At 43.5% G+C, this 144,179-nt stretch overlaps 3 protein-coding genes across 3 annotated transcripts in view; 1 reads left to right on the forward strand and 2 right to left on the reverse strand.

The window, feature by feature from the left end:
- Nucleotides 1-8,644, reverse strand: part of LOC133975330 (coxsackievirus and adenovirus receptor homolog) — an 11,934-nt gene extending 3,290 nt beyond the window's left edge. Inside the window, exons 1-6 of the mRNA XM_062413262.1 lie at nt 8,518-8,644; nt 6,841-7,016; nt 5,634-5,838; nt 2,691-2,843; nt 2,017-2,139; nt 527-668 (exon numbers count right to left, since the gene is read on the reverse strand). Of these exons, the coding sequence (XP_062269246.1) occupies nt 527-668; nt 2,017-2,139; nt 2,691-2,843; nt 5,634-5,838; nt 6,841-7,016; nt 8,518-8,620 (902 nt within the window). The 5' untranslated portion in view covers nt 8,621-8,644. The remainder of the gene's footprint in view (nt 1-526; nt 669-2,016; nt 2,140-2,690; nt 2,844-5,633; nt 5,839-6,840; nt 7,017-8,517) is intronic.
- Nucleotides 8,645-12,496: 3,852 nt separating this feature from the next.
- Nucleotides 12,497-42,873, forward strand: si:ch211-127i16.2 (amine oxidase [flavin-containing] A). The gene is made up of 12 exons (XM_062412617.1): nt 12,497-12,750; nt 12,822-12,909; nt 13,935-14,115; nt 14,284-14,398; nt 14,648-14,805; nt 15,801-15,890; nt 17,821-17,905; nt 24,866-24,966; nt 31,167-31,325; nt 33,421-33,507; nt 34,631-34,731; nt 42,209-42,873. Exons 1-12 carry the CDS (start codon nt 12,633-12,635, stop codon nt 42,339-42,341), a joined length of 1,416 nt encoding a protein of 471 aa, XP_062268601.1. The 5' UTR covers nt 12,497-12,632; the 3' UTR covers nt 42,342-42,873.
- A 10,915-nt stretch (nt 42,874-53,788) lies between these two features.
- On the reverse strand, nt 53,789-93,245 carry lrrtm4l1 (leucine rich repeat transmembrane neuronal 4 like 1). Its single transcript, XM_062412259.1, has 3 exons — nt 92,529-93,245; nt 77,661-79,291; nt 53,789-55,264 (listed from the first exon to the last, which is right to left on the reverse strand). Exons 1-3 carry the CDS (start codon nt 92,530-92,532, stop codon nt 55,199-55,201), a joined length of 1,701 nt encoding a protein of 566 aa, XP_062268243.1. The 5' UTR covers nt 92,533-93,245; the 3' UTR covers nt 53,789-55,198.
- Between the last annotated feature and the right edge of the window lie 50,934 nt (nt 93,246-144,179).

Consider the following 144,179-nt stretch of genomic DNA (forward strand, 5'->3'; position numbering starts at 1 on the left):
CTCGAATTCAGACGCCGCTCTCTGCATAATTAAGCGTGTCGATAAACGTGGAGGAATGAAATGAAATCACAACATTAGTAAGAGTAGTATGTTTGGGGAGTTTAGCCCTGAATAAAATATATATTTTTCTATTTACACTTTTTCTCGTACTCGCATTTCTGTTTCCTGGGTTTAATTTAATTGAAGTGATTTGGTTCTATTCTTAATTGAAAGGATTTTTTGAGTGTTTTGTGTTGTATCTTCTTTTTACTGAGGCCAAACACATCTCATTACTTCTGCTTCTCTTATGCACATATAAAAAATGTACAACTGCACCAAACACAGTTTCATCCTAATGTTCATATCCTTTAATCTGACAGAGGCAGGAGCTTCTTCCTCCCGGGACTTGTTGCCGATGAAGACGAGTAGAAACCTGCCAACACACAGATTGTGTAGATCTTTTTTTTTTTACCTCCCTTCATTAGCTTCAGATATCAAACCACAGAATGTGCCGCGCTCTCTCTGCTGCAGCTGCCGGTGTCTGTACCTGATCTCATTGGAGAATTCCTTCTCGTAGCGGAATCTGCCGCTCGACTTCCAGTAGAGGAGCCCGATGAAGAGCAGCAGGATGAGGACGAGGAGCAGGGAGCCCACAGCCGTGCCGACGATCACCGCCGCTCTGTTTGGAGCTGAGAGGGTCAGGGTGAAGAACAATTAATCACTGAGAAGAAGCAGCTGTACTCTTATGTTTTTATAGTCTGGTGTAGTAGAGCCTTTAGAGTTATGTCCTAAATGAATGATCACATTTGAAACGGGAGCATTTAAGAAAGCTCCTTCATCAGACAGATCCTTCTTGGGTACCGATCTATCCCAGAATTCATTGCACTTTGATAACACTTTGCTGAACTTTGACCTGCGACACTTGCATTTGTGTATGTGTGATTGTGTTATAAGTTACTATTGTGTGTAAGTGCAGCTCTGTTGCTAGGTGACAGCAGCTATGAATTGAGATACAGAGATCTTCTCAAAACTCAACGACAACTAAAGATTAGATTTCACCAAATCGGCTTATTTGCCTCCTATAAATCCTTATTAACCATCTTGCAGTCTCGCTTGTGCAGGTTTGTTTCCGAGCTGCAGCGATGGAACGAATGACCCCCCCCCCCCCCCCCCCCCCCCCCCGCTAGATGCCAAATGTTCTGAACCCGGAGACCAGGAGTTGTGGACTGGACGAGATGTAAGATCTGCTCCACGGATCACCACGCACACAAAGACAAACTCAATTTATGGATTTGAAGAATCCTTGCGCGCTTGTATGAGTCCGGAGATGATTTATTCTGTGGTGGTGCAGTGATTCAGCGGCTGTTCTCCCCGGTGCTGGTTCCCCCACAGCCCCCCCATGAGAGGCAAATCCCTGGTTCTTCTCCACATGAAGAAACCAGGACTGTCCTCTTTTAAAGGGATTTTCTCTGAGGTACAGTCGTGCTTCTATTTATATTCTGACAGGAAGTGGCTCCAATCAATGCACCCGTTTATGTCGCTGCACTTCACGAAGCCGCTAAGCAGGAGAATGATTCGAACATCATTGTAATCCTGAGTGACTCCACGTCAGGAAGTTAAGTGACGACCAGCTCCTCCTCTGTGAATGAAGCTACAGCTTCTCCATTGACCTTTGACCTTATGCCCAATCGACACAATGAGGATGATTCACCGATGTTCTGAGCGCTGCCGTTAAAACCCGATTTTGTGTGTGTGTGTGTGTGTGTGTGTGTGTGTGTGTGTGTGTGTGTGTGTGTGTGTGTGTGTGTGTGTGTGTGTGTGTGTGTGTGTGTGTGTGTGTGTGTGTGTGTGTGTGTGTGTGTGTGTGTGTGTGTGTGTCTGAAGTGGAGCAGTGAGGAGGCTTTGGCACTTCTACAAAGAGAGGAGGATGAAATCTAGTTTCTCCGTGACCACGTGTGTGTCGTGCACAGGCGCCGTCCTCGTGCAGGGGCGTGCGTCCTCCCCATCCACCCCCCCCCACCCCCCACCCCCTCTTACGTTTGTGTGCCTGCAGGTTGATCCGGCAGCGCTCGGCTCCCACAGCATTGTTCACCTCACAAAGGTAGAATCCTGCCAAGCTCTGCGAGTGGTTGCTGATTCTCAGCTCGCCGGTCACACGGTCTGAGAGAACATGCAAAACGCCCACGGACACGGATTAACACATGGAGAACATGCTGTGCTGTACATGCAAGAGCCTTAATCTCCTCCGATTGGTTTATACATGTGGAATAATTCAAGTGAGACATTCTCCAGGTTTTGTTGTGTTTCTGGTTTTAATTAACTTTATATCCGTTCGTGCAGAAGGATGTTGATCAAAGGATTTTGTGTCAAAAACAACTCAGGAAATGAGTCATGAAAAGGAAACCGGGAGAATATGCCTCTAAACTGGTGATTGTTAACATTCCCAGTTTCATTTTCATCGTTATTTCACCTGGATCTTGAATATTTTCCTTTTTCAATAATCAGAACAAACACTTACCCCGTCTCTCTTCAAAATAAATTCTAAAATAAACATTCTGTAATCTGCAAAAGATCATTTCGTACACACAGAATGCACAAACACACACACACACACACATGTCTGTGCATGTGTTTGGGACTAATAAATGCATCTTAATCTTAATCTTAATCTCGTGCAGTAGCATGGTGACGTCAGCAGAGGTCACACTTACCCTGTGTGGCTGCATCAGGGATGGGGCCCTCGCTCTCTCTCCTCCACGAGTACGTGAAGGGGGCGGAGCCTCGTGCAGACTGACAGTGCAGAGCCACAGCTTCCCCCTGCAGCTGCCCCCCCTCCACCCAGCACTTAGGCACAGACGGCTTCACTGTAATCACATGGGCAAAAGGGACAAGCTCTTTTTTTATTTGAGCTGCCATGTCAGTTCTGTCTCTCAAGCGTCGGGTACAGCTGGACAGCTCCAGGATGAAGTGGGAGGAAGCATTTAAACACTGGCTCCCACAGCAGGAGGAAGCATGCTATAGGTGGAATGTGATGGGAAGAAACATTTTAGGTATCTGGAATTCAAAAAATGCTTTAATATATACATATTAACTAAATAACAAGCCTTTATTCTACATAAATAATGTGGAAATCAATATGGAATGAAAGCTTGAAGAGAAGAAGAGACAGAAATTTGCACTTGGAACATAAACTGTTGCCTTAAGATTGCTTGTTAACCAGAAAAATGTATATTATTATCAATACATCCATTGATAACAACCAATAAATGTATGTATTGGAATGTAATATTACAATTCACAATGTTAAACTGGCTGAAAAATAAACAATTATTAACACAATCATCAAAAACAGCAAACAACTGAGGTGGATGAAAAAGCCTCTTAGCTAATTGGTTGTTATGCTGACTTCCTGTGGCACAGTGTGTGTGTCGTCTGTTCAAAACCCAAAACACAACTTTCTTTTTGTCCCTGCAACACATTGTAGATCAAGGCGGTTGGCATGGGAATGAACGAGGCCTTGAACCCAACACGGTGTCGTCTTGAAAAGGTGAAAGAGAAAAGAAGCCGGTCTGTCCACGCCGATAACGTTTTGCACGATACTCAAAGACTCCGGGGTTTGTTTGAGCTTCAAACATTTCACGCTGCTCTCGATTGACAATGCAGCAGAAGTGAAAACAAAGAAATCTTCCTCCCATTCATTAGCACATTTCCATTTTCTACCTCTCTGTGTGTTTTAATACGACAACGAGCAGGACTGTGTTTTGCTTTCAGCCTGAAAACAGCTGTTGCCCATCTAGCTGCTGCATGAGGCTCTGGTTATTTAACAGTCGGCTTCAGGGACGTGATTTCATCTCATTCAAGGTTCTTAGGAAATAATCTTAGCCCCAACAAGTCTGTTGTATGTGTGAAGAGCTTCTCTCGGTGTAAAAACCACTCAGAGCTCTGTACATCGAGGTTCACATGCAGCCGATTGCTCACTAAAGGGCCACAGGAGTCAGGAATCAAACTACCAACCCTACGATCAGTGGACGACCTCCTGAACCACAGCCAGCCTCTTATCCCACTGATAACTCAGAACTATTGTGTCTTTAAATCTATTTCATCGAGAAAATGATTTGCTAAAGAAGCTAAACAATCAACATTTATGAGATGCTTTTGTGTGAAGATGTTATTTTTACATTTGGTCATATTCGGCTGTTTGGTTCATTTTGAAGTGGAAAATCTATTGAATAAGAATAAACACATGTCGTGACACTCATTAAAGTGAGTAATCAGATGTGTCTCCTACTGAAAACATCATGAATGTGAAATGTGAAATCACAATGGTTGACATTTTGCTTTCAGTGTAATTTCCTCTGAGAAAAATAACAAAAAGGTTTTTAGTCATTAGATTTAATTCCTGTCAGCGTTTACGATGCAAAGAGGCTCGTGTGACATTACGCTGAGTAAAAATGAAATGGTCGAGCGTTAGCGGGGAACTGACACAGAACTCTAATGTAGTAATGTAATCTACTTGTTGGTTTTAGCAGTCAAATGAAATAAGTGCTCCGTGAACCTTGGGATCATTCACCTAAAAAAAACAAAGTTGAGCCAAGAACATTCTTCTTTTGGGAACTTGAGATTCTTTTGTTTGAAATTGTTGTGTGTCTGTTGTGGACCTTTTTCAAAAGTCTTTCTGTTGTGCGGACTCTTTAAGTTTTTGGAAATGTAAGTTCAGTCAGGAAGAACTTCCACCACAGCTGAGTCTCCATTCAGGGAGCGCATCCTTCAGAGGCTGCATCACAGATGGTGCGACTGCTAGACCGTCACATTTCCAAGTCTCCTTCAAACACAATCCCTTCCATCCCAGAGAAGCGAAGGCTCCAGCTGGCGGATCCTTCCTGGTCCCAACTTCTCCCAGGATTCATTGTGTTTCACCGATGAGCCACGAGACGCCCAATGCTCGAGTGTCACGCTTCAACTCAACCAAACAACAACCAGATCGACTGTGCAGCCTCTTGAGGTTCGTTTGTTCTTCATGTGAAGTATCTCCTGATCGAAAGAGTCTCAGGATTAGATCTGATACATTTGACAATGTGCCTCATCCTCGTGTTCACCGAACCCGCCTCATTGCTGTTCTTCCTCGTGTGACCTCTGTATTTGGGTCCTCGCCCGTTCATTTTCTTTGTTTGTCTAGAACTGGGACATTTTCTTTGATCAATCATGAAACATGTTTGCGAGGAGTGAAATAATAAAAAGTCTTAAAATCCTAATAAATAAATGTGTAAATGAGGCGACCCCTCCTGCAACCGAGCGGCTGCTCAAACTCTTCAAACAAAGTAGGTTGGACGAGAATCAGATGAATAACTTCACTTTCATGATTATTCTTGAGACGGAAATGCAGGGAGAACAGTTTTTTCTGATGTACTTTCCCACTGAATACAATTCATGCACTTCATATATAAGACATTTCTTTACAGAAGTTTCTTTTACTGAACAAAATCTGACTGTTAAACATGTTTTTTACCACAGCAGACACGTATCGGGCCAATAGCTCAGCTGTCATGGTCCAAGAAGATAAAAAAACCTGAGTGTAGCTACTTCGAAATGTACAAATTGAGAAGCTGCATTTTCCAGAGACCAGTATAGGTGTGACACCCAGCACCCGGACTTACCCATCACCACCAGTGACACCTTGCGCGTGTCCACTCCAGGTGATTTCTTCACCTTGCACTGGTAGGTCGCACCGTGGGCAGGTGACAGAGCAGCGACTGAGAGTGAAGCGTCGCCTCTCGAGGGGTCGGGGGTGGCGAAGCGGAGCCCGAGTGAGAGAGCGGCGTCACCGTGGACGTACTCGATGCCGCCGCTGTAGGACAGCAGCTGGAGGAAAACAGAAACACCAAAACATGATTATCAGCTGATTCTGAATTGTGCTTTTTGAATTGATGATGGTCAATTAAAGCCTTGATATTGAATCTAAGTAGTACATGTGATGCTGAGGGTCCCTCCCGGGGACAAACCCACCAACGCTGCAGCTCCACTCGACTCTGTGGCCCCTTGTGGCAAACAAGCTCCGACAAATCCACTGTACACGACCGGCTCAGCCGACAGATCACAGCCGCAGAATGTGTAAGATCTGACCTGTGTCCTCCTCTAATCATTGACACCAAACCAGAGACAGGGAGGACATGAGGACTGACATTGAGCAGGAGGACAGAGGCTCTGCCCAGGTGAATGCTAATGCTGCTCTGTCTAACTCGGGGGCGATTGTTTGTAAATAAGAAAACTGTCTGCAAATGTGAGATAAGACAAGTGCTCTACACCTCGTTTTTCAATTTCCTCTGCCCCCTAGTGGCTGGAAGTCAAGTGCAGCTCTAATTTATGCAGTGGTTTGATTAATTTGCAGACACACAAAAAAAAAAGGAGCTTGGAAGAACAATACATTTTAAGTGGTTTGCTTTTGGTGCCAAGCATTCAATTTGCACAGGAATCAGTAACCTACACTGACCACTTGTCTTTCCTGGTATTGACTGATAATGCGGCCGCTCCCTGAGGGCAACTTCCTCCTTTCAATCCCCCGACGCTAATCACCTGCTTAGTTTAAAAAGGGAAATGGGATCAACCACTAATTTGAGGGGGAAATTGAAAAGGTCCCGGACTGAATTCTGAAGTCTTAAGCAAGCGACCCTGGATTCACCGGAACAAGTTTGTATTGGGTTGAAAGTGAAAAACATGAGCTCACTGGTCTGGATCCCAGTCAGCTCATGGGATGGATGTCATCTTCCATCATCTTCTCAGGAGACTAAGGTTGTTTCATGGTTTCAAGCCTTCATATTATTTCTATTAGCTTTTATTTCTCTTATCCTCTTCGAGCTTTCTTACCATCCGATCTTTCTTCGTGGCGTCCGGACTGACCACCGACCACTCGATGTCGAGGTCCCCGCTGTCAAAGGGGCTCAGCGTGTAGCCGCAGCCCAGAATCACACCCTCGCCCTCTGCCTTCAGGACGATCTGAGGGCCGGTGGATGTCACCTGCAGCCCTTGTGTGTATCCCAGTCCTACAGGGAATCAGACACACAAGAAAGGTGAGTGGGGAAGACATTTTTATGACAGAAAGGGATTTCCCAAGGATGTAGGCGGACATGTTTCCGTGAGTGTCGGAAACCGAGCGGCCGGACTTGCAGGTCACAAAAGCACAGAAGAAAACCGGGAGAGCCGAAATTATAGAGAGAGGAAAACAACTTGTGAGCCAAAACCATATCTGTCAAACCCAGTGGTGGGGCTGTAATGGCTTTGGCAAATACACTGTGCAGCCGCCGATAGAACTGGTACACAGGCGTTTATTGATGATTCCACGGCTGACGGAGGCAACCGGGTGAATGCAGAGGTGAACTGGAGCATTCTGTTCTCACGCTCAAACCCTCTGTGCAACTACATCGTTCAGCTTGAAGTGGAATCTGCTGTTTTCACCTGAAGCTAAATCTGACTGAGCTGCTGCCTCCTCCCAGTAGGTGGAGACCAGACTGAAGAAGGAGAGACGCCATAACACACAACCTGGGGAGATCCTCACCAGGGAAGTCTCTTGAGCTGCTGTCACACAGGTTCTGAACTCCACATGATCTCCTGACTTTCTGCAGAGCGGCTGAACGTGAGAACACAAACTTCCAGAGTGAGAGTTTATATGGACGGGTGGCGAGTGATGAAGACGTGGCTGAAACGTGATGGAGAAGAAGATTCTTTATACTTTATAGCCACAGAGGATTTTTCTGCTGAACATGAAATGATCATGAGTCTCTTTCGCCTCAAGCTGTCGAGCGTTAGCGACTGTATCTCAACATATAACTCTTTAATGTAAACATGGCCCCGGGCTGACAGCTGAGACTTTTTACACTTTAATGAAGAATCTGATCTTTTATCTAACATGAAATCTACAGAAGCTCGGAGCCAAGTGTGGATCACTGGATCTACTGGTGTTTTAATGGTTCTGACACGAGGTGTTATAGATCATTTTCCTCATTAAAACACTATTTGTGTAAATAACTGTGCTTTGCATTTATAGCAGTTTGTAAGGAACTGTTGCCTGTATTTTTTAAATAAAACTAGTCGCCTGCACTACATGAAATGCACTTACTACTCAAACTAGAAGTGCATTTGAATGAGAGCCATGCACGGACACAAGTAAACAACATATGAGCTGAAATCCCTGGCTCATTAGGGAGTCAACAGTCATCCGGGAGCATCATCTCAACGCCTGATTGGACGAACCCGTGAGCCCCATGGTAACGCTTGGGGAAATCTCACACAGCCTCAGAGGCCTCGAGCTCGGCGGTGTTCACCGGAGACGAGACACCAAGCTTCCAGGGATCGTTTGTAAATACACTCAAGAAGAAGCTGCGATCTGTGTCCTGTTATGAAATACAGTGTAGTAGATAACAGAGGGAGGAGGAGGAGGAGGAGGAGGAGGAGGAGGAGGAGGAGGAGGAGGAGGAGGAGGAGGAGGAGGTTGTCAGTGGGTTAGTGTGGTCTGGAATTGATCTGCCCGCGTGTTTGTATTCTTACCCGTGCTCAGGAGAGTCGCAGTTTGTAACAAGAAGCCAGAGATCCAGGGCAGGCAGCCGAGGCAGAGAGCTGGCACCCGCCGCCTGCAGCTTAGTCTCCACATAGTGCTGCTGCTGCTCCTGCTCCTGCTGCTGCTCCTGCTGCTGCTCCTGCTCCTGCTCCTGCTCCTGCTCCTGCTCCTGCTCCTGCTCCTGCTGCTGCTCCTGCTCCTGCTCCTGCTCCTCCTCCTGCTCCTGCTGCTGCTCCTGCTCCTGCTCCTGCTCTTGCTCCTGCTCCGGCTCCTGCTCCTGCTCCTGCTCCTGAAATTAGTCAGAGTAGGTGGTCGAAAAAGCACAGAAACATCCACAAACTGGGACTTTTCTTTAGTGCACATGTCCAATTCTAGCAGAATTCCCCCAAAAAAGCAAGGATACAAACTGAGAAGTTAAACATGCAGGCTGACGAGGAAGGATTTACAGATATTACCTGAGAGCAGATGTTACATCCAAATGCCTGGTAACAGGAAACAGAGGATCAAGCAGGAGAGAGCTGCTCCTCGCGCTGAGCTCCTCCTCCAGCAGCTCCTCGTTATCACGACGCCTCCTGGTTGGACGGCCGCTCCACTTGTTCTACCTGTTTCCCAGGACACTCCCCTGGTAGAGCTTCATACAACTTCATCTTGTGCTTTCTTTGTACCTTTAACCACCTACTTGCAACACTAAAGCGTCAGCCAAGGCCCAAATGCCCCCTCATGATAATATAGATTATCAATGCACTAAAATTGCACAATACATGTTTCCTAAAATCTCCCTTTTTTATTTATTTTTTAAAATCAAGATCCATTAATCATTCTGATGGGAAAACGTAAAGAAAATTCCTTGCTCTGCACCTTGATTCGGATTCCCAACAAAATCACAAACAGACAGAATCTTGCAGATAAATAAGATTAAGATCAAATTTCATACAAACAATAAAGACACACTCAAGGAAATTAGCGCCCTGCTTCCTGCTTCACAATGCCAAGCGGTCTATTGTAAAGCAGGTGAAACTGGAGGAGCCGCACTGCAATGACTGAGTGTGAGAAACTCAGGGTGTTAACTTAACAGAAACCAAATTGTGCTGAAAGAAGAAAACACACAACTTCAACATCTACTCACTCTTTTGTGCTTTTGTCAATAAGATGTCTTCATTTTCACCAACGATTGATATATTTGATGACTTTTTATTGGTTTTGTCTTTAGGGCCGAGCCGACACAAAGTAATTAACTTGTCCAGTAGAGAAAATAACGACAACGCTGCACAATGCAGCACCTCAGCTGCACTCATTCCTCAGGAAGGAGAGGGGAAGACAAAGAGAGATAGAGAGAGAGCATGAGGTCTCAAGTGACAACAAACTGGTTGTTCAGCCCAAAAAAAACACAAGCCGCAACGGTTTGTGTACCAGGATGTAGAGAGAATAAAAAAAGACAGGACAAATGTTATCTGTGTGCCAGATCTGCAGGGAAGCAGCGTTTATAACCGAGGGACGCTGGAAGTATCCCTCAGCCGGAACCCGACGGAAACGGATTAGCGACACCAGATAACGATCTTTATCTCCACCGCTTGTATTTGATTCTAAAGCTGGATTTTCCTCTAGTAGTCGCAACATATATTTCAAGCTTTAGGCGATGCTGTTTTAAAAATGTTTATGTTGTCACGGACCGAGTCAGATCGGTCTGAAACAGCAGCTGAACTCACATCTCACCTCACACACTCACTGGATACTCTCCTTTTTAAAAGAAACCCTGTTTGCTTTGTATTCTCCTGCAAGAAAATTATATTTAATTACTTCAAAAGCATGAAATGGCTGCCGACCACTTTTCGGAGAAAAACAACTCTTTTCAGGGAACTTTTTTGCCATCACAGTAAATATCAGGACCACGAAACACATCAAATCAGCTTTGCTTCATGCGTTGGTATTTATAGAAGATATACAGTAGCCTGCTCATGCACTGGACGTCTGTGATGACTGGGATCCGGTTTCACCATCTGCTGCAGTGTTTTAACTTCACAGTCAGAGCAGCTCCTGTAAAACACTGTCATGCAGACGGTGAGTTGATGGAACACGAGAGGAAACAGAGCTTTTCTCTTTCGTCTTTGCAGGAACTAGCTTCATTGGTTGTTTTTTTGACCACAGCGAAGTCGGCGTGCAGCCAGGAGCTCTGCTGGAGCCGGAGACACACACAGGCGCAGATGATGGAGTATTTATATTGTGCTTTTCTAGTCTTGACAATCACACAAGACATATTCAACCATTCACACGTATAAGAATCACTTTTCAGTCCGATTCAAACGTTGTGTGTCTGAGGAGACTCGGTTTCTTGATTTATCTTCTGTACTTGACTGTAAGTGTTCCTCATTATGATCTTTAGAAGGTCTCAGAGTGACCCTGGGCTCAGGCTTATCACAGTTGTGCCGTATCACTGCATAAAGGTGGAGAGGTGATCAGCACGCGGCCCAGTCACATCCAGAGTTCAAGCCTCAAAGCTGGGCTCAGCTGGTTAATGCATGATCCAGTCACAAGGTCATCTCGTTCGGAGGAGGGGCCCAGGCTGAATCTACAAGTCGTTGTATGTCCACTCTATGTTTTTGTGTTGTTGCTATGTACAGTCGACCGACAACACACACACACACATCGCAGCTCACGTCTCACATTGAGTCGTCACTATTCTAAAGTTGTATCAACATCTGACAGCATCAACTTGAATGCAGGTGAATGACGGACTGCTGTGCTGCGTCTCCACAGGATCACAGGAAACATCAAGCTTCCCCCCCCCCCCCCGGTGATGACGCCACAGGCACAGCCGGTCACTGTACTCACCCCCCCTCCTGCTCACGCTGTTTTCATTAACACACACATTGTCAGTATAGTTGTTCTCATGTGTGCGATCTTCTGTCGGTCCCCCCCCCCATGCAGCGCCTCACAAATCAGAAACAACACAAGGTTCTAGATCCACGCCCATAGACACCTCCACTGAACAAGGTTCTAACACCTTAACAGAACATCCCTTTACAAAGTAGCTTGGAGAAGATGAACCGACCACATGATAACCAGGGTGGAAATTCCCTGTTTGTATCACAGGCATTTTACACAGTACACAGTTGCACCCTTGACTTAAACCACATAACGTCCTTTTCTCTTTTTTCTTCATTTGACACATTGAGTACCGCTTAGATTAGAGATACTTTATGGAAGTTGAACCTCTGACCACTGTGGATGATTTGCACTGGTAAGATACATTTTACATCCACAGGGCCCCGACAGTTTACTTCTCTTTTTCAAGTTATAACCATGTCGTTTGCAGAAGTCACCTTAAAAATGTAAAAGCAGGAATAAGACAAAAAACTAAAAGGCTCAGCAAAAATAAATGAAGAGAGATAAATAAAGTAAATTCAAGTAAAAGTAAGACTATGTGGGGTCATAACAGTGGATACAGCATTAACATTCACTTTATTCGACTTCAACTTTATATGTCCACAATAAAAACAATATATTTTAATCTGCTTGAGCATTTCCTTGTGAAAGCTGCCCCCCCTCACTGAGCATCTGTCCACTCTAACATTTCCCTTTCGTGACAAAAAACTAATTAACACACAAATAAAGGAGTTAATATAAAGATATATTCTAAAAGATGACATAAGATACGATGGGTTTTATTGTCCAAGTGGGGAATTTGCCTAAAACACAAGGAAACAAATCATCCGTCACACGTCCCTCTGCATGAGTCACATTTACATACTGCACGTTTGAAGAATAACCCAATTACTGCATTACTATTTAATAGCCAAATTAAAATTAATACTTTTGGTACAAAGGCGCAGAGCTTCTCTTGTTCTGACTGAAGCCTCTGCTGTTGGGATTATCAAACGCCTCTCCTGGCGTTTGTATCTGGAATTTGCACAACTGATTCTCCGCCAAGTAGGTCGGGAGCTCAGCTCCTCCCAGTTCCAAAGTGCACGATTATGAAAGAAGCTCAGCCTCGGCGAGAGATAACCTAATTGATACAGAGAAGAAAAGGGAATGAGAGTCTCTGTCTCTGACTCCGCAGTTTACCAGGCGCACACCAAGTTGGCAGGAGAAAACCTAGGACTTGACTATGGATGAGAAAATTTGGGACGTTATTGTTGTTGGCGCCGGGTTATCTGGACTGAGTGCAGCTCATCTGCTCAGAAAGAAGGAGGCCGACTTAGAGATACTGATACTGGAGGGAAAAGGTTTGTGGAATAGCTTCTGGATTGAAAGGAGCTGAGTCATGTTCTGCTTTCACGTGTGTTTTGTCCTGCAGATCGAGTGGGAGGTCGCACGCTGACCAGTGACATACCTGCAGCCAATGGCGTGGATCGCTGGGACCTGGGAGGCCAGTGGGTCGGAAGGTAATATTGACCAGAGGCTACAGGACTAACACAGACATGTGTGTAACTGACATTACAAAGATATATTCAAAAATAGACTTTTCTCATTTAGTTGCAACTGAATATGTGATGCAAATATTAAACCAGTGATTCTGTACCGAGTGAAACGCCTTCAAAGAAAAAAGGGGGGGATATCAGAATAAATAGATTATCATATATGAGCAAACTAACTCATTAACAGGGGGTCTAATGAGGAGGTTTGCACTTTCACCTGATGGCAAAACAGTGCTGGGGTCAAACCTCCAGGATAAATATGATTTATGACCGGGGCAGAGAATAGATAAGCAATAGAGCAATATCGATAACTTAGGATTTAGCGTTTAAAGACTATATTTAGATGCTTATAAGTGTCCATATAGCAACAGCTGCATAGATCAGATGAACTTAAAGAGAAACAGAAATAAGGATGGAAACAGAGTTTATTTAATTGGTTGTGGTTTGTTTAATGTTGTGTTTGTCAGATCCAGAGCTGCTCGTTGTGCTACAAACAAACACTGCAACTTTTATTTCAAATTTCTCTTCAATTTGACTTTTACTTTTATATTATTCTTGTATGAAAGCTTCGTAACGAACATTTTTCTTGTTTAAACTCAATATTTGAGTTTCTTTTCTTGAATTGGCAGCTCTTTGTTAGTCAGACCCTGGTTGCACATATCAGCCTCAAAACTTTTCAAAACCTCCCCATGTTTCTCAGGTTTTTGGAGGAATTATTGTGCAGTGACTCAGTTCAAGTCAATTTTGAACAAAAATGAAAAAATTCTCACATATCTATATTCTACAGCCTCTATTCAACGCTCACAAAGCAGAACAGCTCCCCGCAGAACTTGCATTCTTCAAAGAATATTTGACTCAATGGAGCTTTATCGTATTTTCAAGGCAACGTGGATATCTGATTAGTAAATTCCTTTTTTCATTGTATCAGCTGCAAGATTTAATAACCGAACAATAAACGCTGGAGCTCTTTCTTCTTCCTCTTCCTCTTTCAGCACCCAAACCCACGTCCTGGAGCTCATGAAGGAGCTGGGCCTAGAGACCTACCCACAGTTCAACACTGGCAGGAAGGTGCACCACATGGGAGGACCAGGCGGCAAAATCCGCACCTACAAGACCAGTATCCCGGCTCTGTCCCCAGTCGTGCTGCTGGATTTCACCCAGTTGTTTAGGAAGGTGAGGAAACAACACCAACCCAGCAGTTTTCTTCTGTAAATACATATTAAAGCTGGGGTTGGTAATCCTGGAAAAGCAGAGCAGGCCTCACTTTGAAAATAAACAACCGATACATTAACATGTGGTTTTGTGTGTGTTTGTGTGTGTGTGTGTGTGCGATGCCCTCAGATTGACAAATTATGTGCGACAGTGTGCGTCCAGGATCCGTCGCAGACCCCCAACGCCGCGGAGCTGGACAGCATGACCGTGCACTCCTACTTTGAGAAACACGGTTGGACTGCAGGTCAGGGTCACTCAGCTCTCTTCTATGTTTGTTTTTCTCTTTGTTGCCTCCTCCCTCATTTCTCTAACACATTTCTTTGCCAAACAAATGAAGATCTACACACGACGTATCAACTTGCAGTAGTTTTTTGACAGTGCACGATAAAGTACACAGTATATCTGCAGATAACTGTCTTGGGAAGGGGAGCATGTATTAATACTGTTTGTATGCTGAACTACAGCTTCAATTCCTCCCTCCCTTGTCCTCCAGAGCTAAAGGAGGAGATGGCAGTGAGCTGCCGCTCTGTGTTCGGGATGGAGCCGTCCCAGATGTCCTTCTTGTTCTTCCTCATGTACGCGGCGGCGGCTGGAGGGCTGCTAACGCTCCTCGAGAGCTCTGCAGGAGCTGCTCAGGAGTTCAAAATAAAGGTAGAGAGCTCACATCCCTCTGCAGACAGGGTTGAATCGAGTGCTTTTCACAACTGGAGACCACATCGGATTCCTGGTCTTAAAAAAACACAGCCTCTCAATACAGTCTGTGCAGCTCATTCAAGCTGTGTCCCGAAAAACACTTTGACCTTCATTGACTTTTTAAACAGATCCGGTCTCTTATTGGATTTGTCCTTTTGTCTCTGCGCTCGCTCAGCATGAAGGTTTTGGCTCCATTCTGTTCTATTTCTGTGTTTTTGCTATTGACCCGTCGCTCATTCTCTTACTCAGTCGGGAGTAGAAGGAGCAAAGCCAAGAAGAGCCCGGATGCCTTCAAAAGAAAATATCAACAAAGGTTTTGTGGTTGCAAACCTAGAATATAGCCGATTTCCTCCGTGTTATTTATCTGCAGCACTTTATTTATAATGGTGTTCCTGCTATTTGCTGAAGAAATCTAACGAGCAGCCCTGTGGGCATGACAACTCCACAGCTGCAGCGAGAGCACCAGCAAATGTGAAGTGGAATGAGCCTCATCAGTCAAACATCATGCAGGAGTAAAGGCTCAGAGAGGAAGTCAAAGGAAAAGGAGCTTAAAATGCACGATGGAGACGAGACTCCCTATGGTGCATTAAAAAAGCCAAACTGACCAATTACAAGTGTTTCCTACCTCCTTTGAAAAGCGTTTACTTCCGGTTCTGTGGCTCGTGCCGGACAACAGAGACGCTGCTGAGCTTCTTTTTTTTAAGCTTCTTTTATAATTGCTTATTCACCACAGTCAATGCTTTGATGTATTGAAGTGTCAGCAGAGGTCTCGGAGGCAGATACATAAAATTCTTGGCAAATACAAACTATTATCTGCATGGCTGGCTGGCTGGCTGCCGGGGGGGGGGGTTGCATCTTTGTAATTTGGGCGAAGTGACCCTTTAACTTTCTTTCCAGAGGGGAAAGCTGCGGGTTTGAAGCCCACCTTCATTGCAGTATCTGTCTCTCCACAGGGGGGCACCCAGCAGCTTTCAGAGCGCCTGGCGGAGCGCGTGGGGCTGGAGGCCGTCCGGCTGGGCTCGGCAGTGACGGCCATATGGCAGGTACGGCACGGTGACGTCTCTCTCAGGGACTGATGAGGCACGACACAGAGAGATAACAGCCTCCACACTGGGGACACAGGCCGTCTCCTGTGAAGCCCGTGTCTGTTCCTCCAGACTGTCTCCATCATTAACAGCTGGGACGACCAGGGGAACTGTGAGCACACTCAGGTGTTCACCAAATCAATATGTTCAGTTCCACCGCTGATGGATTTATTTGAGCTCATTGATTTGAAGCAGTGGACCAGACTCCAGAGTATTGAAGTGAATACCATCAGTTAGGAGTCTGCCTTCCCTCTGAAGTAATGATTATACAATAAACCAATTAACAGAGTATTATTGATAAAAAATAGATTAATAAGAAATGCTAGAAATTGACTGGTTGCAGCTTCATGAACATGAGGCCTTGATTTTATATCCTGGTAACTTTGGGACTAAATTATCATAGTTTTCAAGGTTTCTTTTAATTTGTGAAGAATATTGCTCAGTTCCAAACGAGAAGGCTTCTGGGAAATTGCGGCAGGAAACAAACCCACAACAATAACCAGTAATTAGCCAATTCATTATAGATTTGATCATTAATAATAAAGTGTTATTGACATCTCTCCCGCTCCCGAGTACACTCCGGTTGCTGTCTGAGAGGCAGGGCGCACCCTTGACATTTTGCCAGTCTGTCACAGTGATAACACACATTGGCAGACAAACACCATTCACACTCACATTCACGGCTGTGGGTGATTTTCCACTTTTACCAAAGCCGAACCAGTGCACCCAGAGGAAAACCCACACACAGGAGAACGTGCTAACTTCACACGGAGAGGCTCTTCTCCTCTGGGTTGTCCTCTTGCACATGTGAAACCATGATTGATTCGGAATCAATCATGTAATAATAAGAATCCTAACGTTAACAGGGCGCCAGCTGAGAGAGCAGGAAAGGTGTTAACTTTAAATGTCTGTTTTACAGTGTCGTTGTGTGGTGATTGAGTTTGAACGATCGGCGGCAGAGCCTTTGAGATTATTGGAAATACTGTACATGAGTGAGGAAAGTGAGAGAACACGAGAGAGCTGGGAAATGATTCATTCATGATTTAAGCCTACAGTTGATCATTGAGCCTTAAAAGTAACTTAAGCGACTTTTAAAGTTTATTTTTACCACATCACATGAATAAATTATGAGAACTTCTCCTTCTCTTACCAGATAACTTGCCAACGGCTATTAAATACTAAATATGGGAAATTTCCTCATCATATATAAAAAAAACATATATATATAAATTACACACATCCATAGAGTATGTCTGATTGATGTGATTCATGAATCATGGTGGAGAGGTGCCTCTGACACTCTGTCAATCAGGACCATTCACCACTGACATCAAAAACTCATTAAAAACATAACTTAGTGAAGAACAATCAATTAAACAAACATCAGCGTGAGAGGAACTTCCTGAAATGACAGAATTCATCTTTGAGAAAGATTCCTTTGCATTTAGAGTTTTAAGTTTGGTTCGTGTCCCATCCACTGACATGGAGGTAGCTGGGCTTTTACCCAATCTTGCATCCAGTCACCAGGGGGCGATCGAGACGCTTCGGCTTCACTTTCTCAGGGAGCTGTCACGTAGTCCATCCTTATATATCTAGATGTATAGAGTGTGGTTTATATTGACATGAACTGGTATTAAACTGCCGATACTGGGAACATATATAAAAATCTCTGCAAGCCTTAATAATACAGAATGTGGCTCCAATATCCTATCATTTATTCCACATCATTTCCAACGTGCACAGCTGGACACTGAAGATGTGGTCCGCTGTGAGAAGGGGGGGGGGGGAGAGTTGTCTTTCTATACCAGACAAGATATCATTTACCAATAAATCTGTTCAACGTGCTCATTATAAAAAAGCTTGTTTTCTGTTTCTGTGTTTCCCACAGGAAGCTGAGTCGGCCCGAGTGACGACCGCCACCGCCTCCTTCTCGTGCAGAGCTGTGATCGTCACCTGCCCCCCCCACTTGGCAGGTCAGTGTGCGTCTCCCACTTCGTCGACTCGCTAAATGAAATTCCCACTGAGGCAGAAGGCGAGTTTCCTCTTCTCCCAGCGTGTCCGTCAAACGTGGCAAACTGTGCATCCATGTAGATAAATTTGTGATTTTCCTAAAACTCTCCGGCTCCGAGGTGTGGCAGTCACTCTGGCTGAAGTAAATGCCGTGTGAGGCCGGGGCCCCGGGGCCGAGGGAGAGCTGGGTTAGGATTTTGGGAACCAGAGCGGGAGTCGAAGCTGAACCAAGGGGGGCTAATGTGACATTCACCGCGGTCGGCGGCGAGAAGTTGAAAGTGACAAACAAGTCATTACTGACCTCTCGGCAAATCAAGCTTCTGAGCAAGAGGGGGGGGTATGGACCCCCGCAGGAAAGTGTGGGCCGGTAACAAGGAGCAGAAAGTTTTAATTGAGCCAACCAGCTCAACGTAGAAAACCAGGGTCCTCTTTTTCATTTCATCTGAAACCTTGTGTACAACATTGAGCTATCTATCTATCTATCTATCTATCTATCTATCTATCTATCTATCTATCTATCTATCTATCTAACCATCCATCCATCCATCTATCCATCCATCCATCTATCCATCCATCCATCCATCTATCCATCTATCCATCTATCCATCTATCCATCTATCCATCTATCTACCGATCTATCTATCTATCTATCTATCAGGCAGGAGAGAACTCCGCAGAATGTCCGCAGCAACTGACTCTGACATTTGCTTTCACACACAGCCCATCCAGATAATTTCGGGGAGATTATCCGGAGTTGTGTTTTTTTGCGACCCGTGCTCGTCACGTGTCGGTTAAAATATTGATACTGGGAGTCGTTGCTGGTTCTGGAGGCTGCGTCTCTGCCACGCTGGGAAGGAGCTGGAGCTGAATCAGAAGCTGGAGCTCACTCCGGGTCTGTACCTGTTTGCACTAAGCTGGCAACAGGATCTGTCACTCAAAGCCTCATACCCAGAGCCATGGACCACGGCCAGGGTCCTTAATGAGACAGGTTCGAGAGCGGTGTTGAATTATGCAGCATAGATTGCCGCGGCTCAGATGCCACGGTGCCACGCGTTGGCTTTAAATCAGCACCGGGAGGTTGACAGCGACTCTCAGAAGCCGAAGTCAGGCCAGCGACTGAGACGTCACCTCTCCCAAAAGGAGTCGGGGATAAATTAAAGAGGAGGACTTGCTGCTTGAAGTCGTCCGGGTGACGTGTTTCATTTGGATTTTTATGGAAGTGGGTAAACCTGAGCAGCTTTCCAGTTACCATAATGACTCCGGATGATGCCGAGCCTCTTCTGGACGGCCTGAGCCTTAAAGTGCCATCACAGCCTCCTCGTGTTTGGATCCTCTGCTTCAGACGTTTGTTCTCTAACATCCTACTTCATTCTCGAGTCATCAGTGAATGAGCCGAGCGATGAATGATCGAGAAGAGAAAAGAAAGAATAGTCCCGTCACAGCTTTTTATTCACACGCCGATGCAGATGCTGGATATGAGCTGTGTGGTCCTTCATATATCACGTCTGTCCTGTTCTTGGCCCCTGGATTTACCCCCCCCCCCTCCCTTCCCCACATTCATGCATCCATCTTTTATAAGAGTTCTGTCAGGTTTTTATATTTTTTAATTTTTTTATTGTTATCGTTTCTCTCAGTCATCTCAATGATTTATGAACTATTTGGTTTCACTGCAAATTTGAGGGTTGCCATGTACAAGGGCGAAATGGCCGTTTTTCCCTGGTGTTGACATTTTGAAACCGGCTTGAAGTGTGCATGTTTTATTTGGTACTTAAGTATGTTCCTGTGTAAATTCAGACTGCGTGAGAAAGAAACAAAAAAAATCCAATTAGGCTTTCACAGCTTGCAGTTGCAGTATAATGCAATTAGCCGTGACATCTAATATCTAGTGATGGCTGCAGAGACTCAGTTACTAAATTAACATTTTCTTTCCATTTTGTTTTTCTCTGTCCCACTTTTTTAAGTGCACGTGAACTCCGGGGGCTTTGTGTCCACGTAGAGTCTGTGAACATTCAGTCGTACCTGACTAGAGGCAGATTTCTTCTGCCAGGCGGCCATGCAGCACCATGTGGCTTCTCACTGTATTGGAAATGAGCGCATGTGCCACTGGGAGTTTAGCCCAGAGTCTTGTTTACCCCAGCAGGAAACATGTACACAAGTGCGTTGGCATTTATTTGCCGACTAGCATCGTGTGAGTGTGGATTCCAAGGCCAATATCCAATGTGATTCAAACTAATGGCGCCTAATTTGGGGATTAAACATGAAGTGGGAGTTAACGTGATTGTGAAAATAAATAATGCAAAGTGATTTCTCTCTCGCTGAGTTTAGACTCGGTGGAACTGGATTTAGCTTTCTGTGCACGGGTCTCACATCTCTGCTGATGAGCAATACGGCGAGTGTTGATGAGCAGGCGAATGAAGTAAATGTGTTTTTTGCAGAGCCGTGTTCACCAGTGGAAAATGTTCAAATCGCAGAGGTAGCAGAATGCGCTCGATAAAACTCTCCTCGTTAAAGTTTGGAGCCTGATGCTGATGAGGGAGTTTTGAGGCCAAATATTTAGATTTATCTGCCCCATCAGGACGAAGGGGGGTGTGGTTTGATGGACAGTTGCTCAAACAGGACACTTTGCATGTTTGACTATATCTCCCGTAACATGTAGGTAAATGTTTAGATGTGTGTTCACTCTGATGGACGTGCACTGAAACTCACACCTTCAACTCGACCTGCACCGATCAAAGGCTTCTACTCCAACTTCACTGAGACGCTGATTAAAAGCACTTTCTCAGGGAGTTTAAATGAGATGTAAAAAATGAAACGGGTCTCCTGTTTGTAGTCCACTACTTTAATATTTTATTCATTAGACATTAGGAGTCATCAAATATTGAAGGAGAGTTAATTTAGGAAATTATGAACTAATGAGGGCAATTCTAGGCAACTGGGTCATCACGTTTTAGGCTATGGTTTGCAGGACCAGCGGAGGAAATATTAAGGAATGCTGGAAACTGCAACGAGTGTGTGTGTGTGTGTGTTTCTTTTTGTGTGTGTGTGCCTTCATCTAAGTGTCCAGAGGCTTCGTCTATGATTCATTAAAAAAGATCCCTGATGAAAGATGCACACAGATGAAGGACTTTATCTTTTAACATTTGGATTAAGTGGCTGCTGAATAAAACCCCATGTTGCTATTTCTTCCCTTTTTGAAACCAGCTGTGTTGACTTATTTATTTAAATTGGCTGTTTGTACTCACACCTTCACGGTTTTATACTAGAAGAGGTGTTTCCATCTTTGGTTCGATCAAAACTTTACTTGGACTTCAAGGAACTTTTTTTTTTATTATATTTCCAGCCGCACACCTTCTCAAGACCTCGTGCATATGATTACTTCTTATTTTCCACACTGGTCTTTCCACTTTATATCCTCCGCACTGCTCTATTGGCTTTTCAGGATGAAAGAGATAATGCAATTTCACAGGCACTGCCATGGACCCACCCTCAGTGAGAGCTTGTGTGTGTTTTTTGGCTATTTTCGTGCTTTTTTCCAGTTTCCCCTGCTCTTTCACAAATTGTCATCTGGATGTAGAATTTCATGAATCATCGCTGCTCTGATTTGAGTGGCTTTTCATGTTTCACTTTCTCCTGATCGCTCTGACAGGTGGTGACACTGACAGCGCCTGTGAGTGGAGGTAAAAGTTCAGAGTGAGGAAGTAATGGGGAAGTTGAAGCCCCCCCCTTTTCGCTGAGCACTACCTTAAGTAGGACTCACAGGTCAGTGGGGGGGAGTAACAACCCTAAGTAAGGGTCGGTGCTCTCCGGCGGTGCATTCACACTAAAATGTTGCGTGGGAGGATCAAATGCCAAATTCCTTTAAAAGGAGAAAGTGAGATTGAGTCGGACAGAGAGCAGTGAGAAGGAGCCCACTCAGCGGGGGGGGCAGTGTCCTCACAAGTTACAGGAACCAGCTGTTAGGAGGACGGTCTTGAACTCGCGGCGTTTTTTTCCAAAGATGACAGAATGATGCAAAAGCAAATGGTTGCGTGGTGGAGCTGTCAGTCGAGGGGGGGGGGGGGGGGATTTCAGAGGACCAGGCATGTGAGGATTGCGTCAGTATCGCCCGGGAGCAGACGGGCCGGACTCGCTCCACGTCTGGTCACGTCTCTTTTTCATCACCTTTCATCACATAGAGCAGGAAGATACAGAAATCCTTTTTACTGCTGTCGAGATGAGGCTTTCCTGTGGTGTGTTATAGAAGTGTGTTAGACTCATTTCTCCATGCCACAATACATGATTTCTCAAGCTCTAAATGGGAACATGCAACTCACAAGTGTGTACAATATATATATATATATATATATATAGGACTGAAAGATAACAGTAATAAGTGGTTGGAGGTTAGGTTCATGTCAAGAGTGTACTTTATTTATTAATATAAGATTTAAAGATAACAGTAATAAGTGGTTGGGGGTTAGGTACGTTTCAAGTGTGTTTTTGCAGTAGATGTATCAACATTTTGATTTATTCTTTGTATAACCTTATTTTTGTTTAAGCAAAGTTTGAAAATCCATTAGTTCAACGGCACGTGATTTTCCTTTGAGTCAAATTCTACAGCCGGCGCCGTTTTATTGTTAATGTTCTGAAAGATCAAATCTGAACGTTCTGAAACTTTTCATGCACTTCAGAGTCTGAGCGAAGGCCAGACTCTCTGTTTTTGTGATACAAAAGAAAATCTACTCTGAGTAAAGTATCACTGGTCTAAGAAATATATTAAAACTCTATCACCTGTAAAATGGATGTTTTTTTGTGTAATTATGCCAAAGTGCACATTAGTTTAAAAACGACTGGGCTTTTACAGCTGACAGACCGAAGTCATCGTCACGCTTCAGATTAAACTTCACACAGATCATCATCAAAATCATTTCCCCCAAGAGTGAAAATCTATTTCTCAGCTCACAGAAAAACAAGAGTATTCAGTTTATGTAACATTATATTGTCACAGTTCAGAGTACTCTGATACAAACTACTCATAACTGCATTTTGGTTTTAAACTGCATCATCTCACAACCTTCTCTGATTCGTCAGGCGTCCGGCACATGACCCCTGAAAGAACTGATATCATCCTCAGCACCGGAGTCAAAGCCCCGTTGTCTTTCCTCTAAATTCTGCATTTTAAAATCATACAACTATTTCTATACCTAAGCTCCTTTGCAACTAACAACTAAATGCTTCCTGTTCACACTGTCAAAGACACGCCTCGTGCACGTGCGCGGTCATGTGATGTGCTTATTATGGCATTTTCAAACTAAAACTTAGTCGTATGCATGTAATCTTGAAACAAAATATTACATCTAACAAGTTGAAGTGGAATCATGAAGGTTTCACAACAATTGTTATGAATATTTGAGACATTTAAAAGATAAAAACATACCACATATTACAACTGAATGGCAGACAAACGTAGCCAATAACGAAAATATGCTTCACTTCATCAACTTTTAAGTAAATAAAGAAATTCTAACCTTGAGTTTTGGAGATGTTTTAGGTATTTTCTTCATCTACCAGCATCAGACAGTGTAATTCATCTCTTACCTGTGTGAACCGGGTGGAGTTATTCCATCACACTGACGGGAATCCGCTGAATGTTGTGAAGTTGAAGATATTTTCTCATTTTTTCCGATCGGCTCTTTTCAGCCGTGTTGACAGAGAGCAAATCCTCGGCATTTATCCCGCGCTGGAGGAGAAGTGTACTTTAGACCAGAAAGTGACACAAGTGAAACGCCTTCAAAAGAACAAGACTGGAAATTGCCGGATGCCAGAGAAGATGGGAATGACAATAGTATTATTTCTGTGATCGCTGAGGGATGATATCTGTACACAGGCGGTTTCTCCCCCCCCCCCCCATCCGTCAGCAAGGCATCGGAGCAAACCTTCCAAAGCTTCAGCTTAATCCTGTGTCATTAAGTCACATAAACTGCCGTCACGCCGAACCTGTTTGCACGCGTCGTCTCGATTTAAGTGCAAACGATGACTTGTGACAAAGATTCCTGCAAAAAAAAAAAAAAAAAAAAAAGTCACTTCACATTTGTTTCCCTTTGAGAGACGCTGAGAGTTTTCTCCACGCCGAGCACTTTGCTGTTCAAAAAGAATAAGTTGCCGGAGTACGTCTCATTTAGCCACTGAGCGACTTAGCATCTGCCGGATGAATAATGAGGCTGGAGGCTTTTTCCACTGCTGCTAAGTTTCTGTGTTTGGTGTCAAAACAAGTAGCATTATGGATATGACAGGACTCGACAGCTCTTATGTCATGTGCACGGCGCTGTCATTTGTACGTCTAAGTGACCATGTCAAATTGGTTCGCAGCCACTTATCATGTCGCTGTTTTTCAATTTTACTGCATCAGGCTCATCAATTTTGTTTAGCGGGCAGGGCATTATTTTTGAGCTCGCTGACGGCCTCTTGACATTTTCTAAATGATGTTTCACATCTTCCTCTGGTTCATTTGTTAAAAGCCTGGCTGACGGCCAGATGTCACTTCCCTTTGGAGCGAGCGCGGGGACCGAGCGGCTCCTCTGAGCGCGTGACGGCCGCTGATGAAGTTATTTGACTGCTCTCACTCACATCAGCAGGATGGAGCTTTTTTTGTTTTTTTATACATATGTACGAGCCGTGGTTGAAGCTCTGCCGCACAGCCACCGCCGGAGAAGTATGAGGTCATGTGGTTTTCTGTCTGTGAGGGGCCATTATTTCTATTCATTGATTCAAGATAAAACCGTCCTGATCGATAGGAGGGATCAGCTCGAGTGACGTGTCCCTCAAACTGGTTTTTGTTCCCTCTTTGTCCCACACTGCATGTAAAGTACTCAAGGTGAGAGCGGGGGAGGGAGTAAAGAGGCCACTTATTAGGATTCATGATGCACTCTTGTTTTTTCCACCAGCAAAGATCCAGTACCATCCAGGCCTGCCCAGCCAGAGAGAGTTCCTCACCCAGAACATGCCTATCGGCCACCTGATCAAATTCATCATCACCTACCAGACGGTGAGTAAAATGAGATGAAGCTCAAACCTGCAAAAACATTAATTTGCCACAATCACATCACTTTTTGGGGCCTCTACACAGTCGGTGCCTTTTTTACATTTTCTTCTCTCCAGTGAGTCATGTTTGTTCTGAACCACGTCAGAGAGTCCACATCGATATCGTGTAGGTTGGCAACAGCAGATGATTGAACTACACAAACATGCAATGTTGTGTAGTGAAGCTATTTCAAGCGACACAAAACACACAGTTTGTGTGACGAGTTGTATCTCAGAACTTTATATAATCATAAAAACATACATTTCCGTGGGAGATCGGAGCCGATCCCGGCTGATCATCGACTTTAGGCTTGAATTCTGGCAAATGGCTGCACAGTGGGGTCCAGATATGAGTTAGCAGCAGGAGATCAAACAGGGGGGGGGGGACATGCAACATGAAGGACACAGCATATTAATAGTGATCACATGTTTTGAAACCCAAAGCTCCCAAATCTCAACCTCTTTCCGAGTTGTTAATAACTCCTCTTCACGTCCTGAGATCTTTTTATATTTCTTTTCTTATTTTCAGTTTTGAGTCAATCGCTTGTTAGAAACGTCATAAAGGAACGCGGCCACTTGCTGCTGCTGGATCCTCAGGATAATCTCCGGCTGTGTTCCCACTCAGACGTTATCCAGAGGTCTTTACGAGGTGTCTGGCAGGAAAAAACCTCTGACTATGATATTTACGTTCCCACATACAGGATAACTTCGGGAGATTACCCAGAGGTCAGTGCATGTGTGAAAGCAGCTATATATCGAGGCATAAATAAACATTCTCACATATACAGGCATGTTTCATATACCATGAGAAAACCCAGACACTTTTTGCTGCCCTGCTAAACTCTAAAGTTCAATTAAAGCTCTTCCTTTCCTTGCTACATTTTTTATTTACAAAGCTGTTCATGCAGAAGCTTATTTCCATCACATCAGAAATGTTGGCGGCTGCAGTTGTTGTGGCTTTTTGCAAGTCGTGTGTGATCCCGCATGCTTTTTGTTTGGAGACATTTGTCAAGATTAGTGGAAGACGACAATATTCATTGTGGAATAATCCTCTCAAACGTCTGCGTCGAGATTCCAAGACAACTTGTAGTTTTCCAGCGTTCACAACCCAAAATACATCTGAGATCCGATTTTTTGTTTTCCTGTTACGAGACAGAACTCCTGCAGCAGCACATTCCTTTGGCACAAGTTCTTTATGGAACTCAACACTTTGCGTAGAAGACCTTTCAGCACATGAAATTTGATTTGTTCTCCATTTTGCACTTAATTAATTCTGACAATTAATTAACCAAATGCTTGTGCACGTTGTTAACGGACTGAATTTGCCTATTGTAATGAACCAGGAATCATTTATATGATCTGTGCGCTGGTGTGTTGCCAAGTTGCCTATTTGAGTTCTGATGAAAAGCTCGGAGATGTTTGTGACGTGAAACTCTGTCTGTCTTTCCCGGTGACTGATTGCAGAGCTGCACTTTGCTCGCTGCAGTTATGAATAGGACATGTTTCCCTCTGCCAGCTGTGATACAGCAGGCGGAGCTCCGGGGACAGAAACATGCACTGTACGCTCACACTAGAATGGAACTGGAAACTAATCTCAGGAAGCAGGAGCCGGTTCCCACCGACTCACAGCGGCCGTGATGGAAAATAATGCAGAAGAAACATGGAAGAGATGAGGGTGAGGGGGGGGCGGCTGAGGGTCAGAAACACAACGACATGACAGAGGAGGCAAACTCAATTAGAACCGACAACAAAGAGCTTTGGGTGGGTTCTGCATCAAGGTGCACGGTTTGATTCACAGCCTGGTTGCATGTAATACCGCCCCTCCACATTACCTGTCTGATAAATTCAAGTAAAATATCTTAGACAAGTTCAGATTTCAGATGTTATTATTCTCAGAGAAAGACTGAAATCATCCCCTGATAGCTTTGTAATCTTTACACATTTGAAACTTAACATTGTTGGATCTGGACGTCCCCCATTCCAGGCACAGCCTCCTTTAGAAAACCTGCTATGAGCTGTTATGATCTGTTTCTATTGCCAATCTCATCATCTTAAATAATCTGGACCCCCCTCTTATTATGGAAACAACATCCAAATACTGATTTAATTTGTAATATTAAATTGAAACAGATCAAATGAGGCTAATTGTTCCTAACAGTCCATATACACACAAGGTGGTGAAGGTTGTCTGAATATAAGGAGCTGGATTTCTTTAAAACCTGCAGACTCACAGTTACACACAATGTAGATCGGTAGCACAAATCAAGCAAACATGTATTCATAATTCATTTGTTTAATTATCCTTTGTAGGAATTGCTCTTGAACACGAGGCGCACACAATTTGCACATCGTGATTCTAAAAGAACCAGATTAATTAAATTTCATTAAGGATCATCGTGTTTTATGAATTGCTCTGGTATAAAAGTATCTCTGGGTGAAGAGAGATGTTTGCAATGATCAACAACAAAACGTGACCGCGCAGAACAAAGTTCACTGAGCAGACTTCCCTGGCTGAAGGTCCCTCATGAACATTTGCTCCTTTGGGACATGAGAGTTGCTGTTCACATTTCTACTCCCACACATTTTGTCGAATGACGTGCAGAGAGAGAGAGAGAGTGAACAGCTTCTGCTAATTGAGTCGCTTTGGAACCTGAAGTTGCTTTTATTCGTTAAATACATAGAAGTTTTTATAAGGTGCTTATTTCAATGCTAAATTGAATTAATTTAAAATAGACCTGTTATCCAGGGTTTATTTGCCTCAAGCGATCCCCAGCTTAAAATATCAAAACCTTCAAGTCCGTGTTTACTTAAGTTGGGATCTGAGATTTCTGTTCTTCACCTCATTTCTTGCAAAAGCATGGAGGTTTAAAGCTTTACCCACAATGCACTGGTTAGTGATTTTAATCTCACACGTGGGTTATGTTTTCTTGTGACACTGTCATCTTACCTCCTGCAGGAGACACTGCAGAGGAGAGTGATTAAAAACCAAACCCCATGAGCAGAGGACATCACTCAGACACTTTGATAGCAGGTGGCAAGAGGCCCCTAGTAGCACATTCAAAGAGAGCGAGAGAGAGAGAGAGAGAGAGAGAGAACAAGGAGCTGACTGAGCACTTCGCTGAAATGCTCTTGTCATATCACCCGTGTAGGGTTCGTGGATTTTGATTTTTCAGCATAAATGGTTGAATCTGCATTTCTGCTTCGAATTACCTGTGCCTCAGTGGGGTTGGGGGGGGGGGACCAACCCCAGAAGCTCCAGCTTGTCCTTGCAGGCCGCCCGAGGCTGGGGCGTCACATCTGTGCCTTCACTTACCTGTGACACTGTCCCCCGATGTCGGCTAATTTGCAGTGCAATGCTCGGAGCAGCCGAAGCCTCTCCACGTTGTGAGGAGCTTATGCGAAGTAGAAGAGAGGACATCAGCAAATTCTCCTCCGTTAGAGACGGCTCTCTCCCAGGAGCGGATTATCGTAGGAAACCACGTCAGGCTGAAGGTGCCACCTCTCGAAGCACGAGGGTCTGAGTACACCATCGTGAACAAGGTCCAACAAGGAGGCAATCACGAGGCAGTAGAGCCAGTGAGTCAGATCCTCGCTGCTGCTGGATGAATGGAACCAAAGCACGGTTCATTTCCTCCAAAGTCAAGAGCCCTGAAAACCTTTATCACTTCAAATTGTTCTTTCAGTGTGAAGTCAAATTATAATCCAAGAGTATGATGCCTTCATTGTTCTTTTTGTATTGTGTCAAGCAACAAGCAGGTGCAAGCCCCGGTTAGTTGACTCTAATGTGACTTGCACAATGTGAACGACTTGAGAATGATAACACACCTGGTGTTTAGATTGGTTCATAATGGGGTTTTACTTTTCTTTCTTTTCACCGAAAGCGTCAAAGGAACAAAAGGAAGTGAATCAGCTGCTACGTTACCAGAAACAAAGGATCGAGCTGTCGCTACTGCTTTCCAGGTTGTTGGAAATAACAGGAGGCGGAACAACACAAGTCTTTTCAATTTGATTCTATTTGTGTAGCGCCACATCAAGACGTAGATCTCCAATCACTTTTCATAGTCAAGTACCTTAAAGAGAGGAGCAGGCACCGAAGTCATTTTGATTTTTTAGCTGTGTTTTGTTAGCAGCTATTCTTTTGCTAAATTGCGCAAGACATCCGGGGAAACTGAGTATCTTTCCTAAGTGATCATTTAGCAAATCAAGAAAGCGTTTGTCAGGACGACAGGAAGACAAACGACAATCAGATAGAGACTCAACCAGATGCAGGCCAACATGTGTAGATGTTTTTATCCTGAGACAACAACACAAAGTCGTCCACTGCTGCAGCCTCTCTCCTGTTTGTCATGAAAACTAAGCTTTAATAAAACATGTGAACGTGAAGTGTCATTCGATGCCCACTCACAACAGTTGTCGTGGCCAGAAGCCTTTGGTTGCAGGTACATTAGATTCACTTATTATTACATGAGGCTTCAGGGTTGCCAGCAGTCGGCACATAGTAAGAGAGCCAACTGCGTATTATTATTTCACGAGGCATTTGTCTTACGTTTGTGAAGCATTCTGAGGAAGCACCACCGAACCGCCCTTACATTAGATATGGAAATTCATAATATTCCTCCCCTATGAATCAATTTAAATATATTCTACGTTTTGTACACGGTTGTTTATACTACTCTGCATGTTTTATGAATCGATGAATGAACGTGCCTTTGATTCTTGCATGCGATTGCTTCAACTCTCAGAGGAGGCTGCACAGCATTCAGAAAAACATGCACCGCATGGCCTCTGTTCTGTTTACCATGACGTGAGGCATCCTGTTTTTTGCCAAATTCAGCCAAGCAGAAGAAATAATAACTAAAGAGACTCATACGCTTGATGTCATTAAAGATTTGAAGCTTCTTCCCCCTGGAGTGTGGTGGAAAGTTTCAAAGAGCTGCTCCACCTGGTGAAAATCTGGAAATAAACACGACTTCTTTTCCTGGAACATTGACACACATGAGACACAGGGAAGTGCTGTGTGCTGCTGCTGTGGCGCTGCACAGGAAATAATGGATCACTTTAAAATGTCACTTCACCTCCAGCTCTGAGCCAAACTCCGCCCTCTCCATCACTGTGAATGACTTGATCAGGGATATTAGAAGAAGCTGTTCCAGGAAGTAAATAACCATCATTATACCTTGTACCAGAGAGAAGAGTGGCCACACAGAGGGAACAACACAGTCAGGTTTTTATTTAGCCATCCATCTATCCATCTATCCATCTATCTATCTATCTATCTATCTATCTATCTATCTATCTATCTATCTATCTATCTATCTATCTATCTATCTATCTATCTATCTATCTATCTATCTATCTATCTATCTATCTATCTATCTATCTTTCTATCTATCTATCTATCTATCTATCTATCTATCTATCTATCTATCTATCTATCTATCTATCTATCTATCTATCTATCTATCTATCTATCTATCTATCCATCCATCCATCCATCCATCCATCCATCCATCCATCCATACATCTATTTATCATCTTACATAGCCTTCACTTTAAACTGCATTTTTACATCTAAGCTGTATCTAGGCTGTTTTCATTTACAATGGAGTATCCAGACTATTTATCTATTCCTTTTTTATTTAATTAAAACACGTCCTTGTGTGTAGGAGGTCGTGCTGCCATAACTTCTGTGACACTCTGTGAAATCTGTTTTAGATTTGGAGTGCACACTGAATATTCCTTTTCTTATTTTTTACCATTTCCAATCTCTATATGCAGATAGCTGTTATTAAATATGCCCTAAAACACCTACAGAGACACACTTTGTGTTTTTGTGGAGAAACGTTGGACCAGTGAACCGTGAAAGGAAGATGGCGTCTGGAGCAACAGCCTCAAAATATCGGCTGTTGCCCCCTGATGCTAATTATTCGTGAGACGATCACTGATTTTCTAAGATTCTTCTTTCTTCCATAAAATTGGTGTTACTTCTCCAAATTAAATCAGATCCTCAACACATTCACAGATATTTTGGACAAATTCAAATCATTCATTTCGAATTCGATGTACAGTCCAGTGTCATGATTTAAATATGTCCCTACACAAGTGAGTACCTGGGTTTTGAGGTGGACACCTGTCCTTAGGTATGATGCCTCTGTTTGTCTGCAGGCGTTCTGGAGAGAGAAGGGCTTCTCTGGAGAAATCGTGGCAGGCTCCTCCACTGACTCTCCGTTCTGCGTCACCTTCGACGCCACCAGCCCCGGAGGGAGCGCTGCTCTGGTGGGCTTCATCGCCGGCCAGCAGGCGTCTCAGTGGAGCTCCAAGGAGGTTAGGAACTGTTTCTCTTGGTATATTTATCTATAATTTTAATATATTTTGTTTCCTGGTTTTAATTGTCATTCAATATGGTTTAATGTAAACTCAAATAAAAAGGTAAAGTGTGTCCCCAATTTGCTATTGGACACAATTTCACGGGTCTATGAGATAAACGTTAATTGTGTGCAGGGATAAAATATTGTTGCAGAACTTCTCTCTACAATGAGTAGCCTGTAGTGAGACTAAACGAGTCCTGGAGCCGAGTTGTTTAAATTCAGATGTGGGCGAGCGTTACGATGCCTCGAGAAAACACAAGACAACGGTTGAATTTCCAGTGTCCCGGGTGTGTGCGTGCGTGTTGTGTTAATGCCCTGTGTGGAGACAGATGCAACATAACGTGCAGCATCCAGACGATGTTGTTGTGTATGAGAAAAAGTGCTCAGGGGCAGCATTATGAAAACGCCATGAGAGATTGTGAACCAGCTGACCTCTGGAACACTGGAGCATATAGAGTGAGAACAGTGGGGCCCTCCTGCCAGCTGCCAGCAACAGTAACTCCAAGAACATGTAGAACATATATACGGTGTAAGTTCTCTTCAATTTCAATTTTGATTATTACTTTTTAGATCTTTATTTTTTATTATTTGCATAATCGTTTGTTTATCTCCGGTCTTTAAGTGTCAGTCAGTTGCAGTGAAGCGAAAACAAGCGTCATAATTGCACATGGAGGAAGGTGGAGGTGGACAGCCCACTCACCATAAAATGGAAATAAACAAGTTTCCATTTTAAAGTTTAAGGAGCCTCTTGATTGCTCATTGCTTATCCACATGGAGAAAGAGCAGTCTCATAAGGAATGGCTTTAAAAAGTACCCGACTGGATTATTCTGGATTATCCAGTATATTTGACGTTTAAAAGTGACGGGTCTCTTCTGGTTGTGGGTTAGTTTCCCTTCATGCGTGCTTTTCTGAATTTGTATGTATTTCCAATTATTGCTCATAAATCAACCCAAGTAGCCCCTGTTCAAAATTCTTCATATTTTAAGTTTCCCGGCTGATTAGTGGAGATAAACGCTTGTTTTTAAATGACTTCTAAGTTTTTAATTGATCCACAGTAAAAAGTTGCATAGCATTGCTACAATCCTCTCCTCTTCTTCTCCCTTTTGTACTTTTGCACCACCCTCCCTTCTTTCTCCTCCTTTCTTTCCCTCTGTGTTGAAATTACCATTTAATCCCAGTGCTTTTCCTTCCACCTGCAGGAATAAAAGAATCCAGCCTTGTCTCTCGAGTTGTTTTGGCATCTCAGCTATTATCCCGGCTTGCCACAAAGCTTTACACTGGCTCCCCCCCCACTGTGCTGTTCTGTGCTGCACAGGGTGCTAAATAATTAACCTCCGCTCGCTACTCCGCTGCTAAACAGAGCAAAACAGTGTTGGTGTATGTGAGGCGAGTGGACATCAAGGTTACGCTGAACTGTCCAAGTATGATTCAGCCGTTAATGTTTCTTTTTAATGTTTTTCTCGTGAAATATTTGAATGTGTTCTCGGTGCGGAGATGTTTTTTTCAGTTTCGGCTGAAAGTGGCTCAGAGCCGTCGAAGGGCACGCTGCCATTCCCTCTTTGTTCCCCTGTCAGGAGTATCAGCTCCAAATGGTCCACAGTGGTTTCGCTGGGAGCAAAGGTAAAGTGACGTGCAGATGAGGATCCGTCAGGACGCTCTGTGCTGATCCGGTCTCTCAGTCCTCGGGCCTCAGCTGCTCTGTGGGTAACTCACCGTGTGTGCTAATACAACCGGGAGCATGTGCTGACCACGCTTGACTTATTCAAATTGACTACAGCTTCCAGAGTCCAGCATGTACTGGTTTCTATAGAGTATGGATTCATATCTCAGCAGCAGCTGGTATGTACAGTATATACCTCCACCAAGGAGGGTGCGTTTCACTGTTCGGGGGGGGGGGGGGATCTATATAACAGGGTGGGTCCAATTAAGTTTATATAACACGGGGAGTTACAGCTTTGGTGAAAGTTATCACTTTCTCTCAGAGTTCCCCTCTGGTTGCAAATGAAGTGAGTTTAATGAGCACAGGCATCTCCCTTTGTTTTGGTTTCAGGCTGGAGAGAGACGGGAAGCTGTGGTTTCCAGTCTGGTCAGATACCTGGGACCCGAGGCCTCGTCTTTCATCCACTATGAAGAAAAAGTAAGTGGCAGCTGTTGGATGTAATAAAACAAATAATCCTGTATCTAAACGTTATGGTTTCATATTGACTGATATAACAGAGATAAAAAAAAAGAAAGTCCCATAAAATTCACATTTCTATGAGCCTTTATTTTCTATTCCAGCATTTTAATGCAAATCGAAATTGATGCCAGATTGGACCACAGATGTTTATGACACAATCCATATTTGAGACAGATCACTAGATATACAGTTTATCTATATGTCAGAAATATGATGAGCTAAGACGACTGAATCATCGGATTAACACTGAATATCACCGGTTGCCTGAGAGGGATCAACACGTGTTCCGGCTTGGAAACAGCCCCTGGGACGTTTTAAAAGAAGAATTGCAGAGAGAGAGAGAGAACATCCACAGACACCCTCATACATAATGCAGACAAGCAAATAAAAATCATTATTGTAAATCTACTGGGTTACAGGGAGTAGGCGTGTCGAGCCTGCCCAAGGTGAGCAGAGCCAAGAGCCTCTGAGGGGAACACAGTAGCCGTTATGAGCAGACGTGAGCCACGACCACATTACTGAGGCCGCTTTGCATGCAGCTGATATCCCACTTTCTTAAATCGTGCCGTGACACACATACAGAATGAGTGTGTGCTCAGGTCCATTACATGATGTACAGCACACATTGGCAGCATGAGAAGCAGCAGGTTTATCATGCAGACGCAGGATCTCGGTCCACGGACGGCTCTCTCTCTCCGCCGCTGAAAGGCGAGACGGAAAGAAAATTACCCCCGAGGAAAGTTGGGGCGGGGGGGATGTTTAGGGGAACATTGTGATTTCACTTTGTTGACTAAGAGACTCGAGGGGAACATCATTTTATATAGAATACAATAACAGGAGGTCTGAGTTTGGTGAAGAGACGTAAAGCAGACGTATTGATGGTATAATGTTTGGCCTCCTTTTAAAGCGGCCCATGGGCGTCACAGTTTATTTTTATTATACACTAATTATATTTGTATATTTTATTTATTTAAGTATAGATTATACAGAAGAGCCAACCCACGTGTAGTTTTTAATATATCTTCCCCGTGACACGACTGAATCCTCACAATGTCCTCATTGAACTGTTCTGCTCTTTCAGGACTGGGCCGAAGAGGCCTACAGCGGCGGCTGCCCCGTTAACGTCATGGCACCGGGTCTGCTGACGTATTACCACCCGAGCCTGAGGAAGCCCTGTGGCAGGTAATCACACAACTGATGACAAATACGCCGCACACAACACACCTCTACGTCTATCCGCACTCTGAAGAGCCTCCTTGTTCCCACCGAAACAAATGGTTATGCACGGGGATAGAGTTGAGTGCACCAGCGTGACAGATTCTCCTCTGATATAAATCTTTTTAACGGCTAAAAATTGGAGTTTGTAGATTGTATCACTCTGTTTGAGATATGGTCTGTGGGTCCGTGGATGTTTTTACTACTTTTACGGCACAAAAACAACAGAACGAGCGCCCGGTGCCTACAGATCATTCACATGAGTGGTGGGAGTGATTGTGCCTCCGCTCAAACGTATTAGTCCTGTTCCAACAAAATGGCAAGAGGTCGACAGGAGTGGGTGTTCTCATAGGAAAACGTCCCATAATCCATTTCTAATGGCCTGCTCAGAGATGCACCGAACCAAGCGAACGCGGGCGAAAGGTGGGCAGGGGGATCCAGGTAATTCATCTCCATAATGGCATTAAGTCCGCGGGGAGGAGAAGAAGCTCGTAACGTGACTCAAACAGCAGCACGGAGCAGGAGCCCCTATATTCCCATATAGCAAATGGATCCTCAAGGACACGATGTGACCTTGACACTAATCCGGCACATGTAATGAAGCCAGGTTCCGAGCTCGGATGTGAAAAAAAGATGCAGCCGCCCGCCGCTTCGAACATTCTGTATTTAACAGTGCAACCCGTTCCAGTTGGTGTGCGGTCGATTAAGGGATTTCACTGGGAATAGCAGGAATCTCAATAATGACCAGTGTGATTTGTATAATTAGGGTGATTATCCTAGGTCGGTATATGCCTGCATGAGTGGTCAGTATGCAAGAGGCCCTCGCTTCTCTATGCTAGACGGGTGAGGGAGAGAGTGGGGAGAGGGAGGGAGGAGGGGAGTGAGGGAGAGGGAAGATTCGCTGCCAAGAACAATGAATAAAATTTACCCCTGCGGGTCTGTGCTTTGCTAAGTAAAGGCTCTGAGTGCATTAAACACAGCAGACGTGCTTTGAAGGAAGCTGAATTTTCAAAAATCGGATGAAATGCTTGTTGTTTCTGCTCCTCTACGTTCTTTGGATAATTTCCACCAACGGCGGAGTATTAGTTCGTTCAACTTATGACCCAGGGATGTGATAAATAAAAAAAACCACACAGGTTTATTTTTCACCACTTAAGAAATGAGAGCAATAATTACATCTCATAACTCTGGTCACAGCAGCTAACTCTAATAGTTACATGTGGAGCTCTCAGGTTCAGCTATGTGGGTGTCAAAGGTCAGATGCCCAACTTTTCAGCCTTTTCAGGATCAGTTCCTCTTCGGCGTCTCTTCATAGGAGCGATAGCAACACTGCTCCTCGTCCTGAGAACACTGAGATGCCTCCTCCAGGGTTTCTTCATGTGATCAGGCAAAAAGAGCTAAAATACCTGTATTCTCCTTTTCAAAAACATGATTCTCAGAAATACAGGCTGTCACAATAAATGTCTGATTTAAGGATGGTTGTCAGGAGAACATGAAGTGGAGGTGGCTCATTCACTTAACAAATGTGACCATGGTTTGTGTGTATTAACAAAGGGAAGATGGAGCGAATGACTAATATATGGGATGAAGGGACGCTCAGAAAAGATGTCTGAGTCTCCAAGGTCAAAGTAATTATCACAACTCTCAATACTGAGTCGAAGATAAACAGGCTCAAGAAGAATGTAGCTCCGCGAAGGCCAAACGATGCATCACACGATTGTCTAAGTGAAATCTAAGAAATTAAAAGATCTGTGTATCATCTGCTTCCAGAGTCCAGCATGTATCATCTGCATCTGCACCAAAATATAACGTTGTGCCATCCCTCCATCAAGTTTGGTGGAATTGGTTCTGTAGATTTAGCTTAATCCTGCTTCAATATTACCTCGAGAATCGTTTTGATGGAACTCTGACCTCTCTCGTTTCTCACCCTGGACGCCTGCTCTGGCTCCAGGTGACTTTTGCGAGTGGAGCAGATCTCCCATGAGAACAGTGAACTTAAAATCAGTCATGAAAAACCAGCTTTCATCTTCCATATCCAAACATAGAGCCTTTTAAAATATTGACAATTCCAAATGGAGTTAAGTGACTTAAAGGTAAAGCAACAGCTCCCCCGGTCCGGGCTAGCCTGGATGCCAGACGAACTTAGCCCCGCCCACAACATTTTTGGTCGGGCAGTTCACTGGCTGTTCACAACGGACACTGAAGCGACGCTGAACCGCCGGGCAGCGCTAATAATATCACCCGTTGATCCAGTAGATCGCTGCACGGCTCTGTGCCGGTCACACCGGAGGCTGAAGCACCGCGCGGCGCCAAGGCTGCCTCGCGGTGCTTCAGCCTCCGCTGTGACCGGCACAAAGTTTTAACATGGGAGTGGATGGGAGCCAGCTGTTATTTAAGGCTTGGTGCTGCACTGAAGCGTCCGGTGTGAACCCGGCGTTAGTAAATAACTCACAATGCGTTGCTTAGCATACGTCACATACTACGTTGCTCTGATTGGTTGTAGGTCTATCCAATTGAGCGAAGAGGAATTTTACTTCCTGGTCAGTTGAAACACGCCCCATAATGAAAGCCCAATGGAGCGGTCTCAGACTCACATTCTGACTAGAATTGTGAGTCTGACAACGTCAGGCTAGGTCCGGGCTAAAAACCACAGCTAAATAAAACCAACAGGTCAAATCTGATGAGCCGACAAGAACAAGTCCGCTGACTCAGCAACTATCACTGCAGATTAGCATGAACAAGCCTTGGGAGGATCCCGTCCTGTCAACACATAGAGCTGGACTGTGATATACCCCCCAACAGAACCACCAGCAAAGGATCTGTTTATACAAGGACGATCAAATCAAAATATATTAATCCTCACTTTCTTTAATCAAAATAGACAAAGTGATGGAAACCTGTGGAGGATGGAAATTGTCAGATACCTGTTGTGCCATGGGGCAAGTAGATAAAGGAATAACGTCCCTCCTCATCTTCTATTAACATTCACTTGCTGAATCGCAGGGTAAAAGATCCCTGACTTCCCACAGTGAGCACAAACAACCACACAGATCTGGTGGAGATGCAGAGTTTCCAACTATCACAAGCGCCAACTCGGAAAACAGAGAGTAGATCCCTCGTGTCCGTGGAGAGATAGTGGTTTACTGGTCTCGTGAAATCATGACAAAAATATGATTTGCAGTCAACGTTTACACCAGGGAATTGTTCGAACTTCTGAAACAGGCGAATAGCTTTGGATGCGAGGAAGCGTCGGAGGAATTCATCCAGTCAAACTGAACATGCAACTCAATCCGTCAGTTTCTTATTTTCATATAGAGACTCAAGGGATTTCATTATATCTTATTACAGGTAACATCCATAGACTGTTGATGATCTGCACCTTCTCCCTTAGTACCAAATGTCTTCTAAAACATTTCGAACACGGATGTACAATCGTGAATAAAAAGACAGAAACCATCATCTACGTTTTAAATTCACCTCTGTCCCATTCACTAGCATGGAGGAGGCAGGGACTTTGACCTCTGGATGATTTGGCTTCACCTTTAGGGAGCAGTCATTTCAGTTATATGTCGGTTTATAGAAGGAATAATAATAGAAACAGAAAGAAAAAGCCTCATCCCTCCGTTGGTCTGTCGTGCTTTATGTGACAATGAGGAGCAATTTCTTTCCAAACCACTTTGTTCCTCTCCTATTATATTATTCCGTTGAGCCCACTGGGAAATGTGATTAAATTGAGCCCAATAGAAGAGAGGGTTTGTATACAGAGGTCAAAACGATGTCCCAGTGGCTCAGAGGGATTCTTTTATCTTTATTCCCAGTTCGGGAGCTTGGATTCATCTCAGACCACCGTATTCACCAGTGTTGTATTAAAGTCATGGCTGCTGTCAGACGAGCGGCGTCGGTTTACACTTATCTTACAGACACGGGTTTCAACGAGGCGCCAATCAAGTTCCATCGAGGCCACGAGGCGTTTTCTTCAATCTGTCGTCTCAGAACGCTGCTGCTCATGTGACTGCTCGCCACCACCTGCTGTGCATGCTGCTGTAATAAATGTGTTAACTGATTTCTCTCTCCAACACTTTTTTCTAAAGTCATTTGTCATTACCACACAGGGCGTTTGCATTGCGTTCCTTCCACATTATCCTTCGTACATCCTTTGTCTGGGTCTTCTCTGGGTTTATCACGCTGAGGCACGACTGTATGGAACATCCCCCAAACACATCTTTACAACTGTTTGCTGCTGTATATGATCATGTATCCTATAAAGGGTTTCTCTGTCAGGCAGCTGCAGAAAGCATTCAGGCAATTTCATTTTTCCAAGACTTTAATACCCAGTCTTTATCAGGTGGAGTCCAATCCTACCTGAAGACCTCTGAATGAAAAGGCAGCTGGTGAGCGTTACCAACTCCGAGCTTGTTGACATGTTGTCAAGAGTCCTCTCAGTCCGAGGTCCCGACCCCGCCGCTGCTCTGCAGATGAAATCTCAAGTTGCATCTCGTAGAATAAGCTCCAAGAAAACACTTCTGAGTGGATATCCGTCCGATCCAATAACTATTATTAAGTTAATTAAGAGTTAATTGAATGTGACTGTGATCCCACACAGCTGCTTCTCACTGGATGTTCCCTGAGCTTCTGGGTCCATGTCATGCTTCCAAAGTATAAAGTTAATAAACTTCAATTATTGATGTGACAGGAATGAATGTTGAATTGGGAGAACGCTGCACCCACCCCCCCCCCCCCCCCCCCCCCGACAGTGACACGGAACGATCTGCTGGAAAGAAGTTGTGTCACTCGATCCAATACGTTTGAACTAAAGAAAAACTTTCACTCGTGCTTGTGTGGCGGTGCAGAACTCATCCTCTCACAGACTCTCTCTGACAGGCACTGACGGCAGCATGCAGAGAGCACACACACCGACAACAGCCTGGTTTAAAGGAGCGTAGCTGCAACACTTGCTGCTGTAACAGCATTAATTAATCATCACAGGGTTCCGGACAGATTAAAGGTGGAGAGAGGGAACCCTTCTCCACTCCTGATTGGCTGACCAGGCGAGGGGCTGGTATGGTTCCACTTGAACCTTAAAATATTTAAGCAGGGTGGAATGGTGAGTGCAATCGCTCTGTCAACCGTCAGCGAGGTAATTTGAAGCCGGGATTATACGAGAATAGGACTTCATGTTAAAAATAATGCATAATTGTTCATTTACATAATTCTATGTATAGTCGTAGGTTGCTGGGGCTTTCTGCTCTGCCAGCGTTCATGTGTCTGTAGAAGAAGGTTCATTCCTTCTCCTGATATTTTCTTTTTACATCCTGATCAACCTTTAGCGTTAAAACCTGTTTCAAACTCTTCATCAACTTTCCCAGGCCTTTCAAACAAAGCTTTCTTACTCACATGTGAATTTAATTTTGAGATTGAAATCGTGAATTAGCCCGTCGAGGACTTTCCAAGCCGTCTCCATTAGCCCAGCCCACAACCTGTTGTTTTTAGACTTGATGTAATGATACCAGACCATCAGACAGACCTTCACTGCCTTGTTGTGACGTGTGTGTCTCCACTGCGCCATGAATAAAACTCAGACGTCTACCTGGAGGTATTTATATTCTTCCACACATCCCAAAGCCCCAAGAACATGTTGTGCAGAAGAAGGTGTCAAGTCAATACAGCCTCTTTTCACTGGGTTGGCTCGTTACTAAAAACACCCAGATGTTATCTTGAATCACTGGCTAGAGACTAGAAGGAACATGTGAAGTTATCTTAACGATCTCTATGCTTCTCACATCAGCATGTTCCTTCCCTGAGGCAGAATCACAAACGCTCAAACAGCACAGAGCCTACTACCCCCCCTCTTTCTGTTTGCTGGCTTATCAGAGAATAATTGGACTAAATAAGAGACTTGATGTAATGATTCCTTCCTGAAGATCACAAAATACAATCAGACTTGATGATATCAATCAGTGCTCGCAAGGCGACCGACTTTGGAGCAGACACAAGGAATTCACTTACGCCAATTGCACTTCTGTTCTCACCTTTGCTGCTCCGCTCACACCGGGTGGATTGGACAAATTGAACGACTCCCGTAGAAAGGTTGAACCCTTCATGTTGGGCTTCGGCTCGGCCGCTTGTTTCCAATCAACGCAGCCACAGAAGCCAGAGGAGAAGCACCTCCATCTGTGATCCAGAGCAGTAATCTGTGCTTAGAGCTGCACTGGAACTACCCAAGGAACATTGAGTTTAATTCTTCAACTTTATGCTGTGGGGTGTTTCCAAGACAATCTACAGATAATGTTAACTTGTACCGTTGGACTCACATCAAGGTTCCTACCTCTTATCTGACTGCAGGTTATATTAGGAGCTACAACATTTTCTTCAGTTCCACAGAGCGATCGTGTTCGATTTCGCGTTCTCGTTTGGTGTGAACACGACATTAGCCTCCTGCCACCTCCTTGTAAAGTTTTCAGGTTTCATTTAAAACTTCTTCCAGCCCGCATGATGTGCTTTTAAATGAGTTATTGTTCTTGTGTTAAACTTGTGAGGCAGTGGAAGGTTGGACGAGGGGACGTGATGCTTCCATTGTTGTGCGATGCTAATACCACGACGCGACCGGCTTAAATTAGCTTTCAAAGTAAAGTTACGTCACTCGTATGGTTACCTCAGGTTCTGTGTGGTTCACCTCAAGGTGTCTCTCCAGGTTTGTGATTTTCTTCCCGTAGATTTCGTAGCCGCAGGGCTTCTCCCCCCCCTCCCCCCCACAAAACTCCTGACTCTCACCTTTTCTCTCTTCCTTATTTAAAATGAGGCCAAATGTCAGACGCTTTTGTTGCCGACGTGTTCTTTTCCTCTCGCTCTGTAATATTCAATCTCCTGCAGACACACAGCATGTAAGTGGTGGAGCTAAGATCCAGTCGGGCACCAGAGAGACTGATCAGGTGCAGGAGGAAACTGTCCAGTTACAATTATACTGTTGTTAAAAAGTAATTTATCTCCTCCATTCTTTGAAAATAGAGTAAAATTCCTTTCTTTTTCTTCACTGCACCTTAGTCATGGACAAATTCTGCTATTCAGTTTAATCCGTGCCCTTTGAACAGAGAAGAAGTGAATGGAGAGCTGTACTGTTACTGTGTTCGTCTGAGTAACCCCTCCATGCTTGAGCAGCCTGATTTCCTGAGCACGTACTTCTTTCACAGAGACACGGAACATCTAAACCAACAGGGACTTGTTAAAGGGCAAAACTACTGTATGAGTTCATCAGAGTGATCTCCTGTTCCCCTTAAAACGTACAAAGCAAATGAATGTTAACGGCTTAGGACGCTGTGTTAATGTCCCGAAAGCGATTTAATTACTCCAGTAGAGAATTCAAATAAACGCCTTTTTCTAAGAGAGACATTAAAAGCCCGGTGCTCGGAACCTGGCTCAGAGATGATCCCTCTTTTTTTTTTTGCAGGATCCACTGGGCCGGCACGGAAACAGCCACCCAGTGGTGTGGCTACATGAGCGGCGCGGTGCAGTCCGGTCAGCGAGCCGCTCTGGAAGTGCTGTCTGACCTCTGCCCCTCGAGCCTGACCCCGGACAAGTAGCAGGCAGAGCTGCCCAATCAAAACTGTCCTGCAGAGGAAACACCATCAGCCAGTCTCACGTCCTGCACCTGACTGGGAGCCAGTCGGCTGTTTCTCTCTCTCTCCTGTTCTCTCAATGCCTCAGTGTCAAAATGCACTTGATGTATTTTCAACAACATATTGTAACATGTCCCTTTTGTAAAAGAATCCATGTCATGTGATAGGTTTGGATTTAGATGGATTTAGCTGCGTTGCTCGTGCTTTGTAAAGATGGCTTTGCAGATTACAGATTTAAATGCTTATTAAATAATTGCATTTGGTATCACCGAACAAATTGAATTATAAATCAATGCTGAATGTGCAGATTAGATACAATGTGATCTTTATTCATTAATCTGTTCAATCGTACAATTTGTGTTTACAAAAATAGATCAAAACCAGAGGAAGTCAGTGAATAAAAAAAAACCTTAAGGAGCTTAACTATCATTTCTCCATTTCATCTTTTAATATATTGTAATGTACTCACACCAAATAATAAAGAAAATGGAAACACCGTGTTATAAATCAATTAGAGTTTGCATTATAAGCAGCACTTACCTCATTCGCCATTCTGCATATTTATTATTGACTAACTTGAATTAAGGTTGTGCTTGTGAGCCTTAGAGCTTCACAGCGATCATGTCGTGTGAAAACCAGTTTACCAACTGGGAATGGGAGCTTTCACAGTGTCGGCCTCACGTTGTTTCCCAGAGAGCCGTAAAAAACCTTCCTGAGAGGCTTAGACCCGAGCCACACGTGCGTTTGTGATCCGACAAAACCACCAACGTTCAATCCAGTGGGCGTACGATGGATGAAGCCCCCCCCCCCCCCCCCGGAGAAATTGATTTAATCGCTATCACTTGATTGCACAGTGGGTTGAATAGAGTTTGTCTCGGCCCCGGTGTCTCCTGCAGAGAGAGCAGCCTGCTGACCATCGGAGGGTGAAGTCTCCGTCTCCATCGGTGCCTCAGCTTGATATTTGTCTTTGTTATCACCAGCTTGCACTGAATCAACTGTCCCTGTTCTCCCTTGTTCTATTTAAACCTCTCCAGGCCGAACTCAAGGCCGACAGCCTGTCTCTAAACACAGCCAGTTTTCCCGCTCCATTCAGTCCCTGATTTGGTCGTTTGGTTGACGCTCTAAAGGTTAGTGTGTTCTCGTGTGGATACCAGATTCTGATCTCATTTTGTGTAAAGAATTAAAACAATGCACTGGAAGATATAGTTGTGTTTCCCTCCGACCTGACCCAACTTTGAATGAAACAGATGGCTGAGCTCTCTCAGGGACATCGCCTTGCTAAGATCTCTTCTTATGGTATATGTCATCACCAGCTTCAGGCTCGATGCGGTAACGTACCATCTGGGGGTTTGGGCATCTTGCCTTGTCTCTTCCTTTTCCCCAGTCAATGCAGATCAGCGCTGGGAGTTCAAGGGTTAATGCACGATCATCGTGAGAGATGAGCATTTAATTCAGTCTGCTGAATCCGAGGTTAAACAAACACACCACTACAACGCGTGAAGCTTTTCATGACGAGGAGCTGCACCGTGCAAGGGAGCGAGAGAAGAAAACAGCCGACCCTTTTGAGGTCTAATCATTTTTAAAAAGCAGGACAATGTCAGATTTCACCAGCGTCAATTTAATAAATCATGAAGATTCACTCTGAAATATTCTTTACAAGCTTCACATGTTCTCCTGATTTGATTTTAAAATCCAGAAACTTTGATTCAATGAAATTCTCCATGATTCAGTTTAATCAGACCAACGTGTGCAAAACAGTTTAATATTTAAAAACCTGCACTTACAAGAGCATCATTATTATGCATATTAAAGGTGAAGCTGGAGTCTTTAATGATCAGGCTGAGCACAGGCAGGCTCCTCACTTATTCATGTGCAGTGTGTGTGTTGACAAGATGTCAGCGGGATGTTTGTCTGTGGTCCTATAGTTCCCAGTCAGTGGTCCACTTGATAAAGTAAAACCACAGCCGCTGACCTACTGACCCCGCCTCTCGTAGCCGGAGATCAGATCAGATCTTCAAACTGACTCAATCTGAGCCCAGAGGTGTGAGCAGAGTCATATTTCAGTCAACCCCTCCCTCAGATCCCAATCTCTAGATCCGTAATGAGATAGAAGTAAATCACCTAATCTTCCTGTAAAGTGAGACTCATCTAGACTCTCAAGTGTTTACACAGATTACAGAACTGACTTGATCATCGTCATCATGTCACAGTTCATCGTGGCTTATAGGAATAAAACAGTGTTAAAGATATAAAAAATGTTCTTTGAGTTAGAATGAGCACTTCTTTATAGGTAAGAGGATCTTCGTGGCCATGGTAGCGCTGATAAACTCTTTGTTCAGGAAGGTTCATGGATCTTTTTTTGTGCACTTTATATATATACTTGTATTTTCCTTCCTTACCTTATACTTTCATTTCCCTGCAAAATAGTGAATCATTTTTTTTATTTTTTCTTATCTTCATGTCAAGGAGAGTCGCAGAAAAGCTTTTCACTGCACTTTGTTCTGTTGTGTATGTGAGAAATAAGATTTGAATTTGGGTGAGAGATCTAGTTTTGATTGATCAATGTCCGGTGTTGTGTTGTTCCACACGTCCAAACCAACTCTTCAAAGCTTCATTCCACCTGACTTCATAATTACTTCGGCCACTAGAGATCACGCGGCAATAAAATGTAACTGCAAGCTGTGAGAAGGTGCTTAAATGTACATCTTTTAATCTACAAGCGTATCCTAAAGCAGGGGAAATAATATTCCACCTCAAACCCAAACAAAAATATGCAACAGAGAAAAGCAGGCCATCAAACTCTCCCCTGCACTGTGTGTGTGTGTGTGTGTGTGTGTGTGTGTTTGTGTGAATCTTGTGCCAATTGTTTCTCTTCAAATATCCAATAAAAGATTTCCGGTAATGGCTCAAGGTAATGTTGCTGCACTTACTGCAGCCCGTGTAAACACCCTGTCGTAGGACCTGCCTCAGTGTTTCCCCCTCGGGCAACAACATCAACTTTAAAAATTCATACAATGCAGTACAGTGGAAACCAGTGTATGTGACTGTAAACAGCCATTTGCTCAGGTTTTTAAACCAGCTTCTCTCTTTAAGCAGTCGCACTTGATATCACACGTTATGTGCACACTGTGTTATCCCGACACACAGGACCTCCTAAGAGCACAATTACAATCCAATCCAATCCAGCAGCTTCTGATTAAATTCTTCCCTCTGCAAAGTTTCCTTATTTTAAATCATGTCAGCGAGTGGTTGATTCAACAATGGTAATTACCTTTCTACAGCGTTTTACTCTGTTGTTATGCAAATAACAAATCAACTGCCTCTCAGTGAATGTTGCTGAAGGTTGTCTCACGGCCTCTGCTCCTCTTTCAGTCGTCTGCAACATAGTTTTTTTGATTTCTGAGTCTGTTTTGAAAACTTAATGAGTTGTGGTGTGATGTACTTCTTCTTAAAGTTCAAGGTCTGGTGTCGACTCTGCAGCAGCGGTTTGCGTCACGTGTTCAAGAAGGTGCTTTGTGCGATGAGGCGACAAGCAGGTGTGATGTGGCATATTGAATCTCGCCATTTAATTGGCTCTTTTGTGGCTAATTTCCCACCTAACAAGTTTCAGCAATTTTTTTGCAGTCCTGCAGACAGACACACAAACAAATATTAAATATTAAAACATTATTTGGGATATCACATTAAAAGTATTTATATTCGGATTTGCCTTTGCCCTAATCAATATTAAGTTCGGAGATGTTCACATTCCATCTTGAATGTTCATCTACCCACTCTACTATACGTTTTTTTTTTTTGCTCTTGCTTTTATTAATGTATTTGAAGAAAATATTGGACAGTTCCCAGAGGCAACACACTGGTCTGTGCTCTTTCTTGTAGATAGAACTGCAAGAACCAAAAAGACAAAGTGGAATGAACTTGATTGCCCTGTTGATTGAAAGGATTCTTCTCAGTCCCCAGTTCGGTCCAGGGGAGGATCCCCACACTCACCGATCATTGAACGGCCCTCCGGTGCCAAGGCTCACTATTTGTCTTTGTTATCACCAGCCTGCACTCAGCACTGGATCAGCCGCCTGTTCTTTTCTTTAAGCTCGTCCAGGCTGAATCAAGGCCAGCAATGAATCAACTCTACACACACAGCGCCGAGTCGGTGCCAGAACGAATCTGACAGACGGGTTTCCACTCAGGTGTACAGATATCCTGAGAGGAGGATGCACAGGCAGAACGATAGCACCGCACCAGAACCAACATTCATGAATACCACATTCCTCTTCAACAGATCCACGATTCCGCCCGAGGGCAGGGACAAGGATGAGGACGAGCAGGGAAGCTCACAGATGTGGATGTGAGAGATGCACGTAAAATAATCCGCAGCGGAAGAGAAGCATCACGTCCAGTAAAAAACTGACTTTGAGCACCATGACAATAGCTGAAGGCGATGAGTGTTGGTGAGGCGGACGTCTTTCCGGTTGTTAGTGCTCTTTACGTTAAGTTCTCCGCTGAAGGCCAGCTGCTCTCACTGTCCCTCTCCGAGAGAAAAAAGGATCCTTGAAAATCAGTGCAACAGAAAGAGAATCTCTTTTCTTAATGTTCGCCGCCCACATGTGTCAGTCGCGGAAAAAATAACACATGCTTGGATTCAGTGAAGAACCCCTTGGCCCTGGGGAGGGGGGGGGGGATGCGACAGTAACAATATGCACCAGCATCTGTCTTGATGGTTATTTCAGTCTCAGTCCTGAAAACCCTATTCTTTCAAATCAGATTATGTCTGAATGCGGATGTTGGTAAATCTGTACTTTTGCTTAAGTTGTCCCGAGAACAGACCTGAGGACAGAGAGATGGACGACATCTCTGTGACCAAGGAGGTCAGAACTCCTCTTTACTGCACATTGGTCCTGGAATCATTTTACCTTTGTTATACGTGGTCGAATTCTTGGCTTGATGATTTAGGAACAACTCTAAAATCAACTGTTAAAGGCTGTTACATCTATTTTATGGGCTACCCCAGTTGTGCAGTCACTGGATTTAATCCTGGGTCTAATTTATCCTTAATATGCCCCCGTAGGAGACACAGCCCAGTGATTTCATTGAGGAAAATATAGGCTACCAGCTCCGTCTCTTAAAACCATTTGGATTTTAGCACATAATCAATTGTATGAAATTCCCTGGTAAACTGAAGAGAGCCGAGCTGCTCTTGCTGCTCGGGGAGAAAACCTGACCTCACCGTGGTCTTCATTTGTCTGACTGGCTCCCAGTTGGACTCTGCGCTGGCTGGGGAGTCTCTGCTGCCTTTTTTGAAGCCTTTAACTGGGCTGGATGGCCGAGACCAGTCAGGTCAGCTGAAAGAAGGCTCATAGTAAGTCCACAGGGGGCTCAAGCTTTTGAGGTTTGAGGCCTGAGAAGCCTTGAGGGAAATCTGACAGAGGCAACTTCCTCTTCTGCTTTCTGAAGCAACTTGAAAAGGCTGTGAATGTGTTCATGTTTGCATTGAGCATTTATGATGTGTTGTTTTGCAGTTTTGGTGAATTGTTTGTGTTCAGTTTATGAATTTTATAGCATCGTGATTGCCCATGGTTGTTTCACCTTTTATTTATTAATAAACTTGGTTTTATTTGGACAGAGCAACACAGCTAAATATTTTTTACAAAGTTTCCTTGTGTTTCAAGGCATATAATAATTACAGAACATAAAGATTAATAGTTGAGTTATTTAAGAGTAAAGATGCTGTTTCCATTTGCTCAGTGCAGGTTGAGGTGCAGTTAGTCAGTGCTGGTGTTGAATCTTGTTCAGAAGAATTTGCCGGCTTCACTGCTACACAAGTGACTTTGGCAGGAATCCACTCTTAAAGAAAATCCTTCACCCGATGTCCCGTCCAGCGACGAGGAGAGAGAGGAGGAGGTGAGCTGATTGTAATAAGTGGTTTGTCTGCACAATAAACAGATTGAAAGAGAAAATGGAGAGCAACAAATGCAGCATTGAGCTGTAATGCTAATGAGGCTGGAAAAGGGAAATTCAGCTGCTCGATGAACAGCTTGTTAACGGGCAAGTCTGCTGATTTGAATTATATTGAATTATTGAATTAAATCATGCTCCACAAACCATTTGTATTTCTCCTCTTCCGAGGGCCAAGTCCAGTTAAATGACAAATAGGAAAAATGAACTTATTATGTGCTCGACGCTTTCTATTCTCCATTCTGGCTCATTATCAGAGAGCATCTCTGCCAACGACAAGGTGCAACAACAAAGACGATAACACGGAGAAACTCCATCAGCCCCTGGTCCTGCACCGGACTGTGCTCCTGGGGTGAGGTGAGGACGTGGGGACACAAAATACGTCCTGCAGGCTTCTCCCCTGTTTCCAAGCAGGATACCATCTAACCTTTAACATAAGTAATTACTGTGATTATCACTATTAAAGTTACTGGTGCATATTTCATGTAATAATTTAGAAATGAAACCCAAAGAGTGAACACGTATAATATTCCAGACACGGGCTATTTTGCTTTAATGTGGCTTCTTAGAGGAGATGTACTGCAGAACAGAACATTTTGAATGAGTAAAGGAAGGTCCATTAGATGGGATTTTTATCTGAAACCAGTAATGGGGTATGAATCTATACATTTATGGCCTGGAATCCTTTTTCCTTTTCACACAGTGCCCCATCATTAGAGGGACTTTATCATGACTGAGCCGCAGTGCAAAGCCCAAAGAACCGTTAGGGAATATTGTTTGGAGAAACTGTACTGGAGGCCTCTCGTGAAAATCATTTCACGTCTGCATTAATAAGGTACTTTTACCTTCAGCTAAGTAAAATAAATCTTTGATGGGTCCAAATTGGCCAAGAAACAGAATGAAGCCTTTCACAAACATCTCAAGTGTTCCTGCACTTTTCTCTTCTTTCTGCATCCGCCTGTGCTTTCCTCTAAAAAGAAAAACCTTCTGACTATTTTACTTTAATTGAGAAAGTCTCTTGAGAAATGATTTTGACGAGGCTGAAATGGGTTTCTGTTAGGAGCAGGGACAGATGCAGCTAACCTGAGGAGGACTGCACACTCACAGGGTGAAGGTTCATGGATTCAGCTCCGACATCTCCAGATCAAATTTAACGATGTGTAAAAGAACCAAAATGATCCAGACTCTGAATCTTTGAGTATAAGGAACTTGGACCTTGTGTCAACACCTGCATTTCCCTGAGATGGATTTATCATCAGCTGAGAGGCCAGAGATCCCTGCTGCTCTTCAACAAGGGACGATGCTTCTGCTTCATCACTGTGTTGTTAGCTTGATGTTGCTGTGTGTGCAGGATTCCTTTGTGTACTCTCATGGTATAGTGTTATCTCAGGTGCATCCTTTGTATCCGTATTGATTGTGAGTTAATATCCTGTGGATGAGCTGATGTGTAGTTTGAGTGCATCGTGATGCTCTTCCTCTGTCTTATCGACAGGTTCTCATGTTTGTGCGTCAAGGGACAATTTAGTTGTGATGCTTGTTGATCTGTTTTGTTTTTGGTTCAAACTCAAACTCACCGCTGTTTTTCTCCACAGCCCATTCAGGCAATAATTTCCCCGTATTATGAGATTCAAGGGAAAACCAATATGTCTCATATGGACTTGGTATTCAGGTAAATATTAGAAAACAATTTCCCCTCAAAGCAGAGGTCTTATGAGGCAGCTTGCTATGATACGCGATCATATTGCTGAGCTCCCGTTCAGGGCTTTATTCTGCAATCAAGACCAAACCTTAAGCTCCAGGTCCTGGTACTGATGGTCATCTGCTGCTTATCAGGGCCACAGGGTTTTTCATAAAATGAGATATTCTGCTCCAAGGCAGGATTTTAATATCTAGGCCTGGTGCTTCGTATTGGAAGAATTATCCAATTTGGATTCTCTGCATTCCTGATGGTACAGATAGTAGTTTTCTACAAAGGTGGGCGATTAGCTGTTGAGTGGAGGAGAAGGTGAATGTCACAGAATATCAACATACTCCACATTCATGAAATAAACCACTTTCTAATGAATGAGATTAATGTAATTCAGCTCCTTCTCAATGCCCTGACTCCTAATATGTTCCTTCTTGTTTTTTTTAGAACTGCTGAAAATAACAGGAGCCATCATTGAGTAAAACCTATTCAGCTTTAATTTGGACTTTTTAATTTGCTCCCATCTACTAACATGGAGGGGTTTATCACCCACACTGCAGCCAGCCACCAGGAGGCGATCACGACACTCTGGCTTCAGGCTGCAGATGTGAAAGCTTCTGACTTTGAAAAACTTCTTTAAAGGTTCCAACGCGGCTCGAGCTTCGTGCTCAGAATCAATGATTCACTGTCAAAGAAGTAAACACTCCCTTCGTTTTGCCATGGCATTGTTTGCTCTTCCTGATTGAAGGTTTGAGAAAAGGATGCGAAGGAGGAAAGAATCAGACCAGCCGTTGGTGATGACGCTATCGGAGATGATCTCCACAGAGAACCCTGCAGTTGCCCCAGTCAGCGGCAGATGGCTGAAGCAGATGATCTGTTGAACACCACTTGTGATTTTCCTGCTTTTGAACAAGTGGCACCGACATTAACAGCCTCGCCATTTGTCCAGTGATGGACGTTTGGTGTTTTAACTCACTTCTCCCAGGCAGCCGTCGACTAATTACTCCCGACGCCCCGGTAGATGTTGTGTGAGCCGCTCCTGCTGAGCTGAACTTCAGGTTTTTGGTAGAATTACGAGGACTCGGGTGATTAGGAGTCATTTCCTCGAGAGGCGCAGACACCGCCGAATGGCTCCTGAATGAAACGTTGCATCGGAGTGTCAAGCGTAATTAACACGCCTTACATAAAAGAGTGACTCAGCGCTGAGTCAGGCGCTGTGAGGTTAGGCAAAGTTATCAGTGGCAAATTTGTTTGAAGGGAATTAGGAGGAAGAGGAGGAGGAACACGGGAATCAAACGACTTGTTATGCGCTTTCCTTTCATGCTTCACCAGTCATAAAATTCTTCTAAGGGATAAAACAACATACATCAAGGCTCAGAAGGGGATGCTGATTATCTTAGCTGTGTCCTCTTGCTCCGACAGGATCGCTCTCTGTATAATGTCTCAGTCTTGACAGGTTTGGAAATGTGCAACCAATCATCTGTCCTCTCCCAAGTCACTGTGAAGTCACGAAAACTCTTTCTTTCCATTTGTTTTACAGCTCTTCTAAAGTGTCTTCATGTTATCTATAATCATGCTCGGCCTGTTTGTGCATTTCTAATTCTCCAGAGGTTTCCCCCACACAATTAAAACTGACCCTCTATCATTCCAGTCCGAGCTGAGTGAGGAAGACGTCACGTGGAAGTTACGATGTTTACGATGTCACCGCAGCGGCTGGATAAATCTCAGATGGGTGTGTTTTGCTTATGGCTGAACATCGTCCTGGCGCCCCCCCCCCCCCCCCTTGGTGGAAACATTAAAGGGAGCCAACTGTTTGGACTCGGGTCGACGGGGGAACCCAAACGGGATGAATTATGCATGGTGTCTGCTCCCAGGCACACAGGCCTGTCTGTGCTGCCCGTGGACCTGCAGCAGGCTGAGTTCCAGAGATCAACAGCAGCAGATATGAAGCAGGGAGACAGAGCTACCGCAGTAGAAGAAGTGTGTGCATAACATGGATGAGTATTTGTGTATCTTTGTTCAAGAGCGTGGCCGTTCAGTTTGAGGGAAGGACTAATGGATTTAATTGCAGAGATTCATTTAAAATAGCCCCTGATTGTGCTTGTGCTCACACTTTTCGCTTACACTCAGATATGTTGGTGCTTGGACACATTTCCTCGCTTCAGCTCTTCTCTGGATTTTTCGGTACTTGGATTTTTTTGTGCATCAAGTCTCTCGAAATTTCCTCAACCAACAGAAAGCCCCGAAAAATATCTCTAATGGGCAACATCTTATATTCATTAATCTATCCGTCATAAAGGTTTGCAGTTGTGTTATAAAATGGAAACCTCAGTTACTCAGATCCCAAGGACGTGATGTCAAAATGTTTTTCTAGAAACTTTCCAGAAGTTTAAAACTTGCATCATTGTGCAATGTTTTAACCTTCAACTGGCAGCTTGAAAATCATTTTGAAGAATGGTGCCTGTCATTCTCCCCCCCCCCCACACTCTCCCAAAGCCTGTTCTTGTGCTGTGTCACTTTGGTGAGTGGGTAGGTGAGTCAGCGTTTTTAAGGGCCCCGCAAGTACCTGAGTCATAGTGAACTTTAGATCAGTTAAAGAGTCTTCGAATTCCTAAAGAAAAGTTTGGTGTGTTTGCACAGTGACAACACTTCTGGCTCAGGGAAGTCGGGGACAACAACAAGGTGACCTTTTCAAAGTAAAAGGCTAAAAAAAATCCTACTGCCCCCTCGTCAAAGCTACTCCTCCCGAAACACTTAAACGTGAGCTGGTTGATAACTGTCAGATGACGACTCTTTTGAGATTCACTCGCTAACTTCTGACGAGCATCTCTACACCATGCAAATCTACAGAAACTGGTTTTCTTATTTTTTAAAAAAAATTTCAGATTTTTTAATAATTGAAGCTATCGGGTTGTGAGGATTTCAAACTAAGTTTTCCAGAAGCACGTTATCAACCCTACGTTTTAACCATCTTGGTGTTTTGGACCATTTTTCAGACCAAACCCCAGAGGAGTCTGGGAGGGACTATTTTCTTATACATTCCTTGGGTTGAATAATAATCAGATTAATAAGTAATGAATTGTGTAGTTGTTGTTTGCAGCCCTGCTGTCGTGCATGACACTCGCCACTGTGTTTATCCGTCACCCCATTTATAGGAAAGAAAGTTTCAATCTGAAACTATCGGCGTGGACAGATGTCCCCAAAGAGAAGAAAGAATGTCTGTGACTTGGGGGGAAGTGACCCTTTGGACAGACGGGGAGGAAGCAGAGTGAGACAGAGACGCTGACGACCAGAAATGTCATAAATAATGGGAAGGAAGTGAACGTGAGTGAGAGAAAGGCAGGACGAGCGAGTGGGAGATGGCAGTGAGACGTGGGGGGGCACTTAGGTGTATATGAAAACACCACAGGGAGCCGCGGACAGATCGGCCATCTGGACCTCGGGCTGACAGCTTGACATGAGCCGAGTGCAGCGGATGTGGAACGACACATTCCCTGGGAAGCGTGATTAGGGGCTGGTGAGCGTCACCGTGAAAACAGAGCGGTCGCACGGGGGTCGATGTTCTGCTCTCTAAATTAATGAGGCTAATGTTGATGTGACAGACTCGGGGGGGGGGGGGGGGGGGGGGGGAACACACACAGAGTTTCAACACAAAAGAAATGATTAATGAATATTTTAATTTGAACCAATTCATATTGCTCACCAGTAAAGTCATAATCATTTTCATTATAAAACATACTGTTGAAAGTGAACAAAGAATACAAGTGCTTACTAAATATCAAGGGGGGTGTGGGGGGGGGGGGGAGAAGAAGCAGAAATTTACAATAGAAAATTAGCATTTTCTGACGTAGAAAGATGATGTTGGGGGGGTGCACGGCAGGAAACTTTCGCTTTCTCTTTAAGGATGGGGGGGGGGAGAGAGAGTTGATCACCGTCAGGGAAAGTGAAGCTCGTGTTAAACATAATAAGTCATAGAAAACATACAGCAGTGGATCAAAGTTATCTTTCAGGCAGGATCCTCCTAGTGAAGACTGCCGTTGCGAGATTGGTTCACGAAGACGTAACACACGTTTACACACATGAAAAAAATTAAAAAGCCCGTTGGGTGACCAGAGCACTGCCGGGCGTGAGAGGAGGAGTCGAGGCTTCTTTTGATTTTTTCCCTGGGGGATCAAATTCCGGGATCTGTCGCCGCCCCCGTGGTTTGGAGAGCCAGGGGCAGAAAAACGCTCCGTTTTGGCTCTTTGGTATTTGGTGTTTGAAAATGGCAGAAACACATATTCATTAAAGTACAACATTAACAACATTACAACTGCAGAAAAGTACAATTTAACCCTCGATAGGAGCTTTTTCTCTTTTTTGTTCCCCGCCCTCTTTTGCGTGTGATTCCCCGTTCCCCGTCCGGATCAAACCACATCGTCGAGGCGTGGCTGGGATTAGAAACAAATTAAAAACAACCTCAGCAGATGTCACTGGCTGGGCGATCGCTTGCTTCCCTGCAGGGATCTTTCCCACACGCTTCAAACAATCTTCCAGCCGCTGACTCGATCTCCAGCAGAAGAAGAAGAAGCAGGTTCCAGCTTCACTGACAGGTGCACAGAGAAAAAACCAGTGAGTCGTGAAGTTTCCGCTCCGGTGAGGCACATTTACATCATCCTGGCCTTTGATTAGTCTTTCACCCACAAAACTAAATCGAAAGATGAGAAACACGAAGCTTCCTGTGGAATCAGAATATGCAAAACCCACTTCATGTTGCACACGGCCTTGTCAGCACCGAGGTCGGAGCTACCTGTTCAGTGCAGTTTAAATTCAAACAACTCATTTTCTCTTTTTAAAGCCTCTTGAAACTTTACAGTGTTTTTCAGGCGAAGCCGCGTTGTCCTCATGGAGACAATAACCTCTACAGTTTCCATGTTGCTCGTCCATTAGTGCTCATGAGTGTTCGACCATGAGCTGTGCTATTCACCAGCAGGACTGTGTTCCCACACGTGTCCTTTAGGGAACAGACGATGGTCGACGACAACAGGCCAGACGAAGGATGTTATAAAATCTTGACAAAAAAGAAAAAGACAGTGTTCTCTCCTCGTCGAAGGAGCGTTCTCGAATTTATTCTCAGATGTGGACAGTTGGAGTAGGGATCCTTGCTGTGGTCACACGTGGCCCCTCCCTGTGTCCCTGTGGGCTAACGGATGGTGGGCACGTCTCCCAGCCAGGCGCCGGGCAGCGGGCGCGGACACGTGTACTCGTTCTGCCGGGAGGAGAAGAAGAAAAACACAGACGGGCGAAAGTTAGAACCCCTTTTAACAGCTGGTGTGTCGCAGCTACAAGAGGTGGTGGTTACAATGTAAAGTTAATTACAGTGCCCGGTGATTTGATAACAGCACAATGGGGCTGCGCCGGTGCCAGCCAAGCAAATTAGGGTGAGCAATTAAGCAGATGATGAAACATCAAGTGCTCAGATAGCTCAGAAAGGCTTTAGGTGGACCGGCTTCCCCAGTGCCGGGGCGCCGGATTCACACAAGCTTTCATTAGGAGGAGAAAAGTTAATTAAAGCCAAAAATAATCAAATAAAAAAACCAACTCCGTCACGTCGTGTCAGCTATTGTTCGCGACATTTGAGATTTCAATTATCCTCCAGTCGAGCTGGGCATTCTACATGGATTTATGAAAAGGAATATATTTTCCCTGTGTTACCTCATCATCAGATATTTAATGTAAAACTTCTTTTCCTCACTCAGATCAGAGACATGTTGATGAACTGCATGTGGCCCCTATGGTGCAAGTACAGGATTATATTGCATTGAATAGAGTTATGGTTATTTTTGTATCTGATTTATTCTGGATTCTTATTATATTTCAACATTTGCCGCTGCACTGCTGAGTCAAACTTATTTCCTCTCTAGGGAATGTATGAAAGTATATCTTGTATTTTTTTATCTGGAGAATGCAGACGCAAATAATAAAGGCAACCTTTCCGTCATGTACTGACTAGGTGGCAATTTAAAAACATAATGGTACTTTACTCAATACTTTTTCAATAACGCTAAAATATAATACCTGGACACGCTCTCGTTTCCTGGATGTACTGCTCATGTAATGTGTAGTAACACCTCTTCACGCAGTACAAAACACACTCAGTGGAAATGATCTATCTGCACAGCTGGCACATTTGCATCACTAGAAAATTCCAAATTAGAAAATCATGACAAGTGAATAATTCGGGACCTTTAAATGTCAGCGCTCTCGCACAGGTCACCTCGGCGCCGTGGAAATGTTGTTTCAAATTAATAAGAGACTCTGACATTCTGCTCCCATTTATGAAGTGATCTCCACACTGACGGGGGGGGGCGGAGGAGTATATCCCAGATTGCCTCTCAGCGTTTGTGCTTGGAAACTCTCCACTTGACGACTTAACCTTTAAAAAAAGAGCCTATTTGGGACTTTGGCTACAGGTAAAAAAAACACGTTGCCTTAATAACACAAATGCTGCAAGTCTTGCCGGGCCAAGCAATCCTCCAAGCTTTCAGAATCCAGGCTGAGCTTGTTGTCGGCGTGAAAGCAGATCTCAGACGAGTGATCCCTGAGCAGAACTCTGATTCAAACCTTATCAAACAAGCTGACAAGTCTTCACTCCACTCTTTATCTCCCTCTCAGGTGGAGTGTGAGTGAAGTGCAGACAGCTGTGCACGTTGTCGGGCCTCGGACACTTTCAGAGGTGCACGGGCACGAGCAGGGAAAGGACTCGCAGCAAAGGCCCGGGCTGTGCTGTGTGTGCACAATCGCACATTAATGTCAACACAAGCGCTGAGGGACGCAGGCCTCCCCAGGCAAACACACAAACACACAAACACACACACACACACATACGTGAGTCTGTGCAGCTATCCTTGTTAGGACACTGCATTGACTTCCATTCATTCATTCGATTCGATTGAGTATATAGGCGACCAGTGCATTAGCTTCGGCTCCCAGTTCATCTGCCCAGTTGACAGGCGAGGCAGCAGGGGGCATTGAGATCAATTAACCATAATTCACACCATCACAACTCACATCCAACACAACATGCAGTGTAATGACACAGTAATTGATAGCCGTACTCAATATTGCCCCATTGAAACCAGTAAAGTGCTGCCATTGACAGGGTTGTTTATCTGGAATAATAATAAAGAAACCTGTTATTACACCAAACATGACAACTTGGAATATTTCTGTTTATTGCTGGTACTGTATTTACATTTATAGACGTATATATATATTTGACGTCTTCCTTTTACTCTCAGCCACGTTGGAGCTGAATGAGTCCAGAGTGCAAATGTGTCACATGATTTAAAAGAAATTTGATTTGATGGTAAAATCTCACAATTTGCACAAGAAGAACCAAATGTTAGCTTTTAATTTGTTGTCGTTTCTGGTTTTCATTTTGTTTTGTTACTCTAATGACGCACAACTTCACATATATCTGAGCTGCTGTTTGCCAAAACACATTATGCCTCTCCAACATGATTGTCTTCAAGGGTGTCGGGCCCAATGAGGAGTATTGTAATTCACTCTAGTGCTCGCACCTTTTCCAACGGCTACTTTGCAAACACTCATTAGCCGTTCGATGGCTCTCAGCCATGAGCTGGAGGCTGAGTTTTTCTCCAACACTTTGCACGAGTGCACTGGAGAGTTAAGGATGTTTTATTTCAACACACTCACACCAAACCTCATCCCGTCTGCCCCCCCCGGGATTCAAGACCGACCATTCGCCTCCTTGATGGGGACGAGAGAGACCGAGAGGAGGTTTTGTAGTTTGACTTCTTCGATGTGTTAGAGCTGGAACTAAAATGATCTTCTGCTGCTTTTAAAAGGTTATTTTCTAGGGCAACATTTGTGGCCTTTCCAAAACATCACCACCTGTATTTGAGGAAGAAGTTGTCCTCCTCCACCCGCCTCTGGCAACATCTGAAGATCCGGCTGACATTTCCACGAAAGTAGCACAAAAGCAGTTTTTCTCTAAAACGAAAACCGAGGCAGCTTCCTCTGCTTCCAGAACATTGTGGTCAAGGGTTCTTCCTCACCACTAATTCAGGATGGCAGTGTGAGGTAGAGGTGAAGCTTTTTGGTTATTAATACCGCTCCGGATCACAGAGAAGCCCTGTCACTTTCTCACACAGCACCAGGTATACGAAATGCCAGGGCTAATGCGATGTCCAGTGACAAGCCAGCTGTCAGGACACATCTTGAAAATTGCAGTGTGATCTAAAAGTTTGGAGCGCGGAGCAGGATTTTTAGTTTTTACCTAAAGGACAAACACTCACTGTCCATTTCAGATCTTGTCACCTCACATACCCTCGAGAATGTTATTGCAAATATGGCATTTCTATGCAAAAACAAGCTCCGAGCTATTGGAGGAAGAAGTTATGAGAAGCTGGCAGCTGGACAGCGTTGCCTTGATACTCGGAGAGGACTTGGCTCATGTAGTCTCCACTGTCACAGCAGCAGAAGCTCAAGGAGAGAAATCCTCTGGGGGACTCGTCCCCTGTCGTGGTGGACATTACTTAACAAAGTAAACTCTTAAAAGTTTACTATGTACTTTATGAAGGATTTAATCCAAGTACATGCACGGCCCTCATGAGCCTATACACAGCTCTGGAGAATATTACCAGTCACACTCCTATAACCCAGTATTGATTATATTCCATAAGCAAAACCATATAAGGTTAATGTGAATAGAGTAGATAGGTTTCTTCTGCTGCAGATCCTGTTCGTTCATTTTGTAAAAACAAAGTTGACATAACTTCTGCAGCCTCCAGTGTTTTTACTGCTGCATGAAAACTGAACAAAGTCCAAATAAAGTCTTTATAATATATGTTTGTTTTTGAAAGCTGCTTTATAGAAAGGCAATATTATATTGTTTATATTTACTTTTATATTACCATTTTTTCCCCCATGTTTGTTCCTGTATCTCTTTTTATTTGTCCCTGCTTGTATTTGTATACAACTTTAATTTCATTGCTTCATCTCGACCAGGCCTCTCTGGCAGAACAGATATTGTCTCCTAATGGAATCGGCTTCTTTAAATAAGGAATAAAATACGATATTGATAATAAATTGAAAACAAACAAAAGGTCCCACGGGTCTCGTTCCAGATGTTGCGGAAATTTGAACCAGAAATTCATAAAAAATAAAATACTATCCAACGTGCACTTTGATCTACTACTTTTTATGCAAATATTGGAGGTGGAGGGCATCAAGATAAACAGCTGGGGGCAATAACTCTACAGGGAAACGCCATTAAACCGCCGAGAAAGAAGAGAGCATAAAGATAATGTAATTGAAAGAGTCGTTCAAACCTCAAACGGTGGAAAGGTATGATGGATATACGGCGTTTAGGTTTGATTTATGCGCTGCATTAATTTGAGTAATGTTACACTCTCCTCATCGCCTCACACACACAAATACATTCGCTCGTTTGTCGCCGTTTTCTTTCCCCTCAGCCGATCGTAAAGGAAGCGTCGGCTGATGTTCGAGTGAAGATCGTTTCACCTGCTTCACGATTTATCCACCAGGTCTGTTTTCACTGCGTTTCATTTCACCAAACATATTTTGCAGTAATGTGAGTATTTTTTTTTTAATTTACACATAAAAATAAGTGGATGGAAACCGGTGGGGTCTGCAGGTTTTTGCTAAACTTGGCCTGAGATATGGCAGTTTTATTAATACATTGTGAATATTCCTGAGTGGTTGTATTAGTAGAAAAGGCATTAAAGAGCGCAAACCTCTGCCAAGGCCCCAACAGTGTCCTCATGAAACCGCTTTTAAATTCACTAGATCCAGTTTCTGACTTTGAATCGACACAACACATTGAACAAACTCTCAAATATCTGCCTTGTTCATCAAGAGCCATGGGTTCTTTTCTGAGAAATTAAGGAAAATGTTAGAGAAAGTGAACAAAATATCCTGAATTTTCCCCCCGATGCAAAATTGAACTGGTTCTTCTCTGAACCACATCCCACCCGACCGAGTCTCACAGTAGATTTTGCTTAATCCAGCTAAACAGCAGACAAACAAACACATGCAGATGAGAATTTACCTCCTAGATATTCAAACATATCAGCTAAAATCGATAAAAATCATAATGTTGCTCCTGCCATGTAGGAAAATACCCTCCTGTGATGAACTCTGGTTTTCTCAAGAACACAGGTTACATGTCCAGAGTGACTTCCACCCCCCCGAACACCTTTATGTGTTTTTAATTAGGACACTAATTAGCAGGATGCAGACATAAGATCATTAGGTTGCTCAGAGCCGGGACAGCTGGAAGCAACACGGACATATGCCAGCCACTCAGAGAAAGTGATCCCAAGCCTCCGAACTCCACTCAGGGTTCCAATTACCTTGTTCCCCTTCCACACCCTCTTTGTGTGAAGTTGCCATGTTCCCCCTTCCTTCCCCTAAAGACCTGGGAACACAGAGGAAGGATCCACTGAACGTGAGGAGAGGACTGCGACTTTGGCGATGGCATCGAGGTGTGTGCGTTACGAGCACAGCTGCTCTCATGTCGGCCACGTATGTGCAAAAACGTGTGTGCGTTTGTGTGTTTGTGTGTTTGCAGTTTCCCGTTTTAGATGTACACGTCAGTTGAGATCATGACTGACACGGCTCCGCTCTAATCTCCATTTAGGATACAGACAAAAGGACAGATTAAAGCCAGGCTTATTCTCGTTTAAAGGGGGAACAACAATTATCTGAGGTAAAGTCTTCCCGGGGAGCTGATGCCTGAATAAGCTCTTGATCTCTGCAGCACAGATACTTAGTCTTTTCTCCAAAGCTCTCGCTGACACGCAAACACACTCTCGGTCCCCGGGTTTGATCGTGACCGAGTGACATTTCTCGCTTGAAGAAAAAGAAAAAAAAAATCTACGTATTGATTCACTATTGTTTGATGTCTCAGTTGCAGGCGAAAGAGCTGGAAATCAAAGTGAGGGAAAAAGACGTGGACAGGTTTGAGGTAACGAGGGAGCCGCTCGCTGGGAACACGACACAGTTCACTGGGAACACAAAAGGCAAAGTAATGGACTTCCTTCACTAATGGTCTGACAAAAAGTCGTTCATCAAACACGTCTAATTCTGTTTGCAGCAAGGTCAAAGCAGCTGTGCCCGGCTATTAACGCAGCATATTAATGATGCCATGTATGTATCAGGGAAAATTAATTATGGGATTTCGTAGCTCCACCAGCACGTCTGTGGGATTTAATCTTGTTCTGCCTTTGCCAATGCGTCCCTGTCTCTTTTTAAACATATACATTTACTGTATATATACACATTAATATTCGTGCTGAGAGCTTGAATGTATGAATATATAAAGCAAGTGCAATATTCTGCCTCCAGCCGTGCTTTAAGACAGCGTCTAGGAATTTGTAGGATATCAAGAAAGGGAAATCTCCAATAAGCAAAACTGTATCAGTGAAATTTGCACTAGACACAGGCTGAACAATAGATACACAAAATCTTTACAAACACGTATTAGTGTCAACAATTCATTATAATACAACTAGAAGAACAACAAGAGCAGCTTCATTGTGTTTAACCTGCCAATAGTCAGGCTTCATAATGTGCATTTTATCTTTGAAGGACTTTTAAAAACCTGAATAACACCCTCGAGGAAAGGAAAAATAAAAGCCTAAAATGTCTCTTTTAGAGGAGGCAGCAAATTAATCATAATTTTTTATTTGATAGCATGAAGTGTTTGAGAAAACACACACACACACTATCCCCGTCTCTGACATCTCCAAATGTGTATTTCATTACAGGAGAATCTTTACAGACTCGTGCGGTAAGTGGGCCGGAGAGAGTGAACCGCTCTGAAAGAACATCATCATCTGAAGTTAACCAGTGAGCGGCTCTGTGTGTGTGTGTGTGTGTGTGTGTGCATTAAGCATGGAGATTCAGACCCGCGGTGTGGAGGTGGAGGTGGAGCCGAACGTCTCCCGGAGGAAATCTCTCACGCGCTGGAGCTGCAGCAGCGAGCATACGGAGAGAACGTCCCTGATGAAACGTCTCACATGCATTTATGTAGGTTCGTGCACATGCATGTTTATCTGATCTCGAGGGTTGTGATTTATGATGATTGTGATTTATGCAGGTGATGGATGACCACATCAGGAACAACACCGACCCCCCCCCCCCCAACCGCATATATTCATCATTTGGCTCACATTACAAAAATCTATTTTACATGTGTTGAACAAAGGAAAACGTTCACAAAACAAAGCAATCAATACGTTCTTGCCCTTGTTAGGACACGTGTATCGTCTGAGGGATAATTCCCGAGGAGGTATTCTGCTCGTGTCCCCGGAGAGGCGTGTCCACGGCGTCGTCCATTACACCGGGCAACACAAACCGCCACGCCACTGATTTAATACCTCTCCCTGACGGAGTGCTTCCTGGGTGGAGCAGTGATCTCAGCCCCTGTGGTTAAAAACATCATCGAAAAATAATAAAGACTTTTTCTATGCCTTTGATTTTTCTACTGCTGCGTCGCTAGGCAACATGTAAGCTTAGCTAAAACACAAGTGGGCCGACTCCGGCTTGACGAGGACGTGGACGTGCCTGGGTAACCGTCTTTCACCAAATCTAAAAGAGGGTTTCACCGCCACACAGGTTCAGTGATTATCGCCCCTGAGAGCTGGAATTCACTTGAGATGGAGGAAAACAGAAGAGCCTCACGTACAGGAGAGGATATTAAAAGGATCTTTTCCACGGAGATAAGCATCACAGAACTGTCCCTCTCTCCGTTTCCACCTCACTCCCTCTTTCTCTCCCTCCATCTCTCTGTTATCTGTGCAGGTGAAGACACGTCACACTCTTCCCTACAGCTGCAGGACACCTGTGCAAATTCCAAAGGACTGATTTACTAAGAAGTAGCAATCAGGTGCAGCTCCATCATTACGTTGACTTTGGTTTATATTTTAAACACATTCACCATAATGAATGCTGTGGCTCAGGAGGTACAGTGGGTCGTCCACAAACGAGTAGGCCGGTGGCTGAATCCCTCGGCTCCTCTGCTGCACAGTCCAGAGTGTCCTCGGGGAAGACACTGAACCCTGAACAGCTCCAAACAGCTGTGTCAACACAAACATACTGACAGAAAGCAGGAATGCAAAAGCCACACAACGGAAAAAACACAACCACAACGGACGGGACTGACAACAGGTGTTGCCGATAAAGGTGCTAGTAGACAAAAACAAACATCTCATTTTTGAGTCAAATTCAAAAAGCTCAATGCAACGATGGATCAACCTGCGTGTTGCTATGAGGATGATGATGTGCCGTTATTTTGGTTTGAGCGAAAATCCAATGGAGGCGGAGAGACACACAATGGAGGCGGACAGGCAACAATTCAACATGTGTGACTCACCAGCAATAAGCAGTGGCATTTCCCTCACCCACTGTGACCCACCAGTTTTGAAATGAACAACAATTCTCTTTCCCTGGGGCCTCAGTGGTTATGTTGAAAAGCATCGAAGTGGGGGGGGGGGGGGGGCTCAGGACCATAGACTCCAGCAGAGGGCGGTGAACCATGTGATCTACTCTCTCAACTCTGCACGACCTGCACACTGCGAGGCTGCAGAACCAGAGCAGGTTGAATGAGCCTCTCAAGGTTGGGCTGTAGACTCCTCCAGCCTACGAGCTTCAGGTAAACACAACTCTGCAGTCGCAAGTCCGACACAGAGAGACTCACAAAGCATTTCCCCTCCTCGGACCAGCGGGACTGCGAACAAGCCTCGGCCCTGTCTGGCTCTCTGTCCTCCGTGAATACATCACATCTCCTTATCCTAATTTGACCTTGTCTGCTTTGTAGTTTTTCTGTTTACTGGCAAGATTATGTAAAAAAGTCCTGAACTGATATGCGGCATTTATTTCGATAACTTTCTCATAAAATCATGAATTCAAGTCAGACGTGCTGAGATCTGGTGGTTTGTGCAGCTCTGTGCAGGTTCAGAGCCAGACAGACTCCAGTGGGATTGTTTAGCTTGGTAGAAGTTTTGCATTCTACTGATGTCGCCCGGAGTTCCATTAAACATATATTCCTTACTTTATATATTCATGTTATATTTTGCCGGCTTTTCTTTGTCTCATATTCAGCAAGATTACGCAAAAAACTAGACGAGGGATTAACATGAAGCTTCATAAAAAAGGATGTGGAATGGATCAGGGAAGAACCCATCGAATTTTGATGTGGATCCGGATCAGGGATCAGATCCGAGGCTTTTTTATTAATTTTAAACATTGTGAGTGTTTTTCAACTCTTTACGTTGAATTCTGAGTAAAAATGAATGGTTTCTAATGAGGAAGATCATGTTTAGAGGACTTATATTTATGGAACATGCTCTCAGTCCCTTTCTAGTTCTAATTGTTGATTCTTATTTTGACCATAGTCTATTAGCTCTGTGTTCAGAGCATCCGTGGAGACAGACAATTCCTTTGACCAGCATTTAAATCTTTAAATACAAAAACTGATTGAATAACTTTTCTGGAGATTCAATTCTCTGTGAAGAAACATCTGTGAATCGCTCGTTCGAAGGATTTAGTCACCATGCCGGTACTTCAATGGCTTCACACTGTGCAGGGGCAGCTCGTTCGCTAATAACACAACAACAACATCTTTGACAGTTGACTACTTTTCCATTTTCTTTTGCATAACAATTGTTTTCAAATCAGCTTTGCACTGGGCACACGTCCACTGCCGCATCTGTATCTCCCAGGGCCCGGCTGGAAGTAGAGCGTCACAGGGTTTTCTGCTCTGGTCCTGTCTGCTTCCTCTTATCTCTGCTCTGGACGTCACCTCAACACCTCTCTCCCAAACTAACACAACATTTCTAAAACTGTGTTTTTTATTTTAATTTGAATGAAAATAAGCTTTTTGTTTCGCTCTTCAAGGACCGAAGGCTTTTTATTCGGGAATAGTGGCTCAAATGAAAGCAAAAGCATAAAAAAACACCTTTCATTTGTGCCACACAACCGAAGCCAGCTTTTACCTCTTAATTTTCCTCTATTGACTTTTATTCTCAGCAGAGAAATTCAATGGAAAAGCGTTTGACAGCCCGTAATGACTTCCTGTAGGAAATAACCCAATAATAACTAATAGAGGGGAAGGAAAAGTCGTCCGAAATTAGAGCTCATGTGTATTATTTCTGTGGCCTGAGACAGTTCAATTAATCAACATTTTATAAGCATGAATAACTCATTACCGGAGCCACACAAGGGAACAGAGTCTGGTGTGTGAAATCATGTAATATTGAGCAAAACCGTGCAGCAGACAAAACTAAATATTAGCTTCCAGTGAAAATGTCACCGTGTCGGAATCGTTACCACCGACATCGACTTGGAAAAACAGCTGCGCATGAATCAAAATCTGTACCTGAGTCAGGAACTCAATTCAGGGGCCTGTCTCCACGCATTACAATGCATTGTGATATGATTAAGTGTGATAGAATTGTTGTAAACACTTTTATTATTTTGTTATTTCCAGCGGACAGGATTTTGGCATCAACAACAGAGACAGATGTAAATTAAAATGGACTCCTGCACATTGTTATAATCATGATAGAAACCTTTTTGGATGATTGAGCACATTTGGTTCGGACAGATATTGGTGCAATCTTATTTTATTAGGAGTAAAAGAGACATAAGTCAACTCAAATTAAGCCTTTGAAACAGGCCCATTCTTTATCCGTGACGCTGTGCTGCTGCGGTTCATATACTGAGTGTGTGGTGTCTTCAGTAATTGATTTTGACCATGCAGAGCGGCTGGTGAGTGATGAATACTGATGGAGCTCTAATGGCAGTGGTACGGCTGGATGTAAAGTGAACACTTCACAGAAAAATCCCCGGCATTTAAGAGCCGCATTTTAAAACGACACACACTTTGGGTATAACCAGAGGGAAGTCAATGTATTTTGCAAAAATGCACAACTATAGTTTCATAATGTATACGTGAAACATCAGTCTTTGAATCAACCTAACAGACTGAGGTTATTGCAGATGTATTACAGATCTTTGTATTTTGAAGGAGGAGACAAGGATTCACTTGTTTTTTCGTTTTCAGTCAGCAGGATCACCACAAAACTAAACAACTGATTCCCATTATAATTCAGTGAAGGGACAGGACATCACTCAAGGAAGAGGACACGGGATAAATTGGCCAATCCAGGAATTTGTTTTCCGAGCACCCTTCGAGTTCAACGATGGAAAAGTCGCTGATCAAACAGACGATGATCCATGTGACAAAAACAGATTTTAAGTGGATAACACACTTAGTGCCATTGGTCTAAAAAGTCCTTGTCAATCATGTCAATTTGTGAATCGTGATGGAAACAAATCACAACATGTGACACAACTAAAACGATCTCATTTAATTGTAATAGTTTTGTGTTTTGAATTATTAGTTGGACAAAACAAGTCCAGGACAAACAATACCCAGCAGACAAACTGATATGAGAGGACATGACGACAACACTTGAGTCGCACTCATACAATATAAATAGACAATATTTGTAAAGTGCTTTTCTACCTTAGCCGACAAAGCCCTTAACGACGCCTCTCTCATTCACACATTCACACAAACAGAGCTGCCATGCATCAGGACAGAACTGCGATCAGTGTCTTGCTCAAGGACATGTAGACAGTGGGGCAATCAAACCACCAACCCAGTGACTAATGGATGAACATTACCTCCTGACTCTACATTTAACCGTGCGTCTGTGCTCGTGAATAACACCGGTTTAACTGTGCTTGTCATAATTTACCTGGCGTGGCGATGAGAGAAATGTAAAAAGCAACCGCATTGCCTCGATAACATTTGCAATATACGGCTCAGTCAAAACTAAAGAGCCTTAAATCTCATCTGTATTTCATCTCCAACGTGAGCTGGTTAAAACGACTGGTGTAATGGGGCCGTAATGTCACATTCACACCACTATCCCCACTCGCAGACATCAATCTGTATCTACTTAACGCGTGATGTGATCGTTCCACTTTATTGTGTACGGGTGCGTTTGAATTGCTCAGCACGACCGTAGCTTGTTCACCGATAACTCGGTTCTTATTTAAAGAGGAGGGAAGAGTTACGCTCCCACTTTGCCACCCCCCCCCCGCATCGGTAATGGCTTTGACCTTTTGATAAAAAAGGCTGCTTTTCAAAAGACTTCTATCGCTCTCAAAAGAATCGGGCAGGAGGAGGGGGGGGCTTGGATTGTATCAATTATTCCACAGAACTGACTTCCTATTAGATGACATAATTTCCTATCCCCCGCATTGCAGAAATAGACGTGTCAACCGCCATGTCTTTATGGCTCTCGGGGCCAAACTGTTCATGATCTCTCATTAGTTTCCTGGTTTGAATAGAATAAAAAAAACCTTTAAAGTTGTATTATTCAAAAGTGGATTTCCTGTGACAATGGAGACGTGCTATGGAAACGTAACAGGCCCGGCGCCTGAGTGCTCGAATAAATCCAACAAACACAGTTTTGTCTTCGGGCTGGTGGGACTCGCTTCCTGGTTTTCTGGCCAAAAGGACAAGCATGTTTAATTCAATTCAAGTTTTTAGAAAAACATTGTTTAGCTCTTTAAATTCATTCGTTATGATTTCCGCTGGTAGCCTGCTGCCACGCTGAAGCGGTGCCAGGAACACAACATGTGCTTGTCCCTGTTTTAATGTCTTTGGACACCGGCGGAACCTACGAGGCATCTTCTCTTGTCTTTCTAGACTTTGTCAGAAGTTCTTCGTGCAGATCCACCCCCCACCCCAACCCCCCCGCTCGCACGTTTTCAAATCATCTGTGGCTCTCCGACATAACAGGACTTGATCCTGAAGAACTGCCAGATGGCTGCAGGAGACATGGTTTTCATTTCCCTCCCCTCCCCTCCCCTTTCATCCCCTCCCTGCTGGAGTGGCTGTTGACACTTGCCAGAGGGTGTAATAGTGCAATTAGCACTCCCACTGAAACTGCTAGTGACAGTGTCACAGCAAATAGCCGTTTCGTAATGTGACATTAAACAGAAAAAATAATGCAAATGATAGCATGATCCTGACCTTTTTCGAGCGTTGTGGAAATAGAGACACTATCGTGACGACTCACCAGCTCCAAACTGGAAAAACTGTTGTTTCCTAGAAGGGAAAAACAGTCTGAACCACTAAACAAGTTCAAAGAAAAAGCAGCAAGTGTTTAATGGCGTGCGAGAACTTTTCTAGATTGATCAACAACTTAATGTCAAATCTTGTTAAGCTTGGTCTTTTAGCACTGCAGCTCCAGCTCCACACAGTCGATCCCCATTTCACAACCTCCGGCTGCGATTGAAGCCTGATCTATGTGTGTGTTTGCTGTTTTAAGTGGTGAGCTCCTGTGTGGTGGTGTGGAGTTAATATACTTTGTGTGAAGTTGGGTAAAGTCCTAAAGGGCTTCTCGCGTCATTAGTTTTAACAAGAACTGATTAATGGTTGTTGTTGGGTTCACGCAAAAACGGGTAAATCACCACAGGATTGTAAATGTTACCTGTACGCCTGAGATCTCAGTCAGATTGAGATGTAGTATTTGAAGATTAGTTCGTTATTAAAGATTAACTACAAAGCAATGTTTTAATAACCTGCCAGATTTTTAGAATGGGTTCTATTAAGACATTCAGGGTGACGGAAGAAACCCACATTTTGATATGGATCTGTAAGGAATTTGATTCAAGTGAGAAATCGATAAAAGTGCTGCAAAAGATCCAATATCACAATGAAAGTGAAAATAATTCCTGGTTCTGCAGCGATATTGAATGGATCCGCCCCCGACCTGTTCCTCCATCCAGTATCCAGCATCTATCCTGAAACCTAATAGACATAATCTCCTCGACGGAGGTAAAAGCCAAATAACCAAGCTAATATGTGCTAATTAGCATTAACTGATTGGAAATGTGCAGCCAAAACAAAAGCCCGAGGCGAAGCTGTGAGCTGAAGATCCAGCAGCTCTGAGCAGACGGCAGGAGACAACGTTATCCTGACTCTGAAGCTGTCTCGTTATCAAGCACTAAACAAACCCAATGACCTCTTTATGAATTCATAGCATCACCCGTGTCATAACAAATTGCATTTCACATACCTCAACCCAACAGTGACATGTTTATGTGCTGGAGAATCACTCCACACTGAACATTACGGCCTCTTGTAATGTTGGTCCTTCACATCCTGCTGTTCCAACTCAATGTGCAGTATACGTCATCGTGGTTTTGGGCTCATTGCTTCACACGACCATGTGGCGATGCAGTAAAGTGCTGCAACGATTATTTTCATAATTGATTATGGATTGTTTTTATCTGATTAAACAGGGTGAGGTCTTCACTTCAGGTCAATCAACAACTGCAGGGGATCAAGAGACACTTAGATCGGATTGATTCATTGATGACCTGCTCTACACTGTAACACACGGTGGGTGATATTCAGCATGGAGATCCGACGGGATGGTGAGCTCTCTACACTTCATTCCTCATGAGGACATTGTGAGCACGTTGGTAGTTTCCTGTTTGGCAGCGGCTGTTATTCTCCCTGTATCTGTCCCAAATGAACCGTTCCTCACTGCAGCTCCACACAGACCTTATCTGCACACTTTTTATCGCAGTTTTATTTTTCTGTTGTTGCTGCTTCTTTTTCTCTGGGAAACGTCCTCACTCATAATACCTCCTGACTTCCACCCCCCCCCTCCCACCCCACCCAAACCAGGAACACGGCTGTCACAGGGCGACTCGTATATTTACTCTTAACGTTTCCTTATCGTTAATATGACAGGATGCAATTTTGTGGCAATAGCATATGCAAGCAACTTATTCGAATCAACGTTTGCACTTAGTCAGATGATAATCAGACTGACTACAGGAAAAAACATACTTCAGAACAATAAGCAGCACTTGTAAACTTCTCAGACTCGGGGGGGTCACTCCGAGGAGCAGCTTTAGGCGGCGCTAATCTATTCTGCAGCGATGGCCTCCGTGGGCGGCTCCAGCAAATCACGATTGCCTATAGGGCACTATTAAAAAATATGTGATCTTCACAAATGCCTTGTGCTCCCTCCTGAAAGCCACACTTTAATAATTCAAACATTTGCAGAGAAGGAGCCCGAGCCTCGTGAAATTAAAATGAATGTGACATCGAGAGGGGAAGAAATAAATATACAGCATATTCTCAAGGAAAAAAGAAGCAAAAGGATGAAGGCGTTACAAAGTCATGAACTATAGATCATTCTGTGGAACAGTTTTAATACTGCATGATTCTGAAGATTCTGGCAACTTGAGAAATATTGCCTTTTATAAATATGCATAAACGTACTGTGGCACAACAGGGTATAGCCAATATCTAACCTTATATCTGTCTGTGGTATGAACCTGTATATGAGCAGACTATCTCCCCTTTGAAAGTCAGTTTTCACATTATTTTACCATCTGATTGAAATATGCACCATCTGGAGTCAAATGGATCAAATATCCAAGCTCTTGCTGATTATTCTTCTACTGATGGACTCGTCTGTTCCTGCACTGAGCCACAGGTTCACAGCTCTGAGTTGAAGGAATTAAGGAACTTTAGTATCCAGTGTGTTCGTTTTAATTACACTAAGTCTGTGTTGTGCAGTCATGTCATGATAGTTCTTCCCTCCTAGTCTCTGCACCTTCTCCTTTGTGTGTGTGTGTGTGTGTGTGTGTGTGTGTGTGTGTGTGTGTTTGCAGTTCCAGGGAGACGTTGGCTGAATAAGACGATGGGGTGTTTTCGACAGAACAAGTGAAGGTGGGTGGCTTGATGCTACTGTTGTCAGAGGATGAAGAATACAGCGGTTGCCAAAGCCTGCGGTAAAAGGGAGAGGGGGGCTGGTGTAGGAGATAATAAAATTCAATTTAGGGCAATAGAGGGGGTGGATCTTTTATATAAGGTGCCACTGAGCTGTTCCCCCCTTTTTCCATCTGAGGCACAAACACACACTCATGCATACACTTTAAAAAAAGAATCTTCTGTTCTTTCTCTCGTATTGTTTTTGTTGTGATTTCCAGTAAAACAGAAGATCCCTGTTTGTCTTCGCTGCAGGCCTAGACCAGGCTGCAGAAGCAGCTAATAATACTCCACTCACCGGGGTTTGTGTTGAGGGTGCATGACTGTATCACTGCGTGTGCGATAGGGAGGAGCGCCCCCGGGTTCAGAGCCACGTTTTACAATATTTCACTACATGCATCCTCATCCACCACGGGAGGAGTTCCTCTGAGGATGACCCAGCGATCGAGGAGGAGGAGGAGGAGGAGGAGGGCATGGAAGTGCAGCCCTGAGATTGAGAAAGAGGCTGTCGCAGAGGATGAGTGGAATCACTCCACCACCGAGGGGCTGTGCCGGCACTGCATTCAGGAAACGGTGAAAAACAAGCACGTTTTCAGATCTCCTTGTTTTGTCATAAACATTCATCTCTACCCTCATTAGCCCCCCCCTTGCTGCCGCTTCATTAACAGCGTTTGAGTGATGGTCTGACAGGCGCAGCGTGATCTTGCTCCCGCTCCCGTGAGTTTTGAACAGAAATAAAAAGCATTCTATTAACCATAAAAACCTCTTAATAATTCAGCTTTTTTAAAACCCCCTATCTTGTTTGATCACAGAAATGAAGACTTCAATAATTCAGGGCCAGGGAGGGTTTCACGATGCACACATTAAAAGCCCCTGCAAGGAGGAATTTGGGGGAGAGAAGGATGAACGAAGGGAATAAGCAGCCGAGAAGATGACTTCACAGGAACCTGGAATGTGAGACCTACAGTGTGTTCATTAACATCCCTGTGTCTGCTTGCACTTAAGCTCTTAATGGGTCCCTTAAACTGATGAGGTAAAGGGGAGAGGGAGCAGAAAATGAAAGTGTTCTTCTAAATGGTTTTTGGAGGAATGCCTGTCAAGTGGAACGGGACCAGAGGGGGGGGGGGGGGGGGATTAGCCAGGGGACATGCAAAGTGAGCGCCGTGGCTGACTGTGTGACATCCTTCTCTCTCGGAAGCTGTTGGGGGGGGGGGGGGGGGGCAGCACAGTATCTGCTTGATGCAGGGAGCGCTTGAGGAAAGGACCACAGAGAGATGGGCGAAGTGGCAAATCTGTCCTTTTATGTGTCCCGCAAGAGGCCGTCCCAGCCCCCGGCTCCCGGCGCGGACGTCTCCGCCCGGCTTTGTGATTGTTTTTGGGTCTCGAACCTATTTCCGCATGTTTGCTAGTCCTTCCAGGGTTTGGATTTCGACCGTCTCTGATACTTAATTCCGCCCGTTGAAGATTTTAATCGTCAGTCGGAGGGACCGCGAGTTCTTCATGGGGATATTTTCGTGTCCCATGAAAAGCAGTTTCAGAGCGAGCGCTTCTCAATTTCACGCTGCCCTCCAGGGGTGACATGGTTCCACCGTGTCAGGGCGTCATGTCTGCGTGGTGAACATGTCTGCCACCGGGTGCAAGCTGCTGCAGACCCGTGCCCGTGCTGATTAATAATGACTGTAGTCTGTGGGCCGCTGCCTCCATTACTAACCTCAACACGTTACACAACATGAAACACACGTTCTCCAAATTCCCTTTTGTTCCTTTATTCATATCTACACGTGCAGCCTTTGTCATTACGGGGCCACAGAAGTAAAGTGCGAGGCCGTCTCCTGGAAACTAAACTGCCCCCCCGACATCACTGTGGTGGAGACATCTGCTTGGATTAAGTTCAGAGATGCACCAACTAAAAGCTCTTTGGTTAAGGTAATGGAAATATTGTGTTTTTTCTGGAAATTTAACCACATTTCATATGAAGTTTGCAAACTTAACTTTTTCTGTTTTAAACTAAACCACAATCTTGATGTAAGAGTTGATACAATAAGTCTCAACATGATTTAGACTCTACAAGGAGAAATAGAAGAATAAATAAATATTATTCTTGTTAGATTCAGTATCAAAATATTCCTGAGTTATATTTGTATTATTATGATTTAAAACATGAAGTCACAATTATGTTCTTAGTTTAGAAAATGGTGTCCGGGAAAATTTGTGTCATTTGTCATGAACTGTGACTAAACTACACAACCTCTTGTGTTGTGTATGTAGGTGATCTTTACTTTAAATGTTTTCTAACCAGGAAAAGGAAGGAAAATGTTTTAACATGAGACAAAGACACTCGGACCCTTTTCATTCTGAGGCTGTTCCTCACATTGCAACCTCAAAAGAACATGACATCACTCAGCCTCTCAACTTCCAGTCTCCTAAACATATCTGATCAAGATCCATAAAAGATTCACAGAGAAATGGTTATTTTATAATCTGTCCTCTAGTTTTCAAGTGCTCCTGCAAACCAAAAAAATCCAAATGGTGATAAGATGTTTCCCAGCGTCTAGAAAGTCGTTATTTAATGAAAAAAATAAAATCTGGGAACACAAAGGATCCACAAAAGGCTTGGGAATTCACTGAAGGACTTGTGACATAAAAAAAGCGTTTGAAGAACAATTCTCTATTCAAGATTGATTCTCAGTTTAATAAAAAGAGAAGATGGCGCTAATCTTCCCGGCTGCTACTCCACTGCCCTCTGTGCCAAAACCATTCCGTCATGTTTCAAGTCGGCTGAAATGCAAAAAACGAAATCAGGTCACTGTCACCGTCTCGGTGTGTGTGTGTGTGTGGGGGGGGGGGGGGGGGGGGAGAAGACAGCTTTGTATTTGGAGATAACGGCAATAATGAAATCACAGCGTAACGGTCACGTGCTCGCTGCCACCACGGGCTGAGCGTCCTCTGCTAACCCAAAGTGCTTTCACACCCTCTGGAGTAAGAGGGTGGGGGTGGGGGTGGGGGGGTGAGGTCAGGTGGATGGGGGGGTGGGGATGAGCGACAAGACTCCATCATTACCCACATCCTCGTCCGGACGCTGCTGTTGACTTGGAACAGACTGTGGACTGAGCTGCTCTCTTTTGGCTAATCAGAGCCGCCCCACACGTCTTTGAAGATCGACGACACTACTACACTATTGATGACTTGGATTCATTATTTTTTCCAACTTTTAATTATGTGGTGCACGATTACAATTGGGTGCTAGGGTGATATTAAAATGTTGCACTCTTTTAAAATAATCACACTTTTAGTCACTAACAATAATGAATCGTTCCCGACCCGATGGAATAACAAAATCATTTAACTAATTGCGTCGGATGTGGATTAACCTGAGCTGAGGGCTTGGCTGTTATTTTGGGACGAGTTTCTCCATCCGTCTGTTCTTCTTTTCTCCACCTGAGGATATTGTAGCTGACAGGAAATTCCCAGTGACCCCGACGCAACACAACACCTCCCGTTTCTCCCATTCACCTGCGTGCATCTCCACTCGGTGTAATGTGATGTGAATGCAGCACTCGGGGAAAAGGATCGAGGTGATCTCAACAAACTCCCGGCAGACCTCCGTCTTCATCTTCCCGCCAATAATAACTAAATAACGACACCTGTGTGGGTCTGCAGCGGCTGTTAGGTTTCCAGCCTTTAAGCCTCTAACAACCAAAGTGAAAGAGACAGTGAACTGATCCAACTGTTTTCCCGCTGAGCTCTGACACCATTCTGTGCCGATACCTCGCTAAACCCGAGCCACAGCGGGGTGATCGCATTGTGTCGTCTTTTGTTCTCCGACGTTGCCGATCTGCGGGGACCGGCGCCGCTGCCGCACAGAGCCGTAATGAAAGGCAGAACCAGCTGTGCCGGCCAGTGAAATGCCACTTTCATCAGTGTACGACAGGCCTGACGCCAGTTTGTCAATTATTTAACGCCTGGAATCAGCCACAGTGTAGAGCACCACAGAACAACAACGCCCTCTGAACACACTGCTGCAACACACCCCGTCAGTGATGCTGACAGGGAGATTGTTTTAGACAAAATGAGATTTGGATTATTGCTATGTAGCTATGGAGTCAATTCTCTGACGTCGTGTGCTACACAAATATCTTCGGTTTCGTGGGGAAATCAGAACAACACTATTGTTGTGCAGCAAACGTCAAACACAAAGTGTATCGATGCCAGATGTGTGACAAACAGAGTGGGAACAAGACTGAGCTTATGCTGGGTCTGTCGATAAGGTGGGATCTTAACTGAATAGGTTTGACTGCTCGACGTTGGTTTAAGAAGCAAAGACAAAATCGTACTCATTTATTTTCAGAGGAAAAAAGACACAGATCAGAGTTGTGTTTTTCACCAATGAGCTCGGACTGCAAATACTCAAAGGATCAGGGATTGAAGAGACAAACATGAAGGCCATATTTACACCATCGGACGTGTTAGGGATCAAAGTCAAACTTACACCAACTTTGGCTCCAAAACACTGGAAATAATGGGCTTGATAAATCCCAGCTAACAGTCGAGGAGCCAAGATATCAAACAAGCAAACAACACACGTAGATTTGTTATTTTATCTTATATTATCTTTCTACTGAGGGAACCAAGTCGCTGCGTTTTCAGTCTCTGGACAGCAGCTCGTACCTGGGCACGTGGCATCGAACATGCTCAGGAACGTAGTCGTGAGTTCAATGCATATGCATATGAGAGTTTCTGAGAGGAGCCAAACCTCTCTGCATAAAGAGCCTCCTAATTGACACTAGATTTAACACTGGAATGGACCTTTGAAGTGCACCTTCACTCTGAGCGCAAACCTTCAAGCTGCTCCCGCTTGATCAGCTGCTTCCCACAGAACACGTAGGAATTCAGAAACAGTTTCCTGTCTGTCACTGAAGCAGAGGAAAAATACCTTTTCCTCCAGTTGCGCATTGTGAAAGCTCAGAAATAGATTTGATCTCAAATACTGTTCTTCAGTGTCTCTTTTTGAAATTGCACATAAACACAATCTTCACAATTCTAATGATCACACTATTACTCTAAATGGCTGCACTTATCATGTAAGTAGACTAGTTTTATGATTTACACAGAAATGACATAAACCAGTACTAAAAAAAGAAAAATGAAACCGTAAAGCGCTCCAATCCTCCTCGCCTGTCAGACCGACCCCACGCACACACTTCAGTGGCAAACTTGGCACAAATAAGCAACAAGGACATTAACGTCCCCCCAAAAATGACTTTACATCAGCAGCTTGGGATTTCTTCAGATGTCCCAAAAACCCAAATGTGAGTTTGTCCTTGAGGGAACAATTATCCAGTTTGCAAAATGGCTGCCAAACAAGGGGACATGTCCAACATGTCTCCGAGAACAACATCCCTTCAGTCAGGCGGTGTCCAATTCATTAATTTAAACCCAAATTCAAAAGAAAAACATTTAAATGACGATCAAAAAATGTGTTATAGTATATCTATTTATTTATATTGAGTAACACCTGACATACAAACACACTGACCCTGGTGTAACCAACAAAGACTTTAAATAATGTATTCTTGGTGAATGCCTCTCGGTAAAAGAGGTATAGTCTTGCACAATACATATGATTAAGAAAAAGTGGCCAATTGCCTCTTGTGCAAAATCACTGCAACCTGACAATGACGAAATAACGCTTTGACTCCACAGTAGACTAATTACAATTCAGTGTTCAGATTCTTAGTACTTGTGACATCTTTTCAAACACAACGTCTGGCAGGCAGTGTTTTAATTAACCTTTCAGATTACGCCGGACCCTTTGGTGAAGCTGTCATATGTATGCATTGCTTTAAAGGCCGTGTACCTCCTCAGATTGAACAACGACGACCTATAAATTTAAGTTTCCGTGTGGGTGATTATAATTACCCTGGTTTATAAACGTAACCCTTATCACAGCAGGGGGCTCCGCTTGTAAGTCAAATCATAATTTTGGGGATTTCCACATTGCCTCACCTCTGTGCAGATTTCCATAAATCTCCCCTCACAGCTGGAGAGGTCAGAACTGTTCTGGAGAAACTCGCTTCAACACTGAAGAGCGAGGCTGTGTTTCCCACAAAGCGTTGTCTATAATAGATTTCAAACCTTGCACTGAACAAATTAATATGTTCCGATCTTGTGGTTAATTAAAAACCTTCGAGGCAAAGCACTTTAAGCAAAAACTCTAAAGTTTCGATCAACACCGAACCTCTTGATAGAGCTCGATGTGAATGTTCTCTTACAACCAGCTTAATAGAGTTATGGCAACGTTGAAGTTGGCATGAGTAATAAAATGCACACACAACCCCTTCCCACAATCTCTCCACATACAAACACTGCACAGATTTCTTAAACACGAGTGAGTCATGCCATGCTGATGTGGAGTGGTGTGTGAGGTAGTTAGACAGTGTCCAATTAGTCATGGTCCCCAAGAGGCACATTTTCTAAAGTGAAATAATTTAGATAACAAATATTTCGGAGATAAATACTGAGTTGCAGAACAACTACTTGGCCCATGTTGTAGATTACCCCTCCCTGGATCTGATTGGTTCTCTTCTGATTCCCACTTAAAGGGTTGAAGAGAATTAACCTGAATAATTGGAGACATCGAACATTTGAATTCAAGCACGTCATGAACAAACAGTGCAGGAGCTTAAACTGTGCTTTAACAGTGTCTTTCTTAACAGGGTATATTCGATAAAGGATTTACCTCTCTGTTGAGCCTTTGTATTTTGATTTTGAGTTTTGATTTTTAGCTTGATGCGATGGGTCATACCTCACACTCCCTGGAGCCAGACATTGTGCAAGTGCAGGAACCAGTGCCGTTGCCCAGCACCTCCAATGCTTCCGGTGTGGCAGCAGGGTTGTAGCTCATGTAATACTCTTGGAGCTGGGAGCTCAGGTTCTGCTCCGGCTCTGGACTCTTTTTGCGGCGCTTCCGTCCCACCATGGATCGCTGCTGCAGCAACCTGGTTGCACCGGGGTACCGCCGCCACAACACATAGACAACTGTCAAGATTAGGGACATGGTGAAGAAGAGCGCCACGCTGCCCACCACCACTTTGTGCAGAGTCATGTGCTCCATCTCCGGGGGTGGTGTGTGAGTGGGTCGCGTGAGAGCTACTGAGTCTTTAGGGTCCTTGTTTAAACGCCCTGGAAAAGTAGGATGAGGAATAGGCCGTGGTCTGAATGGTGGCAGAGGACCAAAGGTGTTGCTCGGAGGCATTGGTGCAGAGGTGCCAGTCGGTGAGAAGGTTGGTTCGGCGGTGGCTTCAGAAATGAGCTCTGACATTGGCGAGGGTGTTTCAGTCAGGACGTAATCAGTCTCCTCACAGATGCCGTGGCTCATTGTGGCTTCCATAATCTTCTCTCCCTGCAGATACTTTGGGCTGCTGCATATCATAGTGGTGTCTTTACTGCCCCGGAAATTCCTCAACCAAGCCACAAGGGGGCAGATGCCAGTCGCACAATCCCACATGTTCCCAGCGAGGCTGATGGAGGTCAGTGAGATCCATGCTGTCACGGCCTCCTGAGACACGTTGGACAGCTTGTTGGATTCCAGGTTGAGGACTTGGAGGTTGGGCAAGCAGTGAAACACAGCCGGATCCAGGGTCTGGATTTCATTTCCTGACAGATCAAGTTTCTGCAGAGTGTACCAATTCCACGGGAGGCCCTGGTTAACCACCCTGATGCGGTTCCACTGCAGATACAGGGATCTCAGGTTGGCTAACCTCGGAAACAGAAAAAAGTTGATCCGTGAGAACTGGTTGTGCTCCAGATGCAACTCCATCAGCTTCTGCAGGCCCAGGAAGGTGGTGCGAGTAAGAGCCTTGATTCGATTGTAGCCCAAATCAAGAAACTCCAAACTCCGGCACTCTAGGAATGCTCGGATCGGGATGTTGGAGAGACCATTGGAGCGCAGGTGCAGATTTTGTAGTTTACGTAAGCCATGGAACTGACCTGGCTGCAGGACTTCCAATTTGTTGTAGGACAAGTCCAGACTGCGGAGATTGGGTATTCCATGGAATGTTGAATTGTGTAGTGACGTGATCCTGTTGGAGCTCAGTATCAGCTCCTTAAGCCTGCGGACCCCCTGGAATGCTCGACTGTCAACGGCAGAAACCTGATTGTGGTCCAAGTAAATCCAGAGGAGCTGGCTGAGGTGAGCAAACTGATAGGGCAGCAGGGTGTGCAGGTCATTGTAGCGCAGGGAGAGGCCCTGGCAGCCGACTGAGATGTTTTCTGGAACATCTACGAAGCCAGAGGAATCACAATGGACCGTTTTCCCCTCGCATCGGCAGCTATTGGGGCAGGTGCGCTCACTGAAGCCGAACAGCAGGGGAGCCCGCAGGAGGAGGAGAAGTGGAAAGAGAAGGTGTGTCAGTCGTCCATCACACAGCAGTGGACCTATACGAGATAACAAGACAGAGAAACAGGGGTTTACAGAAGATCAAGTCACAATAAGCCGTGGAAATAACCAAAATGCATTATCCTCTGTCAAAAATAAAAAATATACAATGAGTTTCAATAATTGAAAGTGAAGAATAATCTACACTTTGCATAACAGCCTTTTAATTAGTCTGTATGTGATGATAGGTCACAACAAGGGTTTCTGAAAAAGTGTATATTAAGTCATTCCAATGATTTGGCAGCTATTATTTTTGCTAATTATGAGAAAGTACTTTTCTATCAGGGTTAGCAGAACCCCACCAGATTCTGTTTTCAAGGTTTAATATTATGTGCAGCACCATTTTCACTTTGTCAAAGAAGCTATCTGTTCTTCCTGAAAGTGCTGCAGTCCAGGTTCACTTCGTCAAGGCTATATATCAGCTTGTGTTCAGTTGTTTTTCTAATTTGTGTTACATTTAATTAATCATCAAACTCTATGCAGATATCACAGATGCACAAAGCTTCTAGCCTTATCCAAACAGCAATTCATATTCAAAACATCAGTGTCTATGAATTGAAATATCTTCTGATCTGGATCAATGCCAACATTAACTTTTATAAACTTTATAAATGCAATAAGTGACAATTTACTGATTCTCTCCTAAAGGCTTAAATATGCACATTCAACATGTTCAGGACAAAGCAGTAGGACAGTGATCCTGCAGGCCTATCAGGACCTTAGAGCAGAGAGTTGTTGAATTTCATAGTCAGTCACTTCAAGTATATCACCTCAAATGAAAGATGACAGTCAGCCCTTTGACCTTACAGTCTAGTTTGATTTCAAATGTTTCATGGTGCACTACAGAGCCAGCAGCTTAAAAGATAAGTCAGCGCCCTGATATCTTTTGACTCCACCATATGTCAAGAGGACACATCCCTTGACCCAGGGCTCTCTTTTTGTTTCACTCGACCAATGATCAGACTTCGGATATTCACGTCTACGGACAACACTGCTTTCAAACGACCGCTGCCTCTTCTGAAGCATCTGTTTCGCTCTCCTGCTCAGTTTGGTCTTTCGGCTGCTTTGCGGCGAAAAGCCACAGATTTGACAATTAACAATGAAGAGCTACAAAGGCACCGAGGGAGGGAGGTTGCTAATCTTGTTTGGACAGAGTGTGAAGTGCGTGAGAGCATGAATGATAAGCAGCATTGTGTGGATGTATAAAGCTGTATTTGCACCAGGGATGTAATTAGGCGTTTAGTCTAATTGGGGGATATTAAACTTTCTCTGATAATGCGTGCTGCCACAGGTATGGAGTTTTTATTCAATTAATTTCATTGGGAGATAATTTAAAGCATATATTTTTCTATGCTGTCTACATTCATGGATAACTTCATTGTTCAGGCCCTTTGGGAATTCTAACTCAATAAGATATATTTTTCTGAATCAAATTTTACGGCTCATTTGACTTTTTCTTTGAAAAGCAGACTTCAGGCCTTTTCTACAGATGTTATATATGAACAACTAACGGCTTCACCCCCCACGATGGGTTGTCAATCACTATAGTTAGATACCCCTCAAAACCCCTTATCTTAACCTCTACGTAATACATCAGTCATTAAGACAAGTGTTTAACCCCCAAACTGCCCTTTGAAGAATGTCTGAACTTCTTTAATATGTACTCACTGCCAATTTCTAAAATTGAAACCCGACGTTGCAAAAGCAAGAGCAGATACACACACACACAATCACACACACACACACACACACACACACACACACACACACACACACACACACATACACACAGTGGATGTTTTGTGTATGGATGAGAAGTTACTGTTTGACTTTGGACAAGGTCTTTAAAATGACAGTGAGGAGACTGACATGAATACCAACAGAAAGGCATCATGTTAGTGGGAGGACGTCCCTGCATACAGAGATGTTTGGTCTCGGAGTGGACGCTGGACAGACGCTGCTAAAGATGCACGGCAGAGGGAAGGACCATACAGATTCATGAATTCACAATGAGAGTTCCTAAATGTGCACATCACGCTCATCGTAATCTACTTATACAGTGAGCATTCAAAATGACAAGTGCTCAGGAAGCTAAAAATAAACAGTGTTGGGTAATGCCTCGTGATAACCATTAATGAGCTTCATTATGCAGCTTGAACAAATGCAGGAGGAAGAGTGAGAAATTCCCCTCGTATCTGAGCGCTAACCTGCGAGGGCACGTAGACAGCAGAGCGCTTCGTTAAGCACCCTGACACCAAGACGATTTCATGCTCCGAAAAAAGCCTGCAAACATGTTTTATTATTGCCACAGTCAACAGGTTTAATGATTATGCCAAACTTCTTGACAGGCAGGTTTGTTTACCGCCGGGAAATAATGAGGATCTTAATTTACAGGTGATTAAATGTTCTCACGTCGCACATATTCCAAGTGAGGTGTTTTGCTAAAGAGTTAGATGTGACATTAAAATAGTATTTCTCCTTCCTTTCCACATGGATGTGTTGGATTCAACCAGTGAGTAGTAGCATCTGATTTATTCTAATGTCACTACTCCATCGATTTTAATTATTATATATTTTAATGAGTTCTACTTCCCAATCGGGTCGTAATGATTCTGATCCAGAGAACACAATAAACGTAGACACAATATTGAATGCAATGCTGTACAATACTCACTGCAGACGAAGCCTCTCATTACTAATTTAACATTTAATCAACATTGTAAATCATATAAATCAATGTTTTCCTATTTGAAGATAATTAGCTGCACATTTTGGTCCATTCGTGATCCAGGGATTTTCATGATTGCAGTATTTCATTTTTTGTTTAATTAGCCCAACATGGACAATAACCCTGAGATTGCAGAGTCTCGAATCAGCACTTTGGTTTATAAAAATGAATAAATAATTTAGAGAACTGTATTGAATCTTCAATCAGCCACTAATATTTAAAACCATACATATTCCCTACTTAGAAAGACATGCCACAATAATTATTGCTGTGTTGTTTTACCAGACACATAATGGACTCTCAAATACAAATATCCTAATTATTGAGTTGGAACATGCTCTTACTCCCATGTCTAATTCAGCCTGTACATGAACATGGGGTATTTCATTATAATTAATCACAAAACAAACCTTTGCCAGAAGTAACTCTAAAATACTCAAACCCTGCAATTTTCTTTGTTTTGAAATGGAGGCTCTGGGTCGTAAATGAACACACAGCGAGCGAAGCGTAACCTATTAATCAAAATCATTTTATTAGAATCCAAAAAATTAATATAATAAAGTAGCAAGCTGGACTTAGAGGAGTATTCAACTTTCTGGCCGGCAGCCGACACCTATGGAAAACTCTATATAGACAATAGGTATCAGACTATCAGAATATGCCAAGTTCAAAGTTTGCTAAATTGACTGGGGTTACACTTCCAAGCTCCTGGTCGACATTAATGGGAGACTTTGTGCCAGTGCATGCTATTGCATAATCACACTTAAAACCTTCATGCTCAAAGTTCATGCCCATAATTAGAGGGTAGGGGTTTAAAAAGAGACAATGCTAAAAAGCCTCTCAGCAAAAAAAAGTAGAGCAGCAGAGATAAATGAGGTGGTGGAGGAGCTGAACGAGGTCTAGTGACTCTAAGAGTTAAGATACACGCTATGTGGAAACGAGTGCTATAAATAAATCCCTTCAATCCTCCCAGCAATGTATTCGCCACCACTTCCATCACCTCCATTAGGTACCGAGCGATCCGGCCGAGCATCCACAGAGCGACACACACTCATTAGTTTTCCCTAAATGATAATCTCATTGGAGCATTTAGAAGGGCTCTGTTGTGAACCCGCAGGCAGGGCTCCCTGTGTCATATCATATCAGTAACACCACTCCGGCGATCCAGCCTGCGTGTTCCCTTAAACACAGAGAGGAGGACTCTGGCATATTTTATGAGTTTGAAAATTCCAGGGCGATGGAAGAGCCACCGGCATCTCCACATGACAGCATCGTTTGTTAGCTTTGGCGCAACATGGATTTCTGCATAGACAAGAGGAGTAATAAAAAAGCCACTGGACATGTGTACATCAGGCTCCTATGGGAGGTTCAACAGGGCGGAGAGAAGAGAGACGTTCACTTTGGTACAGATTGATCATTCCATCATTACATGTGGTGTTAAGTGCAGACACCACTCTGGGTTTCTCCTGGTTCCATGCATCAGATGTCGTAAACACAAGTGCACTTATACCCCCTTCGGTCGCAATCATATAAGAAACAAATTACAAATGAAAAAGATGTCCGTGTTTGAATCATCGTTAATGGGAAAAAAAGGACATTTGAAAATAGAACAAATAATTCTGCATTCATGAGCGGCGCTGCTATCAGATCTCTCCCCCCCTCAGAGGAGATTGGATCTCCTGCAGTAAGCCACACACATCTGTTTACCTGGCTCGCTCGTCTTAGCGGAGCATGACCAATCGGAGCCGGAGGGGTTTGGAAGATTTCATATCTCTGAGACGTTAAATCCTGGAGATTTAAACTGCATGTAGTACATCAACACACAAGTTAACCTCAGTGCAGCTATCACAGAGGGAGATCTGCTCCAGTTAAACTTTGAAAGTGTTAAGTGCAAGGCTTTCTCTCTTAAGTTTGTTTCTCCTCTTAGTTTAAGATCCTTTTGCAGATACTAGACTTTGAAGGGTCAAGCCTGTGTCTTAATTCCTAATTCTCTATCCCTGTTCAGTCGGTGTTCCAACAACCAGGCTTGGATTGAAATTTAATGTGAAGTTAAAGTTTTATAAATAAATAACGGTAGATTAAACCCCATTTTAATTAAACATAGTTGGACAGTTTATGCCAACCAGTCAGGTTTCATCACTTGAGAATTTTTAAAAGATACGAGTAGCTCGTTCCGAAAGCCACAAAAAGCTGTGCTGCTTGTGTCCCTGTTGCAGTGGTTCTCATGAAGACCTGGGAAATGAGAGCACTTCCTTTTTTTTGAAGAATATTGTATTTGAGCAGCACATTTGAGAGGGACAGGACGTGTCTCAGAGCAAACCACTGCTTTTTATTCTGTTGTGTGCAACCGATAAGACTTCACCACAGTTTGATGATGCAACTGCAGCTGATAAATATCAATTAAAGCCCCCCCCCCCCCACACTCAAATGATCCGACTAAAATAGGCTCGCAAATGCAGAAAAACAGGGCGAGACAAATGATTATTTTATTCCGAAAATATATCCTTTCGCCAATTACCTCAGACGAGGTCAGATCCCGATGGCGACCTCTGTGAAATCTCATAAAAGTGAGTCTGCCCCCCCCCCACACCCAGTGGACAGAGTGGGCCCCGGCCGGCCCAGCAGAGTCAGCTGTCGTCCTCCTTTTGGCGGCGCGACAAGTTGATATTTCATTTGAATGCACCGAGCTCAGAGCACTGATGCAAAGGCTATTACCCAGAGTGCCCGAGTGGGTTGGCCAACGGCACCGGGGCCGCACACCGGGGCACTTCAAAGAAATGAGGAGTGCGCTGGAAAAACAAAGTATATCTACTATTTCTTATTAAATGGTCGACTGTAGCACAGGTTATACACATTAAAATGGGATGGCGTTTCCTTGGTGGCAATTCTTCAAGGTTATCTGGAAAAATCTGATTAAGCTTTTACATGTCTTTCTTTTTTATGCTTTCCTATTCCTTGTCACTGCATAAGAATGATTCTACAACAAACTTAAGTATATTTATGAGAGTATTGTTTTCAAAGATATGTGAGGACTTGGACGCCAATAAACTACTCATACCATCATTGGCTTTTATTTTATTCATTTAAATATGTTTATCCTAAATTGTGCTTTTAGTTTTTTAGTAGAGTTTTCTTTAAAATGTCCCTGTACATCACCTCGAATGAACCTCTGTTAAGAAATGTGCTTTACAATCAAACTACCGTGTATAACAGTATTATATATCTACTCATATGTCGACCTTTACGATTCAGATTTCCTTCGACCCCACCTCCTTCCTCCTTCCTCCTTCCTCCTTCCTCCTTCCTCCTTCCTCCTTCCTCCTTCCTCCTTCCTCCTTCCTCCTTCCTCCTGCTGTTCCCTCCTCTCCTCTCCTGTCGTCCTCCCTGACGCGGGAGCCAAGGGTTTTAAAATGTGTGATGTGTGACTAAGCTTAGGCAAGCGGAATTCTAGGGCACAGCAGCATGTGTGATATATTACATTATTGAGTGTGTTCACTCAGATTTAAGGCACATCAAATTAAAAATATTTTCAGGGGCACGGGAGTGGGTGACATATCGCCAGTCGCAGGGAGCATCGCACAACCCCTGATTAATTGAACACGCAGGCATTTCAATATTGAAATGAAGTACCTTTTACACACTTAAAACCCATTATTTTTAAGCCCATTAATTTGAAAATGGGAGTCTGCTGTGATTTCAACTTGCAGGAAACAGTATAAAGCTGCAGATTTATGGTAAAAGCTTATTTTACTACTACTGGAACTGTACATACATGCGGGGAGAAGAGGCGGAGCAGCAGCCGGGGTAAACACACAGTGAGATATATGGAAAGCCGAGCTGGGCCGGGTGGCACCACATCATTAACGGTAAAAATACGGCTTAAATGGAGCAGTATCTATTAAAAGTTGAAATGAAGCGAGCGGTCGATTCTGTTAGCTCGGTTATTCCATCTAGATTTGTGAGCGATGCGTGTCGAGGGGATCACGTGACCGACTCGAGCATTACAGCAGGAGGGGGGGGGGGGGGGGGGAATGAAGACGGACGACTCGCTCTCACAAAAGCTACTCCGGGGCCACTTTATAGGGAAAGGAGAAAAAAGGGGGCCTAAATTATTACCACTTAAAAACCTAACGGCTTGATTAGCTGTATGGATCCGTTAGAGTCTGAGCATCGAGCGGATCGATGAGATTAGCAACGTAAGGAGCAGAATTCTTAAATATCCACGAGACGAAGAGCCTGTAACGTACATGAGCGCCTGAGAAATGATGCACCTGAGAGTATCTGGTTGGCTGGCAGGTGTAGTAGCCATATAGTATAATCAGTTATCTTCTAAACCAAAGAGATACTGCACACTTACCTAATTATATGACTTTTCTTTGATGAAATATATTGATGATTGTTTATTACTTTTTTTAAACGAGACTTGTATAAAATAATCTTTATTCAGAGAGTGAACCGTCTTCGTCATGACATTTAAATGAATATAAAAAAGTTAACATCCTGTAATCAAAAGGTGATTGATTGGTTGTAGGATTAGGGTTAGAATTAGGGTAGGGTCATGTTCAGGGTTAGGCATTTAGATGTGATGGTAAAGGTTAGGTTAAGGGGCTAGGTATTACATTATGCTAATTAGTTCCCTTGCTAAGATAGAAGTACAAACATGTGTGTGTCTGTGGGGGGGGGGGGGGGGGGTTGGTAGGGCTGAGCATATCTTTAAATTACTAATGTGTTTGTGTGAATCTAGAATCCACTAAAGTTGGGTCTCGACAGATAGGACCGCTACACTCAGCCATGTTATCTGCAGTGAAGCCAAGAGGCCAGGGGGGCTGCTGCAGGAGGGGGGGGGGGGGGGGGGGGGCGCAGGAGAGTAGAAATGTTCCATCGTGTAATAAAGCAAACGGGAGAAGCCTCAGGTCGGTGTGTGACATGGAGATAGAGAGACCCCACCTCGTAAAACACACTCCTTTCTGTGTAAATGTAGATGGTGCATTGAAATTCAAGGAGCAGGAGTTCACCCACGCCCGGGGAGCATATTTTATTAAAGTAAAAACTGAAAAATAAGCTTTAAAATCATAAATTCCAAAGGTAAGTTTTAATATGAGTGCATCGGACATGTTTTGACTTTGAGGCTGAGGGCGGTATCACCCATAATGTGTAGTTTAGGGTTTTAACTGTAAATTCCCTTGGATTTCTTTATCCGATTGGCAACGGATGATGATCATTTTCATTATTAGAGATGAGTAGATGGTTCCCAGCTTTAGGTGACATGTTAAACTTGTTTGTTTTGACTGACCGACAGTGAAGAAATTACATTTACACAGACATAAAGGAGAGAACAGCAACAAGCCCTCAGCCCTAATTAGGAGGAAACAGATGTTTGCTATTAGTTCTGTTCAACAAGTGAATCATTCATCGTTTCCCTGTTTTCTTATTAAGTCACAGCCAAACCAAGCGATGAGCAATCAGCTAATTGTTCACATCATATCTCAGGCAAATAACGACACTAATAAATAAACAGTTACTAATATCTTTTTATGTCCCAAGAGTATAAATCACATTCTCTACTTGTCAACGAAGTAATATCTAATTAGCGAGGGGCTGGTTTTTGATGTCCACATGATAACACCAGCAGTTTTTTTTGAGTGTGGCCATGGAGGCCTCCTGCTGTGGAAGACGGCAGAACTCTAATGAGAAGTGCCGGATGGAAGTTCACTTCACGAGGAAAGCTTCAGTCTGAACATCTCGTCTGCTGCCCACACAGTCACCTTCTAATACATGTGCATTCAATTAACTGCACTAACGTAAAAAAGAACAGCCCTAATACCAAGGCTGTGTTTTGTATTATTAAAACGTTAATTATGTTTCAATCTGACATGATGTTTGTGCAAACGATGATTTAAAGTAGAGGGTTTGGATATGCAACCCAAGCCCCACTAATACGCCTGTCTACTGGATTGTGAGCTTGGATAACAGGGTTTTCCAGAAGGTAAACCAAAAAGACCTTATTAGATCTCATATGTTCTGACAGAATGTTTTACTACATCAAATTCAATTTTTAAAACAGCATTTACATTATTATATATATTTCTTTCCCTCCCAGATAGCTTCGTGCCACTATCCCTGTCATCAACTTGCTGTCATTGTTTGGCCAGGCTCAGGTTAAACCCTCTGACAAACGACTACAGGCAGAGAATTGAAGCCAACGAACTTTTAGAACTGAAAAAGGACACGTCTTGGACATTTGGGCTAAATCTGGCGGATGCTACACTACGGGAAACCACCTCTTCCTGATCTGACAACAGCTCTTTCCAAAGCAGGACAGCAGGATTTATTTTGAAAAAAACTATAGTAAAGACGTGGTGTCAAATTGGTGCATAGATTTGTATTCTCCAATGCCCAATACGGCATTTTCGGGGGAACATCTGGACTGATATAACAGCTGCACCATCTCAGTAACAAGGACTGGAAACAAATCTGAAATGTCAGTAATACTCCTGACGTTGAAATACTGCTGAAGTTTAGAGAGAATGACGAATGACAGACACAAGCGAGTCCCTCGTCCTGTCCTCTGTCCGACTCCCTCTGCCGCTGATGTGATTCACTGCCTGCAGGTACAGGGGGGGGGGGGGGATCTACTTGCGTGTCAGCCAACAGGAATTTGCCAATATTTAAAGATTCATGGCAAAGTGAGATATTTCCTTAGACTAGAGACAGTCCCAATGTGCACCCGAGTGAATCTAATAATTCCTGTTTTATTTACTGTGACTTGGCTCACTTTACCCTGAGAAATCGGCTATTGTATATTAGCTAACTGGCTGTATTCCCCGTGGAGCCCCCTGGGGGGATGTGGTGGAGGACATTATAGATGAGGTGGAAAGAAAACACCTTCCTCTTGCAGTCTTTCACAACACATTGTTTTTTTTTCCACCTGCAGCAACCAACAATTATAACTCTGGCACCAATCTATCAGAATAAAAGCACAGCCATTCCGAATGGTTATTGAGTTTTCAGGTAATCCTCTGGATCTGAGATAGCATTAACGTGAAAAGATGATAAGAAAAGATGTCGTCCTGCTGTGTGTTTCTTTGTCCTTCTCTGTGGAGATACATTCAGAGAGTAAGACCTCATCAGAAGAAAATGACAGGACCGGCCATTTGTTCGAGGCCCTGAAGACCTAACTTCAGTCGGCTTGTTATTATGAGCAATGGGCTCCAACATCATCTCACATTTTTCTGCCGGAGCAGGAACAGGCTGATTATTTCCCATAAGAGATTTTCTGTGTCTGTGTTTTTTTTCTCCTCCTGTCTCCCACCGCCTTGAAACGTGGTCATCCCCGTGCACAGCTCAGGATTCAGCAAAGCTCTAATCAAAATGTGATGGCTGAGTTGAATTTGTGTGGTTGTGTGTTAACTACCCCTCAGGTCACACAGCTGAACTCCTAAGCTTTAAACTCTTAATGAATAATTCCTAAAGATGTTGTTTCCTGAACTTTTGGTTGTCATTACAATTTTCCAGCGTGTAGGATTTAGTGGCCCCTAGTGGGTGTGTTGCGTATTGCAACCAACTTGACTACCCTCTATTAGCTCCAAGTGTGTATCTACAGTGGCCCTCGGATAACGTAACTAAAGACAATGTTTGTGTGTTTGGTTTGTCCGTCCTGAGAAACATCTTTCTGTTTTGGCTGTAAAATACTTGTAAATAAACATATCTGATTTTAAAGAAATTAAACATGCTCAAACGTACAGCACCATGAAAACCAAACATAAGGTGCACTGTGCTTCAGTGACACAAAACAAACACACACAGCACAACATGGTGTGGCTCTTGATTCAGGGTCTTTTGTGTGGTTTGTGTGTGAAAGCCAAGCTCCCATAGAGCTTACTGCCAGACTTATGTTCTCACTTGTGTGTCTGTGCCGCGCTGCGTGAGTTCAATATGCAGGACACATTGTTTTTTTTGGGGGGGGGAAGTCTTTCACAGTTGATTCAGAAATTTTCAAGGAAATCAGGACTTGGAGGAAATGCTGCAGTTGAACAAAGTCCAACGCTGCTCACAACGAGGAAGAGCCGCCAACAAAAGATGTAAAGTGAGAGAGTTCAAAGTGACATTCTGTGTTATGATGGTTTGATGGCGTGTGTGGGCAGTGGTGAAGTGAATATTACCAAGTGCGACAAAAGGGAATTGGTATCACACTGACAGAGTAATCCTTATTTAAAGCTTCAGCTTCCATATTCAAAATCAGCCTCAGCTCTCTGCAGCACTGAACTGTTCAAGGTTTGTTCGTTCTTTGTTCTCCAGGGCTTTGGAAGAGGCATGAATGTGAATTTTATAGGTTGGGGTCACAAAAATGTCGATGGAATTAATTAGTGTTGAGATATTTTGTATAAGAGCAGGTTCTTCCACCTGTTACACTTGAAAAATACATAATTTTCCATTACTTGATGGATTTGAAATAAGCAGTTGACTCAATCATTGGTCGACCAACACAATTTGTTCAGCTCTGTTTAATTTATCTAGTTAAAAGGTTTGTCTGGGTATTTTCTGGGAGAATTTTGTTTTGTGCCCTTACCATGGTTATGTTTTCACCCACTGTCTGGTTTTTCTGTTTATTATCAGGATTACAAAAACATGACTGTCTGCATTTCCACGAAACTTGGTTTGAAGGACGGAACATAAAATGTTGGTTTAAATCAGGAAAAAGGAGCAGATCCAGAAATGTTTCCTCACCTTCTTCAACATTGCAAAATATTACATTTGCACCAATTTCTCAAGAGATGATTCATGAATCTTGAAGAAAAAAAAGTATTTTGAGCAATTTGCTGTAGCTTGACTGAATTTAAAGAGAGAATGTGTGAGGAGGGAGCTGTGTGCCACTTTTGTTCAATAATTGGTCAATCAACACAAAATTTGAGCAACAACTGTGTTCATCAATCAAAAAGGTCAATCATCTCTGGGTTGAACTTCTAAAATGTGAAGATTTGCTGTTTTGACTGACTTGCTGAGTGATTTGTCAAAAAACAATTGATCAGCATTGAAAATTTTGTTGATTTCAACTGCAGATGCTGAACAGCTGCTACGTAGCTGCAGCCATGTTCCTCCCTGAGAACGATCTGGGAAATCAAATCCGACGATGTCAGGTTTAATTCTTCATTTGTGGAGAATGCACATTATTTTCTTTCTCTAAAAAGAGCAGTGGAGGGAGAAGACGCAGCAGGAGAGCGCTGGCCACGAGTATTGATGCTCTAACAAATGCAACCATTTAGTTTTGGCTCGGGCTGGAGTGTAATTGTAGTGAAATAATTAAGACTGTAAAAAAAAGTGGGCGCTCATTAGCTGCACAAAGCTGCTCATTAGAGAAAACGCTACAAACTGTGCACAGATGTGTGGGCAGCATGCATCCCTCCAGCCTGCATCAGCTCCTCACTGCATCTCAGAATAAACCACACACACACACACACACACACACAAGAAATAGAAAGTAAAATATACAAGAGAACAGAACAACAGCAGCAATTCAACAAGTGAGAGGAGGAGGTGAGGATAGACAGGCAGCTTGGAGAGACGCGCAGCTTCAAAATCAACTCAAATGGATCCGTCTGCAGCTAATCTCCTGTCAAAACCAACCCTGCGCGTGCACCGATTCCCTGCTCGTGCGCAAATAATTGTTCCCCGCTGCCATATTAAACAGCAGAAGTTGCGCGTGAAGAAGAGGAGGCAGCAGCTTCAAAGTGAGACACAATGCGATTGAAAATAAATATGGGAAAGGAGAGAGAGAGAGAGAGAGAGAGAGGAGCTGCGGTGCGCAAAGAGAAGTGATGGTTTGTGCAGCATCCTCACCCTCATGAACTGGAACAAGGGGAGGGTGGTGGTGGAGGGGGGGGGGGTGATAGGCAGTGTGGGATGAGGCTGTGCCTGGAGAAGAGGTGGAGGGGGTAGGCAGGAGAGAGAGAGGACGAGGAGTCAAAACATGTCAGAGGTTTGGACGGGGGTAGACAAGGAGGAGGAGGTGGGACGGATGGGGGAGGCCGCGGTAAAAACAGACACGTCCTCCCTTATTCCCTTCCCACATATTTCAGCCATTTGAGTTCAGGTCAGGAACGTGTGGATGAACTTGTCACTGCAGCTTCAGCAGCTTCAGCAGAAGAGACGTTTATCTGGCACATAACGAGGCGTCGTTTAGCTCCGAGCCCCGTTGCGCACAGACACGTTCTCTTTTCCTCCAGTCTCCTTCACATCGTTAAACTGAGGATAAAAAGGTGCGTGAACGCTCCTGCGTCTCAAACCACTTTGACCACAGACAATAGAAAGAATGTGAGTAAAACATTGTGCAGAGAAACAGTGAATCCAAGTGACGCTGCAGATGTGTGCGCAGGAATGAAGATGAAGCGAGGAGAGGGTGAATCAAACCAAGCACTCAACTAACAGGTCCACTAGTGTTAATGTGCAGCCTCCTGATGCGTCCTGGTTCTAAATGAGACGGTCCTCCACTCCTCCACTCCTCCACTCACCCATGTTGTCTCATCGGTGCGTTCCCTCCGTCCTCCGTAGCGCAATCCGCCACACGGATCACGACTTCCCCCCGCGTCGCCTTCCCTCGGAGCTGTGCGAATCCTCTCAGGCTTCGTGTGACTCACCTGTCTTCATTGTCTTCACTATAAACACAATAAAAAAAAGATGTCTGTCGATTATAAAAAGCTTTGAAAGTTTGCGCCCATGCTCCCTGACGCAGCGCAACTTTCCAGACCCGGCACGCAGAGCTGTGCCATTCAGCCCCCGAGAAGTTAACGGCGTCTGGCTCACACGGGGTATTATCGCGCGGTAGAAGGCATGATGTCAGACACAGGTTCCCACCGAGTGAGGAGGAGAAAAGACAAAGACGGGAAAAGTTAAGACGTGGTAATGAAGCAGGAGATGGATGCGGTCACCGGAGGGAAGGAATGTCCTCTGCGCAAGGATCCGGCGGAGCGGCAGGGACGCGATGCAGCGATACCAGGCAGGCGCGCGTACTGTCAGCGGCTCCTGTGTGCAGTGCACGGACGGGCAGGTTTCCCGTGTGCGCGCCCGGCTGCGTGGGGGAGCGCGCGCGAATGTGGGAGAAAGAAAAGGAGAGAGGGAGAGAGAGAGAGGGGGAGATTTCAATGCAGTGTTTCACAGCTGCAGATTGGCTCCAAAAATGAGATTTGCTTTGGTTTTCCTCTCCTTTCTCCATCTTCATCAACACATCGGTGCTGCAGCCGTCCACCTCTTCATCGTGCCTTTCTCTTCCATTAGTCCATTATGCAGGTGTGGTGGAGGATATGCTGAGGCTCTCCAGTATTTCTGGTTATATAGCATGAGTGGGAGGCCTGATCCTACCTCATGTTGCGTAATTATTTGGAAAGGCTAAATGCAAGAGTTTAGGTGGAGCGGGGAGGCTGTCGGACTGAGTTTACCTCGTTTAAAATACATATTCAACATTTCAACTTCGCTCATTAGGCTGCAAAAGGTTGTTTTAAGCCTGGATATGTTTTTAATTTCATACAATCATGAATAGGCTTACGAATATTACGCCACTTTGGCACCAGGTCCCACGGGTTTCTCTAATTTGAAACACTCACAGTGGAAGTTATATCCATAACACTTTAAAATATTTGATTTAGGCCCGTTTTTAATCACTTCACACACACTGATTCATTCCTGGAACGGAGGTTTGAGTCTTCATCGTTACTCAGAAGACGAGAGACGAGAGAAAAAAGATGATGAATTATGAAAAATGTGTCGTTATCAGAGAAGCTGGACTGACGCGAATTTCAGTTTAGCTTTGTCACACCACGAGGTGACTTAGTGAAAGTTTAATGATAGTGTGGAATTCAAGAGGTAAGAAGGTATAGGAGACAGAGTCAATGCTGGTTTTTAGAGTTTGCGTTGGGAAGACAATTTGTATAGTCAGGCGATCATAGTTTGGGAAATATAGGTATATATAGGGGAATTGCAGTATTTTTCCACCTGGGACCTATATTTCAATCAAAACTATTAACAAATATTTATAAATGTGGTATGTGTAAATGAATGGTACTCACAAAAACGTCTTTATTCAGTCCAGTAGGTTGGCTCAATGTAATCTTATGGGACAACTGCAACACTTCACGAAATGTCCACTATAAGTGTTTTTCTGCCAATAAAAGGTTCAACGCATGTGCCGTTACCAGACTCTTACCCAAAATAACAGTTTAAGCCTTTTGTTGGTAAAAAACTAAATATTTTTTACATGAATTTCCTGGACTGTCACAATTGCCCCATTAGATTACATTGTAGCCACGTGCTTTTTGTAAGTTCCATTCATTTACACAACCACATTTATTAATATTGGGCCATTCCCCTTTAATTTGGAGGCCAGTTTACCTTTGGCCACATTGTTTAGTTCATAATCCCTGTTTTTTCTGCAAAGAGCCAATAAGCTCTGGATATTTACTAGAGGGGTTGATGGTTAAACAAGCTCCAAGTGCTCTTGAAAAAAATACACTCTCCAGTGGAGTAATTTATCTTTAATCATAATTATCTGACTTTAATCTCTTCAGCTCATTTTGAAAATCAGTGTTCAGTTAAAACAGAAAGACAAATGAACTGAAAGGATCCGAACAAAGACACAAACCTGAGTTGTTTTCTCTTCCTGCTGATATCTGACATTGTGTGGTCAAACTGACGTCTCACAATAATCTCTACTGGGTCAGCGATCCCCTGAATGTCAGCTTATTTTAGCCAGTCACACACTAATAGGGATTTCATCTATCAAGTCGACCACGTCTCCTGGAAACTCCTCCAGGTTCGACCTTTTGCATCCAAGCCCACAGCGCCATTAGAGGGCATTCAGCCTCTGCTGCATTTTCTAGAAGTGTTCACATTTCTTTAAACTAAAACCTGCTCGCAGCATGAAGTGAAGCATGGCCCAGTCAGGGCGGACGCTAGAGACCAGGAGTGACAAGCGCCATAAAATCTGTTTAACAAGCAACTAGAGCGATCTGATTGGAGGTTTTGAAGGTGGCCCCGTGGCGTGGAGCCACAGTCATAAGGAGGTGGGTGGCGGTAAATCAACAAGGCTCATGGAGATCCCCGCCCCTTCTCCTCCTCTTCCTCCTCCACCTCCTCCTCCTCCTCTCTGGCCACAGACAAGGCTGGGATACCAGCAGCGAGGTGGAGGGTACAACTACTGCGATGAGTGTGGTGGCTGAAGAGATGTCGTGTGAGGACAGGAGGAAGAGCAGTGACAACAGGGTTGAAAGAACGCGGTGATCAGGCAAGTAGCCAGAGGCAGGTCAGCCCGAGGTCTCTGAGTTTCAGCCTCTGCCTCATTAGTTTCTATTTAAAGCAAACAGTATCAGACTTTGTCACTTAGCTCAGCCATATGGAGTCGTGAGAGACCGTGCACCCATAACATTACATTAGTTATGTTTATGTTGGCGTGACAAAAACACACACATGCCGTATAGAGCAGGAATTTGAATGAACAGTGTGACATGTGAAAATCACGTCTCTGAGGAACTATGGCTGTGTTCCACATCACTAAGCAATATATTCTCAATTTATTCATGTGGGAAAATACGTTCAGTATAATATGGACAAACGGAGATATGGCACGTTTTAACTGTCCAACAACAATGACGATCTTATCCAAGCATGTACATTCACCAGCTCTAGACTGTACCAAAGCCCATGAATGTCAGTACCTGGTTGAAAGAAGCTCTTGAAAGAACAGAAGTAGAGAAAAGAAAGAACAGAAGTAGAGAACACATTTCCACTAAGAACCAGCTTTCCCCTATTATTAAATCAAGCTGCACCAAATTATACAAACACCCATTTTTTCCCCATTGGGATCCAAAAATTACTCCCTGGGAAAATGCCAAAAACATCTTGCCATTCTCCGTCCTATCCTTCCACAAGTTTCGTTGAAATCTATCAGTAGTTTTTGTGTATTTCTTGTGGAGGTGAATCATTTTCAATGTGGTTAACAACTTATTTTGTACTGAATTCAACCAATAATCTGATTGTGTGATGTGTGCATTTACAAAAAGTGTGTAACGTGGTATTTCAGTGCAGACTGGAAAATGCATTTGTGCAACACCAGAATTATGCACAAATCATTTTTACAGTTCTGTAAATCATATTTTGAACTTGTGGATGATCAGATACACCTTTGTGATAGTTTAGTTCCTCTCCATCATTTCCATATTTATAAAGAAAGAGCATTTCTTCATCGTGTTGACTCAAAACTCTTCGCTGTTTCCCTCCAAACATATTTTCCTTTTGCAAATTGCATGTGTTTAAACATAATTAGTCTTTGAATAGACTCATGTAGTTTGCATGTGTGAGGGTTTTCTCACACAGGTAATTACAGTGTTATTGTTGTTGTTCAGAATGCTTCAAGCATTCTGAACATTCCTCATGTACATTCCTCAGGAACGTTCCTCATGTATTTGTCCTTGAGAGTTTTTTAATGGTGAACGAGTTCAAAAATACCTCAAAGTACCTGCAAACGACAACAGGTTGGATTCTTTGAGCTTGGCAGGACACCGGCTCCCGGGCTAAATTTATCTACTCTGAGGAAACGTTGGAGAATATGCGGTTGCTGCTACATGTAAGTATTAATAAACGGCGTGAAACACTCCCTCGTGTTGTTACTTCAAAAGCGGCAAGAGGCTCGTCAGTCGAGTGAGAGAGAGAACATGGCTTCCTCTCTCCTGTTGTTTGTGCGTTTATCTCTGCGAGGATAAAAAGTTGCCATCAACTATGTGATTAGGATAAGGATCCAATGCTTGAGTCTGCTGTGGAATCAGACACAAGTTTTAAGTCAGTGGTTGGAAACTTTTTGTCATATCTAGGACAACAAAATCTTGTACTGTGAATAACAAATGTTAAATGCCTCAACTAGGCAACCCTCCTTCTGTATCACATCACCCCTGCTGTTGGAAGCCATTACTGTCTGAACACTATCAGGGGAGAGTGAGCACTCTGAAGAAGAGAGGAATGAGGGACACTGTGATTAGAAATGCAGAATTCTGAATTTGCGAACATTTACTCTTGTGTTTTAATTGATGTAAAGTGCATTTCTGGGCTTTGTTAAATTGTGGTTGTGTAGTTTGACCAATTTTCCTTTTTTCCGACTTTCTGCAACATCAAAGATTCACACTTTGACGTCAAAGAAAAAACCAAAGGCTAATTTTCTCGACTGTTCCACCGACATTCAGCAAAAAAAGCCAGTCTTTGTTCAAAAGCCCGAGATAAGAGCAACTGTGCCGGGAGCTGTGCGGCCCCCAGGCATGGCATGATTACTGACATGGCCCCCCCGTCTGTGGTCATCCACCAATTGACTCATAGCGGGGTAGATACATTTCACCAGTCTCCCACCTTTTGATTGAACACAGCAAGTTCATACAATCTTCCTGCAGAATTGTAGGAAATCAATAACTGACGTGGAAGTGGAGCTGAGAGGGAAGAGTGAAGAAAAGTGTAAATTAAAAGAAGAATATTCACCTTTTTAATGAATGTCAACAAGATTCCATTAGCACCCCCCGCATCTGGTGGAAAGTAACAGATAAACTCGTTATCGCTGGATCTGCCAATTATTCTCATGATTGGCCAATTAAATGTTTAGTCTGTGAAATGTAAAGATGATGTGATAAAACAGGCCGAGGCAATTTCCTGAAGTCCACAGAGATGCAAATCACAAATCAGAAATTCACGGAGTTCTGGGACTGAGGAGCAGAAAGGAAATGCGACATTAATGTTTGATAAATGTCAAATACAGTATAAGTATTTGATGACTGAAAATTCTGTTGACTGCAGGCGACCATGTGATCTCCTGTGACCACGGAGAAGTCCCTGACTCAAACCACTGCCGCTGCTCGAAACAACTCACAAAACCACAACTTGTAATTCTTTGTGTGCACATTAAACTGAAGAAATCCTCTGTGTTTGTTCGCGAGCTGGTTACTTGAAGTATTGTTGAACTTTGGAGTGATTCAGGTGAACCACTGCCTCTGCTCCTTGTGCCAAGCGACTCCCTGCTCCGACTCCACGTGCAGACACCAGAGTGGTATCGATCTCCTCATCGTACTCTTGGCAAGAAAGGAAATAAGTGTTTTCACAAAATATCAAAGGATCCACTAAATGCCCTTTGAGTTTGTTAATCCCTGCAGCTGTCGACGAGTTTTCTGTGCCATTATCTTAGGATATTAATTTCCTCAGTCTCCCGGGGTGAATTGTAAGTGGCCAAAGTCACTAATTCTCAGACTTTTCCGGGGATGTTTAACAACTCAACAAGCTCGCAGGTCCCAGCAGATCATAGCAGGTCATGTAAATATTCCAAAAGCCCCCAAAATAAAACTAAGGAAGCTGCCTTCATCCATTATGAACTTTAGAACATCTCACCAGCAACCACTGCAGGCACGGGCTGAGTGGACAAGATGAACTATGAATATTTTCGTCCAATTTTGATTTGAATTACCAATGTTCTTCCTTTTTTATTCCTTTTTTATAGTTGTTGTTTTAATTCTTCATTTCACTGCCGTTGTTTACACTTGAAGGCACAATATGCAGCTTCGGTCTGTCGATCAAAACAACAACAACAGACCTTGTTTGACGACGTCGTGAAGCAGCGCGGGATCATGGGAGTTGGAAATCTATCACCTGACACACGTGGCTGAGGAACAAATCATGTTCAAGGATGTGTAAAAGTTTTATCCATGTTATGAAAAAAAAATATGTATTTCTCTCTAAGGACACGAGTAAACAAAGTTATAGTTTTATTTTGTCATCAGTTGTGAAGATGACTAATATCTCCTCTCATTGTGGGAACAGTGGGTGCTGCTCAGGAGTAAGGGACAGTTCCATTAACTCACAGTGGCCTGTGTGATGACCAAGCCGTGCTCACTGCTACCAGGTATTTATTATCTGGTTTGCTCCAGCTAATAAAGGAGGCCTCATCCTTTTTTTCTGGTGTTGTTCATTTATTTCCGTTTACCTCCTGAGAGTAATTCTCTTCAGCATGTGGTGAGTAGAATAAACAAAATAAAATGCTTTTTCATAACCGAGGCAAACACACTTTGGAAAGTTGATTACAATAGTAAACAGCAAGTGTTTCTGTAAAGGGAAGAAATACAGTTTGATGAAGAAGAATGAAGATTTGTTCATTTAAACCTGTGATGCAATTAAACAAATTTGATTTCAATGTCAAAGGTTGAAAATGAAATAAATATTAGTAGTTCAATAATCTTGGGTCGGGGTGTGTTGCTATAGTGTGTTAATCAAGTTGCAGGCTTCAGGGCTTGAGTCTGTGTCTTAACCAGCATAAATGGTAAATGTTATATTTGAACGGTGGAAGCAGAGGTCAGTCAAGCAGATAAGGTCACATTATCATAATCGGCCTCGGCTCATCCTCTCCGCTGAAGCTTCGTCAATACTCATCACTGACAGCGAAAAATCATTTCAGGAAAGGAACGCAAATCAGTGCGTGTAATGTGATTTCCTCAAGACAAAACCTCCAAACGCCATGTTGCAGAAGTCGTATGATGCCGGTAGCAGAGCTGCACCTGATGTCCACGTGGGTTACTTATCTAATCAACCAGGTAACTCACCTGTGATCTGTGTGTGCGTCTCAAACCCGTCCATGAAAGACCTGGACGCATAGGTGGCATTTCTTTGACTCAAAAAAGGAGCCGCATCTCAAAGACTTCTCAGCAGAATGTTCTCATGCTGATAAGCCGGCTGTGAAATGGGACACTGAACTGCATCCTTCTCCTAATCGGTGCCATTGGGCCCCGTCCAGCCCGCTCAGCCTGATCGCAGCGGCACAAAGTGGACAATGGATCCAGTGAAGAGTGAGACGTGAACATGCCCAGTCCGTTCAGCGAGGAACCGGCGACCTCCTCATTGTTCTTTTGCTTTGTTGTGTGAATCAATGAGAAGGATGTACGTGGAGCAGCAAAGTCCCAAGTGAGGGGGACATTATCCTGTACAGTTTACAGCCGTGTTGTCTCTTAAAGATCCCTGACAAGATCGTCTTTCACCTTTCACCTGTCAATTCTGCGCACAACGAATATCTTGGTTACAAATCTTTAAAAATCGAAGATCTTGGTTTCTCCACTGGTGAGAGCGTCCTGCTTCTTCTTTGGCACAAAGTCTTCACATCTGCCTCTCGTCGTTTCCCCGTCCTGCGTTAGTTTGACTCCAGATGGAAGCACAGCCTCGCCCGGACACAGACATGCTCCTCTCCAGATCTGTCAACTCTGATACGTAGTAATTGCAATTCATGCATGCATCCTCAGCCCCTGTCTGAGGTGATCAATGCCAGTTCAACAGTATCTTCCATCTTCCATCATGGGCTATAGCTTCACGCTGAAGAGGAGGGAAAGCAAACAGTGCACACCACGCCGGGAGAAAATGAAAAGTAAACCTGCCACCGGCACCAGGGACTTGGTTTTATATGTTACTCACCACGGATATGGGCAGTAAAATGATGTGGTGTGTGTAAATGTATATATTGTTGGTATATGCACATTTGGGGCAATCAATTGGATCACACATCTTGAGAAAATACCTGACATATTTGATAGATATTATATTTACAACATTGATAATGAGTTTGACATTTATTGCAGTTAAAAAAGCATCAAGTTGTCATGAAACATACACTCCAGGATGTCATTTATCTGATAATAAACACCATTAAAACGGGTCCCATCTGCAGGCGGGTCCTGTAATGTAGGGTGACGTTTAGGGAAGCCGGGCTTCAGTAGCAACCCGACTGAATGTCATGGTTTTTAATTGCTCCTATAAATATGAAGGGGGCTTGTTAATAAGCACTGGTAGCTGCTGTTTCCTCCTGAACCTTATGAATTCTGGATCTGTGTGGGCAGATCTCTGGCCCCGGGGTTATTCCAGCGTTTGGTTTGAACGAGCAGCTGCAGCTGTGCCAGTCGCACCGAAAACTGTCACATGGGAAAAAAAAACGTGTGGGAAAACAAATCTGACTGATGGCTGCTGCAGTGTAAACTGTTTGTTAATGTTATTCCACAGAAATCCTTTTTTTTGGGGGTTGTTTTTGTTTTTATACATTTGAGGTGGAAACTTTCAGCTGGAGACAGATGCAACTATGGTGTGAACTCAGTAAGCTGTGGGTTTCCCTAGCAACTGCATCCTGGCCAGCGCTGGTTTGATCGCCCGGGTGAAAAGACCCATTAGACAAATAATCTAATGATTGCTGCAGACCTTTAGATGTATTACTGTTTCAGTGTTGTGATTGAATTAGCTGGTGTTTGACTTAATCATATGTTTTAATTTCACAGTTTGGATGGAACAGCCAGAGAAAAAAGAAACATCTTCTCTGCCCGAAGAGCTGCACCGCCAGGAGTCAGCTTAGACTGAGAGAAGGCAAATGAGGTTCAGAGGATCAGACAGATTAATGTGCATTTAGGAACAGATGGAAGAAGATGCTGCTGCTGCTGCTGCTCAAGATTCAAACAGTTTCTCTCCTCCACAGTCACCAGTGGACCTCTGGTCTGTCTGTCTGCAGCTCCGGCCGTTTAAATGCTCGGAACAACCAGATTTGGGTAATTATAGAAATCCTCAAACTCCCACTCACACAGAGCTTCACCTGTGGCTTCTAGGAAAGATGATACAGAAAGTGAAATAAACACATAACAGATTGAGAGGATGTGCAAAGAACACCTTAAAGCCTAGAGGAGGACAGCGCTGGTGAGAAAATAAAGGTGTAAGTCCTTCTTGGCGGAGATGGAAAGCCTTGTCAGACCTTCCAGTACTTTCTTGCCATTGTGAGTTTCAGTGAAGGCACCACTCATGTTCGTGGTTGCATGTTTTAAAGCATAGGCTTTAAATAAAGTAAAGTACCTCGTGGGGAATGTTGTGCCCTCAGATTCCTCCTCTGCTCTCGGATTCCTCTGTGCAAGAAGTCGGTCAATAAAGAGTCAGGTGTGGTGTTGGCTGTTGGTCGTTGTGGGTGCTGTAGTGTTACAACTTCCAGAGTCCAGCGCGGGCGGTTTCTTTCCATGCACTCCCGCCCCCTCTACAGCTTTATTATTAAACACTATAACAAACAAAAATAAATAATCCGAGAGCAGACTCTTCACAGTAAGACGCAGAGGCAACGTGAGTAGAGCTGGAGTCTGACAGTTCGAGTGCAAGCAGAGTGAAAGCATTATGAAACCTGAACATGAAATCAATAAGTCCTGCTCTCAAGATGAGAGATCACATTCTGGATATAAGGATTGAAGAAGGGAGTACTTCACCGAGGGTAATTTCACGTTAAGTTCAAGGGTTTTCCCATCAATCTACACTAAGAAAGAGGATTGACAGTTTTTTGGCAATATTAGTACAACTATGAGCAGTAGAAGGAAAAAGTTTGAGAAATCTTTGCGGTTTGAAAAAATTGTCCCATCAATTCAAATGTCAAGCAAATAAACATTTGAATCAAATCTCCACCAATGCGTCTCAATAAAGACATAAAACCTGTTTGTGATGCTCCACCAGGATGTTTGTATTGTCTCTCGGTCGTGTACACTTGTTGTTGGAATGGATTTGTTTAGTTCTTGCCCCACGCACATTAAACACAAGGGTTATAAAAGACTCCGCTGAAGAGTAGTGACATCTCCATCCACGGTTGGTTGGCTGGCAGCTTGTGGGAGATTGCTGAGCTGAGTTCTTTCTTTTTAGTCGTTGGATAAAGAGTCAAGGACTTCCTGATAAAAAAACAAAAAAAAACAGAACCCCGGACGCAGTGTACTTTGTTTGGAGCTGAAGATGAAGTTTCAGTTTTTTCAATTTCTACAGTTTCATACAGGTTAATCTTAATAGAATCTTCTGTGTGTGTCTGTGTGTGTGTGTGTGTGTGTGTGTGTGTGTGTGTGTGTGTGTGTGTGAGCCCAGACGGAGAGGAACTCGGCGAAAGACAAAGGGAAAAGAAACGACTTCTCATCAATCTAGCAGACAGTCATCAATGTTCATTTGTATAGCTCCCCTGTGGCGGCTGGTCTGAGCCTAGCTTCGCCGTGGAGCCGCCGAACTGAACTTCCTGTTTTCCCTGAAGGTCGGCGGAGCAGTTATCCACTTCACGTTGCTTTGAGAAACGATGTGAAAACATCAGAGAGCCGCCATAAATCAACGGCCTTGTAATATTCACTCCACAGTCGAAGGTGGGAGTCTCTTTGCCATTCTGCCGGTGTAGGTGTCCAACTCGTGATGTAAAGGGACAGGGGGACGAATAAGTTACATGGTGTAAGACACGGAGGGGAAGCCAGGGAGAAAGAAGCAGCACACATGTATTAAAGTTGTGTTTTCCTGCACACACAAACACACACACACAGACACCTTCCACCCTCGGTGTAGGTGCAGCTCAGAGGCCAATTGTCTGCACTGGGGTTCCAGCTCCACTCTGCTATTACATTTCTTAAAAGGGGGGATTTCACTGCTGGAAACAGGGTCATTATCTTCACATTTGGGGTTTCGGAAGAGAAAAGTGAGAAAAATGTTGTGTATTTCACTGTTGCTCCCAGGCAGACACTCCTGAATCACCCACAATGCATTGCGTGAAGTGTAGCTGCCAGACTACTCCTGCGTCCACTCCTTTTATTGGCTCTTTCCAAATTGCTACCGCTGGGGATTGATTTTCCATGCTAGCAAGCTTTTTTTACCCGACATCTTTTTGCTCAATTAGAGGTATTTTTCTTTCACCCATCACGGAGTCTCGGTTCCACAAGTTGCACGTCAGTGACTTTTTTTTAAATGTAAATGTAGGTGAACTTTCTGCAGACGAGACACTGGAAACAATAACAGAGAAAGTATATCAATCCATCGACTAACAACTTTCTTTTCCCACCATTATCTCAGCTTAGAGAAAAATACTGAACTCTATCTTGTACCTCAAGGTCAGGACGCCGGAGAAAATTCATGTCAGTCAAACACAGAAAGCAGCAGCCCTGTCCTCATCGTGCAACAGGTAGAATATCTCAGGTGAAGGTGAGTCCTTGCAGAATAACTTATCCTTGTTATTAATCTCTAAATGAATATAAATAAAATACATATTTACCCTGATGTGAAGTAGGAGACTACAGAGCTACAAAATTGCAAATAATAAAAGAATGTATGTACCTCAAATTGCAAAAAAGAACCCATCATTATCATTATTCTCCTCAGGGGACGGACACCCGTGCCCCTCATTCTAATTGCGCCCACCCCTCTCTATAGATTTTTGGCTTGAGTGACTGCCCTGATTTTTTATGACCCCATAAATACGTTACAGGAATTGTGATGAAGACGTGCACTGAGTGGACCATTTTACAGCTCGGCGCAATTTAATGGCAAACATTTCACCCTTCGTATATCAGGGGTCAGCGATTAGGTTCAACCAGGGGCCGGTTTTTACAGCATTTCTCAAAAGGGGATTATTATTTTTTATTAAAGAATTTATCTGAGGGCAGATGTTATTTCCCCCCCGAGAGACAGACGCTGCATGCGAATGAATCTTCTATTTTCCACCGTGAGAGCAGGGATGCAAATGACAGGTAATCTTCACCGCATAAATAAGTGGTCTGCTTTATGGAGGAAGAGAACGTACTGTTTAAGGTTCACAACCTGTTATTTGCTGACCTCTGGTAGAGTCTCATTTGACCTGGAGAGATGTTATCATATTTTTACATTTCAATTCAGCTCATTGAGTTCAAATTTAACATCTTCTCATATTCAGTAAACCATACAAAGGGAAATCAGTGTTCAAATATATCTTGATAAATGATATTCAGGATGATTTTGTGTTTGTAGTTTTGTTTCTTCTACTTAAATGTGTCTTTTTTGTTTTCCTCTTAACAAAGCAATTTTCAAAGGAATTTTCAGGACCCTACTGGACATATACCAGCCAAACCAGAACCATGGTGGTCAGGTTGTAAACTGGTGGACTGTCCCTTTAAGGTACATTATCTGTAGGAGCCATAAAAACAACATTAGTGGTTGAAACTGACCTTTAATGGAGTGTTTTTTTTCCATCTCACATTTAAAACACAAACATCACAACAGTCACTTAGAGACAAACACTATGAAGGAGACATTCTGTTATTATGGACGATATAAATAGTTCTTACATCACTTATCAATATGACAACCATGTTTATGACCAGTCTCTGCAAACATCTAACAGGTCAACAAGCTGCCTGCAGGCGGGAGCCACACTCCCCCCCGCGCCAGCACCACACCTCAGCCCCCTGCGGCCGTCAGCACCACACCTTCGTCAGAGTGCAGCTGGTTACCAGGACCTTTCACATATCTGTAAAACATGGAGTCAGTGACACTCCACATCTCAACTCAACAAGGTGCTCGGTGTAAATACATCCCACGACTGACGCTAACGCCTTATATCGGAATGTAGAAGAAAGTGAAAAAAAATGCACTTTTATCCTGATCCAGCCAAAAAATGTTATGGGTTCTGTTCTGTTCCTCAAATCCACCAAATTTAGATTTGAATTTTCTGTTGGTTATTTTATGTGCTGATTATTTTCAGTCTTAATACAACATCCACTGTGAACACGTCTGAATTCCCAGAGTTCTTGTTATGTCCAAGGCCAAATCAGATGTGATTTTCCGCTTCAGACACCGGAGCCACTTGAGTTTGTTGTTCATTATCTGCTTCACCAACAAAGAACGATCAGCTTTGGGGCCTGAAATGTGGCTGAAGCCCCAGATGTCAGCTGACGAGATGTGATTATGATATTTCACTTCCACGTAACACTGACATCTTCCTTTGGCCTAACAACTAAATAACCTGTAAACTGTCTTTGTGTTCACTTGGCTCCTCCGCGTCTCCCCTGTGAACCTGTTATTTCTGTTGTGTTACTACCTCATGTTTTAGAATCCTGTTGTTTTGTTCCTAGACAATTTAAGGCAGACTTTTAAATATTAGATGAAGCGGAGACACTTAACTGCTGCAAAAAAAAAAAGATGGGTCCATTCATGGAATTATGAAAAGGCTGTGTGGGATGTGGGAGTTTAGAGGTAATCCTTCGTCTAGATTATATCTTTACAGACAGCTTTGAAAATAAACTATTATATTCACTGGAAGTCTTTAAAAAGCACATGATAGGAAGTAGCCAGCTTTGAGATAGTTAATGATTGTTGTGTCTTTCGTAGCTTTTCGGACGCCCCTGAAACGTTTTGTGTCAACTTTAAAAATCAATTGTTTTCCGATTTTGTCCGATATTTCCTGTCGCCTCTGGTTTCCAGTCTCCTCTGGTCGGAGTTAGTCCTTTAATCTGCACGGTTCTCCGCCGGCATCGAGTTTAAATAAACAGAGAGACGAGAACGCTGCAGTGAGTGAACACACATTTGTATGCTCGGCTGTTTCTGGCTGTGTTGCTATTTCAGTCGAAGAACACTTCATTGTTTTCAGTGTTGTTGCAAGAAGAGATATTGTGGAGAAAATGTCCTGGCCTCAGAGTCTCAAAGAAAGATTACAAAACAAAGTACACACCCACACCCGCCTATGTAGATGACCATTAGCACATTGGCTGTAAACGCTGACCTAAGAGCAGGCACTCACAGACGGACGAGGAGGTTATTTGTCTTTCTTTCCGTCTTTTTATACCGTTTCTCCCGGCTCTTAAGTAAAAACATGAAAATCCACTCCCGAGGTGCAAAGATCTGACCTGACCTCTCTCCGTCGCTCTCGCTGACTTTGAAATCTCTTTTCTGCTTTTCTCGCCTGACCTTCTGTCTCTATATACTTATCTGCAATATCATGATTATGGCCAATGTGCAGATGTTATATGTAGCATGATTGTTTTTGGTGCCAGATTGGCTGATGGGAGTTTCCCGGAAGCTGAACATCCCCTGAAGTTTCTAGTAACAACAGCCTCCAGAGTTTCCAGTGAGCAGAAGCCCTGTGGACATGAACATGTCAGGGTCAGACTTTGGAATCCACAGCATGAAGCCATGGACCCAACCTGACACTCATTTTCCTCTATCTAAGAATCCATTATGTAGTTTTACCACTTATCCTTTTAAAGGTCACCCACATTCACAACTACGGTTAATTTAGAGTTTCCTGTTTAAACCTATTATTAGTCTGCATGACTTCTGACTGTGGGAGGAGGCTGGAGCATTTCGAGGAAACCAGCACAGACACTGGGAGAACCTGTAAAACTTGGCTGTGAAACCATGATTACAACCAAGAACGTTGTTACTGTGAGGCGACAGTGAGAACCACTGAAAGATAAATGCAGTAATTATCATGTTTTTTTCATATTAATTTTCACCTTTTATCCTGATTAATGAGTGAAACACCCTGCTTATATCATCTGCTCATTGGCTTCCTTTGTTTGTTGACTCATATACAATTGATTTGGCAAATAAATCAGATGTGCACGGGTCAGCATGTTACCGTGTCCTTGTAGTTTAACTGAACAGAATAGATGGTTCCATCACATACAACCTTGAATCATGTGTGAGGGCGCCACCTCTCAGTGTCCCATCATCACAGAGGCTCCACTTCTTACAGTTCTAATAACCATCCCTGTCTTCAATATGTATCTATTGTGTATAACCTCACACACACACACACACACAAACACTCAGCATCATCAACGTGATGATAATGATACAAATGAATGTGTTGTATTGTCCACACTGAGTTCATCATTATGATTTTCAGTGCTCATTGGATAACGTATGTGAATGTTAAAGTAATGACATGAACAGCATCAAACTGGAGTCAAAAGGAGAGACTCTGACAGTCAGTTGATTTCACGGCTCCACAAAGGCCCCGTGGCCCCCATTTCATTTAAACCAGATTCATTCCCCTCTCGTGCACTACTCAGGAAAGTGATATAAAAAAATCTGGATTGATATGCATAAAAATGTAATGGTTTCTTTCCTGGCCCATGTTTCATCTTTCTACTAAGATTTGTTGGAATCCATTCTGTAGTTATTGTTCAATCCAACATCAACAACTAACAAACAAACAAACAAACAAACTTCCGGAGAGAGATAACAACGTTCTCTTTGGTGGAGGTAATGGTCCAGAAGTCAAGAGTTGAATCTGGGTTGTGGCAGTGTTCTCAGGTAGTGTGTTGTTACTCTGACTAAACAAATTTTTAAATAAATCCTCAAACATATTTTTTTACGAAATTTTACTAATACATGATCTTTAATTCGTCTAATGTCAAATAAATGAATTTACAGCATTGTCTCTATAATGCTAGTGGATCACATGCACAACATGTCTGGTTTTAACTGCAGATCCAAGAATCCCAAAACAGGGAGTTGCTAAACCGGAAGTGATGTCACTGCGTAACACATGTGGGCAAACAATATCAATTTTTACAAAAAAGTTTGTTAAACTGTTGAGTAATTATCCATCTCTCATTTTCAACAAAAAATTAGGCACTAACTAATTATTTCAAGAAAAAAGAATCGCTTAAGGTCAACACAGCTACAACTGTAACACAAACATCGTGAGTCAACTATTCACCAAAGCAACAGTTGATGTGAACCAGACTTTCACAAAGAACATCTCACAGGACTTATGATAAAAAACAGTTTTTGGACAGCTTTTGAGATAACTTAATAATCCCTCGCAGCTTTATCCAGAGATTTTGTTCAACTCTTGCCAGAATGTGAGCGTCCGGCCGAGACGTCTCCAAATTCACAATGATCAGCGAGAGGAATTCATGTTACACGGTTGCATGGAGCCGCAGAGGAAGCTCCCCCGGTGCAAAGGTCAATTCATTTGAGTCATCGCATCAAGTCATATAGCAGCCATGTCGAGCCACTGATGCTTGAACCCATCACTGCCACCAGACATCCATGATGTGCTACAGCCTGCAGTGATTGCCTGACTCACGGTTGGAGTTTCACTGCAGCAGGGGGGGGTTCCCGCTGGCTTCATGTGATTGGCGCTCAATGGAGTCAATCTGTGTTGGGGCGGGGGGGGGGGGGGGGGGGGATCCTGCGGACCCCGTCGATAACACTTCACTGTGCATCAACAGCCCGCTGACTGGGTCTCCATCGCTCGTGGAAATGAAAAATAAGACAATGCTCTCCACAAATACACAGAGTCACAAACATGCATGGACGTGACATGTTGGAAAGCAGAAGTCTCAGAGAGTGAACCTGCAGTTTTAATATCTTAAGCTGCTTCCAGACATGAACTCCGCAGTGCCTCTGTATCTTCTCTGGAGGAGGCACATGTGTGAACACAAATGACCGAGTGAGACGCTCCACAGTTTCTGCGGGAGGTATCTGAGGTGTGAACACGAGGCGCTACAGGTGCAAAGGCTTCTCCACCTCTCGCCTGACAAATGCGGAGGACTCATGGGGTTGTGGACGTGTCTGTGCAGAAAACATCCTGTGTTGTTGATGTGTGAAAAGCAAACTGAGGGTTAACAGGATGTTGCCTGAAGTCTTTGAATTTCACACAGACGCCGGCTTCAGCTCTTATCTTCACAAACCCTCTAAACACAACCTCTCTAGATCTTTGTCTTCTACGTGTGTGACTCCGGTTCTTCACCTGGAGATATTAGATTTTCTTTCCTCTCACTGAGTGTGAGAATTGTTTACCAAAACGCATCTTAACTAAACCTCTGAAAACTCTTTGTGGCTGCTTAAATACGACGCTGAGATAATACAAGTCTCCCTTTCATGTACAGCTGTTAGATTCAGATTGTCATCACCCCAAATGTGTGATTTGTGTAAACAATTGAAGCAACAATAATGTTTTTTAATATTTAATGTTACGCCTCAACAGCTAAGACATATCGTGGATAGGAGATTCACTGCACCCTGCTGAAGTACTCAACATTATCCATATGGATTCTTTTTTCTAACCACTGTTCCATGAATTTTAATTGGCTGCAACTGTCGATGTCATTTCTTTGAACATACTTTGGGAGACTACTCTTCATCTTTGTCGGCTTTGAAAACATCTCCTCTTCAGATCTCGAAGTAGTGGGAGAAAAAAAGACTTCTCTTCGCTGCTATAGGTGATGAACAATTGCATTTAGAAGGAATCTGCTGCCGAGGTTAGACGGATGTTCTCTCTGTCTGGCCTCGGATACCGTGTGAGTTGATGGCACGCTGAGATCTCACTGTGTAGGAGGAAGCACGAGTGGGTTTCTGATTATAACCAGAGGTGAGACAGCTCATATACATGATGCTCATTATTCTAAATACCCCTGCCTGTGTGCGAGCGGCTGGTGGATGGCACAGCGGTTAATTGTCAAGTTGTGAGTCCCCCGCGGGCGTACTTCCTGCTAACACCGGGCCCGCAACATTTAAAACCTCGTCAGAGCTGGAAAGGCTTCTCTCTCTCCTCACCTCCCTGTGATTTATCCTAATTTGCCCGACAGCGACGCCGCGACTTTCCTTTCAGACTCGGAGAGCGAGCAGGAATGACAGCGTTGCCTCTGGCTCGTGAGTATTAACCATTAGCGCCCTCCCATGCCGGAGGGGGAAGTGAATCCCGTTGACCAGTAGCTCCCAGCCCGCCCACTACCCAGTGTCTCTGGGGACACGCACACTCCTCACTGTTGTTCCAGTCGTGTCAGAGCAAACAAGATAAGCAGCCATTGATTTTTCGCCCCTTGACATTGGCTCAAAGGAGAATCCTGCCCTGATATAATTGTGCCGGGTCCTTGGTGAATAGAATATGAGCCGGCGGACGGGTGTGTGAGCGGGGAATGACTAATATGGCACAAGCTACACACACTCGACCAACAACTGTTTTCACGCTCGTTTGCCAACGCTTCAAGGTAAATTCCTTTCAAACCAGAGGTAGATGGGGAGAAATACATTTTCAGCTTCTTCTTCTTCTTCTTCTTCTTCTTCTTCTTCTTCTTCTTCTTCTTCTTCTTCTTTATAATCCGCTTCACAAATTTGAGGATTTCATTGACATTTTTCTAAAATTCCTTAAAAAAAAACCATTCATGAAGAAGCTTTGCCCAGAACGAGCCTCCTAAGACATCAGTTGTTAATCTGGTTAAGAATGGTTTCTATTTGCACTTAACATTCAGTTCATCTACAACCAGAATGGAAGCAGATGAGACACGTGGCAATTTCGTGGAAATACATTAGTTTCTTCATAGAGCAGCTGCATGCTTTGCTGTTGTGCACATATACAGTACATGTGATGATTTGTCTCAAACAGACTGTAATATTTCCGCCCCTCCTGAAAAGCCTGCGGCAGCAACTTTATAGTCGAGCTTATGAACCATAACTTAGTTCCTTAAGGATTTCACTGAGTTCTTTCTTCGGCAGCTTACGGCGAAAATTGTGATGCAATTTTCAAAGATTTGGCCAAAGTTTTTTTTTTTTTTCTTTTCAGCAAAAGCAAAAGAGAGAAAATCTGCAGCTGGGTTCAGTCAGTGCTCACTGTGAGCTACTGGAAATATTAACACAACCCTGCTCGGAGTTGTCATCAATTCAGACTTCTTGCAAACATACTGTACCTCAGCAGAAATCCAGGATCAGCACACACGTTGTGAATCGGTGACACACAAACACAAAAGAAACAACGTGGATGTAGATCACTTCAGGATAACATTGCACTTAAATTTCTCATTCTGTACGATTGGATAAAACTCAAAATTCATTGTGGGCTTGAATTATTCACCAGCCCCGTGTCTCACTACATTAAAGCTCCAGATTTGTTTGCCTCTGAGCCAGGAGCCCCCGTGGGAGAACACCTCCTGTTCTGGGATCACCCTCCCGTCCGAGTAAAAACACACGAGAAATAATAAGAGAAATAAACGAAAATAATACTGTGCACTTTGTATTTTTGACTTCATCCAACACTTGCTCTGTGGCTTAATGCTCAAACTCGAGGTTGAGCAGCAAACAGAAATAATAAGTCTGGGTTGTTTTGCTGCTGTTTGTTTGTTGGGTTGTTTGTTTGTATGAAAGGATTCTTAATTAATTCACTTCCTTTGACATTGGGGGGAAATTTATCTATTTATTTATTTCACATTTTCACAGTTTTTTCAGGAAATAATGAATTGACAAGTCGTTAATTATAAAACTGTAAGTGCTCAATGTCAAACGCGTGCTGCTTATGTTACTCATGCTGCTTAGTTAAATTATAAAATTCTTCCTGTACTGTTTTAGGTCGAGGTCTCATTCTATTAAATGATGCTGTTGCTGATTCTGTGAATATTGCTGTGAGCAGTTAGTAAACACTGTGTGTCATGGCCGCTCCCTCCGAGCAGGTTAACATCACCACTTGAATGCTGATGGTATTTAAATTATGGCGTTTGGATCTGAACGCATCAGAAAAGCCAGTGGCCTGTCTTCTAATTAAATGTTTTAGTTGAGCAGCTTCCACCGCTGCATCCCGGGATATAGATGCTTCTTTTTTTTTAACCAGGGCCACTTAGGAATATTTTGTGCCCCCCCGGCAGCTCGGCTTTTCAGCAGTAATGCTTTTTTTTATTTGAACCCAGACTTCAGCGTGTAACCGAGCAGCAGCGCTCGAGATGCTGCTGAGCTCTGAAACGATGTCTCACACACGACTCCCTCATGTTTTCTTAATGGTGATGATTCACATGTATATTACAAGATGGCGGCAGCAGGATAACCTCCTGTAATCAGGCGTCTTGATCGAACACCGTGGAGCCGCGGTACGCCCGCTCTCACAGGATGTAACTTTAGTTTTATGTTTTTGAGTTGCGGCGGGTGATATGGTCTAATCTCCTCTGATAATGAATTATACAAAAATCACTAAATCTCAAACTCTGATTGATTTTTAACTACTTTTGTACGGAGCTCTGGGAGAATTACATCATCACAGGCAGTTTCTTGAAAAGTCTTATCTTTCTATAAGTGCTGCCGTGCTCAGTGTCGATAAGAACGAGTCCTTTCTGTTTGTCAGTGCGGGACCTGAGTGCGTCTGAAATGAGCATAAAAGGTTTTTCCTTTTTTTTTCCTCATAAATTTGATATCGTGGAGATTGTTATCGTCCGTTCAGCGTATTATACAACGTGAATCGCAGCCTATAGCTGTTTTACAGAGTGGGATATTTAAATCGTGTTTTCACATCAGAGATGTTCAGGGCTGGTGCTGCCTCTAATTGAGATTATACACACTCCAGCTTTTTAGTTTTTCAATATCAAACCTGGAAAATGCAAAAACACAGATATGATAATTCGACCCTGGTGATAAAAACATGTTTTTTATCCTCTATTATTAATAGATAACTCTTTTTAGCTTTAGTTTGTGTAAATAAACACATATTATTGTTGTTGAATATACTCCCTAACATTATTAACAGACTATTTCCAGTGAGATCAAATGACTTTAGTGGACGCATCTAACAGAAGTTAATCATTTGCTCCGTTTGCTCTCATGCAAACTTTCTTTGAACCGACGATACATTAAGACAAAGTTCCTGTTAGAGTCAGTGAGCGGAGACGAGTTATAAGTGAACCGTGTTCTCCACAAAGAAAGTGTCTGAACCCGGTAGTGACAAGTTTTATTAATAACTTTATAACTACACCTCATAATTATCTGACTTTCATTTGAAACAGACGCTGTGACACTCTGCAGATAGACAGACAGAGAGAGAGAGAGAGAGAGAGAGAGAGAGAGAGAGAGAGAGAGATAGATAGATAGATAGATAGACAGATAGACAGATAGATAGATAGATAGATAGATAGATAGATAGATAGATAGATAGATAGATAGGTAGATAGATAGATAGATAGATAGATAGATAGATAGATAGATAGGTAGATAGATAGATAGATAGATAGATAGATAGATAGACAGACAGACAGACAGACAGACAGACAGACAGACAGACAGACAGATAGACAGATAGATAGATAGATAGATAGATAGATAGATAGATAGACAGACAGACAGACAGACAGACAGACAGACAGACAGCCAGATAGATAGATAGATAGGTAGATAGATAGATAGATAGATAGATAGATAGATAGATAGATAGATAGGTAGGTAGGTAGGTAGATAGATAGATAGACAGATAGATAGACAGACAGACAGACAGACAGACAGGTACTGATTAACTTAGTACTGTACATATAAATAATAACTTACATATATTGGAAAGGAAGCCGGCCTCTTTGAGCCACTTGTATTTCAGGGGGTCGAACCTAGACTCGATAGAAATGATATAATAACATGAATGTTGTTATATCATTCATGTTATTATATCACATGAATGATATAATAACATGTGATATAAGCACTTGTTTTCGTTGAGGGCACTTGTTACCCTCAACGAAAACAAGTGCTTCAGCCTTGTTTTCGTTGAGGGTTCAAACACTCAACTCAACCAAGTAGGAAAGCGCAGGAAGAAGGTTGTGTGTTCTTAGACCTCGGAGCATTGAGGGGCTCACAATGAGGAATGATGACGTTGTGGCAAAGTGGAACATAAATACCTTGATCCTGGACCTGCAGCCTCAAGTCCGGTGACTTATAGGAATAGGAAGAAGTTAAGGGTTGTGTGTTCTCGCCGTCCTTGTTGTGGCCTAAAGCTAAATCAAAGAAGTGTGTAAATCTTTAAAGACACATGCGGCAGGTTTTAAAATGATGGGAAAGGTGAGCTGAACCCCCCCTTCTCCCTCCCCTCCCCTCTGCCAAATTTATGATCAAATTAAACCGGATGATATTTTAAACATGTTCCGGCTGATAGAAAAATGGCACTTTTACTTCAGGAGAACAACGAGACAACAAACAAACTCCACAGCAAAAGGTGACGGCATCACTCGGCCGGCTGCTCTCTGCAGCGGTGGAGATCTGAGAGGTGGGCTGCCGACACATTTTGCTGCTAGTTTGGTCGAGAGCACCGGTGACTCATATGTAAACACCTCCCCGGGAATCCTGGGTAGAAACTTGTAGCGCGATCGGCCTTTCGACCCCAGAAATAACGTTTCATAAAGTGAAAAGATTAGTCATTGCCCTTGAGTTGTGCAGATATGATATGAACGAAAAACCCAGAGACGGGCGATGACGTCAACGGGAAATGAAGGTTAAAAATAGAAATCGCTGCTCGGTCCTGATCTGTGCCTCATTCCGCTGCACTTTAAATGTTAATTGAACCTTGAGTGCAGAGTTTGGTGCAAAGCGCACGTTTGGATGTTGTGTCGCCATCTGGACAATTTCATTTTGAGGAACGCTCGCTCCTCATAATGTGCGATAATGGCGTTTGTGTCGGTGCCTCGTGTATCCTCCTGCCGTTTGTCTGCAGAACGAGAACTTTGAAACTTCACAGTGGTTTACTCGTCCATTTATCACAGACCTGGGGTCCGATCCCGACTTCTCTCACTGCCCATCGCTTTTGTAATTAGTTGAGGCAGCACCAGTTTCATGTGGCGCCGCCGACGAGCAGGAAAAACACTCCAGCTGTTACATTCTAACCTTGTGAGAGAATTAGAGATTTTTAGAATTAACGTTGATTACTTCACGGTATGAATTATTTGATCCCTATTAAGAAGCGATTAAAGGGACAAAAACAGGTTCAGCAGCTCTCAAGGGATTGGAGTAATTAAAAACCTCTAGTTTGCCCCCTGGTGGCAGGCTGCAGCATAGGTCATAAACCCTGCCTCCTCCATGTTAGCAGATATGACATGAGCCACAATGAAAAGTTGAATTATTGATGGAAGAAGCTGAACATTTTGTTTATTTCTATCATATATTGTTTTGTGATTTCTGGTCGTTCCAGACAATTAACACCCTTCACTTCCCCTCGCTGTTACGTACTCAAGGACGTTGTAAATGTCCAAGATTAAAGTTGTAAAATTTCAAGAGTACAGTCGTTATAGTACAAGAGAAAATAGTTGTAAATTTAAGAGAATTAATTTAGGCTACTTGTTTTCGTGAGAATCCAAGAGATCAACCGGTCAGGGGCATCAAATAAATTAATAAAAGGGACGTGGAGCATCTTGCTAAGGTGTAGTTTTGTATGTCTAAATAAAGAAATCATCGTTTGAGAAGATAATAACAATAATAACTGTATTTTTGTGTCTCTTATTCGAACAGGGTTGCAAAGTGCTTCACAAAGGTCATGGCAATACAAACAAATCATGAAAAAATTAAAAAAGTAAGCAGATGTCAGGGACACATTCAATTCAGTATTTACCACCGAAGCATATTAAGGTCAGGACCTTAACAAAGTATAGAGAAACCAGACAGTTCCCTGAAGAGTGTTGAAGAAACTGTCTGTTCTGAAGAAATGTTTGTCAGTGGTCGACTGAAAGATTCAAGATCCGGAGGGAGAGGAACTCGGGAGGAGCACGGGTTCTCTGTGCTACTAAATTCCTAAAATAGCATATTTGTTACTTTGTCCTCAATATGACTTTAAACACTTACATTATGGCGATATTTCTAATCTAATCATACGAAACAAAGCTGCTCAAAGTTCTTAAAAAAGACGAACAGATAAAAGGCAGCAGGGTGAGCAATGAAAATAACACGTACTTATCCCCAGATCACTTGGACATGTTGGCAGGAGCAGCCGGGGATTAAACCCCCGACGCCCCCAGCGGCCGCCCCTCTGGCCGCGGCTCCAAGTGGAACTCATATGATTAATAACACCAGAGATAACTCGAGCGCCGTTAGTCACATTTCCCGAAATGTAGGGGAAGCCTGTCTGTCTGTCGTTATCAATCACAGACGACATTTACTGTTGCATGTTAATATACGTTTCATCACCGCAATGATTCATACAGCAGTTTGTCCCCATATCACCCCCCCCCCCCCCAACCCCCTTGTTCCAGCCATGCAGACCAATAAAAGATCATCTCGAAGACTCACTGACCGAGGTTTGTATCAATGGACTTTTCCCATTGTGCTCTACTAACAGCCGGTGATAAGCCTGTGTGCGCTCTCACACCAGATGCACAGTGTGTTTGTGTGTTATTGTGTGTTGCTCTGCTCCTGAGTCATCTAATGGGTGTTCATTTTTGAAGGAGCACGTAATTCTTCTCCCTCGTCCACTTTCACGCTCGACTTCACCCGCTCAAACTGTTCGCAGCATATGTCGACATTATCTCACCATTATTTACTCTATTGCTCCGATTATTTCACAGCCTTGTTGTCGCACTCCATTTTATTCGTAATTCTTTCTCCATCTTGGTCTTTTTAACTTTGCCAAAGGTTAAAAAACAAATGTCTACAGTCGGTTACTGGTTGATTATTCAATTGTTGTACCTGACATATATAGATTTTTTTGCCGATGGAAGTGTCCACAAAACCCTTTTGGAGTTTCATGTAGGTGACTAGTTTTTTACATCCTTTGAGATACTCTGCTCTGGTTCAGTCCATGTCTGCTTCTTTCCCGCTCAGGCAGTTGTCCGTGCTGCTCTGCCATTGTTTGGTTTAGTGACGGCAGCTATGGAGGACGCTCTGATGTTCAACTCGCCTCGTGAGACGTGTCCCTGGGCCTTTGTTCTGATAAAGAATTCACTTTTAATGTCCAAACATGAAATCCAGCCGCACAGACACGGGGCAAAGCTTTACCTACAGCTGCTAAACAGAAAAATTGCAGTGTTGTTGATTTGCCTCTCTTCTCGTTCTACAAGTTTGCAGTCCCACTACACACCAATAATTTACGTTTAACCCATTAAGTAGAGCTACAGGCGACATTATTGCACAATAGATGAAGGTAACTGTAGTTTCCTCTATGCAGGAAAAGGAAAATCCACTCTGGCATGTGTTTACCTATGAAGCCGTTCGCCTCCAAATTGCTTTCACGCTTCAAGTCCTCGTCTGAGTGGATGGAATGAGTCTGTGATCACTGCAGTGGAAGGAGCTGTTTTGGAAACAGTTCGTTGGCAACGGCCAAACTTGGAAAAACCGTGGTTACAAAAGGCATCAGTCTGCAAAGTCCTCAATCTTCCTCCGCTGTTCTCTGAGGTCTGTCAGGCTGCATAAAACACAGGCTGATTTTTATTTACCTGATTTTATGTTAACAGCCGATGCTGTCAGAGCCGTCCACTGTGTGCCGCACGATGCTGTCATGAGAGCACAAGCACTTCTGTCACTAAATTGATATATTTTTATATATTTTCTGAGCCTGACGTCCCCTTGAGGAAATTCAATAAATTGTTTCCATAGCCGTGCTGTCAGCTGGTTTGAACTCTGAAACACTATTAAAAGTGCAACAGTTGGCGAAGACGGTCCCGAAACAACACTTGTGTGAGTGTGTGTGTTTGTGTGTGTTTGTGTGTGTCTTTGTGCCTCGGATGCTTTTCTCTGCCTTTCTCTGAGGAGCTCCTTTTTTCCGCTGCTTGCCAGATCAGCATTTATTCTCCACCTGCGCCTCCCTGTCCCTTTGTGCACTCGGTGCTTCTCCGCAGTTTCAGTTTCCGCGTCTCAAGGTTCAAGGAAACGAGAAGAGGCCGGACGTGAACGAGGTTGACAGCAGTGGAGGTTGTGAAATATATTATTATGGATTTCTGTACAAAATGCATCCTCTTGTTGTTTTTTTTATGCAGGAATTTCGCTGAGGACACAAAAAATGATTTAAAACAACAGTAGTTTCTGATTATGACTCCAGTTCTCTGAGTGCACGTGTAACCACATCTAAGAGACTGTACTGGAGATCATGAGGAGGCGCGCTGCAATAAAACCCCAACACATTCACATCTCATCTCATTCTGTAAGTCAACACAGCATACGAATGGAAAAAGGAACATTGTGTTCAAGTATGACTTGGTACTATATTCAATATCTGCAATTTCCAACTGTGAGGTTGAGGGGGAAAAAAGCCATAATCAGCCTGAGAGAGGAGAAATGGGTTTGGTGTTCCACTGACCCTGACGCCCTCTCCACATGGGGCCAGCAAGTAACCGAAGGGGAGGCAGCGGTCCTGATTAATTCTCCCGCAGGGAAATGTGAAATGTTAAAATATGACAGTCGCCCTGTTGGATGCATGTACGGTAATGATAGATGGTGACCATGCACGCTGTGTCTGTTCACCACAGGCAGGTCTAGCATGTGTTCTCAAATATCTTGAGTAGAAGGAAAAAAGCCGGAACCACTGATGACTAAGGAACCATCATAACAGCTCCCTTTCATAAGGAGAAAGAACTGTTTGAATGAGTTCATTGAAAGGTGGAGGCAGAGCTGCTCACCCTCAGCAGCCGGTGCACTGGGGGGACAGAGGTACAGGCAACACTAATATTTGCACCTCCAGTGTGTGTGGTGGGAGCAGAGACGTCGGGTGGACACAGCTGGCAGTGGTCTCATTCTCATCTCCACGGGACGACTCAGCAAGAGGAACCTCTAACCCACCTTCTCTTTTCATGGAGCCTGGCAGATGCATCTCCACTCTCGATGATGTTATGTTTGGACCAACAGAACCTCCTTGGCCCAGCTCAGTGCACCGGAGGGAAGTTTTTTCAGAGAACCAAGGGAAGCCGAGGCAACACCACCACCACCACCACCACAGAGCCAGTTTAGCAGGCCTCACCGATGGGACTGGGATCACCCCCGTCAGAGAGGGATCGGAGTGAAGGGCTGAGATTTTCAACAGATTTGTATCTGATGTCTCTTTTCTTTCTTAAATATGAATTGTGTCTTTTCTTTACCTTTTATTTTGACACCATCTCACATTGTTTAGATTAATTACAGCAAATCTAAAGTGATAAACTAAACACAACCAAAAATCAAAAAAACAGCATCAACTCTGGGCTCTTTACATTTCAGTAGATAATTGACAAGAGAAACCATTATTGAAGGAAGGTCTCCCACGTTCCATATTCATGCGTGAAAAGACATTAAAATTTCAGTTATTAACCTTTTTCAGAGCCATAATCAACGCGTGTCACTTTGATTACAGCCGATACACAACACCCCAACACACACAGACACATCAAATCACAGTAATCTTGTCACTGTGATAAGTTCAGGTGTTTCAACTCATTAACGTGTGATAATGATATGTCAGTGGTGTCCAACCTTTCATCTGGCGTCTAATAATAGCCCGGGCGCTGGGGTATGGGGCTGGGGGGGGGGGGGGGGGGGGGGGTGTATGTAGGGAAGAGTGACAGGGATGTGATAGCAACATGTACTCATCCCAGATAATGAGCCAGGATTTTCAACCTGTCATTTTGAATGTAACGCTAACTCACTGATACCGTCAGACACGCTTCAGTCTCACACATGTCAGGAACAACATACGTGGAACATGTGGATTCTGTGTAGTACCTTTAAATACACACAACACAGGACAGTGATTGTGGTGTTAAACGCAATGAACCCTGGCGAGGGAAAGAGAATGAGAAAATACCTTTTTGCTCATTGGCTGATCTCTAAAAACTTCTTCCGACAATTGTCTGCTCTGAGTCAATGTGCACAAGGACCAGTACAAAGCATTCAAGTTTTTTTTGAGCTGTAAACTAAACTATGTGACTTTTCTGTGATTTTGATTTCAAGATCATATTTAAAAAGATGGGTTACTATAGCAACAGCACATGAGTTGAATTTATTTTTTGCTGAAACTAAATCCCACCTCGTCAACAAGCATTCAGAGATGAAGAGCCCACATTAGCAATTTTATTGAATGTGACTATTTTTAAAAATCTGGCTTGCAACTGTTTCACGAGGAAGGAGACATGAACATGTCGGCCTCTCTTAGACTCGCTGCTCTTCGTTATATCAGATCCCCTCATTATTCAAAACCTAGAGATAATAATAAAAGAGGCAGTTTTATCGACGTGCAGTTGTAGAGTTCATTGACTGGATTGAATTAGAATGGCATCACCACACAGTTCTACATTTGCGAAGGGACCTTAATGTGCCCGTTCATTTTTGGATTCCACGGGGGGGGGGGTGTTGGAAACGGTAGCGGATCAAAATGCCTCTGGATGCACTGAGCGAGCATGAATGGACATGAGCTCTCAGATTGGTTTTCTAGCCTCAGACCGAATAGGTTTGCAAAGGAAATGGAAGATTCTCCCTCCTGCTTTGCAACGAGCGGCTCGTCTCACCCCTCAACTACCGTCTCTCGATATCATGTTCCTTCACTCTCCTGCTTTTTAATCCTCCCGCTGACACAGTGAGTGATGGGAGATTCTCCTGTTTCTCACTTTCTCCCGGCTCATGCATGGGCATCACTGTCAGCCGCCAGCTGATGACTGTAAGTGAGGGGCGCCCTTCATTCAGCACATAACTCAAACTCCACAATGGTGCTCTTCTGTGAGGGGAGGGCGTGTGGGAGGGGGATGATTGTGTGTGGGCGTGTTCGCACTTATATGCGTTACTGTGCCTGTATTTGTGAGGATTGAGGACATCTCCAGGAATCCACATCTATCCAGAAAAAAGAAGGAAATCCACATACAGATGCTCGGCTGGCGAACGCTGTGAACAGTTTTTGATTTGGCAGCGCTGTGTTCCGGGCTGCTGCTGCTGCTGCTGCTGTGCACCAGCCAAAAGATACAGATTGCATCCATGGAAACTCTGTCAAAATCACAATCCTCTCTGGCTGTTAAAAAAAGTGTGTGTGTGGGGGGGGACGGAACATCTGGGTGATGGCAAAAGCAGCAGGTCACTGGCCTGGCTAGAGATTTACATGGGTGTAAAACTTTAATAATTGTCAGGGATAGATAAATAGATGAAATAGTTGTGTCCATGAATTACTGGGAATCAAGAGATGCACCGGCAGATATTTGTACATCCATGTACAGTGTTTGAATAATGGCTGAAGCAAGGAACCCCTCTTTGGTTAAACTGTTGCGCTGCACACTTTACGCCACTGAGCTGCTCTCAGCCGTCCCTCTGCACCCATGAATATCCTAATGAATATGGCTGTCTGTTCTCCGGAGAAAGCACCCACTGTTCCCCCCCGTCTCGGAGGAGGAGAGCAAGGTGCTGCTGCTGCCGGCTAATTTAATGCACGTCATTGAATATAGGGCACTGTGAAGCTATCTCAGAGGGTTTGATGCACTTCAAGAACCAATTAATGGAAGGTGCAGGTTTATACTGAGGTAAACAAACAGCCGAGAGGCAAGAGAGACACTCATTCCATCTTATTCTTCAAGCGGCGATTGAATTATGCCTTTTATGAGGAGCAGAGAAACATGCAAAAATAAATCATCTTTGAAACTAGTGCAGTTTGAGTGGCAAGGTGCTGCTCCAAGTGAAGAGTCCTTGTGAGAGGAAAGTGGGTTGAAGCAGAATCTCCTGTCATGCAGATGCAGGACCGTGGAGCTCAACAAGGAGGTGAAGCCGAAGCTCCTTATTTACCAGTCCATCGGAATAACAACCCTCAATTACAGCCAGGAGCCTCGGGTAGGAGCCCAGAGAACGTGGCTGCATTGTGGACTCAGATGTCTTAGAGTCAAAAGAATTGGATAAACTGATCGATACAAAGCTCAGATCGTTTTTTGAAGGGGGTGCACTTTTGTTGAAAGGCTCGACTCAGACTCTCAAAGCGAACACACAGAGGCTGACGACGACTATTCATACTACAGCATCATGGTTTAACTGTCTCCATGTAGTTTGACTTCTCTGTTGCCTTTGATGCAGTTTTTCGAGGCCTCTGTGTCTGTGCGTCATCTGCGAGTGCTGTGAATACCAAAGGCTGGGAGAAACAAATAACAATAACTTCTGATGCATTAACCTTCAATAATCAGGTCCTCTGCTCGCTCATGCTTAGAAGAATTGGAAGTGTGATGCAGACCCTGCACACGCCAATCAAGCATCTCTCACCTTTTGTTTAGTAGAAATGTAGTTTGATGCATTAGCGTCATTACAATGAGCAGCTTCACATCAGAAAATACACTTTCAAACACCTACATGGATGTTTCGTGACTTTCTCATGTCCAATGCAGACAAACCTGAGATGATGAGGATGTTAGACACAGAGTAAACACACACTTTACACCACAGGCTGAAAGGATGTGATTCTTCACTCCGACCCCGAACTTCTCCTCTCATTTCTTTTACAGAGATTTTCATCTGTCGGCTCAGACATCGCTCGGATTAAATCTCCCCTTTCATTTCAGGTGGGATAGAAAATCTCCTGTTCGAGCCTTGGTTTCCTGTCACTTGAACTACGGGGCCACATTATTCAGATCAATTGGACGGTAGCTCGAACAGACGACTGCAGCAACTGGTCCTGACCGAAAGAAAACATCAGTTTCTCTCCACTTTCGGCCTTTTTGCAGTAATCACCCATGGCCTTGAGAAATCTCTTCACTTGTTCTGCTTGCTATCAGGCCTCAGGTCAGCTTTGCTCCATCCCCCACAGCCCTGACCTTTATCACCTCACTCCAGCTTGTACCCTGAGGTCTGCTCACTTCCTGTTGTTCCCAGGTCCATGTTGGAGACAGCAGGAATCGAGTGTCTGCGGTTAGAAAACCAAAACTATCAAATCAATCAATCAATCACATTTTATATGTTTGACCCATATTCACAAATCTTTAATTTGTCTCATAGGGCTTTAACAAGGTGCGACATGCTCTGTTCTTAACCCTCAACAAGAGGAAAACTACCAAAGGAAGAATGTAGAAACCACAGAGATCAACATGTGAGGGATTCCTCTCCCAGGACGAAGAGAATAACTGAACGTATTAATAAAATTACAAATATTTACAACATTGATGAGGAGAAGCAGTTTTGAACATACTGAAAGGTGAGTCAATGTTTAAAGTATTATATTTAACAGACTTTAATGATATAATTTATAATTGAATGTATTCATCTTCTCTCATGTCTGTAAATTGCTTTTTAAAAACAGCCTCAGTAAATAGAGTTATGATAAAAGAGTCATGTGGACGCCCAGACTCCACCTGGACTGTGAAAGTTTGTTAGATGCTTGTTGTTGTGCCAATGTCATCTCAGTGAGTCTATTTCTATGTAAAGTAGGTCTCCCTCCACAATGAAATATAGTCCCTGAACAAATGGTCCCAGTTTAACCTTGACATCTGAGAAACTCAAACTTCTCAATCATATCCAGCCCAGTTTTTTTTTAACCACGATATCTACAAACCCTCTAACCTACAAATCAACCAACCAAACCTCTCACGCTGAGTCTGGTACATATTTTTTTACTTTCGTTTTTTTGATTCCCTGCAGGAAATGAAATGACATGCAGCCCTCAAGCAGTGAAGATTTTCTCATTTGCAAGGGGGGGGATTTCTCCAGCCGATAACGAAGCCACTGAAGATCTACAGAAGATCTAATCCCCGACTTTCAAGGATCCCGGTCGGACAAATTAACAAAGATGAACCTGCAAGTTCACATCAAAAAGAACCCGACCAATTACCTCAGTTCAGTTGATCCTGAGCAGCACGTGGCAGCAGGATGGATTCCTAATCATGGCTACTCTGCTCCTTTGCCTCAGGGAATCATCAGCTTCAGAAATAATGCTCACCTCTCTTCTCCAGTTAAATTCAGTCAGAACAACCTCTGAGGGTTTTCACAGATATGCATTGCAGGCTTTTTCCCCTAGATTCATTTTTAGTTGCAGTATAACGATGAAAGAGAGATATAGGAATGTGGCGGTAAAGGGTGGTGAAGAGGAAGATTATTGCAAGCTGTCAATCACGAGCATCTCCCGTGAATCTCTCATGCAAGACACAACAAGTGTTGCCTCACATATTGCAGTCAGATCTAGTGATGTCAGCCCAATTCAAGATAACCACTGATCGCAAGGGAGATTTGTCTTGAACATAAGAGCTGCCAAATAAAAATACATTCATACAATCGCCATAAAGTGCAAAGAACGAGCACTCGCAGACATAAGTGCAATCAGATATGTATTTTTGAGTTATATGAAATTATGAGGCTTCTAAACGTTAGTGTCTGCTACTAAAACTGAAATGTGAAAATAAACACATGATCGCACAAATCTGCTAATTACAGTTCAACACAATAAACAGGCTGCTGATACCATACTAATCAACACATTTGAGATCTCTGTTAAATAGGTGTAACAACTGTTGCAATCATTGAATTATTGGAGTGTTATGTTCTTTCTTTTGGCCGCCGGGCCAGTGAAAATATACAAGGATCCAGTAAAACAGATCTAATGGGTCAGTGGGGAACAAACACTGGAGCTATGATGTCAGATGAGCAGACGGTACAGTGTAAGTCCCGGTTGGGCCTCGCCAACCAGAAGCACATTAAGTGTTATCAACACTGCTCGACCATCACAAGGTCATTTTACACTTATTCACTCGCTCATTGCATTAACTGGGTTTCTATTTATGTCCGTGCTATTCTCAGAGGATGCACTTTTTCATGATTTAGGGAGAAAATGCTTGAATCTTTTTTTAGTTGTTGAAACAAGATGCAGATGTGAGGCCGAGTACAAAATGTTTTCTTACATAGATACGCACGTGGATGTTGAAACTAACTCTGGGTTAACTGGACTGATATTCAAGTGTGTGTGTGTGTGTGTGTGTGTGTGTGTGTGTGTCTGTGCTGCAAGCTGCCTGGGTGGGAGATGTGGGGGGGGCCTTATTAGTCCTGACACAGTGCCTCGTTTTTCTTTGGTGTTATTTGTGCCTGCTCGTTACGTGACTGGGCTCATAGCATTAGCTGGGAGCATGTTTTTTGGTCACATTAGGTGGTTATGGAGAATGACATTCTGGTTTAATTGGCTTTTATGGAATATGCAGAGTGTAGATGAGGTTTCTTTTTTAAGTGAAGTGTTCATTAAAGATACATGTGATTCACAGCTGGAATCCACAGGAACAGAGGCTGGGCTAAAAACTGGACTCAATGTCCTGTGATCTCAAACGTGGTTCGTGTGGACAAAGAAACTTTCTCCGGAGGCAGGTGTAAATAAAATAAAAAAAGCACTTTATCCCAAACGACTGTGGAGCTTTGATTTATTTCACTTGCACCGATCCACCTTTAAAAAGATGGATTAGTCATGCAGTGTTAGTCATTGGTCACCAGCAAACAGCTGCGGTTGACATATTTAAACCTGAATATTCTTCTGTATCCGTTACGGGTTCAGATTCGGAGGCAGCGACAGAAACAGCTGGAGGAATTTGCATTATGCATCGAGTGCAGCAAGATATTTGTTTGCAGGAGAAATGCATTTTTTAACATTGTTGCATGCTTTCACCCTCATTTAACATGAGTAATTATAGCACAGGATGAAGTCACAAACAATTTGTCTACGAGATACTTCATCTTCAAATTCAATTAGCATTACCCGCAGCCTGTGAGCTTGTTTCCACACTTGCCTCGCTGCATTATGCATGACGATTAGTTGTTTGTATAAATTAGATGTGAAAGCATAACGCCGGGCTCTAATGCCAAAGTTGCGGGAGAATTTCCGAGATTTGGAATTATTGGAAAGAGCGAGACGGAGCAGGAAGTGACCTCGGCAGGTCAGGCGGCTTAATTCAGGAACAAAACTGGGTGTGATGGGATGGAGTGGAGCTTTAAAAACCTTGTATGGAAAATGCTTCTCCCATTGGTCAGAGAACACAACGGTTAATATTCAGGTGTTAACAAAATCAACACCCTGTTTGTACTGTGCACGTATTTCATGAAATGGCTTTTGCCTCCAAACAACCTGAGCAAACAACGGCTAATTTCCTCTTCTCTGCACTTCTCCAGATTAGACCAAGAATCGCTCCAGTTCACTTTGTTGTCAGATGCATTTAAAAGAACAGCGACGGCTTCCGATTGGAATTTAATGCTCACAACCCATCAAACTTAAACAAACTATCTATACCAAGTAAATGAAACTGCATAAAAAATAACACATATATTGCGGTTAGTTGTAATTGCACCTTAAAACCTTCTTAACGCAGCACTTTAACTGAGCAACAGCGCCCCCTGGAGCTACACCCGGCTTCCTGAACCAGATGAGCTATAACAAATCCACCAAACCCTGTTCCGAATTTTTTTCTTACCATAAAACTTTCCTGCTAAATATTTGAAATTAACTTCTAAGTATTTACAAATGATCTGCATTTCAGTTTATGTCCAATACTGCATCAAGCCACTAGGGGGGGATTGAGACACTTTGGCTCACTTTGTGGAGCCGTCATGTCTTCCATCCAAGCATGGCCTTATTTTTATTTATAAGGCCATGCTTGGGCTACTGCCATCATATATTTGTAATTTAATCACAGAGAAAAGTGTTGCTTCTTACAGTCTGCGCTCAAACAATCAGATGCTTTTGTTAGTTCCATTGGCCCGCACTGAATCAGGAAAAAGGGCATTTGTCCACTCTGCTCCCACCACATGGAACTGGCTGCAAAAAGATTTTAAATTAACCGAAATGATTTCTTTGAACGCTTTTAAATCTACGATGAGAGCATTTCAGACCACTTCTTTTACTTGTAGATGTTTTTTATGAATTTTAATTTACTTGTAATTGTTTTTTTATCATTTTAATTTCTGTTTATATGTTGTGAGTGTAATATTGTGAGTGTACATATGTTATTTGTTGCTGCCTCTTGGCCAGGACTCCCTCGAAAAAGAGGTTTTTAATCTCAATGGGACTTTCCTGGTTAAATAAAGGTCAAATAAAAAATAAAAAAAAAATCTTTACATACAGTCTACGGATGGTAACACATAAGTGAATAAATGATGTGTTTCATGTTGCATGATACTTGATGCTGCTCACATGCAGTGAAGCAGTGTCTCAGTCTTTGTAGAAACCAGGTCTACAGTTTCTTCTGAACCTCTTCAGGAGGTTGTTTCCTTTGACAAGGGGCCAAACAGCACTATTAACCCCTTGTTGTTCGTCTGCCATTTTTAAAAAGGGGTCCGATGAAGAGGATCCTCCGTTGAACCTGAAGGATTAAGGCAGGACGATACCTTTAAAAAGGCAAAAGTGTTGACAAGCTCAACACAAATATCCAAGCATGGCGAAGTGATGTAGAAGTAAATGTTTAAAAAAAGAAAAATCAATGATAGTTTAGTTATAGAAAGTCCTGTTATTTCCATCACTTCTCAGGTACATCTCCCACACCTCCACCGGGTCGGCCTCCTTGTTTTTAACTCGGATCAAACGACTCGCTGTGGGCTGCCGGGGCCACGCAGTCAGGCTTGTTCTCCACGCCGTTTTATCCCACCTTCCTTCCCGTGTCTTTTTGTAGCTTCCCGGTGAACTGCAGTATTCTGTGCAAGAGCCTCAAAATCAGCCGTCAGAATGAAGGATAGCCGACGCTCTGCTGCAAAGAGGCGACATGTTGACATTACACCCCCCCCCCCACCCCCCTTTCAATGTCATGCTTCCCCTGGCACTTCACCAGCTTCACCACCTCATCATCCTCTATAGTGATCATTTTGTCCACCTCCACAACACTGTGCGAGACGCACTGCAGAGAAGCCACACCGACAAACTGCACTTCAACACTGCATCCACTTGTGTTACCGCATTTTCAAAAACTCCCAGCACGACTCCCATTAACCTTTTGAACCAAATGCTATACCTCACTTTTATACACCTATATATTAAGGCTAATTGCATCGTCACTTTGTGTTTCAGCCAGATATGTATATATATATATATATATATATATATATATATATATATATATATATATCGCCTTTTTCTGGACAACTTTAACTCCTCTGAAATTGCATAATTTGGCACGTCGGTGCTATTATTCATGATCCTCATTTGCCGCACAAAGAGTATAAAGGGCTAGAAAACACCAGCCTCTGTGTGTAGTGCTGTGCACAAGAGGGAAGGAAGCAAAGAGCCAGTCTGGAAGGAAATTGCTGCTTTTCTGCAGCACTGACAGGTGTCATGCAGCATCTCTTACCAACACCAGTGTGTGGGGGCTTATTCTTGAATATATTTTCCCACCCAGGCGATTTAAGCTCTTTTAGGCATAAATGTATTTTGAGAAATGAAAACAAGGATTGAATGTGCTGCCCGTTCAATCCAATAAGAATGGCTCAACAAGGGTATTCTGCCTTTTTTGTCTCCCTCGATGTATGACACATATAATAAGTATATCATAATTATATCGTAAATCTACACGAGCAGATTTGTGGTAGCAGCAATCGGTTAACATCAGCAGAGAATCGTGATCCTGGTTGAATATAGAAAATATGAATGCTGACCAGACATTTTCCAAACAGCAGGATAACAAAAGCCGCAGCTCTGGATTGACAGAGGTGGACATTTGTTTCCGTCCTAATGTCTGTGCAATTTTAAAAACGTCAAATCTTGTGGATTAAAGGAGATTTTTGATCTTTCTTATAAATAGTGTGGAGCAATAATGTCGTCCAGATGGAAGCTCATCACGTTTCAATGATCTCTGCTCTATCTGTGAGTCGTAGTACACATTCCAGTCCTGTTGTTGTAGTTATTTTGTCTGACTCCTTCTGACGTTGTCCTTTCTTTTCTGAACTTGACAGTGTCTCGTCTCCACAGATCTATTCTCTCACTAGTCTCTTATTAGCAAAGAGCAGTGTGGAACCACACTTTCGCCAGAGCTGACCCGCGCGTCCACTGCTTACAATGACAACCTCTGCTGGCGGCATGTCTTATCAGCTATCGCTAATTAATGTTAATTAATGTTAATTCTGCGAGTAACTTGATGGCAGGCCAAAATTAAACTTGGCGGATGCGAGGGCTTGTGTGCTCTCAGCATGCCGCTGTCTGTGCTCCGCCAAAGATTGTTTATGAGGCACTTTAATGGCGCCTATTAAAGTTGCTGTGAAAGAGAGAAAAAACCCCATTAAGAAAACTCTGTATCCTGGTCTGATCTCCAGCTAGTTGAACACCTACTTGCTCAGACTGAGGTCAGGTGGTTGGCCTCGCTGCTTCACCACAGGACACTGCAGGAACCACTTCTTAGATGCTTTAACTGTGTACTTCCAAAAATCAGTCTCACAAGGTCACTGTGACCTTTAACCACTCAATACTGACATGTAATCAGTAAATCTATGATTATGAGTTATTAGTTAAAACTTCTCTTATGGCAGACTTGAGATATCACGTTGAAGTTTGTGAATGCACCTAATCTGTCAGTCTGTGAGGGAGCATATGAACCAAATCTGAAAGGATTCACTCAAGATGTTCTTGTTTTTGTGAAGACACTCCGTCATACAGGTCAAGTTATATCAAGAGCTAAAAGCAGATCAGGTGTTTTCAGCACTCTGAGATTCTCTCAAGGTGTTTTTGAGATATTGTGTTCACAAGAATTGGAAGGAAAGACAGCCCTAAACCAGAAGGCCTCCAGTCACTGGCTGCTCTCAGTGTGTAGGCGTGACTTAATGATGTGACTGTTAAGTTAGCATGGACTGCATTGCACGGCTATGCTGAGGATATTCATTGTAGTTATTACCTTGGATTCAAGTATGTGTTTTTTGAGGGGATTACACAAAAAACGACACAAATTCTGGATGAATTGGGAGAATCCAAGATGTTTTTCTTCCAGTTCTTTAACATGGCGAGGTTGGAGTTTATCCTTGAGATACAGTCAGCACTCTGAGTTTTGTTCTAGTTAGCATTAAGCTAGGCCACCCTCCATATAACCAGCTAACTCACACTGACATACTTTTGGAATTTGGGAAAACATTGAAGCTGTTTAAGCTGGAGTCAAATGAGAGAACTGGTTCTGGTCACCTAATATTAAAGGTAGATATTGTCAAAGTCACCTGGAAACCCTGTGTGTAAGTGCACAGATAACAAAATGTTCCTTGCACATGTTTGTGAGACACCAGCAGTTTTGAAGAAGCAACACCCCAGTCAGATTAAAGACTAAGTGGAGAATTGGTGCTTTTGGGAACAATTGTGACTTCAAGCTACTTTCAGTGCAGTTCTCACATCCCCTCCTCACTGAGTCCCCCGGGTGGCAGCGTCAAAGGTGAAAACCCTCGAAAGCTCCAGAGAAGGGGGCATCTCTGTGGCTTTGACCTTTAGTGTGATGGACACGTTGGACTTGATAAGCTGGCTGACTGCAGGCACGGATTCTTCTCCTTCTCCTTTTTCCTCTGCCGTCCTCTTTCACTGCGTGTCCTGTCTTTGGACACAAACAGCCTTGTCTCCGTCCTTGAAGCTCTGAACAATCACAGAGATAGTGCACGATGGGTGTGAGAGGAATTCAATCCACGACGGAGACAACCTCGAAATACCACAGCTACACACAGGCTGCAGCATTGTGCCTCTTACAAAACGCTTTCTCATATTAAACAGGAGCTCAACTAATGATTTCCAATGTGTTGATTAGAATCAAATGTTTGCACATCGACAGGGAATAGATGATTTACAGCTAGGAAGATGGAAGCAGAAAATATGAACCACATTTTGTCAGTCAATTATTATTGATGTATTATTTCAACCCTCTGGAGAACCAATGTTTGCCGAGTGTGCCAAGTGCTGATATACTGTGTGTGAGTGGATTCATACATGTGGTGTATATCAATGCCTCCGTTCAAGCCTGTGACTTCATCAGTCTATCGGATGCTACCGAGCAGCCAGCTGACACATCTGGGGAGAATTCTCTGTCGCCTCCCCAGCACCTCCTCCCAATTATGGCTTCAAAGTAAATCTGAAAGCCCTGAAAGAGCAAACATGCCTCTGCCGTCGTGTTACGGCAGCAGTAACGTATCCAATCAATAAGCACGGGGGGGGGGTGGGGGCGAAGAGAGCGAAGGCCTCCCCCTTCCAGCTGCTCGGCGGAGCACCTGCTGGTGTCAGTGCCTGGCGAACTTTCACTAATGAAGCTATATGAAGCGTTAACGTTCTCACCTGGCTCCAGCATTTCACGTATCAGACAGTTGAACAGGAAAATGAATTACAATAAAAGTGCTGCAGTGATTATTTGCTGCCCGGTGACGATTTGAACAGATCACAGCTCCTCGGAGCTTTTCACCTTCGTGCCAATTTTCAACAATTTCCGTCAAAGGAAAAAATGAGTCATCCACCCGGGATGTGTTTTATAGATTACAACTAAAAACAGAAACAGCAAGAGCCCCTCCTCTTGTGTTTACTGCTCTGAAGCCCTGTGTCTGCTTTCATCAAACCCTGGAGTGTGATCACAAGCCGGGGCGGGAGGGGGTGTAGCTGAGCCCTTGTGATACAATATTATAATATTCCCGCTGGGTCCCGACCAAAGGCAGAGGGACTCATCGATCTCTCTCCTCCTCTCTCACTTTCCCCCGTCCAGATGGATGAGGCGCAAGGTTTAACCCCCCCCCCCCCCCCCAACACACCTCTATCAGGCATGCAGCTCACTCAGTTCAATCTTCAGCCCCGCTGCCAACAACAGTGTTAAACTAAGGACACAGTGGAAAACTTTGCCGGAGGGTCCGTTGTGATTGTCCCACCGTGAATGAGGCAAGTGACCGTGGCAAGAGATCAATGACCAGTTAAAGAAAATTATATATTGCATTTACAGGAACATTGACGACCCTTGAAGGCCAACGAAAGAAGAAATGAAGAATATAAAAATATATGAAAATCTGCAGATACGGGGCTTGTAAAGATAATTTTGGTTTCTACATTTCTAGTCTGCAAATCACAAAATGCTCGTAGGCATCATTTTCTGGAACCAGTGCCTTTTTGGAACGTGCTTTTTCACCAGGTTTGTTTGTCAGGTGCAGCACAGAGACGTGTTGGATTCTGGACACACGCTTGTCCATCTGTTCTTTAAAAAATGAATTAACTACATCTGCTAATTCTGCAAACAGGCGATGGTGAGGTCCGGCAGCGAACAGGGACAGAAGCAGGGAAATGGAGGAAAAAAGAGATTGAAGAATTTAAAGCTCTTCCTACATTGACACTGAAGTGAACCTGCCTAATAGTTATTCTTCTGAAGCAAAGTTTTTGTTAAGCCTTTGAACTTCTGACCAGCAACAGTGAAGAAGCAGGAAAGCAGTGAAACAGGAAGAAGAAATGACCAGGGAGCCTCAGGATGAAGAAGGTGCAGTGCTCTAGAATGAAGGTCATTGGTCAGTCACAGCACATCGTTTGTTGTGGGGCTCAGAGCAACTGGAGGATTCAACAGAGGCAGCTTATGTTGTCTGAGGTTTCACTTCAGAGGCAGGAGAAGCTCTGCCTGAGCTATAAATAAAAAGATAAACACAGAAATAATCAGCTGAAAACAATGGATGGGTATCTTAAACTGTTTGTGAAATTTAATGGACAAACATCTGAGGCTGCAAGATACACAGCAGGTCTACTTAGAGCATCGATTATTGTGTGTTCACATGCACCATGAAGTTCATCCAGGATTATACTTTGGGTTTTTTACCCAAACATTTTTGCATTGACCTTGCAGAGGCAAATGAAAATTAGTAGTTTGTAAAATGCTTTCACTCCACGTTCAAACATTAATTTTGAGAAAGTATTATCATATAATTGGGCAAGACCATAGACTTTATATAAAGATGGATGACTCATCTCTAATTATTGGTAAAATCCTGTTAAAAAAAGGCCTGGTTTCCTGGTTTTAAAAATGAACTCTTTAATAAACAGTGGGAACAAAAACTGTCTGAATGTAGGTTTCCTGCACAGAAATAATTTGCTTTATGTAGTAAAGTGTAGATACTTGGCCCGAGCCTGACGAGACCCCCCCCAAAAAATGCACTTTCTTGCTCTTATCCTCTGTAGATTAGATGGCGACCATAACAACTGCCTGAAGCTCTCAGCAACTCGACAGCGCTATACCCAGCATCAAATGGAGGAGGCGATACTCATCCTCACGTCTCCCTGTGTTTTCTTATTCCTGCCTTGGCAGCATCTGAGGCTGGCATCTGAGATTAGAGCTGCTTTCCTCGTACACTGAGCCATCCTTGGAAACACGCACTGTTTATGTCGCCCTCCTTTCATCCGCTACTTCAACCCTGCGTTGGGAATTTTCCAAAGCACAAAAGGCGTCTTGTGAGAGCTGCATTGGAAGTCTCATCATCTTCCAACCCTCGCAGGACTCGCTTCAACATTAAATGGTATTAAATATTTCATCGTCACTTGCACTGTCATTGACACTTTGTGTTGGCGAGAGTTTTACACAGTGCGTCATGCAGTGAGGCTGCCTGTTCAATATCCTGTTACATACAGTGTCATTGTCTTGAAGCGTAATAGAGCCCTGCTTGCGATCAATCTAATCAAAAGAACCAATCTGTCTTTACTAAGTCAAACTGATTTTGCCCATTAGTCACATTTGTACTGGTTATAAATTCTCCATAGCAATTTTTTTATATCCTAAAAGACAAAATGGCACAAAAGCTGAAGTGGAAGAAGCAAACCTCCAAATCCTGCCCACGGAGCATCACTGAACTCTTGATTTTCCCAGGAAGACACGAAGGTTCTTTCTGTTTTCTTTATTCAACATTGTAAATGTCGTTGCGAATCACTTTGCATCCCAGAGAACAAGAGTCGAAACAAGCGGGTAAACCATCAGCAGGGCAGCTAAATATCAACAGTCAGTCAGCCGTGGCTCATCCCTCCTCCCCCTCGACGGTGTTCTGTTGTCTCTCACCCAGTAAAGTAAAATATATGGGTTTGAATATGTCCATTTGTGTACAGGGCAGAAATGGCCTCGGCAGCAGATGTCAGGCTGCTTCTGTGTTGCAACAAATAAATACGGTCCACTGGGGTTGGCACTGTGACTAGCAGCACATATGAAAATCTCATCCTTCATGGTTAACAGCCCAAATGCATTTTTGAGCCTCGGGGGGGGTTGTTTTATCCCTTACAAACATCTGCACTTGGATAATTTGAAAAGATGTTTTGTAAGAGAAGAGCCGTGTAAATAGGAAGCTGAGGTCAAGTGGCTTTCGGACACAACCACAGCGGAGACGGAGCATCGGGTCATCAGCGCCGATTCAAAGGTTATTTCAAATCGCTCACGAGCCGACACGTGAGCCACACACACACACACACACACAAGAAACACACACACAACAACCTTTTTGACATATAAGTTGGGTTCTACTTTGCAGCTGTGGCCGTTGATTCCAATGCTAGAGTAAGTGACAAAGGTGATAAGCAGTGTTGCAATCCACACGTTTTTTTGCTCTTTCATTACTAAGGGAACTTGCCGAATATAATAGATATAGAATTAAAACACAATGTGCATTTAGATGTAATAAATACAAGAGTCCTTTACAGTTTGCATTTGTGTCTGCAGAAAAGTGTTGGTTCAATTTACAGAACGAAAAGGAAGAGCATTTGCCAACTGAGCATCAGGAACAGAAGGTTTTTGTTTTATCCCCAAGAAACAGTGGAGCCACCGGGAGAAAACTTTACCAGCAAAAAGAGAAAGGCCACTGAGGAGGCAAAGACGTGGGAGAAGTGGGAGAGCGCTAGAAACAGTCGTTCATAACACTAGAGTGAAGTTTGGATGGGGAGTCACTCAATGGAGAGAGACATGATTTGAAATTCAGTCCGGGACCAGAGAGACGGACGGTAAAGAGACTGAATTATGAGAAAAACTTTATGGATTTTGCTACATGTGCTAACAGACAGAATCAGGATGTATGACCCATTTGAAACTCTCTAGAAACAAAGACGATGTTTTCTGGCACTGGTGAAACTTACCATGAAATGTTACCGAGGAGTTAATCAAACAGAGCAGCCCGGTCTTAGCGGCAGCAGGGCCAACTTGAATTCCTCCTGGACACACTCGTCTGTTGCCACTTTTTTATTCTACGTTTTATTCCTCTGTGGCAGCGTTATGTTTCCAGGTCTTCTGTTTGTCCATAAGGTCGACATCTCAAGAATGCCTCGGGGGAATTTCCAAAAATTTGCTATAAATATTCACTTGGACCCAAAGATGATTTGATTACATTTTTTGTGGCTTAGGGTCACAGGTCAAGGGTCACAGTGGCCTTAAAAAACATATTTTTCAAGACTGCTGGTTGGAATTTCTTCAACCATTGAACTGTTGTCACTTGTATTTAACGATGAAGTGGTTAGCTTTCAGTGGTCAGAGATGAAAGTGACCTAAATTAATCCCTGGTGAATTTCCTTATACAACTTCAGTGCGGTTCTGTATTTCTGTAATTATGATTTTATTTTTCTCTCTTGTGATTCTTTCTGCTCTTTTTTTTCATCATTCTTTTCATCACCAGTTGAATCCAAAGAGTATAATAGAAAAACCCATCTGTGATCTAAAGCATCATTTATATTGACCTTGTGCAATTTGTTAGATTTCAAAGTGACTGCTGTTTTTTTAAATGTATGAAAAGAAATTGATCGTCGGTGCGACTACACAATGTACAAACCTCACTCACACTCCCTCCCTGTGATCTTCTTATAACTATCAATAATAACTCGGTGAGAAAACATTTAAACTTCAATCAGGAGCGAAGGCTGCGTCTGCAGGATGAGACTCCGAATTCAATTCACTCGACAGCAGCTGTGACTGCGTTTGATTAACTGCCATCGACAGTAGCGAGGGATTCTTCTTCGGGGAAAAAACCTCCTGTCACTTTAAAACACGCTCCTGCTTAGGGACTGCAGCAGCCATTCACTTATCCGTCTTGTCATATTACCGAGACTAACTGAATCTGCCCCTCAGACTGAGAGTGAACAGAGATTGTTGAGTTGGCACAGCGGGGAGATTGAAGATCATTCACTTTGCGTTGCTCTGTCAGCAATTGTGTTTGTAAGAGGCCCGATCGAACCATGAAATAACAGCCAAATGTCACACTTCCTCTCAAAATGCTCCTGTAATGTCGCCCTTTGTTTTTTGTCCCCCCCGTGTACTTACCTGAGGATTCATAGTTTTTAATAAACCAAGAACATGTGCAATGGAATCCCCCTAATTTAGTTCTTATTTGTCGGTTTAATCCGTTTTCCACTCGCTGTTCCTTTTCATATTTCTGTTACCGCGAGCTTCTCTTCTCTAAATAAATACTTTTGAATCATTTTGATCCACGTCTGCTCTGGTGTGTTTCTTCCTGCCAGGCTGCAAACCAGATTCCCCATATGAGACATTAGAGACTTAACCGAAAACAGACCGAGACACTTTCTATTCATTTTTCCACTTCACCCACCACACAGGGGTTTTGGAAATGTTTTTCTGAAGTTGTGCCAGCTCAGTGCTCCGGCGCTGACTCTGCACAGCAGAACTTGCCGGTCTCCCCCCCCCCCCTCTCCCACAGCGTCATCAAAATCACTTGACCACAGATTTATCTATGCGAGCCAATCTCCTGATGTGGCAGCTCCATATTGAATTATATCAGACTGAAATGTCGCCATTATAAATGTTGATGTGTGATCAAGCCGTCTCCAACCTGAAATTTATTTCTATTGTCAATGCAACTGATTAACAATGAAAGCAATCATCTCATCAGAAGGCTGGTGAGGGCTTGATCGCGCCAACATTTATAATGAAGACATTTTCAATCTGAAGTAAATAGAGGTGTTACAATGGGTGCACGGTTTCCATGGTTCTTTCATATTGAAATTAATGAGATTTGACATCAACCGACTAGAATGAGGAGCACTTCAGGTTCTAGATATGTCAGCCGAGGCCTAACTATCCCCCACATGACTGCCTGGTTCTTATGGGAGGAAAAGAAATGACAAAAATAGAGATGTCTCATAACTAAAATGATTCACAGAGGATGTTATGTTTTCACACCATTTGCTGTTTTGCCGGAATATGAAAAAAAGAATGGATTTCCAGGAAAATTGATAAATAGATGGGACATGGGCCTAGAAAATACCCAGTACATTTTGAAATATTTTTTTCATCACTTTCCTTAACAGTGTGGGATTGGGATTTGTTAGCTTTTTCAACAATTTCCCAGGACACAGTAAACCGGTTCTTTCCAAACCAAAGACATCATCCTTTTACCAAGTTCTGTGAAAACCAGGTGAGTTGTTTGACCATAACCCTGATAACAAAATAAACCAACAAACAAACCAATCAGAGGGCCCAACAATCCCTCGGCATGAAAACAAACCTCATATTTCAAATTGCTCACCTACAGATTAGTGGTCAGCAGCTGGAAGAAGCCTAAATCCAATGAAACCACATTTAAATCCACAAGTTCTGGACTCTTTTTGGAGTTCCATGAAATTGCTTAATCAATACCAACCACCTAAATATGTCTGAATATTCTAATCAAGATTCATCCTTAAGTCCTTGATAATTTATGTCTCCCCCCCAATGCAAGATATCCCACATCTTTGAACCAAACCATCTTAACGGTGATAACATTGGGGTAAAAGGAAGGAAGTGGCTCAGAGACCCAACAGGTGCTACCTCGCTGCTCCACCACCTCTCACAGGGACACCCCACACCGCTTCTCACTCCCGAGGCTGTAGTTACATTTTAAGATCATCTGCACTGTAGGCAAAGCAAGCCCATTTAGTACCACTTAAAGGATGAAGAAAAAAAAAGGAACTTGTCGAACACGCCACTTCAAACGATCTAGTGATGACTGTACTGATGGAACCTTTAAACCAATGTTTCTTTTAAAAAGAACGCTTCAACTCAAGGCAACTTTAGTAAAGAAATTATCTCCACCACACCCGAGCGCCGGATCTCACAGCTGCTCAAAAAGTAATGAAGCCTGAGTGCATTGTCTTGTTTTGCCTCTGGTAAATCGATGCTCTAAATCATTCATTTGGAATAAAGCGGGTCCCTTGTTTGTTTCTCTCAAGTAGCATCAATGACAACATTCACATGTTGACAGACTATACAACAATGAGCCCTCTTTACTGCCATGGGTGCATATTAATCCCGGGCACAGAATCATCATTAATTCACCCTTTTATCTCCTTTTCCCAAAGACACATTCACTTCCTCATAAAACAAGGTCATTTCCATAATCAAATAGTAAACAAAGCTGGTTCACTTGTATCTTTACACACATTTGAGTGATGTCAATACTACAGAGAGAAAACTCGACAACAAAAACCCACTCAACATGTTCCTGCCTGTCCATTAACATGCTTCTTAATATTGATAGTAATTTCAGCAGCGATGAATGGGTCTTTAGAATTCAGTGAATCAAAGCTGAAGTGCAACTTGAGCAGGACCTGGTTATCACGTCTGGCTTGCTCCCTCTTGCGTGTCTGCCTGGTGTTGTGTTACTCTGCCAGACACATGTCATGGGCTTGTTTTTGCAGGATTTCTGAACACGTAGCTATTAATCATCCTTCGCCTGCAAATTTGTGGTCCAACACAGCAACAACAAACCGATTTGCACGTTGCACAGAAGTCTTGTTAGCATTTCTGCAGCAGAAACAAATAGCAGTAAATTACGATACAAGGAAGGAGAGGGAAAAAAAAAACACACACACACAGAGGCAATTTTGCTGTGGAAAAATGAGAAGCTGAGTTACTGCGGCTAATTCATGGCAAAGATAAAGAAGGCAGCTCCCTGTTGCGGATCACTGGCCTTCGATGTGGGTGATGAACTGGACGTGAGAGCACAACAACACGTGGCCTGGGAAGTGACACGGGGGGGGGGGTATTATCAAATCAGAGAAGGTGACTCAAATTGGTGCAGCTGCAGTTTCTAAAATCATATATCTCTACTCTTCTCATCTCATCATATAGGCTACCAACCCAATGTCCATCCCTTTACTGGTTATACTAGCCCCATAAACAGACTTTTACCTTTTACCACATACATATTCTTATATATTTATATATATATTTTGTTGTTTTTATATTTATATGTATATCTGTTTGTACTATCCACTCCAACAGCACAAGGACACTTTAGACACTGACACAATCACTTCATTGCATTCTGTACCATAGGGTCAAACCCATTCATGTACCTGTATCTGCAATGTTCTACCTATGTATATGTGTTTTATGTATGTATGTCGGTTAAGTGTATGAGCTACTGGATGACCTAAATTTCCCACGGGATTAATAAAGTATCTATCTATCTATCTATCTATCTATCTATCTATCTTTCTAAATAATCTGTGTCTATAATCAGGGGCTGCGTCCTTCAGGGAGCGGGGGTCTACCCGGCCCAAGGAGACCTCCTCCTCAGTGAGCTGTGTAGAACCTGAAGACCAGAACCAGAGACCAGAGCCAGAGACCAGAACCAGAGACCAGATGCTTTGGACCATCAAGGTTTTTCCTCAATCTGCGTAATCAGCTTGTCCCACTCTCGTGGCTGTTCCCTAGCAACAGAGCTGAAGTTGGACACAACTATAAAAAGGTTTTTTTTAATGGACCTTGTTTTTCTTTCAGCTTTCGGTTGAGTTGAAGCGTGATATTGGAGCAGTGGAAATCTCTCCACTTAAAAGTGCCATTACCTCTTCAATGCGCAATGCATCCTGGGATAGATCGTTGCTGCCTTCGCTTCCAGGAGATGGACGGACGCATTTGGACGAGCCCTTGAAATGAGGCAGTTTAGTCTAGATCTATAAAGATGGACGTCATGACGGCTTCAATGGTGAAGCCAAATCATCTTGATTTCCCCCTGGTGGCTGGCTGCAGTACAGGTCATAAACATAGCTTCCTCCATGTTGGTGGATGGGACATGGACCAAACAACAAGGTTGAACAAAAAAGTGTTTGCTTTGTTTTACATAGATCTTTTCACACACAGTTATCTGATTCAATAAAAAACGAGGTAAAACATGATCAAGCTGGCTGCTTGATCATGCCCCCCCCCCCCCCCCCCCCCAGGAGGCCTTTATTCTCCTGGATTTCACTGCCCTAAAACTGCCCTAAAACATTAGGGTAAGCTAACCACCGGTTTCCTTTTTTAGAAACAGAACAAAAAAGACCAGAGCTTGTTGTCATGCAGGAGTCGCAGCAAAATGAAGAACCACAGAGGAGGCAGCCACACACACACACACACACACACACACACACACACACAGAGTGACAGAGCTACCCAACGACAACCAAGATGACACAAGAGATACAATGCAAAAATGAGAGCTCATGCGGCGAACTCTCGCTGTGTTTTTGTTTTCTTGTCTGAGGGAAAGTAACAGGGGACAGAGGAACTCCTGCAAGCCTGCGGTGGGGGGGGGGGGGGGGGGGGGGGCACAGTTTAACACAGCGGATTTCTTGGCTGAGGATTGGTTGCCTCCTGCCAAAAAAAAGTGATGTACTTCAAGCTCAGGGACGCCACAGGAAGCCTTTCATGTTTAAATCTCTCTTTTGGTGTAATCCACTTGAGTGCAGAACGCCAACTCTGCAACTCAAGTCACAATGGACCTGTCAGTGTTCGCATGATCATAATGTTTATCTCCTCCGATTGAATCATCATGTCGTAAACATTTGGAAGCTCGTCTTTGATCTGAGATCTGCAGAGTGTTGTAGCAGCTTGATGCACATTGTTGTGGTTCGACACACAACTGTGAGACAATGCTGCAGATGTTCTGTGGGTCTGTGGTAGAAGCTGTGAGCAGCAGGTCGAGGGCAACAGACGCCAACAGACTCAACAAAGGGATTCAGGAGGCCAGAGACGTTGTGGGGGGCGGGGCTGGTCCCTGACAGCGGTGTCAGAAATAAAGATGCTGTCCAAGTTATGGACTATATTGGACGATGTCCCCCACCCATTCCCTGACGTGTCTCCCGCCCACTTCACAACAGAGCGGCACAGGAAGTCTTCTCCTGCCTCTGGTCCAACTTTTTATTTCCTCCCCGGGAGTTTCAGACACTGAGTCAATATTTTCAGCCAACTTTTGTTTATGGTATAATAAATAAAAAGTAATTTTACCCATATTTTTCGTCATTATTATTTTCTTGGTCCATATTTTCTATTCAGAATCCGAATCTGAATCTGAATCAGAATTATGTTATTTGCCAAGAATATTTGCACATATAGGAAATTGCCTTTGTGTGGTTCGTGCACTGTACATAAAACAACAATCAGACATAGAATAACAATATAAAACAACAATATATTCTTGGTTGAAGCGGCTGTAATGAAAGTCAATATCCCCCAGGGATTAATCAGGTATTTCAGATTCTGCTGCTCTAGCTTCAGCAGTTTTTTAGAAAAGTTGCTTTAATAACAAAGTTCCTGCAAAATTTGGACGACTTAATAACTCTGCTGTTTCCATGCCTTTTGCCTTCATTGGCTGGCAATGGTGGAGACACAAAATCAAATGATGGCAATGTGTTGTCAAGGTTTCATACAACTACCTAGTGCTTTATTCCATCCTTCACTTCCTATCCACACGTAAGGTAATTTCTCTAACGAAGTGTCCTCATTATATTTCAAGTTATTCCAGGAACATGTAACCAGCATCCATGGCTACGCAGTCAATGGGTCAAACCCTTCAGCATGTTGTTATTGTTATGGTGCTCGTGCATCTCATTTTCTTACAAGAGATTCTGGTCCAAATGCAAGTCAGTCTCTGCTGTCAATCATGCTATTTAACCCATTAACTCACTTATTAAACCAAACTTATGAGGGAATATGCATTTTGGAGTTTGTCCCATCCACTACCATGGAGGCAGGGGGCTTATGAGGTATTCTACAGCCGGCCACAAGGGGTCAATCCAGATGTCTTAGCTTCACTTTGGTGGAGCTGTCATGCTACTCCTCTTAAAAATAATGTTTCAAAAACATATTGTGCTTAAATCTGGTTCATGGAAATTATTTTAATACTAAACTGTAGGAGAAAGAAAAAAAAACATTTGGCATCAGACTCCCGGGTCCAGTGTCTGTTTGGGAATTGAAACCGCAGTAACATCATCTTCTCTATTTCTATCCTCCGTTTGGTGTTTGCTGCCAAAAGAGCGGGGGGGGGGGGGGGGGTGGGCTGCTAATAGCTGTTAATCAATGGTCATGTTGCGGATTAGAAATTCCTGTCACATTGAGTTTTGTGGAAGCAAAGACGTAAGAATTGCTGCGGAGGGGAAAGCTGCCGTGTGGTTTCCTTCAGCTCTGAGAACTGCCTCTGATGAATGTCTGAGGCCGAGTGTGGTTCAGAGAGAAGAACATGTATCTTCACTCAGTTCCTGCCTCTAGAACACTTGTGGGTTTTAATGATAACTTCACCTCATTTCCCTCGACCCCCACGCTGCTGGGTTCTCCACGAAAGAAACTTAAATACATGAATCAACAATTAATTCACAGATTCTCTGAAATGTCCCTAGTGACACAAGTTTAACTATCTGTATCACGGTTTAAATCACTTTGGTTTGTTTCTGTTACATATCTGTAACATTTGTATTCTTATATCTGTACTCTCATATTGTCTAATGTGTGATCTTCAAATTTATTTTCTTGTTTCCTATTGTTTGCCCCAAATCCACATTTCTCTTCATTTTTTACTTTTTAATATTCTCACTGATATTCACCTTGTAACTATTTTGAAAGCTACAAATATAAAGTTTTGAATTACCGTTATTATAATCTGAAATGGCTGATGTGCAGGAGGCATCATCTCGTTAAAACCGACTCTAATTGCTTCCACTCGCTCTGCAAAGCGTCCTGAACGCGGCACATGCTCACAGCTTCCTCGGGAAATAAAGTTATTGTTACATCTGCTACTTCCTCTGGAGATTCACTCTTAATCGGATGTTTGTCTGGACACTTAAAGCACGAGAGGCTGTTTCGAGGTATTTAAGGGCTTCGAACGTGATAGTTAATTTCACAGGGTCTGTGATGGCGTCTGTGGAATGACTCGGCAGGACGGGACCCTTACAGTCGTGATAAGAAACGTCTCACCTCTTCAAGCTGCTGTACGTGCTGACAACACAAGGTTGACAAGTTTCCCGGGAGCTGCTCATTGTTCAGTTTCTGCCCTGTCACTCTGGCTCCGCTCTACCTGGAGAATAAGAAAAAAAACCCGGTGTCAGCCGATCCTGAAGTGGGCGACAGCGAGATAAGCCCCGGGCTTCGCTTCCACCTTCATTAACAAAAAACATGTACACTCATTCATGGACTAATGATATGCTGCAAAGGAGATTTCGGCGTGTGATGGAAAATCATGAATTATCTTTCACATTTTAACCCGAATGAAGAGTTGATGTCAAAACAGGTGTAAAAAAAAAGAAAAGAATAAATCTCGTGTCACAACACTTTCATCACGTCGTTCAGGGGGGGGAAAGCCGGCATCTGGAGGGCGTTTCAAAGACATCAATCTATTTACAGCGTTGAAGGGCCGGGGCTGGAGTCAAGCTCTGAATCCCCCCCCCCCCCCCCCCCCCCCCCGGGGGAAACACACAATCATCTCACAGAGTTTTCCACAGCTCCACTTGCACACCCTCGTAAACTAAACATGGTCGCCCTGTATGCAAATGAGACGAGGATTACATAAACGTTTCTAAATGCGATGGC

Source organism: Platichthys flesus, chromosome 19, assembly GCF_949316205.1.
Source record: "Platichthys flesus chromosome 19, fPlaFle2.1, whole genome shotgun sequence".
NCBI lineage: Eukaryota > Metazoa > Chordata > Actinopteri > Pleuronectiformes > Pleuronectidae > Platichthys > Platichthys flesus.

Bases quoted from the DNA above. Each gene is read 5' to 3' on its own strand.
- si:ch211-127i16.2 (XM_062412617.1), top strand. From the start codon at position 12,633: ATGGATGAGAAAATTTGGGACGTTATTGTTGTTGGCGCCGGGTTATCT. The intron at 15,891-17,820 runs GTACGGCACGGT...TGTTTCCCACAG, and splicing joins CAGTGACGGCCATATGGCAG to GAAGCTGAGTCGGCCCGAGT. The intron at 34,732-42,208 runs GTAATCACACAA...TTTTTTTTGCAG, and splicing joins CTGAGGAAGCCCTGTGGCAG to GATCCACTGGGCCGGCACGG.
- lrrtm4l1 (XM_062412259.1), bottom strand. The intron at 55,265-77,660 runs GTATGACCCATC...TCCTCCCGGCAG, and splicing joins CTGGCTCCAGGGAGTGTGAG to AACGAGTACACGTGTCCGCG.